General features: G+C 39.8%; 5 protein-coding genes across 7 annotated transcripts; 2 read left to right on the top strand and 3 right to left on the bottom strand.

Annotated features, from left to right (window-relative positions):
* Nucleotides 1–3,285: 3,285 nt before the first annotated feature.
* On the bottom strand, nucleotides 3,286–28,716 carry cwf19l2 (CWF19 like cell cycle control factor 2). The gene is made up of 19 exons (XM_084950762.1): nucleotides 28,598–28,716; nucleotides 26,491–26,601; nucleotides 25,658–25,783; nucleotides 25,214–25,327; nucleotides 24,736–24,855; nucleotides 24,044–24,137; nucleotides 21,310–21,425; nucleotides 19,978–20,530; nucleotides 18,503–18,707; nucleotides 17,008–17,128; nucleotides 15,654–15,755; nucleotides 12,346–12,474; nucleotides 11,702–11,839; nucleotides 5,955–6,167; nucleotides 5,614–5,730; nucleotides 5,308–5,463; nucleotides 5,119–5,199; nucleotides 4,833–4,934; nucleotides 3,286–4,710 (listed from the first exon to the last, which is right to left on the bottom strand). Exons 1-19 carry the CDS (start codon nucleotides 28,688–28,690, stop codon nucleotides 4,570–4,572), a joined length of 2,832 nt encoding a protein of 943 aa, XP_084806888.1. The 5' UTR covers nucleotides 28,691–28,716; the 3' UTR covers nucleotides 3,286–4,569.
* A 19,896-nt stretch (nucleotides 28,717–48,612) lies between these two features.
* alkbh8 (alkB homolog 8, tRNA methyltransferase) lies at nucleotides 48,613–62,683 on the bottom strand. Its single transcript, XM_084951532.1, has 12 exons — nucleotides 62,536–62,683; nucleotides 61,721–61,854; nucleotides 61,507–61,607; nucleotides 60,545–60,676; nucleotides 60,351–60,446; nucleotides 60,105–60,209; nucleotides 59,369–59,439; nucleotides 54,776–54,882; nucleotides 54,341–54,501; nucleotides 53,246–53,526; nucleotides 50,609–50,758; nucleotides 48,613–49,417 (listed from the first exon to the last, which is right to left on the bottom strand). Exons 1-12 carry the CDS (start codon nucleotides 62,671–62,673, stop codon nucleotides 48,686–48,688), a joined length of 2,208 nt encoding a protein of 735 aa, XP_084807658.1. The 5' UTR covers nucleotides 62,674–62,683; the 3' UTR covers nucleotides 48,613–48,685.
* An 8,429-nt stretch (nucleotides 62,684–71,112) lies between these two features.
* On the top strand, nucleotides 71,113–72,444 carry sln (sarcolipin). Its single transcript, XM_084951279.1, has 2 exons — nucleotides 71,113–71,360; nucleotides 71,753–72,444. Exon 2 carries the CDS (start codon nucleotides 71,813–71,815, stop codon nucleotides 71,906–71,908), a length of 96 nt encoding a protein of 31 aa, XP_084807405.1. The 5' UTR covers nucleotides 71,113–71,360; nucleotides 71,753–71,812; the 3' UTR covers nucleotides 71,909–72,444.
* Nucleotides 72,393–78,864, bottom strand: kbtbd3 (kelch repeat and BTB (POZ) domain containing 3). 2 transcript variants are annotated; one of them, XM_084951277.1, is made up of 10 exons: nucleotides 78,669–78,864; nucleotides 78,042–78,327; nucleotides 77,767–77,932; nucleotides 76,693–76,875; nucleotides 76,047–76,220; nucleotides 75,653–75,943; nucleotides 75,250–75,492; nucleotides 74,862–75,152; nucleotides 74,587–74,736; nucleotides 72,393–73,492 (listed from the first exon to the last, which is right to left on the bottom strand). In XM_084951277.1, exons 2-10 carry the CDS (start codon nucleotides 78,314–78,316, stop codon nucleotides 73,370–73,372), a joined length of 1,896 nt encoding a protein of 631 aa, XP_084807403.1. In that variant the 5' UTR covers nucleotides 78,317–78,327; nucleotides 78,669–78,864; the 3' UTR covers nucleotides 72,393–73,369. The 2 variants fall into 2 exon arrangements, with proteins under 2 accessions (XP_084807403.1, XP_084807404.1); XM_084951278.1 differs by lacking the exon at nucleotides 78,669–78,864 and adding an exon at nucleotides 78,571–78,662.
* Nucleotides 78,865–79,900: 1,036 nt separating this feature from the next.
* fam168a (family with sequence similarity 168 member A) lies at nucleotides 79,901–117,915 on the top strand. 2 transcript variants are annotated; one of them, XM_084950083.1, is made up of 8 exons: nucleotides 79,901–80,223; nucleotides 103,226–103,333; nucleotides 103,984–104,075; nucleotides 106,154–106,231; nucleotides 110,736–110,881; nucleotides 111,675–111,861; nucleotides 112,423–112,549; nucleotides 112,789–117,915. In XM_084950083.1, exons 2-7 carry the CDS (start codon nucleotides 103,272–103,274, stop codon nucleotides 112,533–112,535), a joined length of 678 nt encoding a protein of 225 aa, XP_084806209.1. In that variant the 5' UTR covers nucleotides 79,901–80,223; nucleotides 103,226–103,271; the 3' UTR covers nucleotides 112,536–112,549; nucleotides 112,789–117,915. The 2 variants fall into 2 exon arrangements, with proteins under 2 accessions (XP_084806209.1, XP_084806210.1); XM_084950084.1 differs by lacking the exon at nucleotides 103,226–103,333 and having other exon boundaries at nucleotides 79,903–80,223.
* Nucleotides 117,916–121,232: the final 3,317 nt, after the last annotated feature.

The raw sequence follows: 121,232 nt of genomic DNA, 5'->3' as shown, positions 1-121,232 counted from the left end.
TGCTGTATCTGATCAGAGGACAGAATGACGATCAGTCTGGCGCTAACAACAGTCGCGACCTTGACCTCTATTAGCAGATCATGTTCATTAATGGCCCCAATGGACCAATCAGAAAGACACTGAGTCAGACAGACATAGTGCATGTATATGCTCACACACCCTAACACAATTTCCTGAAGGTGCGCGCTAATTCATTTGACTTTCTGGAGCAGCATGACCCCAATCCACTGCATATCATTTTATTTTTTCTCTTCTCTCTAACTCACACCCACACACTTTCTCTTGTGCATAGACAACCACACACTCACACACTCACACACACGAACGCCTTCTTTTTCTTTCCTTATCTGTCTGCATCAGTCTGCCATCCATCAGTCATAATGTGGGCATTTAATAAAGCCAACACTACAATAGAATAAATGATGTTCCAAAGGAGATAAGCCTACCAGCTGAGAGACTGCCTCGAGCTGGCTGCCAGCCATCTAAAGCCAAGTACAGACAGGGCAACAGATCACTGACTGTGCTATCATGGAAGCAGAACAGATAGAAAGGGCAACTCTTGAAATACTGTGGTAATCTCCTTCAATAGGCGCATGTAACACGGATGCCATTAGACAATAGAAATGTTATCATTGAAATAACGGATGAAGCAATCCAACCTTGAGTGTCCTTGGCACAGCTCCTTGCTTTTCCTACAGAATTAAAAATGGATTGATGGATGCACAGTACGTGTTCGCAATGGTGGATGGACGGGCTGACAGATGAGGTTGGGCAGGAGTATGATGTGATCTGTGGTGAGAGTGGGGAGCAGGGGGAAGAGAGTCTGGAGAGGTGGAGGTATGCACTGGACAGAAGAGGAATGAAAGTCAGTAGAAGTAAAACAGATTACATGTATGTGAATGAGAGGGAGACATGTGGAAAGGTGAACATGCAAGGAGAAGAGGTAGTGAAGCTAGTGAGTTTCAATCTTCCAAAGCAACACAGTGCAAAAGAGGGGTGACGGCACGCAGGGTGAAGTGGGTGGAGAAGAGTGAATTTATGAAAATGACTAAAAAGCATCTTGTGATGATTTTTCAGGCAACAGCCAACCCGGGAAAATAAATAGTTTTAACTCTTCATATGGGCGAAGTTACAAGTACATTAAAAATGCATAAATCTGAGCGACAGGATCTTAAAAGATGAAAAGGAACACTTGCACCATGGCTCTTTCTACGCAAACCACACGTGTCTTCTGACCTGACCTCAATTACGATCCCTGGAAAGTTGCGCATCAGTATTTTGCATGACTGATGAAATCTATCTGCAGAAAAGACAGAGGCAGAACTATAAACTGCCACAGCGGCCCACTCAAAACCAGCTTTCCAGTAGTTCATTCCACAGTACTGCACACCAGCAGACTCAAAAGATAAAAACAATACCAGCCATACTGTCACACAATTTAACCAGTGCAGTACAACACTGTGCACACAGGTACATGAGGGTTAAATACAAAAGAAAGAAACGAACTAGCATATTCTGCATGCATAGTCACCTATCATCTGAGATACAACCCTAACATATTGACAGGGAGTCTAAAACACACACACACAGAATGAGAAGTATTTAAATCCATACTTGTGAAATGGAGCAAAAACCCACATATAGACAAAGCCACACAGGAAACAGCATCACTGAGTTTAAGCCAGTAAAAGATGAAATGCGTGTAGTTATGGAATGCACGAAGATAAGAAAGGTTCAGGCCCATGGCACACACCAGTGAGTCATGCCTTTAAGATCCTTTCGTTCTGCTGCGCGTGTCTGTGGCGAGCGCTGCTAAGCAGGCATGTCGATTTCAATTTTGTGACGCAGAAGACATACACTCATGTTATTGTCTTATCTCTCTGTCAAATATCTACCTCCTGTCTATACTGAGGCAGAGTGGGTGGGGGCATAAATGAACCAAAAGCTACAGCAAATGCAACAGGATGGTGCCGGTGGTTTGCAGAATACCAGGAGTCAGGCCAGCTGAGGCAGAGATGGGAGAAGACAAATGGCTGATTTGGTCATAAATCTGCCAGAAGCCAATCTAATTGGCCATAACCGTACATCACTCCACGCCACTCTGACGCTATTAACCGTGAAACTGTGCCTCTCTGACACATGTACAATATAAACAACCTGCTTTACTGGTCATGAGGATGTTTTTTTTTTAAGTACAACCTGGGTTAAAGAGTAGGAAATTGCATAAAGGAGTATGTCATAGATTTAGCCAAATTTCCACGTAAATGACCGGAATGTGACCCGACTTTTGATTTCACGTATTGAGTGATGGCTTTGTTTTTCTTTTTGTCAGCTGCATCACGTTCATGGCGGCAAGTGCAGCATATTTATGCCAAAACTGTCACTCAGATGCACATAGAAAAAATAACAAACAACACACAGATTATTGATCGCTCATAAAAACAACAATAATAACACATAACACTGCCTTTTCAGGGAAATGAAATTTTGTCAGTGCTCATACTACAAGTAAGGGGCAATCTCCCTGGTCTCATAACACACCTGATTTCTCTTAATAAAAGTGCAGACCAGTGCCGTCTGAGGAGTATTTTAATAATGTTCCTTATTAAATAAAGAGTCCCTGTTCTGTGTACCCACAGGTTAAAAATGTAAGAAAAAAAGAACAGGGGGAACTGCAGTGAGGTACCCAGTCACTCTGTTATGTTTTCTGACGCAGCTGTATCAATGGACGGATCCTAATTTAGTGCTTTTCTTTAATAATCTGTGACCATATACACAAACACTGCAAAATCAAATCTTTCTCGGTGTGATTCTTTGAAATTCAGCACAAACCAGATGTGCTGATGCTTCAAACAGTATCTCAGATGAAACCTGAAAATAATAGGGGTCAATGAAGCAGCGAACCTATAAGAAAGCCAATGCTCTAACCGAAAAACTGCCAAGGTTGCATGCTGGGGCAATCCTGCCCACTGCTCACGAGAGGCGTGTATCCACAACAGACTAGGTCTAAAGGTTGCAATGCTCTGACATATGAGCATGTGTGTACACTTGCCTATGTGGTGATGACATGGAACCCTCTTTTAGAATTAAGTGACAGCTTGAAAGGATCATGACACCACTGAGAAAGAAATTAAATCCCACGGCTGGAAAGGCAGAGAAGGGCAGCATTGGCAAGAGATGAGAATGGTGGGTATGGGATAGAGACAAGGGCTTTAATTTGGTATCCACTGTACAATTAAAGGGCCAGGTTTTTGTGATGTTAAATAATCAGACCACAGTCAGTCATTTCAAAGCTTTGCCCACTTTTAATGTGACCTATAACATTTACAATTCAACTATAAAAAACAAACAAATCTGTGAGTAAAAACACAAAAATAAAAATGTAAGCTGGTTGCACAACTGTGCACACACATCAAAACAAATGCACATTTTGATTTAATTACAGCATTCAGTATTAGTCTGCATGGCACACCTTGACATGGCAGTATTTGTCCGCTTGTCATTGCAAGGGCATCTCTTGTGCACAGCCCTTCACATTGCCCCGCACATTTTCCTTTAGGATTTAGATTTGGACTCTGGATGGGATGTCCAAACCTTTAATTTTCTTCTGATTAAGCCAATCTTGTGTTGATTTGGATGTATGCTTGCGGTCACTGTCACGCTGAAAGGTTAAATTCATCTTTCCGGCAGATGCCCAAAGATTTTGGGGCAACAGTGACATTGCAAAGAACTGAATGTCCCCACAAAACTGATGAAAAGACAAGATGAAAACTAGTCAAGTAGGCCGCCAAGAGTTCTACAGGTCTACAGCAACACTGAAGGGGCTGCAGGAATTTCCAGAAAGTGCAACCAGAAGTGCTGGTTGTATACTACTTGGAACGACAAACTCCCATATTCTTCATATGTTTGGAGTTTGAGGTAGGGCTGCAAGACGGACTAAAGAAAAAAACAAAACAAAACAAAAACAATCAAGCTCAGCTACAATTTGCAAAAACAAACCTTCCCAAAAAAAAAATCAAGTTTCCCGAAAGCATGTGGGAAATTTGTGCCAAAAGATGTGGTTTGGTGTTGCAACACCAAAAGAACACCATACCTATGGTAAAGCATGGCGGTGGCAGTATCATCCTGTCATTTCAAGCATTTTATATTATAAGACCCTAAAAAATTATAAAGAATTAGTTCTGGAACCTCTCAGACGTAAACTATATTCAATTGTGCAGGTTAGAGGTCACATTAAAGGTGGGAAAAGTTTTGAAATGATCTATCACGGTCACATAAAACTGTTATTTTAACATTTTTACACGTACTATCCACTGCATATATGTAGTGACAAAATGCATTTATTATGCAAACATATGTAACTGAAACAAACTTTTGAAACACATTTCTTCGTTTGTCCTTTTATTTTTATTTCAGTGAAAATTATCTCATGGTAACATTGCTAATAGCACATTTACGTCAAATTCCAAATTGGGACTCTACACCAGGTTCATCAAATGCGATCCCTGCAATGGGAAGCACATGGTGGTTTGTGTAAGAAGTACAACAAAACAATAAAACAGAATTTTTCTAGCCCTGAGTCTTGGTACAGTCATGTGGTTTCCACCACTGTGCAAACTGTAACACTTTCTTCCTCTGGTCATCAAAATTTTCTTTAATCATCTTTCTCCAACGCCGAGGCTCCAAGTCCAGCATGCCTCCTACAACTTCCTGTAATAGAAGAAAGAGAGGTCACTCGTACTGAAATGTTACTGTATTGTAACCAGAAAAAAAACGAAGAAAAAAGCCCAAGGAGATGCATGACGTGTAAGAGTCTTAAAACACCCGCTGACCTTGCCAAAGTAATGAGGGAACTTCTGTTCGTTTTCAATGACATGAGCAAAGCCCCCCTGGAGTCCAAAGTCTACGGCAAAGTATGGCAGACTCCGAGGAACCTGGGAGGGCAATAAAATAAAAATAAAAATTACCATTTCAAAAGGAACACAGAGGAGCAGAAGAAGAAAGTTGAAAGAAAAGTTGCACAGAAAACAACACAAGGCAGAGGGCAGAACAAAAACAGAGAGAAATACTAAGTAACCAGAAGAATGAATTAACTGCACAGAGTAAAAATTAACCTACAGCTTGCCGAATGCTTTTCGAAGAGAGGTCGACAACCTTCTTGTTCATGGCCCATTCCTCATCACACTCCATGATAGCTTTCTAAGAGAACACAGATTGTTTTTTAAAAACCACAATAGAAAGGCTATTTAAACCCCAAAGCAACCAATACACTCAATTAGACTGATGAGAGATAGGAGGTCCACACACCTTGAAATAGATAGGTGCCATATCTCCCAGCTCTTTGGGTAGTGGGATACACTCTAACACCATGTGCTGTCTCCTGCGGGGATTCATGTGCGTTTCCATGAACACACAGTCCAGCTCCTGGGCCTCGAACATCCGCACCAAAGTACGTCGGAACAGCTGAGGGCAGTAAAGTGGCACAGAGGTGAGCTCAGTTACACTTTATAGCAGCAATTTGGCTCCAATGATTTCTGCCACTGTTCTATAAATGCAGATAAAAGTTGTCCCTGTAGCCTGGAGCAACAGTATTCTGAGCACTGATGGGCTAACCTGCATTTCTGCCCATATATCCTCATCCATGCCGGTGGCAGAGCAGTGATGCTGGAGTGGACAGATGAGACAGTGGCCCTCTGTCATCGACACTCCTGCGGGCAGGCTTAGGTACACCTAAGAACAAGATCACAACACAGACACAGATGAAATTTAGCAAAGCATGCATAAATCTATGAGGTTTAAACCTTCTCGACATTCCAAAAGTAATCACAGCCCACCTTTACCATCTATATTTCCAATTATACCTTGATGGACAACTCGAACGATTGAGGATCTAAGTATGCCAGCACAGATTCCTTTTACTTGTCCCATAACAGCCTGCATTAACCAGCGCTTACCTTGCTTCCTATCGCCACTATAAGGTGTTTCTGGAGCTCTTTGCTGCTGAAACAGTGCTGGCATTTCTCCATGGAGGCAGCCAGCCTCCTACTCTCCCCGATGGCTCTGTTCCTCATCCTCTCCTCCTCCCTCCCCTCACCCTCCCGCTGCGCTGCGCTCGACACAAACATGTCGTCCAGCGTGTAGTTGTCGCCGTCCGTCTTCCCCATCATCTAGAGATTAGAGGAGAGCGATAAAGAGACAGAGACGGAGACAGAAACGGTGAGGGGGGCGTCTCTATACGTTTTCTCTCATGTCTGATGTTGTTGTTTTTTGCGTATTTTGCAGTTTGAAATTCCTGTTTCAGACTTTCAAACAAAAAGAGAAAACATACATTTTTAAAAACAGTAAAGAAATAGAAACTGTCATTATTTATTAATTAAGTCATTGCTGTAGTGTCAACTAAATGCACGCAGGTGTCGACTCTCTGTGCATTAACAGTATTCATCAGGACGCTGACTCTAGTGTTTCTACGTCTGGGTCTTGTCACCATGGTGATCCAGCAACAGGTTGGAATCTGTGTGTATTTGAGAGAGCGAGAGTCAAGCGTCGCTCAAGTGTGTGTGTAAATGATACGCTGTGTAGGAGTAAGTGTGTGAGAGTGAAAATTGGATTAGTTTTAGTGTGGGTGGGAATGCGTGTGTGTGTGTGTGTGTGTGTGTGTGTGTGTGTGTGTGTGTGTGTGTGTGTGTGTGTGTGTGTGTGTGTGTGTGTGTGTGTGTGTGTGTGTAGGAGTGAGTGTGAGGGCATAGAAGTGTGCAAAAGCACATACCGCAGTAAGCCAAGAGCAGACAATTTTATTTTACTGCACACATGCCATCACGAGCACTCTCACACAGACTAATTAGGCATTATACGATAGCAATAAATCAACCAAACCATTCTGTCAGTCCTCACTATCGCCGCTGATTATTATTATTATTATTTATTTATGGATGCACTCCTGATGCAATTTAAATTATACATCGTGAATACAGCACGCTGCTGTAGCCACAAGACACCGACATATCTGATATTCGACCATAACGTTTCCAGAAAAATGTTAAAATGCACGGTGACGGTAAAGAAAACTACGTTGCGTGTTCTTGATAAAACAGCATTAGAGCCACACAAAGCTGCATTTCTTTTGTTTTTGGATACCCATGCACTGCAGTCACTGTTTACATTATGAAATATGTGATTATTGAAAATAAATAAATAAACTAGCATGCCATTTTTTGTGTGGGAATGTTAATCAATTAAATTTTTTTCACATACAAGATAAAACAATTAGTCATTTGTTGCATCAATGAAGGACGTTCTGTTTTGGTGGCATTTGTGTGTGTGTCATTCTTTCTGTCTGTAAGCCCGATAGCATGAAAAGTTTTAACTGAACTGTGGAGGAGTGAATTCATGTTAGCAATCCTTTAAAATTTGCCTTTCATCCATCAACGTCTTCAAGGTCAACTTAATGATTTATTGGTCAAAAATGGACAAAAAGCCTTAAAACTTATAAATATGAAGTGTGGTGTGTATTGTCAACAGTACAGAAAGTACCAAATAAAGATTTACAATGTTTCACATTTGACCTCTGACCTCTCCTTCAAGTTCAACAAATTGATCTGAAGCTCAAAGTGATAATAATGCTATACAGTGCTATTTAAAACTGTGTTTGGTTCTGCCATTGTTTGTATTGACAACACATGATATATGCGGATGTTAAATATTAAATTACTTTGACTCTGACCTTATTTGACCTTGAAGAAGAGGTCAAACTTTCATAAAATTTCTTTGATCTTTAAAACTGTGCTTAAATTTCAGGTGTCTTTGTTTGTATTGGCAACACTCAGGAAATAATACGGGTACTAAAAATCACATTATAGTTTGCATCCAGACATCAGGTCACATTTGACCTCTGATTTCACATCTGCTTTTCGTTTAAGCTGATCCCAAAATGTGTTAGTTTTACTACAAACATCCTAAATTATGCTTAAAAAGAATAAAGACAACAAAATGAATGTATACAAAATATAATACAATTCTCTTAAAAGTTGATGCTTCAAAAGAGGACAATAGGATTATCCAAACACAGTTATCTGATTTGAGCGAATTTGTGACTTGTTTAATTTTTATTTATTTATTTTTTTTCCAATTAACAAAATCAGGAAAAACTATCTACCTCAAGACACCCGATCAAAGATATCAGGACCACAACAAAGGCCTCTCAAAGGTAAATTCAGGGTTATTTTGATGGCACTGTGGTCAGCAGCTGTTCAGTAGTTGGGGAGATATCGTGCTCTGGACCAAACAGTTGGCTGAACAGACACGCAGCCAGATGGGCCGCCTGAGATGACCATTTCAGCCGTACCATCTGCATACAAAAACCCACATTTACAAACAAGCACCTATGCTTTTTGGAAAATGTAACCAACACGCTTGAAGTCATACGACTGGCTTGGTGAGAGTTGGAGGGATAAGAGAGGAAGACGGGGAAGAGTTAAATAAAACTGAGAAAAACACGGACAAGCGGATAAAAGGCTTAGACGGATAATTATAGATAAAGCAGAAAAGATAAGAAGGAAGGGCCGAAGAGGGAAGCAGAGTGCGATATCAAGAGAGAATAGAGAGTTTGTCTTTCTCTTTGTAAATCATCAATCTATAGCTGTGATTAGCAGTATTTATAGAAGCCCTGCCATGGTAACTGTAGATGTATTTTTAGTGTCACTCTTTGTAGATGCAGAACGTGTCTGTGCGTGTGAGATTTTAGACACACATGTGTGTAGTGAATATATAAGTGAGGCTGAGTGACTGAGACAGCAAGAGAACGTAAACGAGTAAGAAAGGCAGAGACGAGGAAAAATGTGGACAGAGCTTAAGTGTGTGGTTTTTTGTTTTTGTTTTTTTAAATTTCCATAGCAACTCCTCCATCCTTTTGTTTATTAACGCTTTGCTCTCTCTCTCTCACACACACACACACACACACACACACACACACACACACACACACACACACACACACACACACACACTATGACTTCTGCACAGGTTCTTGTCATTTTCCAATCTGCACCAAGAGAAGAAGCAAACAGCTAAAAAAAATGAGAAGGAGGAAAGAGGAAAATGTGTCTTGGCTCATGATAAAGTGCGGGCTGCAAAGCTGCTGATAGACTGACACACGCACCGCAACCTGTCAGAACTCATCTTCTGCTGTGTGTCTATTTCAACCACACAGTGGCTGAGAGAGTCTCACAGAGACAGCTAGTAGTGGAGGGAAACCAATAATGACATCGAACCAAACACTGATGTGACGGTGCAAATTTTAAACGCTGCCGTTTTCCTCAGAGAAGTGTGACAGAAAAAAAGGGGGGCAATCTTTCACATTAACATGCATTCATAGTTTGTTTTGCCATATTTTGTGTCCACTATCTTCAAGTTTGTGTGTTGCTGATCTTACCTGCTGCCAGGGATATAAGCAGACCAAAATCAATATGCCCTGCATTTGTCAAGGTTCATTGATTGCTTACATTTTTTCAGTGTATGAACCCAGTCTGAAATGGGAGAAGAACAAAACCCATCCCTGACAGCATGTATGAACCCAAAGAACTCAGACTCAAAGAAGCAGCTTTCGACTACTCCCTTTATTTCCAAAGGGAGTAGCCAGAGCAGTCGGACTGGCACAGATTTTACAGCAGATTCACCTCCTGATGCAAACCTGCCATTTATCCAGGTTTGAGACCAGCTCTGGCAGCACACCGCCTTGTGACCCCTGATGGGTTTGTATCTGCTCCTTAACTTAACTCGAACCAGAGATCTTTTCCATGTATCCACTACAATGTGACTCAAGACCAGCTCCCAAGATTGAAACCGGCTTTTGTTTGTTTGGATCCACTATGTCCTTAATTAATATAAAAACCTACTTTTGCCTCCTCTATTTCTGTTTCCTAGATAAAATATAAAATAATATAGTGGCAGGGATACAGCACACTGCTTAGCTGTTGTTTCAGGACTGTGGACAGGAGCCCTGTTTGTTTGCAAACATGAGGAAATTTAAATTCAAAACAAAACAAAGAAAAGGTGTAAAAGATGCGCCTCATTGGTCCTTCAGAGATAAAACCTGGTTGAGTTTTTCATTTATTTTTTAATCAACTAATTTTTTGCTGTCCTGAGTAACAAAGCAAATACAATGTTGAGAAGACACTGACATGAATATTACGCACTGCAGAACAAAGCTCCAATGTGAAAGTTTCCAGTCTTTTGGAGATGCAGTGGCTGCTATTTTTACACTGCACTGCACATTACCAGATGTGCGCCCTGATCATTTGATACTAAATGTAATCCCACCTCAATCTCCACCTCTTTACCTGTTTGTTGACAGAGAGAGCAAACAGACCATCTCTTTCTGTCTTTTTTTTTTTTTTTTTTAAATGATCCCTTGGTTTGCTGTTTAGTTCACTTTAACATTAAAAATAACCTACAATAGGTGTTATAGTGCTCTTTTTTTGGTTGGGTGATGCCAAACCTGCTACATCTGGTCTGAACCAGCCATAAGGAAACCATGTTCCAGTACTGCTTATAACAACACCAGCAAATAAAAGTTACACAGAATTTGCTCTTTCATTTTTTTTTGCAGGAGCAATCGTGGCTCAAGAGTTGGGAGTTCGCCTTGTAATCGGAAGGTTGCCGGTTCGAGCCCCGGCTTGGACAGTCGTTGTGTCCTTGGGCAAGACACTTCCCCCGTTGCCTACTGGTGGTGGTCAGAGGGCCCGGTGGCGCCAGTGTCCGGCAGCCTCGCCTCTGTCAGTGCGCCCCAGGGTGGCTGTGGCTACAATGTAGCTTGCCATCACCAGTGTGTGAATGTGTGTGTGAATGGGTGGATGACTGGTTGTGTAAAGTGCTTTGGGGTCCTTAGGGACTAGTAAAGCACTATACAAATACAGGCCATTTACCATTTTAAACGAAATTTTTTAATCCACCAAGTCCAAGATGAACTTCCTTCAGGTGTGTATATTATATTACTGTAATCACATTATATTTGGTAAAATGCATTACTGTACTAAATTGTGTCATCACACTACAGTTAAATCACGCCATTAATGCATTACAAAGGTTCTTGAGTTACCTGCACATTAGGTGAATAGAAAACAAACAAACATGCCTTTGCTTTCCTGTGCATCTGCGCTACAATCAGCTGATTTGAGTTTGTAGAAAACGGTGGAAATATACAAGTTCTGAGGAGTGGGGAAATGGACATTACCTTTATTTTTAATTACGTAGAAGGACAAGAGTGAAACGGTAAAGCGCAATCTGCATCCAGGACAGGAAAAAATTGCATTATACTGCTAACACAACATACGGTCTTTGAAAGCATCTGCACAAACAACATGCTAACACAAAGTTAACAAGGTATCCCGAGCAATGTTAAGCCTGAGTGCATGCCAACCCCATCCTCACAGCCTGAACCTGATCAGGCTTTTAGCATTGTAGCCTCCATTTTTCCCTACAAATGGTTCTACAGTACAACAGCAGTAGCGATCGCTTCGAAGTCTCTTTGGGCTGATTTTTAGCTTTTCTTTGTGTTAGTCGGCTTGTGTTCAAACCTAAACACTAAAAAAACGATCTTGTGTTTGTCCTCATTAGAAAAGAGATTATACGATTTATATTGTAAATAAATAAGCATTTCAGAAGTTAAATAAAGATATTGCACGATTATGGTGAAATGTCTTCTTACCTTGGCAGCCATACGAGAGTAAAGGGCATTCTGATCCTGTGCAGAGCTCATCTTCTCCCTTCTCACCATCTCCTTTAGACCGACATTGTCATCGTCTTGGAAGTAACGGACACGCTCACCGTCAACATGCGTCTCGATCTGAAACGAGAACAGAAAGACAGAAGTATGAAAAAGAAGCAAAGAGAGACAAGGCTGTGGAGGAATTTTTTTTGAAATCACTGGAATTTGGGTGTGATGTTTAAAATAAGCACTCCCAGAAGATTAAAGTCTATTCAAAACATCTGAAACATATATTTGACAGGAGGTGAGAGACAGTGGACAGAAAAAAAAGAATCAGGAAGAATAAAGGAGTCTACACTGCTTTATAAATTTATAATGACCATAAACTGAGGGCTTTGTTTCTTGTATACAAGTTTCAGCTCAGAGACAGGTGCTTGTTCTCTTTTCACACACGATGAATATCACAAAAAAAACAAGTCAAATAGCTGGATACAAGCCTCTTATTAGCTCCCCATCTCTCAACACCTCTGTTGCATCAATGCCCAGGACCACTCAGTCTTTTTTTTTTTCAAGCGTTGGCAAGCTGATACAACAAATAGATTATTTATCTAATTTCTTGCATTACATAATTTTTCTTTCCTTACCGGTTTCTTCTTTCGCCGTCCTCCGTGCGGTTCCTGAGGTCCAGATGGGGCATTGACAGGCCAGGCCCGACCTGACTCATCTGTTCTGAACAGCAGGATTTCCCGGTCTTCACTGGTCCCATCTGAGGCCTGAAATAAATCAAGTGGGTAATTTTAAGGTCTATTTAATTCTGTAAATACACAAAACTATATCTGTGCAGGCGCTCAACCTTTAACCATTCAACAACCACAAACTGTAACAAGAAAGGTCATTTTAAAAACAAGTTTTGATGATATTTTAAAAAGAAAACTGTTTGAAATGTACTAGCAAGGCGACGTTTTCAGTCTCATCACTCAGATCACTGCAAAGGAGGAGGATGGATTTAATGTTTGTGGATCTGTCAGATTTCACAGGCTGTCGAGACAGAAGAAGCAGCTGAGTTTCAACTAATAATCTGGGCTCCTTCAGAATAAAAAATACATCTTACTTGCAGTGAAATTTTAAATAGCTTGAAAGGGCTGGACTTAAGCTTTCATATCATTCTGAATAAAACACAGGACTAACATCTCCATATTTTACGTATACTCTCCTAATCTTTACTTTGCTTTGGTGAGAGTTATCAGTTTGATTTGATCAATACAGAAGGAAAGACGTGTGTAAATGCAGTTTAATTAAAGTTTTAAAGATTTGACTGGCAGACGGGAAAGAAGAACAAAGAAGATGAGAGGACGCCAAATGAAAATGAAAACTGGGTGGTCAGGGTGGGAATACGTGGCAATATTGTATCATTTTATCAACAGAGGCACACAAAATACAGATACTTTATTAAATACATTAAAATACTCTGGGACTACTATGAACAACAGGGCTGGTCTCATGCACGCAAATCCTGCAGTAACGTTAGATGAGCAAACTTACATCTCAACAAAAAAAACATCCAACACTGGGCGCACCAAGCTTGACAAAGCTACTTCCTATTTCAGAGCATCCAATGCCTCAGTCACGTGGGTCAAAATAAGACAGCATCTTCTTTGCATCTACCGATTGCAACAAAGCTTCTTTTCGACTAGCACCTACTCAGCTTGGCTCTACTCGGTTTTTAGGATTTTCCGATCAGAAACAGATTGTTAGCTTGAACCCATTCGATCACGTATCACACCGATCGCAGACCGACTGTCTTAAAGCAACATTTATGGCAGGTTTCAGTCACAGTGTTGGTATACTTGACAATTTCATTTCAAGAGTAGGATAACTTTATCTTATTGGATTAAAAGATATGACAAAGTTTAACTTTAAGGAGATAATTTCCAGTTGAAAAATGTGATAAATCACAATATCTGTTATTGCAAAACTCAACATCTCACAAAATGTCAAAAATTGCAATAATCTTATATGAGCAGTGAAGTATTGTGTAATATTCTACTGTGGTGTGCCTGGTGATTCCCATCTCTATGGGTCAGAAGACAAAAATCTAAATAATTGAAGAGAATATTTCCTCCACGTTAGTCACTATAGTACGGCCTTAAGTCTCCACACATTGCAAAAAAAACACTAAATACAAGCCAGACATTCAACAAGAGTCAAAACACTGAACACTGAAAAGAAGCCAACTGCCTTCTATAACAACACAAACTGGAAGGATCTCAAATGAGTGCAAATCAACACCACTTCATCTTTACAGTGCTGAAGTACCTCTCGGCTGATAAGTGCACTAAAACCTAAGAATTATTACATTTTCCCTGAACCCTTACCAGGTATTTCATTCTAGTCCTTTCATTTGGACAGGGAAGCCTTTCTTGGGGATAAATCTGGCCTAACCTACAAATAACGATCTACAGATTATAGGAATAATCACACTGTTTTTCATGTCTTTATAAAGTTGTTGAGTGTCTGCTCATCTAAGAAATATGCAACCATTTGTCTGGGTATCCAGCTGCGTGTGAAGCCAGAAAAGACATTAGTAAGACAGTAAGTAGAGAAGAAGCAGTGCCCTGACGTTAGAGGACTGAATTGTCTGCGCTATGGACACAGACATGGTAGCACATGCATCCGACCCCTTTCACTTGGCCCCACTGGTGTTCTCTTATTTCAAACATATACACATACATACATCATGCACACTTATCCTGACCTCTGATAGGAGAGTGCGTCAGCACACTACAAGACATTTGTGTCTCATTAGAAATCTGGTGAAGCGGCTGAACAGGAGCAGTTTCCAGACAGCACGACGTAAGAGCTGAACAGAAACACGACTTCAAACAAGTAAATTCTTTTTACAAGCAGTCCCCCATGACAGCAGAGTTCACTTACATCTGAAGACATTTGTGTGTGTGTGTGTGTGTGTGTGTGTGTGTGTGTGTGTGTGTGTGTGTGTGTGTGTGTGTGTGTGTGTGTGTGTGTGTGTATATACACAGGACACGTTTAGTCCTATATATATGAGCCCTTTCACCCTTTCAGATACAGGATGTGTAACAGTGCTGGCCTTATCACTTTTGCTAAAATGCTGGTATTCTATCATTTAGAAACAGGTCACTGCTACATTGTTGTTCTTCATGCTTTCATTTAAATATACTAACAAGTGAGAAAGCCACGGTGAGTGTGCAACATTGGGTGCTGGATATAAATATGTGAGAATGCTGCTAAAAACAGACATCCGGCTCAAAACTTCTCTAAGGAAGTCATTCTGAGCCTCCTTTGCATCTTTCCACAGCTGCATGGCTCATTCCTGCTTCTAACACTTCCTTTAGTTTCTGCAAAGCCTGTCTGCATAGTCTTGCAGATTTCAAAACAAAATTTCTGGATGTTTTTTTTTTTTAGGGGGGTGGGGTGGGGAGGTGGGAGTTCCTCCATTCCCTTGGAGGTCATAATCTTATACATATCTATGCATTAATAGATGTGGATTAGACTTATGTCACACTAAAAGTGATACGTAAATGTTTTTAGGTCTGACCCACTAAGGCTGCTGTCGTAACACAAAAATTGAGTGACTCAGATGTGAAGCTGACATGGTCAGACTTCTGTGATCTGGAAGGTGTCTTTAGGGACAGTTTCTAAAGCTGGGAATAAAGAAACGTACAAAAACACGTTTTCCTTTTTGTGAAAAATAAAAATGTTTTGTTCTCCGTCTTGTTCGACCATCTTTGTGTCATTTAGGAATGCGACACGGCTTTTCGAACGAAAAACAAACCGCATTGAGAACAATCCTGTAACCAACCGCACAGCTTCATGGTCATCTTGTGTTATTGAGAGGTGTTTTTAATATTCTGTCTCCCTTTTCAATAACTAGTTAGATAAGGTTAGATGGTGACTTTGTAAAGTATCTACAGACCTGGTTTGATTTGGCTGCTTCTTGTAGCTTCTTCCTGGCAGCAAGTTTCTCCTTGGCTTTATGAGCTGCTTCCAGTTGGGATTTCAGCTTCTCAATGACGGCCTAAATCACACACAGACACACACACAAAAACAGAAATTTAGTTATAACACAAAGAACACAATGTTCATATATAACATAAGTTTAAAGCTTTAGAGAAAACTTTCCCAAGACAGGAGACTTTGACCAATCAAAGATCCTTTCAGACCTGATCAGGTGAGTATAAATAAGAGAAGGAAGTCCCCACAGTTTAGTAAGATTTCCTAATAAAGTGGGAGGTGAGTGTAGTGCACTGATACCTTCATTAAAGCCAAGTGTGTGACTGTGAACTGCACTTATGAAACACAGGTGTGCAAACATAGACATAGTTTGATTGCTTTATCATGTAGGGAGGTGATTACGGCCAGGATGGTAACACTGTAACAGGCAGCTCTGACACGCACCAGAAGAAATCCCATAGCACTCTTAGAATCGACACAGGAAAACAGACAGAGGAAGGCTCGAGTGCGCGGATCAATGAATGCTATAAATTAACAGATTCCCTGATGTGCTGTTAAATCCATGCAAAGACGAGAGTGGAAGCATATGTGCCGAGGAAAGGCAAATCAATATCAACTCTCCCACAAAGACGAACAACTTAACTCTGGATTTCACAACAAATATGAACTTTAGAGGTTTTTTTTACATCAACAAATTCTGACTTATTCATGTAGTCATATCCATGTGTGTTTATATGCTGTTGATCATCTGAGACTATTGTACTATACAAGCGATCAATCAAACTGAATACTAAATTGCCACAATACCAGAGGATTTTTCAACTCCGTGTCAAAACGGGAGGTTGCATTCAACCGGACGATGTTCCGTTATGAATGATGTTTGTAGCATACAGGTAACTAGACAGAGGTATGTCTTTTAGAATAAGTCAGTTCCAAAGGCGTTTCTGTATCCATCGATCCATCTGCTGCCACTAATCCAGGTCCAGGTGTTGGGGCAGCAGTCTAAGAAGTCTCTAAGCTCTAACAGACATCGTTCTCCAGCTGTTCTAGGAAGACATTCCCAGGCCAGCCGTGAGTCACGTTCTCCCCAGTGCTTCCCCTCGTTCTGCCCCAGGGCCTCTCCCAGTTGGACTGAAACACCTCACCCAGGTGGTGTCCACCTCAACTGGGTCCTTTTGATGTGAAGGAGTAACAGGTCTAGTCTTGGGCCCTCCTGAATGCAGTGCAGTTCAACATATTTTGCTGCTTTGGAGGAAATTAATTCCCGAGTTAAAACAGGTTGACAGAAGGTCAGCAGTAATAAATAACTGCCTCACCGTATTGCCCATGATCTCTGCCTTTATTAGCTTGGACCCTAGTTTGTTCAGCTCCTCCTCTGACAACAGTGGAACCTCTTCCTCCTCCTCTTCTTCTTCTTCCTCGCCTTCGCTCTCAGCCCTAGGTAAACACACAGAGGAGAGACTGAAGGGTGCACTAAAACAAAAAGGTGAAAAGGAAAATTTAAAACATGTCACCGATTTACTATATGTCAAATAGGGGTGGGATTTAATAAGTTTTCTTCGTCCCACTCCTTTTCAGGTAATTTTTGTTATTTGTTTTGTGCACTTTATGTTCAATATATGTATTTTGTTGTGCCTGAAATGAATAAATAAATGAAAATGAATGAATGAATGAAATTCATAACTCTAAATAGAAACCTGCAAAATTTAATTGTCCATTAAGTTTAAAAAATAAAAATTCACTTGAACTGTTTTCCTCTTTTCCTTTAGACTTTTCCGTACTCCGCCTTCCAAACGGCCGCTTTCAAAGACACAATGATGCCACCCTGATAAGAGGCTTTATCTTCTAATTGGAAACGTATTTGTGAAGGTTTTAATTTTAACCATATAGTTGTTTGCTTCTGTGTTTATGTGCTATGAATCATTTGAGTCTTTGAGCCCTCCAGAGATCATTACATCCTTGCCTTGAAGGATTAGCTCTGCAGCCTGGGAAGCGTCGTTCTAGGCTATTACACTTCTCACAGCATCATTTCATGCTGCTGCCACACTGTAGACTCATTTCATGCTGCAGGGGTTCTGAGTGCCGTTTTACCCAAACAACTCAGCTTAATGAGGCAAAACAGAACAACTGCGAAGCCTTTACATAGCACTGATACTCCAACATCTGGCCTACAACAAAGGACCATGTTGGACTTGAAGTTACTGCAGTTATTTTTAAATTCTTCATAATGTGTGTCTCACAAATTGCAAAATAAATTAAACATTTCGGTGTTAGAAACGCAAGGTTATGCTGCAAACCCTGTTCTAAAAAGGTTTTGTCTGAGATTAGTATGAAGTACAGAGGCAAATAAGAGAGACGGAAATTCATTTTTTTAAAAAGAAGACTTGCAGGGGGCATGGTGGAATTAGCTAAACTGCATCAGTCTGACTACTGGGAAACGCTGTGTGAAGGAGCTGATAACAAATGCTTTCACAAAGTGACTGATGTCCGACACCAGAAACATGGAGCAAACAGCACTGTGGCAGAAACTCCGCTGCAGGGGCCATTTACAGTTTTAGATACAGCAAAAAAGCAAACAAACAAAAAAACAGCATAGATAAAAGACAACTGGCTAAGCTTAGAGCTTATTTCCGTCTGTCTGTTCATATGCAACAGTGGTTAAGATATTATTATGTAAGCTAGCATGTAGGAGAGAAAAATATGAGAATGTTTATAAATCAGTTATTATGCCTATTGCAGCTTTATGCAGTTTAACATCATAGAAAGTTTTGGTTTTTAGGCATTAAAATAATTTTTAAAAAAGCTTTAAACCTTGGTGGTGCAGCAGGTTGAGGAGCAGTTACAGTTTTCTCAGCATCTCTCTTGTTTTCCTGTTGTGGTTTATCAGAGGTGTCAGATTCACAGGCAGGACTGCTGCTCTTCTTCCAGGCTGGAGCTCTGCTGGAGTCTTCATCATCAGAGCTGGGTTTCAGGAACCCTCTGGATGGTCGTGCAGGAGGAGGAAGACGCTGAGGAGCTGGAGAGGAAGGAACTAAAGATTAGGGACGTGCACAAATAGTTGACAAGATGACTAATCGTCTCTTCTGTCACTAGTCGGTACCAAACGTACCAGTCGCAGACTAATTGCAGTCATTGTAATTGATGCCCAATGATGGTAAATAGTAGTGTCCTAAATGTTATGTAGCCATGTGCCGCCAGATGAAGCATTGTTGCTGAGAAACTTCACAAATTTGTTAATCTTGGGCTGACATTTTTATTTACATTATTATTGTTAATTTTTAAAGGCAAAAGAATGAGATCACAGATACAAGTGTGGAAAATGAGCTTTCGTCGAAGGGTGGATGGACTTTAGCATAGGAGGAGGAGTTCACTCATTCAGGAGGGGGTTTAGAGTGGAGCTGCTGCTTATCCACATTGAAAGAAGCAACGTTAAGGTGTTTTGGTGTTTTCTCGCACAGTCACACAGGACTAAGGAGGAAATAAAAGGAAAAAAAAACAACCAAAAAACAAAAACTGATTACCCAGTGATTGCATCGTCAAGTGACCGATCGCAAGCAGTTATAATGGCCAAGTGGTCACTCAGAGGTAGCACCCTCAGCCTCTGGCGATCACTTTTGATTGTATAAGTTGCCTGGTGGGAGGAAACCTGCCTCCGAAATAATCGCGGTCTGACTCAGACTGACTGCAATCACTCTCAGCGAAGGTCTGCAGATCTGCAATACGTCTCTTTGCAATAGGTGACTTGACTCAAATGGGTGCCAACTGTATGACTCTGGTTATACTCCCATATTTATATGGGATTTATATTCCATATTTATATACCATATATGCCATTTTGTGGTTAAATGTGATTCTACAGCAACTACATCAGTATTTGTGGAGGAATTTCTGAATTTCTAACTCAAATCTATGAGCTTCTGGCTGGAATTTGAATGTGAATTTCTGTTTGTAGATGCCAACAGATTTGCATTTTTTTTCACCGTCTACCTTGTAAACTGACAGCAGACTGTCTTATCACAGTTTTAACGCCATCTCGATGCACTAAAGTTGCTTTGTAAACATCAGCTGACTGCGAGTGGTCACAGACATGTTCACCGTCTTCAAAGCAAAGTGAATAAGATCACAAATTAATAGTGCATGGTCACAATTCTTATGGCCATGTCATGATCTCCAATTGCTGTTTTTCCTATAATGACTGTAGCATTATGTAGCAAATGTTCCCTAAATGGGATTAATATATTGATGCTTCTTTGTACATATAAGAAAAGGTCTTGACGCAAACTCACTTTCACCACTGTCATCATCTTCTGAGGGTTTGAGGAAGCGGCCTTGCAATGATCCAAGCGTCAGGGAGCGTTGATTCCAGCTTTGCCCAGAAGATGATGCTGCTGCATCGGTCCTACCTTTTTCTCTTTCTCCATCCCTACACCTATCCCCATCTTTCTCTCTGCCTGCATCTCTGCCTCGTCCTCTATCCCTGTCCCTCTCTCCTTCTCTGTCTTTGTCTCTATTCCTGTTTCTGTCTCTATCCTTTTCATTTTCTCTATACCTGTCTCCATCTCGACCTCGCTCCTCCTCTCTTCCTCTATACCCTTCCCTCTCCCCTCCCCTTCCACCGCGGTATCTTTCTCGGCTTTCCGATGACGATTCCTTGTCCTTTTCATTTTTTCTCCACCGATCTCTGTCTTCCCCGTCCTCATCCTTTCTCTTCCACCTCTCCCTGTACTCCTCTTCTCCTTTCCTCCACCCGCCTCTGCTTGTGCCATCTCCTTCTCTTCTCTTCTGGCCGTACATAGCTTCTTCAGCCTCAGCAAGTCTCTGCTGAAATTCTTCCATTGACTATAAAAGGACAGAAATACAAAACACCACAAGGCAAATGTTCTCAGTTCAGATCTTCAGATCAGATACCTGAACTTTACTCTGGACCTAAGGCACATAAAACAAAAGGTGGCAGGAAACAATAGAGTGAATGCATAATGTATCTGGTGTATAATTTCCAGCAGGCTACTCTGATGTGTAAAGATTTTGCTGGCCTCAGATGCAGGTGACTCTGAAGGTATTTTTACTGCAGTTCAACATGAATCAGGCAAAAAAAAAAAAAAAAGCAGCAGCTTTCTGGCTGCCTGACTAAGCTGAAAGTCAGCTGCGTTACTATAAGAAACAAGAGCTGCGCTGCTGACAAAGTTTTGACAAAGGAAACAGAAGTCATGCACACAGAAAAACACACACGCTATATTCACACAATGTTCTGACAGTGAATTTTTTCTGCACTGATAAATAGATGCACAAACGCTGAAACTGCTGAAAGTGACATAACAAAGGACACCAGGCACTGTGTGCGTGCGTGCGTGTGATGTCAAACAGCAAAGACACAGATTAATAATAGAACAAGGTGTCCAAGGTGTCTCTTTCCTCCCACAGTAGTGAGGGAATATGTGTGCATAAATCCTCGTCTTCTAAGTGCATTTGCTTTGACAGTTAAGCCTTTCTTACTAAGATAAATGTGAACGTCAGTCTATGTTTTTATGTCCAAATCTCAATTGTTATGCAGTGTCATCATCCGTTACGTGCACATGTATGTGTGCGAATGTGTCAGAGCAGCAAGAGTTAATTCTCACTCCGTATCTCTCAGCCACCACATCACTGAGGCTGCGCTGTTCCCTCTCTGCCTGCTCCTTCATCCTCTGGTAGCTTTTCCTCAGCCAGCTCAGACCACCATCATTCACTACTGGGCCTGCAGGCATACACAGGGAAAACACATACAGTTGGGTTTTTGAATAACACATTTATTTTAATAAACATAGTTTTTTTTTACATTTTGCCTCTGTATGCCAGAGGCAAAATTAAATCAAACAACCAAGGCTGTGATTTAAGTGCAGGCTCGCTGCTTTAATTCAAAGGGTTTTACAAAATTTTACAAATCGGTTTTGGAACTGCAGTCATTTTTACACACAGTCCCCACATTTTCAAAGGCTCAGAATCATTAGGACAAATAACTGACAGCAGTTTCATGGCGAGGCTTCTACCCTCTTTGTTTCATGGCAAATTACACAGATGAAAGATTTGGAGCTGATGCAAAATGCTACAAAAATGACACAAACAAGCAGCAGCTGAAGGTGACTGCAGTAAAGAACAGGCGGAGCATCTCAAGGGTGGAAACACACGTTTGGTGAAGCCTACGGGGTCTAGACTTCACATGGTCACTGGGTGCAAAGGATTTTCCTCCAAAAATAATCCTGATATTTAAAAGTAAGCTAGTCTGTCCAATTCATTTTAAGCAGTTCAATCATATCTTGATTGTGAATTTTAACATCACTGTGGTGGGGTACAGATGCTAAACTAAAAACTGTAAAATATAAATTTCATTTAAAAGTTACAAATCTATGCACACCTTCACATTTTCTTAAGATGGGCCGATTTGGAGTATTTGCTGGGCTGATTCTAGCCCCCAGGCCTTATGTTTGACAACCCTGTACCAGACATTAACTAGCATTATCTACATTAAACTCTACAGTAGATCCAGGTGACCTTTCACTAGTGGACTTTTTGCACACACCATCATAGAAACAAAAGAAAACAAAACCAAAAACAAACACCTAATCCCAGGTACAAAAAAAAATAAAAATCCACAAAAAGCGAGTGAACAAAATACGAAAGCCAGGCTGAGGCAAAAAGAAGAAGAGTAATGGAGACGAACCCAAGGTCAGGATTAGGGAGGTGGGAAAAAACTAGATAAACACATTTTTCAAATCTATGGGAAGTTAATGTTCCTTCCAACTTCCCAGAGCAATGCGACATGACAAATGCACCGACCAAAGCCAAATGTCTCTCTGGTCAAGGTCAGCAATGAGCATTTTATTTCTTTGTGTTTGGGAGCACGCCACTGCTTAAATATCTGCTTCAAAGCTGAAGAGAGGAGAGCAAAAAGCTAAAACTCTGTCGTCCTTAAAGTACGCTGTACAAATACAAGACTGCAGTCTTTTTTCTGTCTCTCTCTTTTAAAAAAGTGTGGAGAAATGAGGTGAACAACATTCCTCAACCACACTAAATTTGAATTAAACATGAATACTCCATGTATTTGTTTTTGTTTCATCCTATTTTGCTTTGCTCTCAATTCAACTTTACAAGAGGCTATGCGAGCTCTCAAGGGGAGCTTCACTTATGGTATAGAGATAACAGACACGTGCGTACATATCTCAATTTGCTTGTCAGCTTAACGCAGCTCTCTCACTTTCTTTTCCCAAATCCCCGACTCAGAAGCTTTGCTTTTCTCTTCCTCTCCTGTCACACGGCCAATTTTGTTTTCTGTCTACAAACATGCTTTTTCTTATTTTCTTTTTATCTTATTCTACCTTCTTCTGCACGTTCAGAACACCAGCAAAGACTCTGGCTAATTAAAAAAACAAACAAACAAAAAAAACCCTCCCAAAAAACAATGCAAACTTACAGAAACTCCCTTGAGTAGGACTGTGGCTCAAAGAAATCAGTCTTTTTCAATGTGGGCAGTTTCAGGGAGAAATATAAATGTGGGGTTGAGAGGGTCACTGTTTGTAACAGTAGGAATGTTCCTCTGAGGCCTCAGATTGTAAGAGTATCCAAATAAAATATCCATCAATTAAAAGGCATGCAGGAAGGGAAGATGTTAAAGCCCCCGCATAGTATTTTACAAATCATTTAGTATGTTTATTTACAATACTCGAAAACCGTATGTACAAGATCTTTCCTAAATCAAGATAGTTGCTTCAAAGGATGAGAATTAAATATGGAACTCAACTTCCAAGCCAACATGAACAAAGGTCCTTAAAGTACATAAAAAGAGAAGCTGAGAAAACACAGGAAAAAAGTGTGATATAACCTCAAAGACAACACTACTAAGTAGGCCCAGTTTTCTGCTATTTAAAATCAATGTACATTTTTAGGACTTATTTTAAAGCCAACATTTCAAATACCAATTTGAGTGAATGGGCAGTATAGTAAACCACGGATTTGTCAAATGCCTCGTTTACTTGAGCTGAAGCCCAGCAGAAGGGAGAAGGATGGAAGAGAAAACATGACAATCAAGGTCACATGAGCAAGAGAAGACAGAAAACAGGACAAACAGGTGGAACATCTGAGTAACACTATTTTCAGTGTTAGGTTACTCTAAATTATGTACAGAGTATAAGCTGCTCTGCACTTCAATCTAAACCAATATAACTAATTGATATTCATGTTCGCTGATGATAAAGTGAAACAAACAAATACAATTAAGAATCAAATTATATTCTGAGGAGATGAGACAAAAATCCTCAAAGAATAGTTTACATTTCGCAATCATAAAACTGGAAAACTCAATAGAGTCTAGTATGTTACCTTTTTTTGCTGCAGAATCAGTCATCTCCTCTGGGGGCAGTCCAGTTCCTCCATCTTTCCAGTATGGGTTTAGCTCTAATTTGTGCAAACCAGCCTAAGAATTATAAACACACACAAAAGAACATCTTATATTAATTTAAATAATCCAACAGGAGCACAAAAACAGTAAGCGGTGACAAACGAACGTCTCACTCACACTGTTTGGGTGAGAGGTTCGACCCAAGCTGCAGAGAAACAATTTGGACATAAACGATCTCTTTAACTTTCTTAACAGCAGTTCATCAAAGCTACTTCTTACTTGACTGGCATCCTGTTAGGAATCCAAGGACGTGCTGTGCTGAGCAGTTCTCATAATTCGCTGTCGGTTTTCTGTTACACCCTTAAAACAATTAATGTGATATGTACATTAAACTGTAGCTATGCCACGCAACACCAACAGTTAATGCTCAACCTGTGAGAGACTCTGCCGTGAATATTTTGCAGTTATAAAGAAAGCTACGCTCATCACACGACCCAGCTCCCAGTAGTTATGACAAAGCAAGCAAATACTAGAAGGTTCGTTTTAATTTGATGATTCAGAAACTGCTCTTCTTGCATGGTATGCTGAAAAGATTATTATGATGCGATGCATTTGGGTAGTGTCACTCTGCAGCCAGAATCTAAGTGGGGGAAAAAAAACAACACACACAAACCTGTTCAATGGCCTGAGCCTTGGCTCTCTCTTCCTCTTTCTGACGTTCTTTCTCAGCCCTTCTATCAGCAGTGGATGTAGTCTTCATTGCCAGGAAGTCAAAAGTCATCCATTCATCTCTCTGCGGGGTGAAGAAAGACGGTGGAGAGTTAAACGAGGAAAATACACAACTTAACACATAACACGTTTCCTCTCATATACAGCAAACAAAGAAGTGAAAAACTCCAAAAACATTTTCAAATTTGCTACTTTACGGAAGTAATTAATGAGTATGTACGGTTTAAAAGCAAACAAAACTTGTGTGCACATGTAAATGCTTTCATATCTCTACAGACAACATCGCCTCTTATAATGAAAAATGAAAAAGGAAAGGTCATTATCATTCAGGAAACCTGATTCTACAATTAAAAATACCTTGAAAAATTACTTTCTGGGTCTAATAATTATTTAGTAAAAGAAAGACTTGTTGAGAAAGTGACCTGGACATTCTGTGTTGGGCTGACGTCGCTCTCTGAAGGTTTGGACTCACTGGAAACTTGCCAGGCTTTAGTCTGTGTCTGAGGCTGAAGCTCAACCCACTCATCTTCAGAGTCCTGACACAGAGTCAGAGGAAATAAAAGGAAAAGAGAATAAGAGAGAAAATGATAACAAAGAAGGGAAGCAATGAAAAAAAAAATCAATCAAAGAGTGACAAGAGCTGCAGTCTTCTCAATCAATAGCATTGCCACTTGACAGGGATGTCACTTTATAACAAAATAAACAAGCTTTGATCATTCAGAAATGTCAGAATATGAAATCTTCAACTGCAAAGCTCAACAATTGCTCATATATCAGATATCAGCTTTAAATCGAGGATAAATCTTCAGGATTTAACTTGAGGCCACGCTTAAAGGAATCCTGCAGTAAATGACTCTGTAATCTACCTGTGAGCTGTCACTTGAGCCATCTCCTGTTTCTGCCGCCTTCTTCTCTTTCTTGGCCTTCTTCTTCTTCTCTTTTTTCTTTTTTGATTTCTTCTCTTTCTTCTTTTTGCTCTTGACAGAACCCTCCTGCAGCAGATGCAGAGGGAATGATTATTTTCTCTTAACTTCACCTTAAGTTTGTTAGATAACCATAATTTGTCAAAAATGTCCACAGAATCATTTCTCAATCATAAAAGATATGCATGTGTGCTTTTCCCCAGGTTAAAGTTCTCCAATAAAGAACAAACACAGGAATATGTCTCCAACAGTGATCGACATCCATTTCCAAAATGAAATGAATAAAGAACTAAATAAATACACTATGAAATAATAAATCGTCTAATTAATTAACCAAAATTGAAAATAGATAAATAAATTAATCAATAAATAACTGTATAAAATGTGTCATTAATTACACCTTCAATAGAAACTAAATTATTTATCAAATGCATAATTAATCAAATGTACTGATTAATTGTATTTAAAAACATATTTACCTATTTAATTATTTCATGACATAAACTGCTCCAACAAAGAAAAGTGCACACAAATCAATTACACAAACCTACTGTAAAACTTAAGAAATGATTATACTGCAACGATTTCCCCAGTGGACCAGCAGTCATTACAGTCATTACTTAAAGGAAATAATAAAAGTTTTATTTAAATCTGTAATATAAGTCTTAAAAATACATATTTTTACGAGCTCAGTCATATTTGAGCAAACGCAGTAAGGATGGTTCGTGCAACTACCTAAAGGCACTGTCTGCACGAGTATAAATGTTCCATCTTACGTCTTCTATCTGCTGCAGCCTCTCGTTGACCTCAGGGAGCATCCAAGTGTCCTCCCCTCTCTGCCTTTTCAGCTCCTTCCTCCTCTGTTCCTTGTCATACTGCTGCTTGGCCTGAATGACAAAATGGAAATAAACACTTCAAAATTTTTACTAGCATTTGCATTGTGACATATTGGACACTTTATTAGGTACACCAGTTCAACTGCTCATTAACACAGATACCTATTAAGCCAATCACATGACAGCAACAAAGCATGAGAATGAGGAAGAAAGATGATTTAAGTGACTTTGAACCTGGTATGATTCTCGGTTCTGTCCCGGTTGGTCTGAATATTTCAGAAACTGCTGATTTACAGGGATTCCCGTGCAACCATCTTTAAGGTTTACATTGAAAGTTCAAATATAAAATGAGCAACAGGTCTCTGGGAGAAAAGACCTCGTCAGGGGTCAGAGGTGAGAGGAGAATGACCAGACTGCTGATAGGAAAAGTAAGTCAAATAACCACACGTTACAACCAAGGTATGCAAAAGAGCATTTCTGAAGCCACAACACATTGAACCTTGAGGCTACAGTGGCAGAAGAGCACACTGGGTGTCACTCTAACTAAAAACAAGAAACTGAGGCTGCAGTTCACAAGCTCACCAAAATTGGACATCAGAAGTTTGTAAACTGTTTCCTGATCTGCTGAGTCTTGATTCTTGCCATAACAGAAGAGAATATGGTAAGAATTTGGTGGAAACAACATGGAAGCATAGATCCATCCTGCCTTGTATCACCAGTTCAGGCAGCTGGTGGTTGTGTAATTGTGTGGGGAATATTTTCTTGGCACACTTTGAGCTCCTTCATAACAAATTAGCAATGTTTAAATGCCACAGTTTAACTGCATATCACTGCATGTGTTTTTTATTCCTTTGTGACCACAGTGTGTCCATCTTAAGAAGGCTGCTTCCAGCTGGATAAAATACCATGTTACAAATAAAAAATATTAACACGTCAATGAGTTCACTGTACTCCGATGCCCTCCTCAGCCACCAGATCTCAATTCATGTGTGTTGCTATCACGTCAATAAGAACCAAAATCTGAGCAAAGTTTCCAAGACCTTGTTGAATCTTAATGACAAAAAATTAGGACAGATCTAAAGACAGAAGGGGATCTAACCCGGTATTAACCACCTATATCAAAAAAAAAGAAAAAAGTCTGGTGAGTATAATACCAGTTCAGGAAGATGCAGAGCTAGCCTGATGCGGTGGCCAGAAACCGAAAAGCTGACATTAAAAATTATTAGAATTTGACAACTCAATATCGAAAAGGCAGTCCCCAAACAGAAACGTGGTTCTCTTTGTTTTGCTTATTACACAGGAGATGAGGGCTGAGGTTGTCAAATATTTAAACATTAAACGGCCTTTCAGTTTATGTTTACATGTGTGACATTGAATAATCATTTCTATTCCACTTTAGACTCAGTATAATAAATCAGGTGGCACTCTTTGCTTTAGCCACCTCAATTACGTGTGAGCAAAGCAGATAGTGTGGCTCATCTACTGGAAGCATCATCAGGTGCACTCTGTGGGAGTACCTCCATCTGCTAACAGTGTAAACAAAGCTGCACGGCAAAAAGATAACGCCCAATCGACAAACTGTGTATATATGTGATTATAACAACGAGGCCGTCCTAATCTTTAAAACGGGCAGCGCGAGTAGCTGACACTGTGGCATATATCATCTGTTAAACACATGTCTGCTATCTGCCTCATTCAGTGTTTGCCTTCTCTCTACGAGCCTGACAGGATCTGCCTGTTCAGATACACAAATGTCATCGGGTTATTGTGAAGATACACAAGTCCTGTTAACTTTCCAACAGAGAAAGGGGGACCAAAAACGACACAAAGGTGCCGGTTTATATAACAAGTACGGATAATTCCCTGAAAACACGCTGCTGTGTCACAAAACCCACACTAAGAGTTAACATGACTGTGGGTGTTAGCCTACTTAGCTTGCTAGCTTTCCTTTGAACAAAACGCGTATGATTTAAACCAAAAATGATGGCAATTAAACAAATTTAGATTTAAACAGAGAGATACTGTTTCGGAAGCTGACATTTCGTACCTTCTCTAGCGCCTCTTGTCGTGCCTGTCGTTTCTTTTCTTTCCTTTCATCGATGCTACTTGTACTCTCAAAACTGAGTCCGTACGCCGCCATAACAGCGCCGCCAATGTTTTTGTAAAGTGTCGTAAAGCATTGAGGTTTACGACTACTGTCGTTTTGTGGTTGTTGTAGTTCAAAAAGACGGAAGTAATTTTGTCGTCCAATGTTTTCGACTCATTTTTTTCCCCTTATCCTATTTCATTATATATAGACACTTATGATTTGGCACAATGTTTCACCTGACAGTTAACATTTACATTTACAATGACAATTTAATTCACTTCAACAGAATGTGATTTTAGCGTCTACAATGAAGATAGTAATATAATCATAAATACAGACTGTATTTACAATCCACAGTCATTCAGCTAGGTGCTGGAAATATTCCCCAGATTTTGACCTATATTGACATGTTATCATCACACAGTTGCTGCAGATTTATTTGCTTCTTGTTTATTACTGAATTTCCCAGAGGAACCCACCCAAGGGATTAATAAAGTTTCATCTAATCTAATTATCCCAATCTCCTGTTCTACCACGTCCCAAATGTGCCCTACTGCATTTAGATCCCATGACTCTGGAGGACACTTGAATACATTTTCATGATCAAGAAACCAGTTTGAGATCATCTGAGCTTTATGACATGGTGTGTTATCCTGCTGTAGCCAGTCATCAAAGGATGGATATAGTTTGGTCACAGAAGAAATTCGATATGGTCAGCAGGAAGACTTAGGTAAGCTGTGACAACAGCTGGTACTAAGAGGCCCAACGTGAGCCAAGAAATTACCCCTCATGTCATTACACCACCATCAGGCTGAACTGTTGATATAGGTAGGATGAATCCATGCTTTCCTGTTGCCAAATTACACCACATCCTCTGAATGTTGCTGCAGAAATTAAGCGACTTCCTCCCGCAGTTCAAAGACCTGCAGTGTGGGGTTAGGTTAATTGAGGATTATAAATTGCCCATAGTCGTGAATGTGAGTGCAGATGGTTGTCTGTCTCTCTGTGTTAGCCCTGTGCAGATTGGCCAGGGTGTATCCTGGCTGCCTCTCGCCCTATGGTAGCTGGGATAGGCTCTAGCCCACACACGACCCTGATAGGGATAAATGAAAGAGAATGGAAGGATGAGCAGTCGAACAAGTGTCCCTAGCAAAGTGGCTGGTGAGGAAATCAATCAATGTGTGTTATTGTCTTATTCAGATCACACATATGACTTATGGATCAGGAAAGGACTTGCTTTCAGTAGAAATGTCTCTTGACTCCTGTGAACTGATTTAAATGTCTTGCAGATTCCCAAATAAATAGGCTACACCTAAGGGGAAACACTTGTTTTACATGTCTCAGAATGTCAAGTGCTGAAACTGCTGTCTGACAGAACCACTACTGTACACTCACATCTTTTCTGTTAATGTTTTCTCTCACACGCAGCTTGTTTTACTTAATCAATAAACCACTATCAATAAAAGCCTCCAACCCATCCGCCGTCTCAGCACCTAATGTGTTTGTCTCTGTGGGTCCCGGAGGAGCTGCTGATCAATTACTGACCTGACAGAGGAGCCACATGGAATAACCACGCTTCACTCCACAGACATCAATAGCCCATTATCCTACAATCCACTCGATCTTTTAGCTGCCTAGTAAAAAAAAAAAAGAGAGATAGTTTTGAAGGTGTTTATAGAAAAAGAAGGAGTTGTTATTCAATTATACTTCAGCATTAGTGCATTATACAATCAAAATTAGAGAGAACTGAGCATAAAGATATTTTAATTAATTAAATCCATATTTATCTTGAACTAATCACAGCAGTTATAAGTTGTGAACAAGGGAATTGATAACATCTGATATTTCTCATTTTTCCAAACATGCAATGATATTAATCGCAGGTGCCAAATGAAATAAACCTTTTCATTGTGCTCTGGCTTCGCCTGTTGTTTGTACCTGAAGCACCTGAACTACTGGGAACAGGCTCTTGTAGGGAACCAGTTCATGATTCCCATCTCTCATAGTGATAATAATAATGTTAATAATAACGCTGTAACAGTACATAACAATGGCCTCATATACTCATAGGGAATATGTCAGTATGCTGTGCTGTAGTGGCTACACCGAGCTGAGCAATTCGAGAACTACACACAGCTGTACTCTCATGCATGGGTACTGGATACATGCCTTCATAACTACTTAATTTGACGCTATAATCACAGATGCACCATATTTAAAATCATAAGTAAATCTTTCTATGTCCAAGACAATATGTCCAGACATGATTACAAACTACCCAGATAACATTAAGGTAATGGAGCAGTGCATGTGGTAGTATGGCTTTCAATACTTTACATAAATTACACTACTCACACTACTACACTATAGGACATTATATAAATACTCTACTCAAATATTGTAGTCTGTCAAAGTAACTCCTAAAAGATATAACCATACTGAGAGTTGTTTCCTCACTTTTTTCGTGGCATAGCTTTGTAACAACAAAGGAGGGCCTTACAGGGTCTGTTAATTAATGTGGCCTTAAGAAACACAAACACATTACAGGGTGCACATATTATTCAAGTCCGTGTATGTGAGGAGCAGGATTATGAATTTAAATCTGGACTTAACAGGGAGCCAATGAAGAGAAGCCAATACAGGAGAAATATTTTTTCAATATTTTCTCAATTTCTAGTCCCTGTCAGTACTCTTGCTGCAGCATTTTGGCTTTTCAGGGAGTTTTTAGGACATCCTGATAAAAATGAATTACAGTAGTCCAGCCTAGAAGTAATAAATGCATGAACTAGTTTTTCAGTGCCATTCGGAGACAGAACATTTCTAATTTTAGAGGTATTGCGCAAATGGAAAAAAGCAGTCCTACTGGAGGCCAAGGTAATGCCATCCAGAATTAGATTCTGGTTGGATATATTTGTAAGATTACTATAACCTCAGTTTTATCTGAAGTTAGAAGAAAAACCTTAGAGGTCATCCAGGTCTTTATATCTTGAAGACATTCCTGCAGTTTAACTAATTGGTGTGTGTTATCTGGCTTAATGGATAGATGAATTTAGGTGTCATCTGCATAGCAGTGAAAATGTATGCTATACCTTCTAATAACACTGCCTAAAAGAAGCATGTATAATGTAAACAGAATTGGTCCAAGCACCGAACCCTGTGGAACTCCATAATTAATCTTATTGTGTGAAGAGGACTCCCTATTTACATGAACAAATTGGAGTCTATCACATAGGTATGATTCAAACCACTGCAGCGCAGTACCTGCAATACCTACAGCATGCTCTAATTGCTGTAATAAAATATTGTGGTCAATAGTATTGAACGCTGCACTGAGGTGTAGCAGGACAAGCACAGACATGAGTCCGCTGTCATAGGTCTTTAAAAGATCATTTGTAACTTAAGATTTCTTTTCTCATACTTTTCTCATAGTAAGTGCTTTTTTTGTGGTTAAAACAGACTAGTGGCAGGGTTCCAAAAACTACTAAAGGGATCAGAGGCATCAAGAGTACTGCAATAGAAAACAACTAAATTTGGTCAAATTTAGAAGTGCTCAATCATCCAGGTAAGGAAATCCCAAAAAGTTTATCCTGTTGATCTGGACGTAACGTTTTCAATGGGGGAAAGTTTCGTCACTCATCCAAGTGACTTCTTCAGTTTTCTGCAGTACTGACTCTGGCATGTGAAATATGTTGAATAAAGACACAGTTCTGTTCAGTGCTAAAAGTGGTCCTGTCGCCAAGGCGCCAAAAATTGGTCCGCTCCTAGGATCGGGTCCCCCGGCAAAAACAGAGTAATATGGTATACACTGTTAAGTGCCAAGGGGATTGCCATGATTAATACATTGGGGAGACCAAACAACCTCTGGCTAAGCAAATTGCACAGCACAGAAGAGCTAACTCCTCAGGCCAGGACTTTCCAGTCTATCCAGACATACAGGCCAGTGACCACTATTTCATTGATGAGGATGTACACATCCTGGACAGGGAGCAATGCTGGTTTGAGTGGGGAGTCAAGGAGGCCGTTTGAAAAGAGAAAGGCCCTCTCTGAATCGAGGAGGGGGCGTAAGGGTACATCTTTCACCATCTTACAATGCTGTGACTGCAGCCATTCCCCAACTCTCAGTGAATGGTACTCTTGCTGGGCAAAACCAGCAACGGTCAACTTATGTTTCAATAAAGTGTGTATGTGTTTTCTTTCCCAAGAGGCAGATATTTATTCCATCGAGATGTGTTCACTCAGGAGATTCAACAAATGAAAAATACTAAGTGATTTTTTATTTTTCCAGTTAACAAGTATTGTTTTCTTCGCGATGGCTACAGGTGTTAGCGTGGGTTAAGCCAGGAATTCCGAACAGGTGAGCAGAGCCATACTGTGTGAGAATAAGTGTCTAGGTTGTTTTAACTAGAGGGAAAATATCAGAATCAGAAACAATTTTTTTATTTAGCATCTGTTTCATGATATGAGTTCTGTGAAGGATTTAATATTGAATGAGTTGTAAATTAGTATTTTTTTTCACTGAGAATGTATTTTTACAAATATGTGCCGAAAGATAATGTTCTAAAGACTTTTTCCTGTTTAGAGATGGGTAGATGTATTGAATTTGTGGTTGAAATTAGTTTATATAACTTAGAGAATTGTTTTGGTTGTTGGAGAAATCACTGAAAACTCTTTTACATATGCCAGTGGTTATAAAGGACTGTGAAGCATGGGAAATTGTTCTTAACTGCATTCTTTAGTTGTTAATTGCAAGAGTATTTCGGTCACCTAGTCCAAATCTTTGAAACACGTTAGTAGCTGGCATGAGCATATTATCGTCATGATGTTGTAAAGTAAAGAGTTGCTCTGTTAAGTGGAATGTGCATTGTATGCTTGTATCTAACTCTGTCCTATCAGGTTATTTACACCAGTCACAAACAGAGACTTTTTCTAAAACTGTCTTTCATCAGAAATTGAGAATCACTCTTGTCGTTCTTTTTCTAAAAGTAGAACGGGAGGCAGACTTTCAGCTATCAGCACCCTCACCTGTGGAACCAGCCCACAATTTATTTTCAGTAGACAGAGACTCTCCTCTTTTAAATGAGACTCAAAACTTTCCTTTATTTCCTTTCCTTAATTTATTAGTTGGAGCTGGATCAGCTGACCCAGACCTATCCTTTAGTTATCCTGATTTAGGCTGCGACCACTAGGAGACTTCCAGTGATGCACTTAGCACTTCGAGTTATGTCTTTCACTGTCAGCATGTTCATATACCACTACTGCATGTCATTAACATTTGCCTTCTCTCTTCCACAGTGAGTCTTTGGTCCTGTCTCCCTCCCATAACCCTATAACCTGATTGGAGCAGATGGTTGTTCCTCCCTGTGCCTGGTTCTGCTGAAAGTTTCTTTGTGTTCAAAGGGAGTTTTCTCTTCCCATTGTTGCCAAGTGAGTGTTTAGAGGGGATCATGTGATTGTTACGGTTTACTCTTGATTACTGTAGGGACTTTACCTTACAATATAAGATGACAGTCTTGTAAATTGGCGCTACATAAATTGAATGGAATCACATCAAATTGAACTTGGATATAACTCCTAATCAAACCTAAAGAAATCTCACCCAATTTGGACATCCAGCACAATCATAGCGGACAAACTGGTTAAACTGAAAGATACTTTTATCCTCGGTTCTTAGGAGGAGATGGGGATATTGCTCTTTGAATTTTCCTTCACCCTATACTTTATTCAATAAAATGTTAATATTTTGTTAAACAATGATTACTTTATTGTTTTATGTTATAAAATAAATTTAATGTCTTAATATGAGGACATATTTTTTTAAGTATGCAACAACACCAAATTAAAAACTTTCTGTTCAAAAGTGATTTTTTTTTTTTAGCATCGTGAATACATCTGTGCTGTGCATCTCATTGTGAATTGAAAATATAATGCTAGGTTATTGTTGTCACTGTACCCTCCCTCAATCATCTTCTTCCTTACAGATGTTCCCTATTTAATGTTGAATTTGATGCCAAACTCAGGGTCTGACAGTTATAGATATGATCATCAGTAGAACGCCTTTTACTCACTCCCAGCAGAGGACAGTGCAATATAGGCAGAGTTTATGTGCCTGTTATCTTGACTATGAGGCTTTAATGTTAATTCTACAGCAATCTAGAGAAACACATATCAATGCTAAGCTGTTTAGAAGCTACTTACAATAATCTGTCTACTTGAACTGAAAACAGTTTTGAAGATGAATTTTCCACCCTTGGTAACTAGTAACTTAGTAACTAGTAAAGTAACTAAGTATTTAACTAGTACATTTAAATCACATTAAATGTGGGAGCTGTATGTATTTCCAACTTTTTTTATCCTAACCATACGGATGGATAGTTATCTAAAAATAAAAATATCAAGAGCGTTATCAGGCACCTCCACTTTGAAAATATGAAGACTGACAGATGATTAAGTCTAGGGTGTGCCCTAAATTATGTGTGAGTGTCATTAAAGGCATCTTCGTGTGACATTCCAACATGTCACACCCCTGGCTCGACGGGAAAGGCAAATTATGGATATCACACATGACTTGTATAAAAAGTAGATTTATCAAAACGTTAAACTTGCCATCGCTTGATTGTTAATGTGTGTATTGTGTGGATGGGTGTTTCTGTGCTGTGTAAAGCTAACAAAATTCAGACAAACGCAGATGGCCTAGAACAGTGGAAGATAGCTGAGCAATTACCAAAGTAACAAACATTTTAACAAAATCCTGGAGGGGGATATAGAGGCCTGAGGGCCATCACACACATTTATTTAGAAAAGAAACAGTCAACATAATAAGTACAAGTACACAGTAACAATCAGTGTAGACAGCTGTTCTTAAAAAAGTCAAAGAGGAACGGCGTAGAATTGATTTGACCTGGATTTTCTCTCTCTGTATGTAAAGAAATCCAATTAAAAATAATGTGAAACGAGAAAAAGCAATAAAAAGAAAACACCAATGATATGTAAGATCTTATAATGTGTAAATTCAGGCATTGAGTGTCATTTTAAAGATTAGCATCATTAACACAGTTTTGGAATTATGTGACATCAGGAGGACAGGACCCCCTGATTTAACCTACCATAATGCTTTGTGTCATGTTGTCATGGTAATACTAGGTAAAAAAAAAACAAAAACTGAATAGAACACATTTAAAAGAGGACAACAAGACTGGCAGCAGGAAGAGAGGAGGATTTAAAGATGAAAAACTTTTCAGGATTTCTCTTAACTTTGGATATTTTGCCAACACAAGTCAAGACGGAAACCTGAAGGCAGGTGGCAGGATTACATCTGAAGACAGGACACATTAAGGTACTGGATAAGGAGAAGAAAATGTCGAGAGATGACCATCAATCAAGTCAAAGAAACAGACAGCAAAACTGTGAGTAACATAACACATAAAGAGCACTGGAAATTAACGGATAATTCAAAGTAGTACTGGTTAGACGCAATTATATTAACGGTGGAGAAAAAAAATTTATACTGAACTAAAGAAATTTTACATTTGATTAGGTCAGGGTCTAAAGCTTCAGATTTGGGTTCAAGTTGTCTTAAAAGGCATGAAAAAAATGGATATGAAAAGCTTGTTGAAGAAATCGTGTTGTAAGAAATGAGAGCTAATAGATGTGGCAAACTGAAAAAAAAAACTAAAGATTTTAAACACCTCAGTGTGCTACTACTGTCACAGAAAGTGCAGTTGGAAAAACAAAGGAATGATTCATACAGTGTGTGGAAAAATGCATTATTTTCTTAAAAAGCACAAGGATTTTGGTCGATGCTTATGTGTTTTAAAAATAACTTCTTAACTGACACACTTGACAAACTGACAGCAGTTAACACAATGTACCACTAAAACACAGCAGATATTACTGAAAATGGGCCTCTGTATTAGGGGTGGGCGATATAAACGATATACGATAGAAACGATATAAATTTGGCCAACGATAGAGATTTTGACTATACCGCTCTATCGCGATAGCGCATGTTGATGATGTCATCAAGCTGCGCCTGTTTTGGTCGAAAGCATCGCAGCGGCTAAAACCATTATCATCTGCCAATAATGCCGGGCGACAGTCATAGCAAAGAGATGAAGCACTTTTGAAATATGGGGGAAGCCGAAAACTGCGCTTCCTCCACTTCCGTAACATTGATTTATTAATGTTGAATTCTCTCGCAGCTGTTCTATTCCCATGTTGTTGTAGTATATTAATAACTAACCTCGTATTGTGGATGAATAATCTCAGTTGTTCTCCTGACTGAAGTTTGGCCCGTGTCATCCTGCTATGCGATTGCATTTGTCCCTGATCACCAGAATCCCTCACGTTAACTTTTATCGAGTGGAAAAAAGTTGGCGTTCATCCTCCAGCTTCACTGTGCTAAAGTTATGCTAACATAGCTGTGTCGCTAGCAATCACGTAGCACAACATTATATACCAGGTAGTCCAACTTCAGTAACCCTGCAAACGCCACTGCTGTTTAGTTTTCTGTCTTCATTTATGTTGGAAGTGGTAGCAGAGCTGTACGTTTTAATTCGTTTCAAAAATCTCTCAATCAGAACATGGTATGAAATGTTTAGGTGTAAACTAGCGAGCTAACTTCCTGTTAACTTCTAACTCCGTTAAATTTAATAAATTCTGTTTTCATGGATGCATGGATGTAAAACTTAATTGTTACACCCGATAAAGCAGCAACGCTGATGATTTTATTAAAGATGAAAGAATTTAGACCGTTTTTAACTCTTAGTATTCGTTTGACTTTGGGACCTGAATAGACGGAGTTTTGGACCCAGATTACTCCGCGAAGCTCCTCACTACGGCAGCCATAATGCTCTGACAATCCATCAAGCAGTGCAGCTTACCAAAGTTGTACTAAAACATTTTTTAACAGATTTCTGCACGCCCCAATCGGTTCGAGGTCAGTAAGCACAACCAGAATTCATACATAAGGCACACTCTCGATTTTTGAGAAAATTAAAGGATTTTTAGTGTGGAAAATACGTTATACAGAAGAAAAAAAAAAATATATCGTTACCGCACATGCTTCAAATTATATCGTGATATGAATTTTAGGCCATATCGCCCAGCCCTAGTCTGTATACAACTGTATATATTCCATTGAACCTCATTATGAATTTCAATATTTTTAGAAAATTAGTCGTTTCTACGTCACTTCAAACTTTTGAGCTGTAGTGTAGATTGCAATGATAGTGAATGGGATCTGGAAATTCAACTTCATGGGTTCAATCAGTCTGAAAGTGGATGAAAGAAAAAACGTTTGTTTGTAAGAGTTGCTTGGTGAAATATTATTATAAGAAGTGAAAACTTTTCCAACCCCGAAAGTGAAAAAAATGGAATATGTTGAACATCTGGGTGTGTCACTGTTGCTAAAAAAAAGTATAAACTTGGTTTAATCAGATTACAAAGTGAAAACGGGATGATCTGACATGAATGTTGTAAAGTTTACTGTGCTTTTAATCTGCACAATGATTTTGGTCGATGCTTTTGTCTTTGGAAAATGACTTCTTGACTGACACGTTGGGATTTAACTTGACAAACTGACAGTAGTTAACACAATGTACCACTGAAACACAGCAGATATTACTGAAAATGGGCCTCTGTATGCTTCTGTAGATATTCCTTTGAACCTCAGTCATCATTTGTCATCAATGTTACTGTTAAACATTCACCTTTCTTTACATTTCTGATTAATTGAAAAAGTATGAATATGAATTTCAGTGTTTTTATAAACTGAGGCGTTTCTATTTCACTTCAAACTTTTGAGCTGTAGTGTAGATTGCAATGATAGTGAATGGTCCTTGATTGTAGCAGATGATATTGGATATCAGGACAGGGAGAGACTGTTAAAACGTTATGAGCTGTCTTGCTGCAGAGAAAGTGGAGTCGGTCATCCTTGAAATGCTACCAAGATAGGCAGCTGGCAGGATTGAATGATGCTCTGCCTCTGTGGTCAAGTACAGACATAGGCTTTAAGCAACCATGAGCCACCGATAAGCGTGACAGATTAGGAAGCATGCATAAAGTGGAGTAGTTAGATACCTATCAGCCACTTATAGGAGAAAATACATGAGCACGCAATAAAGTGGACTTGTTAGGGAGAGTTTTCCATCAGCCTTGAAACACTCCAACTCAATTTTTAAAGACGGACACAGCTAAAAAATGTAGTCTTTGATTGGAAGTGATGACAAAATCCTGATCCCATGCACACAGATACATGCATACAATACACACTACTGCTCAAAAGTTTGACGTCAGGGTGAAAAGTCCTTGTTGTAAATACAAATTTCCATTGGTTTTCATGTAATATTACATGAAATTTAACAGTAATAAGAATATATCTACACAGTAATACAGGGGTCCATTTTCAGTAACAATCACTCCTGTACTTACAGATCACATGGTGGTACTTAATGCTAATGTATCCGGTCAGATGGTTAATATAGGATTAGAATCATCTTACTGGCAAGAAGAGCTGAAAACTACTCTGCAGCTTAAAAAACAATAATTGGGTTAGTTGGGATCTGGAAATTCAACTTCATGGGTTCAATCAGTCTGAAAGTGGATGAAAGAAAAAACGTTTCTTTGTAAGAATTGATTGATGAAATATTATAGGAAATAAAAACTTTTCCAACCCCGAAAGTGAAAAAAATGGAATATGTTGAACATCTGGGTGTGTCACTGTTGCTAAAAAAAAGTATAAACTTGGTTTAATCAGATTACAAAGTGAAAACGGGATGATCTGACATGAATGTTGTAAAGTTTACTGTGCTTTTAATCTGCACAATGATTTTGGTCGATGCTTTTGTCTTTGGAAAATGACTTCTTGACTGACACGTTGGGATTTAACTTGACAAACTGACAGTAGTTAACACAATGTACCACTGAAACACAGCAGATATTACTGAAAATGGGCCTCTGTATGCTTCTGTAGATATTCCTTTGAACCTCAGTCATCATTTGTCATCAATGTTACTGTTAAACATTCACCTTTCTTTACATTTCTGATTAATTGAAAAAGTATGAATATGAATTTCAGTGTTTTTATAAACTGAGGCGTTTCTAATTCACTTCAAACGTTTGAGCTGTAGTGTAGATTGCAATGATAGTGAATGGTCCTTGATTATAGCAGATGATATTGGATATCAGGACAGGGAGAGACTGTTAAAACGTTATGAGCTGTCTTGCTGCAGAGAAAGTGGAGTCGGTCATCCTTGAAATGCTACCAAGATAGGCAGCTGGCAGGATTGAATGATGCTCTGCCTCTGTGGTCAAGTACAGACATAGGCTTTAAGCAACCATGAGCCACCGATAAGCGTGACAGATTAGGAAGCGTGCATAAAGTGGACTAGTTAGATACCTATCAGCCACTTATAGGAGAAAATACATGAGCACGCAATAAAGTGGACTTGTTAGGGAGAGTTTTCCATCAGCCTTGAAACACTCCAACTCAATTTTTAAAGACGGACACAGCTAAAAAATGTAGTCTTTGATTGGAAGTGATGACAAAATCCTGATCCCATGCACACAGATACATGCATACAATACACACTACTGCTCAAAAGTTTGACGTCAGGGTGAAAAGTCCTTGTTGTAAATACAAATTTCCATTGGTTTTCATGTAATATTACATGAAATTTAACAGTAATAAGAATATATCTACACAGTAATACAGGGGTCCATTTTCAGTAACAATCACTCCTGTACTTACAGATCACATGGTGGTACTTAATGCTAATGTATCAGGTCAGATGGTTAATATAGGATTAGAATCATCTTACTGGCAAGAAGAGCTGAAAACTACTCTGCAGCTTAAAAAACAATAATTGGGTTAGTTGGGATCTGGAAATTCAACTTCATGGGTTCAATCAGTCTGAAAGTGGATGAAAGAAAAAACGTTTGTTTGTAAGAGTTGCTTGGTGAAATATTATTATAAGAAGTGAAAACTTTTCCAACCCCGAAAGTGAAAAACATGGAATATGTTGAACATCTGGGTGTGTCACTGTTGCTAAAAAAAAGTATAAACTTGGTTTAATCAGATTACAAAGTGAAAACGGGATGATCTGACATGAATGTTGTAAAGTTTACTGTGCTTTTAATCTGCACAATGATTTTGGTCGATGCTTTTGTCTTTGGAAAATGACTTCTTGACTGACACGTTGGGATTTAACTTGACAAACTGACAGTAGTTAACACAATGTACCACTGAAACACAGCAGATATTACTGAAAATGGGCCTCTGTATGCTTCTGTAGATATTCCTTTGAACCTCAGTCATCATTTGTCATCAATGTTACTGTTAAACATTCACCTTTCTTTGCATTTCTGATTAATTGAAAAAGCATGAATATGAATTTCAGTGTTTTTATAAACTGAGGCGTTTCTATTTCACTTCAAACTTTTGAGCTGTAGTGTAGATTGCAATGATAGTGAATGGTTCTTGATTATAGCAGATGATATTGGATATCAGGACAGGGAGAGACTGTTAAAATGTTATGAGCTGTCTTGCTGCAGAGAAAGTGGAGTCGGTCATCCTTGAAATGCTACCAAGATAGGCAGCTGGCAGGATTGAATGATGCTCTGCCTCTGTGGTCAAGTACAGACATAGGCTTTAAGCAACCATGAGCCACCGATAAGCGTGACAGATTAGGAAGCATGCATAAAGTGGAGTAGTTAGATACCTATCAGCCACTTATAGGAGAAAATACATGAGCACGCAATAAAGTGGACTTGTTAGGGAGAGTTTTCCATCAGCCTTGAAACACTCCAACTCAATTTTTAAAGACGGACACAGCTAAAAAATGTCGTCTTTGATTGGAAGTGATGACAAAATCCTGATCCCATGCACACAGATACATGCATACAATACACACTACTGCTCAAAAGTTTGACGTCAGGGTGAAAAGTCCTTGTTGTAAATACAAATTTCCATTGGTTTTCATGTAATATTACATGAAATTTAACAGTAATAAGAATATATCTACACAGTAATACAGGGGTCCATTTTCAGTAACAATCACTCCTGTACTTACAGATCACATGGTGGTACTTAATGCTAATGTATCAGGTCAGATGGTTAATATAGGATTAGAATCATCTTACTGGCAAGAAGAGCTGAAAACTACTCTGCAGCTTAAAAAACAATAATTGGGTTAGTTGGGATCTGGAAATTCAACTTCATGGGTTCAATCAGTCTGAAAGTGGATGAAAGAAAAAACGTTTGTTTGTAAGAGTTGCTTGGTGAAATATTATTATAAGAAGTGAAAACTTTTCCAACCCCGAAAGTGAAAAAAATGGAATATGTTGAACATCTGGGTGTGTCACTGTTGCTAAAAAAAAGTATAAACTTGGTTTAATCAGATTACAAAGTGAAAACGGGATGATCTGACATGAATGTTGTAAAGTTTACTGTGCTTTTAATCTGCACAATGATTTTGGTCGATGCTTTTGTCTTTGGAAAATGACTTCTTGACTGACACGTTGGGATTTAACTTGACAAACTGACAGTAGTTAACACAATGTACCACTGAAACACAGCAGATATTACTGAAAATGGGCCTCTGTATGCTTCTGTAGATATTCCTTTGAACCTCAGTCATCATTTGTCATCAATGTTACTGTTAAACATTCACCTTTCTTTACATTTCTGATTAATTGAAAAAGCATGAATATGAATTTCAGTGTTTTTATAAACTGAGGCGTTTCTATTTCACTTCAAACTTTTGAGCTGTAGTGTAGATTGCAATGATAGTGAATGGTCCTTGATTGTAGCAGATGATATTGGATATCAGGACAGGGAGAGACTGTTAAAACGTTATGAGCTGTCTTGCTGCAGAGAAAGTGGAGTCGGTCATCCTTGAAATGCTACCAAGATAGGCAGCTGGCAGGATTGAATGATGCTCTGCCTCTGTGGTCAAGTACAGACATAGGCTTTAAGCAACCATGAGCCACCGATAAGCGTGACAGATTAGGAAGCATGCATAAAGTGGACTAGTTAGATACCTATCAGCCACTTATAGGAGAAAATACATGAGCACGCAATAAAGTGGACTTGTTAGGGAGAGTTTTCCATCAGCCTTGAAACACTCCAACTCAATTTTTAAAGACGGACACAGCTAAAAAATGTAGTCTTTGATTGGAAGTGATGACAAAATCCTGATCCCATGCACACAGATACATGCATACAATACACACTACTGCTCAAAAGTTTGACGTCAGGGTGAAAAGTCCTTGTTGTAAATACAAATTTCCATTGGTTTTCATGTAATATTACATGAAATTTAACAGTAATAAGAATATATCTACACAGTAATACAGGGGTCCATTTTCAGTAACAATCACTCCTGTACTTACAGATCACATGGTGGTACTTAATGCTAATGTATCCGGTCAGATGGTTAATATAGGATTAGAATCATCTTACTGGCAAGAAGAGCTGAAAACTACTCTGCAGCTTAAAAAACAATAATTGGGTTAGTTGGGATCTGGAAATTCAACTTCATGGGTTCAATCAGTCTGAAAGTGGATGAAAGAAAAAACGTTTCTTTGTAAGAATTGATTGATGAAATATTATAGGAAATAAAAACTTTTCCAACCCCGAAAGTGAAAAAAATGGAATATGTTGAACATCTGGGTGTGTCACTGTTGCTAAAAAAAAGTATAAACTTGGTTTAATCAGATTACAAAGTGAAAACGGGATGATCTGACATGAATGTTGTAAAGTTTACTGTGCTTTTAATCTGCACAATGATTTTGGTCGATGCTTTTGTCTTTGGAAAATGACTTCTTGACTGACACGTTGGGATTTAACTTGACAAACTGACAGTAGTTAACACAATGTACCACTGAAACACAGCAGATATTACTGAAAATGGGCCTCTGTATGCTTCTGTAGATATTCCTTTGAACCTCAGTCATCATTTGTCATCAATGTTACTGTTAAACATTCACCTTTCTTTACATTTCTGATTAATTGAAAAAGTATGAATATGAATTTCAGTGTTTTTATAAACTGAGGCGTTTCTAATTCACTTCAAACGTTTGAGCTGTAGTGTAGATTGCAATGATAGTGAATGGTCCTTGATTATAGCAGATGATATTGGATATCAGGACAGGGAGAGACTGTTAAAACGTTATGAGCTGTCTTGCTGCAGAGAAAGTGGAGTCGGTCATCCTTGAAATGCTACCAAGATAGGCAGCTGGCAGGATTGAATGATGCTCTGCCTCTGTGGTCAAGTACAGACATAGGCTTTAAGCAACCATGAGCCACCGATAAGCGTGACAGATTAGGAAGCGTGCATAAAGTGGACTAGTTAGATACCTATCAGCCACTTATAGGAGAAAATACATGCGCACGCAATAAAGTGGACTTGTTAGGGAGAGTTTTCCATCAGCCTTGAAACACTCCAACTCAATTTTTAAAGACGGACACAGTTAAAAAATGTCGTCTTTGATTGGAAGTGATGACAAAATCCTGATCCCATGCACACAGATACATGCATACAATACACACTACTGCTCAAAAGTTTGACGTCAGGGTGAAAAGTCCTTGTTGTAAATACAAATTTCCATTGGTTTTCATGTAATATTACATGAAATTTAACAGTAATAAGAATATATCTACACAGTAATACAGGGGTCCATTTTCAGTAACAATCACTCCTGTACTTACAGATCACATGGTGGTACTTAATGCTAATGTATCAGGTCAGATGGTTAATATAGGATTAGAATCATCTTACTGGCAAGAAGAGCTGAAAACTACTCTGCAGCTTAAAAAACAATAATTGGGTTAGTTGGGATCTGGAAATTCAACTTCATGGGTTCAATCAGTCTGAAAGTGGATGAAAGAAAAAACGTTTGTTTGTAAGAGTTGCTTGGTGAAATATTATTATAAGAAGTGAAAACTTTTCCAACCCCGAAAGTGAAAAAAATGGAATATGTTGAACATCTGGGTGTGTCACTGTTGCTAAAAAAAAGTATAAATTTTAATCTGCACAATGATTTTGGTCGATGCTTTTTTCTTTGGAAAATGACTTCTTGACTGACACATTGGGATTTAACTTGACAAACTGACAGTAGTTAACACAATGTACCACTGAAACACAGCAGATATTACTGAAAATGGGCCTCTGTATGCTTCTGTAGATATTCCTTTGAACCTCAGTCATCATTTGTCATCAATGTTACTGTTAAACATTCACCTTTGCATTTCTGATTAATTGAAAAAGTATGAATACGAATTTCAGTGTTTTTATAAACTGAGGCGTTTCTATTTCACTTCAAACGTTTGAGCTGTAGTGTAGATTGCAATGATAGTGAATGGTCCTTGATTATAGCAGATGATATTGGATATCAGGACAGGGAGAGACTGTTAAAACGTTATGAGCTGTCTTGCTGCAGAGAAAGTGGAGTCGGTCATCCTTGAAATGCTACCAAGATAGGCAGCTGGCAGGATTGAATGATGCTCTGCCTCTGTGGTCAAGTACAGACATAGGCTTTAAGCAACCATGAGCCACCGATAAGCGTGACAGATTAGGAAGCATGCATAAAGTGGAGTAGTTAGATACCTATCAGCCACTTATAGGAGAAAATACATGAGCACGCAATAAAGTGGACTTGTTAGGGAGAGTTTTCCATCAGCCTTGAAACACTCCAACTCAATTTTTAAAGACGGACACAACTAAAAAATGTCGTCTTTGATTGGAAGTGATGACAAATCCTGATCCCATGCACACAGATACATGCATACAATACACACTACTGCTCAAAATACAAAATACAAATTTCCATTGGTTTTCATGTAATATTACATGAAATTTAACAGTAATAAGAATATATCTACACAGTAATACAGGGGTCCATTTTCAGTAACAATCACTCCTGTACTTACAGATCACATGGTGGTACTTAATGCTAATGTATCAGGTCAGGTGGTTAATATAGGATTAGAATCATCTTACTGGCAAGAAGAGCTGAAAACTACTCTGCAGCTTAAAAAAAACAATAATTGGGTTAGTTGGGATCTGGAAATTCAACTTTGAACACTTTCTAAGTATATTATGCTTTTCAACTGTGACACGTGGAATATGATCATCAACGAACATGAATTTTGTAAAATTTTATTTTTATGCTTTGAAAATATGTCACATTTTCATTTATAGTGACCCAGAATTCATGAGTGTTTGTAGACTTCTTTTTATTTCATGGGCTCATCTTCTTTTGATTCCGGGGCCTGCCGAGTGTGTTCCCGCCTTGGGGACCTGCCACACCTGGGAGCATAACCACACACACCTGCAGCTGATCAGCCTCGCCTGTGGAGCTTCTTAACAGAGTGATCTCCGGTCGACACTGGATCGCTGCGTGAGAAACCGTCAGTTTACCCGGTGAACATAGATGTTTAGAAGTGCGTGGTTTGCCCTTCGTGTTTTTTTACGGCTGCTTTTGTGGTTTCCTGCAGGATCGCGTAGCGAGCGCACGGGATTTAGAAACGGAGTGAGCGGAAACACGGACCATAGTCACTGGGAGGAGATCCTGCACGGCAGTCGGGGACATACATTCACCGAATTCAGTCTGCATCTTGTTGTGATTTCACTGTAAATAAACGCACTGCATTCATCACAGTACAAGTACATTTTTTCCAAATGATCTCATTTGCCTTTGTCTTAATATCTTAGAACTATTTCCAGGGGCAAGACTGTTTGTTAGATTCTGTTTTAAATCAGGTTGTCATCTTAAAATCAATCTCATAGCACTGATTTTAGAGTAATGTACAACAATTGTAAAGTCATTTAAATTTCCAGAGGGTTATGGTGAAATTAAAGTTGTTCTTTTGTTTGATTGCGCACTGCCCATGAGAGGGTCTCTTAATAAGCTGTACAGCAGAAGTTTCAATTTAATTTTATCTATACATCACCAAATTACAACAACAGTTACCTGGAAGAGACTGCTAATCACAAAAAAGGTGGACAGAAAATAATTTTCCAATTTAGAATAAATCAAATGGCTCAATTAACATTTTTGGTTTTATTTATTATTACACCTTTTTCTAGGGTCCTCTTACATCTATCACAAAGTGTGTACAGGCTGTAATAAATAAAATGTGCACAAATTTAAAACGAGCAAATAACCTGTACAAAGGTAATTACTATTGATCTGCAAATGGCTGTTAGAGACAGCAAATACACTCAGAGAATTTTAGCATATCAGTATAAAGCTGACTGTAATTCTTCAGTTAACTGAGCCTCAGATTTTTCTAAGATTTTGTAATTCAGAAGTGAACCATGTGAAATACATGATGTGTTTAAAGAAAATCTACTGGAGCTCTCTATAGAAATGATTCTGCGTTGTGATTCTTTTCCCCACGCTGAGCCATTACAACCAATTTTAAAGTGCTCAATCCCACTTTCACCTCTTCCCTACTCATTTTCCTGTTTACATGCAAAGTCACCTTCTACAATGTGGGCAACAGAATAGAGCTATATTTTATTTTCCTGTTGTGATCTCTTATCCTTAGTTAAGAGTATTCTTAGTTTTGTATTGTTTGTTTGTAAGGATTTATGGTAGAAAAGGTGGGGTTAAACAGTTATCAATCACTGCATGCATACAGTGTGTAGCTAATCATGTGCCTGCATGATGCCTGACCGTGAGGTGCCACCTCTGTCATATTTAAAAGGACAAAAAACAAATATAGACCAGTTCCTAAATGTGACCAAATTACTCGCAGCCTTGAACTGCTGTGTTACACCTCAGCCCTGATTTCAGAGCAGACACTGAGGTCAGGAGAGGAAGAAAAGCAGCGAGTTACAATGTCAAACAAAAAAACACTTAAAAATGTGGGGAAAATGTGTGTCGCAAAACAAACATTTTACCATTTCACGAACAATATGACATCGTTCAGCTCAATAGCCTGCATCTCTGATAGTACAGGGGTGCATTAGTACCTATGGAATTGCACAGTTGCACATTGGGAAAGACACAATCAGTCCTGAAAGGTATAAACAGCTTTTAGAGCAACATGTGCTCCCACCCAGGTGACGTCTTTTTCAGGGAAGGTCTTGCATATTTCAAAAGATAATGCTGAACTACATAATGCATTAAGTTATCTCACATCATGTCAATCTTATCAGAAGAATCCTGGTGCTGAACGTGCCTGCCTGCAGTCCAGAGCTCTCATCAGTTGGAAACATCTGAAACAAAAATAAAACAAAGACCACCCAGGAATGTTGAGCAGCTACAACATTCATCTCCCAAAAGCCCAGCAGCTGGTCTCCTTAGTTCCCAGATCTTAAAAGAAGCAAGGTTGCTACACACCTGTAAACATGGCCTGCCCTAATGTTTTTGAGACATGTTTGCTGTGATCAAATTCAAAATGAGCGAATATTTGTCTTAAAATGAGACATTTTCATCGCATCGTTTTTATTTCCGTTTTACACAACGTCCCAACTTTTTTGAGATTAGGGTTGTATCGCCTGTGAGGTACAGTCTTGTCTTAGCACTCGGCTGAATAGGCTTGGGTTTCAGTGAGCTAGCCAGAGTGTGCTTAGTAGATATACTAACTCCAGAAATGTTTCATTTAGTTGCATTTATTTTTGAGTAAAGCCGGTGGGATTTATCGCAGCGGGATTATTCGATCCATGACACCATAACAGGGAAAAGGTGTGTTTGCTCAGCCAAGGTCAAAACATGGTGATATAAATAAGCACAACAGGAGCAGAGATTTTTTTAAATTTATTCCAACACAGTTAAAAATCATATTTTATACACATATATATACACACATATATATACACACATATATATACACACATATATATACACACATATATATATATATATATATATATATATATATACACACACACACATATACGTATATACATATATATATACATATATATATATATACATATAAATATAAAAAGGCAAAAATTGGATCCTTTAATTTTAAGTTAAAATTCTTTATTTATGCAGATCTGTAGTTGCATAAAAATGATTTTAATGACGTGTGTGTCAGTCCTTCTCTAATATAACACACCAGTTACCCTGGTCATGGTAGCTGCTCTGTACCTTGACTCCATCCACCTGGCTGCACAGCTGTTCCAGCTCCCCCTGGTGGAACACATGATAATAGCGGTGAAAGACGGCAGTTAGATGGCTCTCAGACTCTGATTTCAGATGAGAACTCGAGGTCTGAGTGGTGCCACTTGGACTGGGCTTAGAGCCTGGGCTGTGAGTGGCGTCATCAGTGTCAAGTCTTAATCCAGGAGACATACTTGCATCAAAACCTGGACTGAGACCAGGGTTACTGTCAGTTCTGGTTTGGTTAGTTAAAACCTTTTTAGACTTCTCCTTTCTTTTATTCCTTTTCACACCATCTCCTGACTCTTCCTCCCCTGTTTTTTTCCCCTCTTTCAGATGCCAGGGAACTAAAAGGTCCTGGGTGTTAAAGGCTGTGCGGTTTGTGTGCACACTAAGCTTGCCATCAGTCACTTTGCCAACAGGTTCGTAGCCTTCTTCTAAATGTCCGCTATTCTGGATAGCCGATTTCCCATGAGGCTCCCGTCTGTCTTCGGATGTGTTTTTAGTAAGGTTTTCCTTCCCATGATGCTCTTTGTTATGGTCTTTGAGGTACTTGGACCTCTGCTTGTTGTACTCTTGTTCAAAAGCCCAAACATAGATGAGTGCATGACCTCCAGGCTTTAGAAGTCTCACCAGCTCTCTCATAGCTGCTAGCCGCCGCTCCTACAACACACACACATTAAAAAAATGAATTAATTAAAGACAGAATCACATGCAACTCACTGCATGTGAATCATTGTCAGAGAGATTTTGCACCAACAACCTGATTCCCAAAGAGCCATTAGCTGAACACTTTGTACATCTCACTATGGTGTGCAGTGTGTCCTTAATAATATTTTTCAGAAATGGACAAGTGGAGAATAAAAGAAGTGGCAGGCGAAGAAAAAAAAAAACTATAGCAGATGAACAGTATCTGAAGGTCTTGGTCCTTTTAATTATGAAACAGGATAGACCTGAGACAGGCATTTGGACCTTCAGTGGATCCATCTATCGTTCACTGAAGCGTCATCAGAAATGGTCTTAGTGGAAGAATCAAGAAGCCATTCTTGAGGAAGAAAAACAGCAAGAAAAGGCTGAGGCATGCCAAATTATATAAGAACTGGACTAAGAATCAGTGGCAAAAGGTTTGATGGAGTGATGAATCTCAATTTGAAAGTTTTGTTCAAATCATAGTCTGCATGTACAGAGGAAGTCAGGACAGGAGTGTCTGCAGCCATTAAACACAGTGGAGGCTCTGTCATGGTTTGGAGCTGGAGATGTTATAATAATTGATTTTGATCCACCGATCAATACCTACTGCTAATGCAGTAAAAGTGTATCTGGAGAGAAAAGCATACAGTGCAACACTATCAGTCATGGATTGGCCTCCCCAGAGCCCAGATGTCAACATTATTTAAACACAGTGGGATCATGTTGATGGAGAACAGAACAAAAAGCAGCCAACATCCCAAGAAGAGATCTGAATGTCCTTCAAGAAGCTTAGAGAACTATTCCTGAAGACTTCCAGACCTTACAGGAAAGCTGCCCAAGAGAGTCCGGGCTGTATAGAATAAAGGTGGTCATACCAAATATTTAAGTGTGTCTCCTTATGCCTTATATCAGTATTACCAAGTATGTTTGCACATGTTTGAATAAATCACTGCATCCATTCCCATGTTCCTAGTAGAATTTAAAGAAATAAGAGCTGGCTCAAACACTTTTGCACACGGTTCCATGAAAAGTTCAGAACATGAAAACTTTAGTGAGCTACTAACAATTAATACAAGTCTTTTTTTGTAGGTCCATCTTTCTAAATAAAACTGATATAACGGTTCTATTCTGGTTATTCTTTGTATGAGGATGAGCTGTGTGTACCTCTGTGGAGAAATGATGTATGACGGCTATAGAGATGCAAGCGTCACAGGAGGCTGTTCGCAGAGGAACATTCAGAGCATCAGAAACAAATGCGTGGAAACCCCTCTCTGCACAAATTTGGATGAGAGCGCTGCTACGATCACATCCCACCTGAAATAAAACACAAACATACGCACATACAGAGAGAGTAACAAGACCATTCAGTGGACTATCATTCTCAAACAGCAACAAACGCACACGTCAGCAGAGTGTCAGCACGTACAAGGTCTGAAGAAGAACACGTTTACAAACTGCTCGTGATCATTTAAGCCAGAGAAAATGAGCAAGAATGGAGATAAATTATGCGAGGTGAACAAGAGACAGCAGACACAAGTGAGAGAGCGGGAACACTACACATATGCACACACACCCTCGATCTACTGCTGACGTGCAAACAGAAAGATTAAGAAGTAGAGCAGGAGGCACAAAAAGAGGGAAGGACTGAGGCGAGAAAACAGAAGAAGAGAAGAGGCCTGGGTTGGGAGAAAATGAGAACAAGCAGAATAAAACTCGGGTAGCTGCTGTGCTCGCTGCATGATCACAGTGTTCTCTGTTCTGATTTATCACAGCTACACTGAGTCAGGATAAGCTGCTTACATGCACCCCCAAATCCCAAACAAGAATATCCCAGTGTGCATACGTAAACAGGAAATGTAGGATATTACCATGGAAACTGAGCTTATGCAAAAAAAACAACAACAACAAAAAAAAGACAGGGAAGAAATGAGAGCGACAACAGGAATCTCATCCTGCTGTGCCTTACTCTTATTTATTTAGCCGTCCTGAAGCAAGACGTGATGTTTACACCTGTGACCAAAAGCAAACTCTCTGCTAACTCACGCCTACATTTCACATTCAGTTATACCCTCCCAGAGACCCAAAGTTCTACCACTGGAGGTAGACGTGTAAGCTGCAGCGTCTAGCCCAATGATGCAAACTTTGCTTCATTCTGAAGCACAGAGGTCAGGCTTATGCAACCAGGTCCTGAAGTGGCTCGCTCAGGTTCCTCCTTTTCTTTTTATGTTTATGTTTATGAAACTCCCGAGCACTGCGAGTGTGACCACGACGTGGTCGGTCTACTGTTCGGGGAAAGAAGCTTTAGCTGATGCACAACAGCTGCAGTTCCCCAAATGGCCACTTGGGGTTGGCTTCGAGAGGAAATAAACCCCATAGTCTCCAATGTTAAAACACTCAGGGCAGAAACGATGATATGTATAGCTGTACAGGGGCGATTCTTTTTTAACTGACAGTATAAAGTTTTCAGCCTCCTTCAGAGTAAATAGATGTGGATACTTCACACCCAGCATTGACAGCTGAGGTGAACAGTGTACCCTAATTACAGATGAACAGCTCACCTTAAACTTTTTTAAATGTAAACAATACTTGTTTTATCCAAGAAGACAAAGTTATCTCACTTCAGAGATTTGTTTTTTGCTGCAAAATGACACGGTGAACCACACCAGCACTGTCACTGAAACATGCCATAAATGTGAAGTCAGTCTGGACTGCATGGGGTCAAGTTGCCAATAACATGCAATCTATGTCTGCCAATACAACAGTTAACTGTGATAAATCAGTGAAAATCCCTGATGCTGTCTGCATAGACAGAAATTCCCATTAACTATTATGTTATAAATGAAAAAGTTCTTTGGAAACCTTCAACAATCTCCCCGATTGTTTGCAGAAAGGTTGCTTCTGCAGAAAGGTGAGATGAGGCCTATTGTTTTGAATATTCCCAGATTAATTTTTATTTATTTACTTAAATATTGATAATTGGTGTCCCTGTATCAATATATATCGCAATACTGTATCAACTAAAGAGATTTTTAAACTACTAGGATATCTTTTTTGTTTTCTGGTTCTACTAAACATCACAACTCATTCAAGTGAACCAATCCACCAATTCACCTAAATAAAATGTCGCCACCAGACAATCAACCTTAAACATGGACGAATTTAGAGCTCCTGAATTCTCCCAAGAATTTAAAGCTGTGTTGTTTTTAGGAACGGTTTGTCACATTCGAGCAGTCATTCAAGACTGCTCGAATGTGTAAGTTAAAAAGCTCATCAGTATCACTTCCCCGTCATTAAAGCACAAGCAGATCTGACTATAATTATAACCCTGTATTCCATTTATTACAGCCATGCTTTGATGTATTTTTATGGCACGTAAGTCCATTTCACTTTCTTTTATCCTTTCACCTATAAGCCTGATGGTGTTTAAAGGCTTTAACCCAAAGTTAAACCTGATGTTACATCTCTAACCTCACCTCTGTGGCCTTATCAGAGCGACAGTGTTGTGTAAGGTCATTAGTAGTTATTGGATGAGTCATGCTGATCTACATGTGTTTGAAAAAGCCCAGAGCCATCTTAGATTTTGCGTCCCTATGTGAGAAATGAAGGAGAGGAGTTCTAGCTCGAATACACAGATGAATGCTTCTGCAGATAAGCGCCTGTTATGAAAATGTGTAGCATTTCAAAGTGTTGACAATCTAAGAAACAGCAGCAATAAAAAAAGCAGTGATAGAGGAAATTACCCTGCAGGGATCAATGAAGTATCTCAGAGGCGCAGACATTTCAGTATAAAATGACACTCACTGCAATCATCTCTGGGTTTACGCCCAGGTATTTCCCATTTCCGCAGCCCACATCAGCTAGCACGCTACCCGGTGGGAGCGAGGACAGGAAGTGGCAAACGCGAGGCCAGGGGGAGTGGCGGGTGCTGCTGAAGTGGGAGGCGATAGCGTCGTACACCCGGTGCACATACTCCTCCTCCAGACGGGCTGCATCGGCATGGCAACATGGAAGCGCGGGAGGGGACGGCGTAGAGGGCGAGAGTGTTGAAGGAGCTCCCTGACTGTCACAGGCAGAGGGGAAGGCTGGAGACAGAGAGAAGGCGTTCACTGGTGAGATGTGCCGATCGTTTATCTTTGACCTGCGTTGCCATGCAACGTTTAATTACAATCATATCGTTCGCATATCTTTTATTATTGTCTTTATGCAAAAGCGCTAGCTATGCTCTGGGTTTAGGATTCTCATGTGATGAAACTGTCAGACAAAATAACATAATCCTGCTGTCTAATTTTAATATTAGACAAAGATATCCTGACAATTTCATTTATTAAGGGACAAAAGGTATCCAAACCTATCAATCTGGCCCTGTGGGGGATAAAGTAGTAGCCTAAACTGTGATTAACCACATTTTTTGGAAAGCCGAGTTCAATTTCACTAGCCACACCCAGGTCTGATTACTGCCATACCTGTAGAATTAAGAAATCACTTAAACTGAACCTGACAAAGTGAAGCAGGCTGAAAGACCTCAAAAAGCAAAGCATCATGTCAGGATCTAAAGAAACGTCTGAGAAACAAAGTTGCTTGATCAGTGTGAAAAGGGGTTACAAAGCCATTTCTAAGGTTTGGGACTCCTGTCACCATGGTGACAGCCGTGGTTGGAACTGTGGTGAACCTTCCCAAGAAGTGGCCAGCCTAACAAAATTACTCCAAGAGCGCATCAACAACTCATCCAGGAGGTCACAAAAGAACCCAGAACAACAGAAATGAAAAAATGAGAAAAAGGAGCCCCGTAACATATTACATATATTAAAATTAAATTTACCTCTCAAAACCTCACTCACTCTCATAATGTAAGTAAAGCAGTTTATAAAAGCAACGTGTGTTTTGCTTCACTCTCACCACAGCGGCAGGGTTCAGGCCTGATCTTGCGGAAAGTGAAAGAAGTGCGTGTGCCCCTCTTGCTCAGAGTCAGATTGCTACGTGTTCCAGGTTCAGGCGTCACACGATCGGGGGATTGCTGCTCACAGGCCGGCACCATGTCAAACTTACGAGGAGTGATCCTAAAAGGACACACGAAGAGCTTGTTTTAGTAGTTATAAAAGACAAAAACACACAAACCAACTGGTGAAGTGGATGAGAGGATGTGGATGTGAACAAATACAATGCAAAGGTTGAAGACAAAGACCATCAACAGACTGAAATGTACTAATTGTAGTAAATAAATAGTTTCTTTTTCAGAGGAAAAAGCAGCAAATTAAGCATCAATCCAAAGATCAGGTCAAAAGAACCTGACTCCAAAAGGAGAGACTGATGCTCTGACACAGTCCAGCTTACCCATGAGTCCAGAGATATCTGCTCTCGCCCTTCATGACCAGCAGGCTCCGTCCAGGCAGCACCACAGCAACAACACGACCATCAGGATGTCGGAACTCCATCACCGTCTGCACAAACACAAACGCGCTGTGTTAAAAGTAAGAGTGGTTTCTACTCATTACTTCACTGCACCGATAATAACAAATTACTGATTAAATTAAACATTTTTATGAAGGTTTTAAAGTCATTGGGTGTGGATTTATATACATATATATTTCTTGCAGGCATATTTCCAATGCCACACACACACAAAAAAACAGCCGCCAGGCCCTTCCCTTTGTAACCCAATCATTTTCTACTGATGGATGACATCCTTGACAGCTCTCAGTCAGATTTCCGCTCGTATCACAGCACAGAAGCAGCCCTTGCAAAGGTTTTGAACACAATTTGCCTGAGGAATGATGCGGGGAGTTTTACAGACTCGACTGCATTTGATCTTAGCAGCATCTGATACTGTGGATCACTTCTAAATAGGAAAGGCAGGAACTACAATCAGATTCCTCACACATGGTACATGCAGCCATCATCAGTGATGGTGAATGAGAAAGAACTGCTATGATGTAAGAAGTCTCTCAAGGAATGGGTCCTGGTCCTCTCTCATTGCACCTGTGCATTTTGCTGAGTAGACACCCAAACATATCTATTTCTCTCCAACTCACTGCATCATGAGTTCTACAGTAGGAAGAAGGAACAGCATTCACTCGGCACTATCAGCACAACATGGCAACTCTGACTTTGCTGATGACACGGTGCTCTTGCCCCCAGAGGCTGTACAAAAACTGCACTTCTGACATCAGAACTGGGAATCAGTCTCAACATCAACAAAGATGAGGCCAACATTATAAGCATGAAGGCCCATCACAGCAGCAGGACATCCACCTAGAAGACATCATGATGCTCCTGTTGTGGACATGCAATTCCAACTAACAGTTCAACAGCAATAATAATTTGGCATCCTGCATCAGTGTTTCCCTACATATTACTGTGCATCTGCTGCAAGTAATAACTGCTGATAATACACCTTTATATTTTTATTAGTCATCAAAATGTTTCTGTATCTGCAAGTACAGGAAACAAGTTACGCACTAGTTTTTATGCTTTTAGTTCTTCAGTAGAGAGTTGGGCAATTTTATCCAGCTGTGATGGTTTGTTTCTATATTCTAATTAAGCCATACTGCTGTACAACTATTATTATTATTATTATTATTATTATTATTAGGGCCCGAGCACTAAAAGTGCGAAGGCCCTATTGTATCTGCTCTGTTTATTATTATTATTATTATTATTATTACTACTATTAGTAGTAGTAGTAGTAGTATGACAAATTTAAAAAACTTTATGACTAATTTTTCATTTACTTTTTTTTTTTTTTTAACGTTTGCACCAAAGCTAATATTTTACTGATCCAGGTAGCTCAGGACTGAAAGAGACTTTGGCACAAAACTTCCAAACTACACAGTTTTGACTGAGGTCACCCAAAGGAAAACACTGTCGACCACCTAAAACACTGTTCATGTTTTCTCTCACTTGCAGCTAGCAGACACAGCGTTGGTGTTTGATCCTAATGTTTCCTTACAGCACATAACAGAATAAGCTCTGCTGGGAAATTACATCTACAACAATTTCCAATTGTATCCCTCCAAATTCTGACAGCAGGAAAATTGGATTTTGTGAAGTAGATGGCATTCATGTGTGTGTGTGTGTGTGTGTGTGTGTGTGTGTGTGTGTGTGTGTGTGTTCCTGTCTAGCTATCTTTATGAGCACCGAAATCTGCATTCTACTATACTTGTGAGAACCAACAGTCACTTGTAAGGACACACTCACCGGTCCTCATAAGTTTGAAGGCCTTTTTGAGGCTCAAAATGTAGTTTTAGTGTCAGGGTTACAATTAGGTTATGGTTAGGTTTAGGGTAAGGGTTAGGCATTCATTTTTAATGGTTAGGGTTAGGGTAAGGGGCTAGGGAAGCCATTATGTCAATGAAGGTCCTCACTAACACACTACTGTGTGTGTGTGTGTGTGTGTGTGTGTGTGTGTGTGTGTGTGTGTGTGTGTGTGTGTGTGTGTGTGTGTGTGTGTTTGTGTGTGTGTATGCGTGCGTATGTGCGTGTCTTAGACATATAGGGGTTTGTGTCTAGTTGTGAAAGGGCATGCAAGTCAATCAAATTATCAGATTTTAACCTCAAACTGCAAGTGAACGCTCTCTCTGACGCACGCACGCACGCACGCACGCACGCACGCACACACCTTCATTCCCCTCTGAGGAGTGTTAGCCAATCAATGAAAGGGTGGAATGTGACTAAATCGATGGTGACGCCGGCAACTACGCTTTACTACACAACTATTCATCATCTCCCTCCCTCCTCACACGTATGCACGCACACACAAACACACACAGGTTTGTACATCTTTCTGAGTACAATCAATTACAGAGAGCTTCTTTACTTCACTACCTTAACTTCAAGCATCACAATAAGTAACCCTAAACATCTGCCTAACTTCTACAATTAGCCCTAAAGTCAGTCCTCGCTTCTGTAGTCTACAACTGGTCCTCACAAACACACAAGTACACACCAAAAAGGCGCCAATATACAACATCACAAACAGCTCAATAATGCAGTTATAGTTGGTGTAATTACCAGGAAACAAGTGTTTCATTAATAATGACTGAATCACTTGTGTTACATTTTCAGAGAAATTAAATCCAATGAAACTGAGCGAATGGCATAAAGTTTTGTTATGCACCAAATCCTGTCTGCTTAAATCAAAACTGAATCAAACTGCAGTGCACTCATTAAATCCACAGAGTAGCAAAATATTTAACAAGGTTTCCAAATAGTCTTTAAAATAAGCTACCTGTTGTATTCTCTGCAACCACCATAACATCAAATTTAGAAATCCTAATGTGGACTCAGTGCTTCATTACTAGTACCCAGTCGGAGCCCCTTTGAGATGGAGCAGAGCACCTTCTTCCCAATACTCAGGGAGGCTGTGGTGTTTCAACAATGCTGAGTTGGTACTAGGGGTCCAAAGTGTGCTAAGAAAATACCCCCCCCACCACCACCACCACCACCACAAACAGCCTGAACCGTTGATACGAGGGAGCATGAATCCATGCTTACACTATCCAATTTTGATGGGAACTACAGCCTCAGTTTACTGCAGAGTGCAGCGGCAATCTGGCGTAGCCAATGTGCTTCAAGTTTTCAATGTGTTCTGTGTTCAGAGATGCTCTTCTGCGTGCGGTGGTTCTTCTTCTTATCGGCTTCAAGCAGTCCTCAGTCCTCTGACATCAAAAACACATTTTCACCCAGAGAACTGCCGCTCACTGGATAAATTCTCTTTTATTCGACCAGTCTTTGTAAACCCTACAGATGGCTGTGTGGGAAAATCCCAGCAAATCAGCAGTTTCTGAAATAATCAGACCAGCGCATCTGGCACCAGCAACCATGCCACGTTTAGTCATTCGAATCAACTTCTTCCAATTCTAAAGCTCAGTTTGAGCTTCAGCAGGTCACCATGACTACATGTAAATGCGTACTTGAGTGGTGTTAAACAGGAAATACTGCGAGAAATACCACCCCTCAGCTTAACAGTACCACTATTCCCATGCATCGCTTAAAGAAGAGCCAGTTTAATTGCACTCAATAAAACTTTCTTTCTGATCTATTCGCTTCAAATATTCCTCCAAGTGTCCTTTTTTAACGTGATTTAATATGCCCACATTTTCTGTGGCTCTGAATCTCCACTGAAAAGCAAGGACAATGAATACACACACTGTCAGTCTGTGTGTGTGTGTGTGTGTGTGTGTGTGTGTGTGTGTGTGTGTGTGTGTGTGTGTGTGTGTGTGTGACAGATGCCACAGCAGATGACAGTTGATTGCTAGCAGAGCCCCTGCTTTTCAGACAAGCAGGGACAGATGGGTGTTCATCCACAGCAATCAGGCAGCAAAGACTAAACCCACGATCTTAGTTTATAGGTCGCAACACCTGTGAACACCTGGAAGAGTGAAGGACATGAAAATGGAAAATCTATAACTCTTGTGTACATCCGTTTGTTTACAAAATTTCTTGCGAGCTTTAATTCTTTAAGTGCCTGCTGGATGAACGGATGCTACGGTGAGAAGGAACTGAAAAGAATGAGACACACCGAGAAGGTAACACAGTGTTCTCAGGAAAAACACAAGGACACAAGATGTGTGCACGTACGCACCCTCACACACACAATACTGACAGCTCTCTGAAGCAGATAAATCACAGAGCTCAGGGAGGTTGCAGTTAATTTGACAGATTAAACTAGAACTTATAAATGAATACACACAGAGTTGATCTCACTGGGTTTAAACGAATAACCACCTCTTAACAGTTTTAAGATGAAAGCTGGCAGTGTTTTCTTTAGACCATCTTTATGTGCAACTTTCATTTTAATCACTGATGATTGCACCTCGAGTACTGCTGACTGATGCTGGCTTCAAACAGCTACTAATTATCAACAGCTCACAGGTCTGTGGCAACGATGACGATGATCAAATCACAGATGCCAGACCGACTTCTCACCTTTGCCCCCAGGCTCAGAGACAGGATGGTGTCCTCAAAGGCAGAGTGAGTGTCCACATGAGGAGGAATACCTGGAAATATCATAAACAAACATGGAAAATGAAAACCTTCAGAGCAAAGTTAATCAAGCGAAACATTTAAGAAACTTCTCTCAGCCCAAAGGCTTCCATAACTCCTCATCGACTGGTTCGGGAAAGGCTCTGGTGCCACCCAGTGGTGCAAATCAGTAAACTCTGTTTGTGTGCTCTCTTATTCATTTTTAATAACAGATTAATAATCAGGTATAAAGGCAGTTATTAATCAAGCGTAACACTCAACCACTAAAACAAATTTTTCTGTCCATGAATGCAAGTAAATAATCATAATTTGGCATCTTAGTAATTAACAATACTGTGTTAACTTAGAGCAGCTGTGGCATAAACCTTACACTGGGTGGTGGTCTAATAAATTTGTTACATTTATATTGTATATTTAAAATTACAATATAATGGCGACGGGGACTAAAAGTCCTTGTTTCAGTTATTAACTGCCCAAAGGACCAGTATAATTATTATTATTATTATTCTGAGCTGAGAATCATACAGCACTAATCTATCTATCCTTCCTTATCACAATATTCTAACAAAGGGTTGCAGGGGCTCTGGAGCCAATCCCAGCTAGTAGAGTTCAGAAATTAAAAAATACAGAGTTAGGAATGAGCAAAAACTTTCTGTGAATTATTCGAGCTGTAACTCACCCTGTCCAGATTCATACTGATTTACAGTCAGCTGGTCTGGCATAACGTTGATGTGTCCATTTCTTAAACAATGCTCCAGAACAGGTAAACACTCCGCAGGGATACCTAGAAACACACATATTCCTCTGCTACTTCTGTTTTCCTTTATTATATGCTTGTCTAGTGACTGAAGACCATATCACAAAAAACACAGTCCACAAAACCACACCTGATACAATATGTTTGATAAAAGAAGATCCAGATTACCTGCAGGTAATGGCTTGTCCTTATCCACATTGTTGTTGTCGTAGCGAAATTCAAAGCCATAATGTTTCACTCTTCTGTGCTTCAAAGCTTTTTGCGCTAAGAATCAGTTAAAGGGGATTATTCAGAAACCGTAATCAAAAGTGTATGCCTGGCTTTTCTTCACAGCTTTTTTGGGGGGGAAATGATACCCTCACCTGTAACATCATCATTAGTGGATGACCAGTCTACAGCAGCGAGCAGCAGAGCTTCTTCTTCTGGGGACACAAAATCCTCCAGCAGAACTAAACCCTCTGGCAATGGGACGGATGCTTCCTCCTCATAGGTCACTATACAAGAGCGTGAAAATACACAGTAGATCTTAAATACTGGCTGCAAAAAAAACCAACAAAACCTTTCCGAGTCTTTCAGATTATTTGACTTACTTGTAAACCTAAGATTTATTACTGTCAGGCACATGTATTGTTTTATCATGAGCACCCAGAGACAAAGAACTATCTAGTAAAACACAAGGTTATTTATAAGTCGCTTGACAGAAAAGCCTATGAACCCAACAAATGCTTCAATAAGAAGCAATATGAAAAAGCAATAATAAAGCTTCTTATTAATTTAACTAAAAGAAAAAAAAAATCCAGGTAGCCAATCCTTAACAGCTGATAAACAGCCAATCAAAAGTATGAGTGCAGAGTGCACATGTTGTTTAAAAGAGTAACATAGCTGACTGTCATCAGCAAAAAAATGGCAAGAAATACTATCAACACTGGCAATTAACCTGACCAAGTGGCAGAAAATACAGACCCAAAAAAACCATCAGACATATACTGACATAGTCTTTGCAAAGACTGAAGAACTTCTATCAGTAACATATGAAGAAACCCAATCCAGTGTAAGATCCACTGTATCGCAAGCTGAGCTAAGCTCTAATAAGACCCATACAGAACAATCACCGGCATCTGAAGCCATTGTAATGTCATATGGAACTTTAAGAAGACAACTTTCAGTCAAATGCATTGCAATAACTCATTACATTAATATAAACACAATAAAATCCTCCCTGCAAGTGTAAATCCATTTAAACAAGAAAGGAGAATTTATGTCTAAGCCAGGCTATATCTGAAAGAACTCACAATGTTCCTGATGGTACTGAAAGTAAAAGTACCTGAGTTGACATAAGCGAGGTAGAGCATGACGCTGCTCTCTCCGCACTGCAGCTTCTGTCCATTAAGGTGGGTGTACGCTTTTAGAGCACTCTCTTCACACCTGGAACGAGAATGAAAATGACAATAATATTCGTTTTAACTGGAATAAAAAGGTCCTCAATGTACAAAGCGCATTCCTGCTGTGACAAAGTGCTGTCTGTGCCCTAAGTGTACCTGTATGTGACAAAAGCATAGGGCTTATGGGGAGGCATGAGCAGGCTCTCCACTTCTCCCATCTCTTTCAGCGACGCCGAGAGCTCCTCTCGACTAACGCTGTTCCCCAGGCCACCATTAGCCACCACCAGACTCTGCAGAGGTGAAATAAACAGTAAAAAAAATCACACAAAAACAAACAAACCTGAAAATAACTGAAAAAAAGAAGATGTCAGAAAAAAGGGGGAAAAGGCCTTTTCCCAAGGATTGTTAGACTGCTTAGCAATCAATCAACCTACAACACATACTCTCATGAAAAAACAACTAAACAAATGAAGTAGTTTGTGTTTTTGTTGTGATGCTTTTACTGGCTTAAAATGTTGATGTTTGTTTGTTGATATTTGTCTCTAGTATAAAGTAGTTTGTTCCCTTTTGCTATGAACCCAATTTTTATGAACTCGTATTTGTATTTGTCTGCAGAGATAACAGCGTGAAATCGTTTCAGATAAATAGAAATAGTTCTTAAAACTGTCTCAGACTGCTGCAGGAACACAAAAATGAATCCCATTTAAAAGGAGCAAATGAAAAGTCTCTTATAACGAGTAAAATATTCAAGGTATTTTCCATAAACAGCGGCTGATTTTCTTGTTAATTTATCAATAATAATAACAACAACAATAGTAATAAATATATATATATAAAATATGAATAGAACAATTAAATATTAGATATGCAGGTAACTTTTAAAATCATTTTAATGTTAAAAAACAAGCGAAGAATAATGAAACATATGACAACGAACCATTTCCCGTCAAATAAACGTTATTTTTCTTTACCCTGGTAAGCTGCGGGGCCGTATGGATGCCTTCATGCTTCAGTAATGTGTGACTAGCTTTAATTTGTTTTCTGAGAAGTTTTTTCTCTTCTTTACTTCTCCTGACGGCCTTCACGTTGTTTTCCTCACTAGCATCCATGGTACGTTGTTTTAATCCGTCCGGGTGCAACGGGGACTGAAAGACTTCGGTTCCCAAAGATTACCTCTCCAGGAGACATTTTGTAAAATGTAAGTAAAGTGTTTATCTTACATAATTCTGATTTGTTAAGAATAAAATGAAATTATTACATGTGAATAAAAAATATATATGCACTTCTCGGAACTTTGTTAGCTACACCTGTTAACTTATTATCGTCTTGTCTTACTCAGCCAATCACATGGCAGCAACTGAGTGCATTTAAACGCGTGGACGTCATTAGGACGACCTGAGGATTAGAATGGCGAAAAATGTGATTTATGTGACTTTGAACGTGGCATGGTTTTTGGTGGCAGATGGACTGGTCTGAGTGTTTCAGAAACCACTGATCTTCTGGGAGTTTCCCCACACAACCATGTCTAGGGTTTACAGAGAACTGCATGGCAAGAGAAATATCCCGTTAACATGCGTTTTCTGGATGAAAATGTATTATTAATGCCTGAAGTCAGAGGAGAATGGTCAGACTACTTCAGCCTAAGAGGAAGGCAAAAGTAACTAAATTAACGACTTGCTACAACCATGGTATACATAAGAGCGTCTCACAACACATGGAACCCTGAAGCACACGGGTTACAGTAGCAGAAGACCACTTCAGGTGGCACATCTGTCAGATAAAAACAACAAATACTGACAGAGGCTTCGAGCAGGATGACATGCCATGTCACAAAGCTCAAATCATCTCAAACCTATGTCTTGAACATACATTCACTGTACTCCACAGTCACCAGATCTCAGTTCTGTAGAGCACATTGCTGAGAGCACAAATCTGCAGCAACTGTGTGATGCTATCGTATCAACATGGACCGAAATCTCTGAGAAGTGCTTCCAGCACCTTGTTGAATGTGCACCCCAAAGAATTAAGGCTGTTCTAAAGATGAAAGGGAAGTGCATACCACTGAGTGCACATAATATAAAAATCTGATCATATGAACTTCAGTGAGACACTCATTCTTCTATTCCAGATGGATGACTCAGAGTGCCTCACTTTTCCACAGTGTTTTTCTTGATTAGCATCAGCGCATTTTTAAAATGTGCATCTGGACTTTGCCTGTCATTTTTCCAGCATCTGAAAGAATTTTGTCCACCGTGAACCATGAAGGCATAAGAGTACAGTATAGAACAAAGCACAGGTGGAGCTATGATGCTCTTGATGACCCCTGATCCAACAGTCTGGAATAAAGTTGCAGATTCAAAAAAGAACCTATGACTGTGACCATGATACTTTTCTTTTCCTTGAGGTTGCATTTTGCATTACACGCATTTTCCCTTTGACGTCATTTAGAGCAATCAGTGCAACATTGTTAAACTTGTTCTTTAGTCTTAGCTAAGTGATTCTATTCAGTTCTCTTCTCATGTCAAAGCTTCTGTTCTGTCCTTTGGCTCAGTTTTGCTGGCATTATAAACGGTAATGTCAAATCCACTTGATCTCCAACTTGATACAGTAAGGGATTAAATATCGAGTGTTGGACTCTACCTTTCCATTTTCAATCATTTCATTTGTCTATCATCAGATTCAACTTAAATGTTGGCAGCTGACACCGACAGTTGGTATCCTTCATATTTGTTATTTTCAACAAAGCACCATACCCAACACAGCTGGACATATTCTGATCATGCACGAGCATTCACTCATATTCTAGCATGGGTATTGACTTGTGATTTATGTATTCTGTCCATTATTTTGTCTTTGATGCATTGCCTGCCCTGGCCACTCTTCCCTGTCTGATTTCTCTCTCAGTGGGGCCAATTATCTCAGATCCTGCATCCAAATTCCTCTTCTGTCAGATGAATGACTCTGCAACCCCTCTGAACATGAGTGCGTGTTCCAGCACGCGTGTCTCTCTGTGTTCTGAAACATTTGTGCGTGCGCCTCAGTGCTTTGCTGTGTCCCTGTGCATTTATACTCGGGCGTGTTGTGTAATGAGGCCTTCACCTGTCTTCTGCCATCTCCGTAATTACACTGCTGGCCAGTGCGAGCCCTCGGTCGTCTCAACAGCAGACTCTGTTTATCCTACAAAACAACAGCTGGTCATGCAGGAGAGCATGTGGCTGCCCTCTCCCAACATGATAACAACACTCTGCTCTTTTTTTAAGCACTCAAATAAATTAAACCCATTTATCACTGTTGGAGGTGATATCAGGTGCAATATCAGTAAGAATTAAAGCTTTAACCTCTAGTACGGCGCATTCACTACATTCAGTACAATTTGTATCCACTGTATGTGATGGTTTTGCTAAACTGGTAAAATGGCTCACTAAATGATTGATGTTCAGTTCCTCTCCTATTTTCTAATAATTTCCAACAATGCAAACCAACAACGTTTGTTGCAATTTATTATACTGATGTTGCACAGTTTTTTATAACACATGGATCAGTTTCATTTACTTGGAGATGGGAAGAATTTCTAAACCACTTTCAGGGCCTTCAGTGTCTTCCAAGCCTCCACTGGCTTAAAACCCAAGGTTTGAGTTTCATTGTTAGAACTGAAAGAAAACATCCCATGCCAAAAGCCCAATTTAGAAGCTAATGAATGATCCAATAATGACTCAGTGACAGAATCCTATCCTTTGTCAACTCCAGTTTCCAGAGTCAAAAATAAAATTTGGACCTGAAAACTCAGATATCATTTTAACATTACATTTCTCATTTGATTGGCCATACACAAATGTCTTAAATACTAAGGTGAAGAAGTTAGCATTAACATTGCACCAAGTGGAAATGCTTGAAGCTGCACAGTAATTCAGGTATTCCTCATGCCATCGTTCAAGGGCAGTTTCACCTTCAGCACCAGCCAAAATCTCAAAAGCAATGTAATGGTGAGAACACAAGTGGAATCACTTCTGTAACCTGAGGCATGCCATCAACCTTTGAAATGCAGGACCGGTAGCTATTTGCCAAACTCCTGCTGCTGGCATCTTTGTATTGTAATTAGCTGGGACCACAGGATGAAGAAACCAGATGCTGCCTTTTAAAATAGTGACTCTGATGTCTGCTTCTCTCTGGAGACGTGTGAGCAGATGGTTGGTAGTTGGAGAAAGGTGAGTTATAAAAACTGCAGTCTATCAAAAATATTCTACATCTGCCAATGGTGGTTATGTCTTTTCATGCATATGGAGAAAGAGAAGCATGAAATTAGTAATAATGACAAATCATCAACACAAAATATTACCATTCCTGCAGATGACAAAAGATTAGCCTATTCAAGGACTAACAGGGAGGGGTAAGGATGGGCAGAAATAGAAGCTACAGCAGCAGATCTTATGTTGAAACATTTTAACCGGTCAAAATATTTAGAGGTTTGAGAAGTGTGTTTGGAGATCCATCTGATCTGTGTATAATCTCTCTGCCAGAATGGCAGTCAGCTGGGATGAAGTCCTATCCTCTGATAATTGCTATGGCAAAGATCTGGCCACTATAAATGAGCAAAGTTGTGAGCTAAATAATTTTCCAGTGCCAGCTATTTATAGACCAATGTTCAGACTAACCCACAGTATTTAATGAATATGGGGAACTTGTGACATGATATTTTCCACAACCTAAGGCCAAGAAAGCCAATTTTGTTTTTCACTGGCACTGGAATGAAATGCACCTTTTAGGGCTACACGAATATATAAAATGGAATAAACATATGTTCCACCATTTTTGGGGGAATGCAAAAATATTCAATTTCTATCAGGTTTAATTCAGAGACATGACTCCTAAAGTAATTTGTTATAATCTAAACACTAGATTGTAATTTGAAATTAGATTTGCTGTCTTTTGGTAAGACTCATACCATACTCAGACACATGCTGTCTGCTCTAACACAAATGCCATTGAGAAGCTAATATTAGCTTAGTTTACCATAGCATAGCTAGTTAGTAGCTAGCTAAAGAATTATTTTCTTATGTTGTAAAATAAAGTTGCCATATAATACGGGTTCCTCTTCCCACTTGTTACAATGCAGCCTGTTATACTATACTAACACCAAGAGTACAATAGACAAGCATGCAGAAATTGCAGTAAGTTGCAGTTAAGCTGTAGTACCACCAAGGGGAGATTTTATTTCAAGCCATCATAAAAATAATCACAGGAAATCATTTAAAGAGACATTACTTACACATTTACATGTAAGTACAAATTAGCCACCTAGCTTAATTGTTGTAGGATAGAAAGACCCAGGAATGTACTTGCTTGGTCACTCGGACTTCTTGGCTTTAAACATACTATTTCCCCCTCCAGATATTGCAATTTCTGGATGTACTGCAGTTTCTGCATTTCATGCTTTTCCATGATATTGGGTTGGTTGTTTACATGCTAAAAATAGGTCATTTTAGTCTGGTGTTAGGTGGCTGCCAGACATGTGTAATTCAGCCTTTGTGGATATAAATTATATGCTACTGTCAATAGATTAAAATGATAGTGTTCATAAGGTGTTAAAACTAAAACCAGGTCATATTAGCCTATTGCTAGGTGGTTGCTAGGCAACATGGTGGCATCAGAATATATTAGGCATAATTCAGTGTGCGTGATTATTAATAGGATGTTCTTGTCATGAAATAAAAATCATACAATGTGGTTAGTCTTATAGTTTACAAATTATAAAGAGGGGTAATTTTAGCTTGTTGCTCTGGTTGCTAGGCAACATGATGACTCCACATTATCCTATATAGATAAGAACCTTCAGGCATTGAATAGATACCTGATGGTCTAGGAGGTGTATTATTTTATTTTATTTTTTTTGTGTATTACTGTAATGTTTTTATTAGTAGTAGTAGTAGTAACTGTCACGACAAAAGAATTTTCACTAGAGCTGGAATAAATAAAGCATATCTTATATTTTAGATGTGTTGCTTTGATTCCGATACATTACTGCTGTTATTTATTTTCCATAATGTTTACAGTTGGAAACTGTCACCACATTAACTTACACATCAGAATAAACATAGTGATATTGCATTCAGTAAATGGATGTGTATACACACACACACACACACACACACACACACACACACACACACACACACACACACACACACACACACATACATCTAGCGTCCCAGAATCTGTGGAATGGTGTTTCTGAGGCCTTGTTGACACCATTCTGTCTCCCCTCAGATTTAGAGGGCAACTCTCCCAGCACTTTTCTATCTTAAATGCACACACAGCTGTCACAGTGGGTCATAGTCCACCCCGCACAGAGATGCCAGCACAATTCACGCTGTGTTATTCAGTCACCCCAGAATTGGATCTCTGTGACAATGGGAATCCCTGGGTGAAATAGCGCTTGGTCTGAGGCTGGCAGAGCAGCAGGGTGATAAAATTCAACCGGTTTGATCTGTTTAATCCTCTAGGAATGGCCTTGGAATCCTGCGATGGAAAGGTTCAAGTGATCTGTGCTTGGACTTTGTCCTTCTTTGGCCCCTCTGTGTGTGCAGGAGAAAGTGTGTTTGTCAAGGGGGTTTAACACTAGGTCAGAGATAACACAGTTTTTAGCAGCTGTCAAGTGTGAGGTGAGTTGAGATGTTTGCTTTGATGAAATGTCAAAATCCTCTCTTAGCACGAGCATAATACAGAATATCAGGAATCCATAAAAGATTGAAAACCTATTCTCAATTTAGTTTCTATCAAAGGAAAGCTGTGGATGATGGGGCTTCAGTTACAGCAGTGCAAGAAAACAAACAATAAATATAAGAACAGTAAGAAAATAAATATACACTTTAGGACCAGGGGTAAAGGGATCAATAACAATTTAAAATTTATAATTTACAGTTTGATGATTTAAAGTCTCACACACAGGGGAGGGGGGCGGCTGCTTCCAAATAGAGCACATTTCATTCATAATGATGTAAATCCAAGCCCATTATGTATTCATGATTTGAATCCCGGGTTGTGCGAAATCCCAGAAATACACCTTAGACAAAGTGAATCTGTGAACTAAGGCGTAGGTCTATTAGGTTATGTTGTGGTGATCCTCGAGTGGGGGGACTTGTGTTCATACTGGAGTACAAAATTAAAACCAATGGAAGATGGACAAGAAAAGTTCAAAGTCATCAGGTGCTCAGTTTAGAAAAAATAGAAAAGAAGAGGAGGAGAAACTAGCAAAAGATACAGGTAAGCAGATGTGTCGTTGGATAATGGCAGGTCATGTATCCTGAAACAATCAGAATCAGAATACTTTAATATTAATCCCTAAGGAAATAATGTGGATTACAGTTGCTCCAAGAAGAAATGGTAAATATAGCAACAGTAACAGACTAAACTCCAAACATTATGTTACAGATTTTAATATTAATTAGTCGTTGTCAATTGTTGATTTGTCCTGTTCTCATTGTATGAGTGTATGCATACGCATACACTCTCTCTTCATGTGTGTGTGTGCGTGTGTGTTTCTCTGGTGAAATTCAGTCTGGTTCCGACAACAGTTTTATGTTAATGTACAATCCTTAATATGTTTTATGTGTGTGTGTGTGTGTGGGGGGGGGGGGGGCAGAGGGAGTGTTCGCCCAGGGCTCCAAACAGGCTAGGACCGCCACTGTTCACAGCTGCCTTAATTCTCAACGCGGTACTAGAAACATTCCTCAGATATTTTAATCCAGAATGTTATGATAGCATCAGACAGTTGCTGCAGATTTGTCAGCTGTGCATCCATGTTGGAAATCTACCTGTTCTGATATACCCCAAAGGAGCACTCTTGGACTGAGATCTGGTGACTATGTAGGCCATTGGGTACAGTGAATTCAATGTTCAAGAAACCAATTGGAGATGATTTGAGCTTTGTGGCTTGGTGTTTTATCCTGCTGGAAGCAGTCATCAGAAGATGGGAACAGTGTGGCCATAAAGGGATGAACATGGTCAGCACCACTCAAGTAGGCTGTGGTATTTAAGCAATGATCAGTTGGTACTAAGGGGACCAAAGTGTGCCAAGGAAATATCCCCCACAAAATTACACTACCACCACTAGACAGGATGGGTCCGAGCTTTTAAGACGTTTATACCATATTCTGCACCTACTATCGGAATGTCGCAGGAGGAATCATGACTCTTCAGACCAGGCAACACTTTTCCAAACGTCTGTTGTCCAATGTTGGTGAACCTGTTTGTATTGTATCCTCGGTTTTCTGTTCTTAGATGACAGGAGTGGCACATGGTGTGGTCTACTGCTGCTGGAGCCCAGCTGCCTCAAGGTTCATCGTGTTGCTGCACTTCTGCAGACTGTGGCTGCAACGAGTGGTTGTTTGAGTTGCTGTTGCCTTCCCATCAGCTTTAAACAGTCTTCCCATTCTCATCTGACCTCTGACATAAAAGAGAACTAGATAGCTTGCCTTTTCTAGACCGTTCTCTGTAAACCCCAGAGATGTTTGTTTGGCAAAATCCCAGTAGATCAGCAGTTTCTGAAATGCTCTGACCAGCCAGCTTGGCACCAACAACAATGCCACATTCTAACTCACTTAAATCACCTTTCTTGCATTTTCTTATGCTCAGTTTGAACTTCAGCAGGTGTCTGACTATGTTTGCTAGCCTAAGTTAAGCTGCTGCCCTGTGATTGACTGATTTGATATTTGTGTTTACAAGCAGTTGAACAGTTGTAGCTACCACTATGGCTGGTGGGTATAAAGATACGTATTATGCAAACTAATTATAGTTGCTAATTTTTGTTATATTGATATATAATACCAATCCATCCCATTACTATCCAGCCCTGCCTGGCTTTGTCAAAAAAGTAACAGTAGGATAATAACCACAAATCAGCACTGAGTAACAATTTCTTTAATCTGTAGAAAAGATGAGAAATTCAGATTAGGTCCAGGCATAATCAAGGGGTTTAATTTTTTGCTTTGCCCATCCACATGTGTGCATTTTACTAAGAGCATTATGTATCCTCTGTCTCTTCATCCATCAAGGATAAGCAACTTAATGAAGGGTGCAAGCCACTGTGCTTGACACCCCTCTATAATCAGTACCTATTTGAAATTCCACGTAAGTGTGTATACTGAAGATATCATCATACTTTTGGGCCATTACAAATTCTTTGCTTTTAAGTTGAGAAGGGACTCGATAGGTGACTGATTAACAGAGGCTTCAGTTGGTTTAAAACAAGCATGCCTGGTATTTTACATTTTGAAGAGACTGCTCCTGAGGACAATTCCTCTGATACTGGGCGATATTGTTAGTTTCCTATATCCATTGGATGATATAAGTATTGTGTTTGGAACAACTGTAATCCACCAAGTATCTCCAATAATGTGTTATAAATAACCCTGAGACCCTCCTCTGTTGTGTGTGTGTGTCTGTGTATGAGAGCGAGAGAGACAGACTCTGTATGGTTATGGATAGGAAAACTCCAGTGGATGAGATTGTGGAAAATAACACACTCTATTGGTTGTTTAGTTGGTGTGTGACATCAGTCGGTGTGTATGTGAACCATGGGCGGTCCACTGAGGTTGGCTACTTTAGGAGCAGGCTGTGCCCCTGGCAACAGCAGAAAACTGGACAACAGCAAGAAACAGATGCTACGGGGAGAACTGCTGCAATCGAGACATTTCCAAGAAGAAGAAACACTTCTCTTGGAGGGCAAGGCAAGGAGCGGACGATAACATTTGCTTTCTCTTTGTCCTGTTCATAGTGGGATCACAGCCAAGCAATCAAGGTAACAGCGACTGCAACTGGGTCTGGCTTTGTGCTATTGTCCTCAGCAAAGCCTCAGTTTTGCCAGTTTTATCTAAGCTATTAATGGCACATATCAAAACAGCCCAACTTCTAAATGCATAGATGTTTAACTTGATTTATTAGTGTATTAGGGTGTATGCTTTGTGTGTGTTTCTGCCCCATGTTAATATGAGGGGATGTTGTTGTCCTTTTCTTTGCTGACCTTTGGTGACTGTAAACAGTAACCCAGCAGAGAAGTCACTGATCCCTCCAACCTGTTGTAACAGAGACTGCATAAACCAGCACAGAGCATGTGCACCATTGTGTATTGCATTTTTGTCTAAACTTTAACAACTGAAACACAGTTTCTTTTTCCTACCTCTGTCTTAAAAGTTTACAGCAACCAACCTCTCCTCGACTGTCTCACCTATCCTCTCCATCCAGCACGCTGCCATGGATCGCTCAGTGCAGGAGCTGTTCCTCAACTTCATGATCGTCTTAATCACTGTGCTGCTGATGTGGTTGCTGGTGAAATCTTACCAGGACTAAAAAATTAAGCAATGAGAGAGGACACGGACATGAGGCGGAGGGGATGGAGAGACACGTGCATCGGGTTATTGGAAGACTTGGCTGCTGGCTAAATTTTATAATACAGTGTTTACACCTACAGCTCTGCTTATTCATGTGAGGTCAACAATAAGTGGTTACTATAGCCGGGACAAACTATGAATGATAAAATAGTTCAGAATCTGTATTTTTAGTGTTTTTTGTTTAGTTTTTTTGAATAAGGCCATGAATGTGAAATCACAGCAGAGTGGTCAGGGTTAATAAATAAGAATGAAATTGTTGAAAACCCAAATGGGATGGCTTGAAAACTCTAAAAAAAAAATGCAATGTCACTATAAACAGGAGTGCATACCATAGTCTGTATGTCTAAGTGCCCAACACATTTAACAATGCTGTTGTGTCCAATTTTTCAGTTTTTTTGTCAGAGGGATGAACACGACAAACTCATAAAACAAGACAACACGACTGTTGAAGCATTATGTTTATGATCACTTCTTAACATTAAACAGTCTTTCATTTGTTTAGCTTCTGTTTCTCAGCACAAACTTGCCATGCAGTCATGATTCACACCCACATTTGCTCTTTGCAGGTTTGTTAAACTTTAGTCTATACTATCATTTTGAAGCTACAGAGTGTTTCTCTATGACTGATAAAGTGCACATGAAAAACTGTTGTGTACACCCAGAGAGAACCAGAACATGCATGGACACATGGCAATGTAGTAACAGAATAAAGGCAAGCTGATTAAAGTGCACACTGACATGTGCTTTCAAAAGTTGACCTATGTACTAGCAGACTGATTTTCCCCTTTAAAGTAAAAGCAAGAGAGGCTTGCCTCCTAGAGGCTCTCTGTGGCATAATTTGTGTATTCCCGCCAAAAAAAATATAAATCAAAATTCCCAAATTCAGAAAAATTAAAGAAGTCTGAATTCCTGAACACAGTCTGTAGCTGCAAGAAGGCTGGTAAGTTTACAGATCATGCTAATTATTTATGTGGATTTTCTATCTGTAGCATGCTGTCAAAAAAAAATACTCGGGTACTAAAATAGAATTCTAAAGGGGTCCTCCATGGGAGGGGCAATAATTAGACTGACAGCAAAGCTCCTATGATGACAGGAGCTCCGCACATACAATTTAAAGATCAAACTTGACCCTAAATAAAAAAATAAATAGACTAGGTTAATGTGTTCACATATACTGATGATCTGTGACAGGAAATGTGGTGTTAGTTGCCTATCTTTGGCTACGATACTCTCTCAAAAGAGATCTATGTTTCAAGAGTGTCTATTTGCTGGTTAAATACGGGAATAGCGTTCTCTCTTGAAGTGTTAGCTGTCCGTCATGCACACAGTTTGGAAAGCCGAGGGAAGCTCATTCACACAGACATCAAACTTTCGCTTGCATGTTTGCTGCATGGGTGGGCATGTATGCGTCTGCCATCAGTTATGCTGTATCACACCACGGGTCTCTATATCTGTTGAAGCTGATGAGCTGGCAGTGGAACTCTGTGAGTGCTTTGGGCATGGGTGCCACTTCCTCCCATTGACTCCTCCCACTGTAGTACACCTGCATAGGTAGTAAGAAAGAATACAGTAGACAGTAAAATTAGTAAAAACTAAGAATGCAGGTGTAGTCAGAAATTCACTCATCATAGGCATGAATATCATGGTAATTTGTGGTTTCAAATGATTTCTCTGAATTGTGCTTTTTCCAGACAGGAATGATTGTACACTATATACATGTTTATTAACTTTTTTTTTTTTTTTTAAGAAAATTTGGTTGCAGAACTTTAAATTTGTTTTTGTATTTTCTCTAATCCCTACAGGGTCAAAAGTATACATACAGTTTTACTACCAGTGGTACTGGTATAGTGCAAAAAGTAAAATGAAATGGAATAATGAAGGAGGAGGAAGACCTTCAAATTATTCAACATCACCTAAAATTAACAGCTAGCTGAGCTGAAACTTAAACACAATTGGTTTTTCCAACAGGACAATGATGCCAAACACATCAAAACTAGTTTTCGAATAGATAAAACAGGCTAACATTAAGCTTCCGGAATTACCTTCCCAAATCCCCAACTTCAACCCTATTGAAAATTTGTGGGTGATGCTGAAAAACCAGATCTATGCCAAGAATCCAAGCAATTTACTCTACTATTTCTGCAGAGAAGAGTGCTCAAATACCTGGAATTGTACCAGAAGCTTGTTGATGGCTACCAAAAGTGTCTGCAGCTTGCAATAGTACATTTAACCAAATATTAGTATTATATTAGGATGTGTGTATGTAAATCCGTTGGGCATCTTTCTTTGCCTTTAGACAATAATTCTGATGGCAAAAAGAACCAAACGGGACAGGCGGAAAAAAAAAAAAAAAGGATGTGTGTATGTATTTGAGCCTGTATGCATGCCTTTGACTGAGTGGATTGCAAAAAATTCCCAAATAAATTCGAACTTCAAGTTTGAATTTAAAGTCATTAAAAACGTATGATTTACAATCATCCCACTCTGGGGAAAAAAAGAGTTCAAAGAAATCACTAAAAGCCCAAAATCACCATGACATCCATGCCCATAAAGAGTCTGTAAACTTCTGTCTGGGTCTGGGTCAAAGGTAAAGGTTATTCAATTCCTAGCAATAAAAATGTGAGTTTTCTATCCTACCTGAACCTCATCAGTGATTTCATCAGGTGAATAGTCTCCACCCAGAATGTAGATTCTGTCCCTCATGCCCACTGCTCCGGCATTGAACCCAGCGCATTCAAATGATCCTTCACCCTTCCAGACGCAGGTCTCTGGGCAAAAACTGTAGACCTGAAAAGAAAAAAAGGGACACTTTTACACAAGCTCAGTGTATTTTACCACAGAATTAAGCTTCAGAATCTTTTTAAGGCTATCTGGCTGCAATGGCATGACTGATAAACTAAATCGTTGCTCACTTTGTATGTAGATAAGTCACAGAGGTGCAGTGTTTTATTAATTGACACAGCCTTGACCAGTGTAGCGTGGAAGAACTGGCCAAACTCTGCCACCAGGCGGCTCCACTGGTCCTGCAGGGCGTCATAGCAGAAGAAGCAGTCGAGTGAGGGGTTAAAGGAGTCTGTGATCTCCACCTCTGACCCCAGCGTATAGATTACACTGCCACAAGCACTGGCCTCAGGGTAGAAGATAGCAGTGGGAAGTGGAGTGACGGAGCGCCAGGTTTGAGCCAAAGGGTTATAATACTCCACCTAAAATCCAACACCGCACATAAATTAGATCAACACTGTTGGCCATGACTGATTCCATGACCTACTAATGGAAGCATATCCCAACCAACACTGTTACCTCCAGCAGACTGGGAGCCCCCCCTCTGGATCCCTTGGTCCGTCCTCCAATCACATACACTCGGTCCAGGCACGTTACAGCTGTGTGCATGGTTCTGGGCTTAAGCATGGCAGGTGCAGGTGTGCAGGTTAAGGTCACGGGACAGAAGCACCAAACCTCATCAGTGGCATCGTGGAAAGGTTCAGCCACGTGGAGGCGTATCGCTCGGCAGCAATTTCCCTGGCAACCACCTGTGACAAACATCTTCAATCCAGTAGATAGCAGAAAAGATGGTGATCAAAATCTTTAGTCAACAAGGACAAAGAGTAAGAAAAGATGATGCTTTTTTCTAGTAAACAGTACCATATAACTATAAAGAATATTCACAAATTGACATTATTTCATTTGATGCTGTAAACCTTACCTTCTCAGCATAGCTGGTAAGGTAAGATCCTGGTGGATCCGGCATCGTAGTTGTCCCCTCTTCTTGCCCTGTGCCCAGCTCTTTCCATTGGTCTGTTTCCAGACAGTAGCAGAAGGTGTGCCGGATCTCTCCATTTTCCTCTGTCTTGTGGATGTAGATATAACTCTGCGTGGTGGAAGGCCTGGCATCAGTGAGCAGGCCATTGTGCTTTGCCTGTCTGCTCTGGGCTTCTGACGCAAGGGCGAGACAGGACTCGTCATTGCAGAGGAGAGGGTCAGAATCACACAGAGACTAAGAGAGAATGTAAGAGTCAACACAGGAAAGGTGATTCGATCACAAATCCACAAACTGCAAAAAGTCTTTAAACCCAGTACAGGTAAAGGTTTGGTTGTACCTTTAGTGAAGGTGCAGGAAGATGGTGCAGCCGGGTTGGAGACAGCAATCCCGGCAACAGCTTCTGTCTTCCTGGGAGATCATGGCGAATCCATCTAAGGAGAGACACCACCACTGCCTCCTCACTGGGCACGTTTAGAGCATCTGACCTGAGGCACAACTCCAAGACATTAACCTGAAAAGAGTTACATTTTTTTAATGTGATGTATTTGTCAGCTTAAAAACATGAAACAAAAAGATGTTTTGTTACTGATATAGGAGCAGATTTAATGAAATATATTGTGTATACAATGTTTTTTACATGTTGCAGAGGAACCATTAGCTTAACTATTGGGCTTATTAATCATAACAAACTTGCTTTTTGGATACATCATAAAACAATAAGAGTTGCATATTATTTTTGCTTTAATGGATTTCAGAGCTGTTATAACAATGAACCAAAATATCTCAATAATAATATGAAAAATCCCACCAAATATGCCAGAAATCCAACATCATTGGTGCTTTGAGCCTTAACTAGTTCTTAAGTCAGACATAATGATGTGTTTAGCAACTGAATATAGAGAATAAATTACAACAGAGACTCTGATCAGCCTCTAGCCTTTCTCTGCATAGATGCAATATTTAGGTGCAAGATTGGGTTTCACCTGCATATCCAGGAAGTCCTGCGTTTTGGAGAGTTCAAAGAAGTTCTGGACCACAAACTCATTGGCACTTTGCAGGAGAGAGGCTGAGCCGTATCCCTCAGCCAGAGACAAGAGAGACAGACAGTTATAAAGATCCATGGTTCCTATCAGGAAGTCGCTGCATGCTTTGGACAGGACAGACACCTGAAGGCACAACAGCAAGAGCAGGGAAATTTTCATGTTAAAATGACATTTGGCAACAAGAAGATAAGTGCCTAGCTGACAGACTGTCACAACTATAGATTTTCATTTTAAGTGTTTGGTCTTTAACTCTTTACCTCTTTAAAGCCTAATAGGAGTAAGACTTGAAGCCCTTTCTGAACTGAACTATTTCTGTTATATTTCAGACCTGCTTAAAAAACAAAATGCATCAGGGTTTGCAGCAGAGGTCAGTGAGAATGGTCTCTGCCTAACCTCAGAAAAAAACCTGAAACTATTCTAATGATCATCCAACCAAATCTTTATTGATAAATACTGAGGTGTCGAAACTTGTCTTTCAAGGGTACAGGGGAGGTCGTCAAGTGTCATCTTTATGGGGGAAAGAGGTAATAAGGCATTCCAGACATCCTTCTCCTGAGGCAAACTTTTCAGTTTTCTCCTGTGGGATCCCGAGGTGCTCCCAAGCCAAGTGACAAATATAATTTCTCCAGCAGGTTCTGGGTCTACCCTGAGGTCTCTTCCCAGTGGGGCACCTCTAAAGCCTGGTTAGGAGGCATCCTAACCACATGCTCAAACCATTTCAACTCCTTTTGAAACGCAGGAGCAGCGGCTCCACTCAGAGATCCCTCCAGATGTCTGAACTCGTTACCCTATCTGTAATGCTGAGCACAGCCACCACGCAGAGGAAGCTCATTTCGGCTGCTTGTATTCATGATCTTACTCTTTCAGTGATTACTCAGCTCTCTCTTCACCACGACAGTCTGGTACAATAACTATTAATAATAAGATTATTGATTTACTGCAGTATCCCAGGAAGTCATGGCAAAATGAACATGTTTAAGGGTAAGAAGGAAGATGAAGCAGTTGCATTTCTACCTGCAGAAAAGAGGCGAGCTGAAACAACATGTCTACGTTGCCATCAGTGATGAGTGCCTCCCCGGAGTAGGCAAAGTCCAGGAAAGAAGCCACCACTGCTGGACACTGATTACCCAGCGTTACTGAACCATCATCACGCTCTCGCATATCCACCTCAAACATGGCCCTAAACCCAAGACACATGTGTTTAGATAGATAGATAGATAGATAGATAGATAGATAGATAGATAGATAGATAGATAGATAGATAGATAGATAGATAGATAGATAGATACCTGAAAAAATCACTACATGCTGCAAGAACACAGCGATGACAGGGAAAGCTGCGTTCCTGCACCTTAATGGTGAAGTCAAACAGCAAGCCTCTCTCCCTGAGCGATCTGAGCACGCCCAGGAGCTGCAGTCCATGGGACTCAGACACCCGCAGCATTGTCCGGCGCTCTGCGACCCCGTTGCATTGTGGAGCACTGCCAGGTTTGGGTGGGCTGTTGCTGCTGCAGGGGTTGTGGGTGTTGGTCAAACACAAGGACAAGTCATGATTTTCATCCATTACGCCAGAATCTGAAAAAAAAAATAAAATATATAGAAAAATGATGCAATTTATAGTAATGGAGTGAGTCTGGGAGAGACACACACACAGAGGGAATAAGAGATACAAGAATGCAACAAACTAATTTACATGAACAGATTTGTAACACACAGTCCAGTCCTTCTCTACCATTAAGACATGCAGTAGTATCATTGTGTCTGACACTGAGTGTCTGACACGATTACTGCATTCAAGATAAGCACATTAGATATTACCTGAGGTGATGTCTGGACGTTAAAAGTCAAAAATATATGAGTATAAAATGCGTGAAATATGCAGCTAGTTAGTCTAAGGCAGGACAAGTAATACTCACGACAGTGTCAGCACCTCGGAGAGCTCTCATGCTATTCTAGTTTCCGGAAGCCTGAAATCACGCGAGATTTCAGTCGGCTTTTTGTTTGGTTTTTTGCGTTTAATCGTCTTCTTCCTGTCATCTTGTTTGCTGAATTTGCGATTTTCCCTAAAAAGATTAATGCCCGTGTCTCCTTTATATCCCCCTCATTTATTTTCATTGTACTCTTTATTTATAGCAGAAAACGGCGCAATGGCCGCTGGGAACTATAGTTCTCCCCTATTGGTCGGTTATTTCTGGCGAGTGTTCTGGTCAGCCTTTCTATTTGCTTTAGTTGCAAGTTTAGAACAGTTAACGTTCAGCAGTTATACAGGTTAGCTTGCTTAGTTAACCATGGGTGCTTTCTCTGTTGCAAATGAAAACATATCTCAAACATATCAAGTAATTTTGAGTCACACGGAAAATTCCTATGGGCAGAACTTTACTCCTGTCTGCTTCTCATTGACACTATGTTGATGCAGTAATATTTCTTACCACTGGGTGACGCTGCCGTGCTGCGGAGAAATGATTATGGCGATGCATAGGACAACAGCCATTGAATCTGAATTAGAACGTGAACTTAAAGCAGTGCTGCAGTATCGTGTTGTTCTGGGAATCTATCCTACTTCACAAACCATCCTACCCGTTGTTTCTGCGCAAACGCTGCGCATGCGCGTAACACAACCCCCAAATTTACATCATTTTTTAACCCATTGTGAATATTTCTTATGGTTAGGGTTAGGGTTTGTATTAGTCACAAGTCGCCGTCAAATTATAATACAGGTTGGACGGTTTGCCAAAGTAGGACGGTTTCTCAAAACACCGTCTCACCACCACAGTGACATAAAAACACACTCTTGAAAACGCCTGAAAAACATGATTACAGTATAAGAGCTTTTGTAGACACAATTCAATTCTTCTTATTCTGAAGATTATTATTATTATTATTATTATTATTATTATTGTTACTATTATTATTATGCTATTACTACATAAAGCGTGGGCTCAATAATGGATAAAATGCAAATATACAGAAAAGCAAAAAAGGGAAAAAAGCAGTCATTATACTCTATATGCTTTATCCTCCTTCATCTTAATACAACAGACCATCCTATAAAAGTCAGAGACCGTCCCATTGTTGTGAAACTGGAGTGAAATCAATGTAAACGGGCAGCACATACTGACGCCATTTACTGATTTCAGTTTTTACGAGACTGCACTGAATCGGTGTACATATTATCGGGCTATTATCAGAGCCTATCCAGTTTATATTATTGGTGGGTCTGGCCCCCTCCTCTGTCTCTTGCATCCCTGCATCCCTCCCTCTGTCCCCTCCCGGCAGTGCATCCCCATCCCCCACACTGTGGCCGTCTCTCCGGGTGAAAGCTGTCTTCCCAGCGCCACTGGCCCGACAAAACGCTGCTGTAGCAGAGCCAGTCCGCACCGACCCGAGGCAGCACACTCACACGGGAGAGAGCACGTACACATTCGGGGAATCTTTCATTTTTTCCCTTCCGTGATCGACCGAGTAGCTTTGGTAAGTCTTTTATGCTTTTTATCACAAAGAGGAGAAATGCCCATGTGTTTTCTTCATGCTTGTTCGGGGGGTTTTTCCTATCTTTTTTTTCCCTCCGTATCCCTTTAATTGTCCTCCGTGGTGGCTACAGTGGGGAACTAGCGGGCTAAGCTAAAGCGGCTAGCTTAAACAGCGGAGTTAAAGTGATACTACTTGAAGCATGTGTCAGGTTTTTTTTGTAGTTTTGTTTTTTCACTTTATTTGTCGTCCGCCAGGTAGTAGTGTTAGCAGCTGTATTTCCAGTGCGTTGCGGGTCTGACCTGCTGCGAGTGGTTTTCATTGTCATCTGCTAATTTTGCCCAGGCTAACTTGCTAATTAGCGTTTTTTTAAAGGGGGCAGCGTGTGCCGAGAGATGCAGGGATGCTACGGCGGGTTAGCGACTGGCTTTCCAGGCTAGCACGCAAGCTAAGCTAACGTTAGTAATATGTGACCCGTGCAGATTCCTGCACGGAGTGTTTCGGAATGGATGGCTCGCCATGCTAACGCTGGCTAATCTAGTGATAATTGGCAAGATGGCATCTCGGAGTGGTTATCTAGAAATCGGTGGATTTTCAAAATGGTGTCTTAAGCTTGTTTGAGTGTGACCATTTTTGTCCAACCATCGCTGTTTTGGCTTTGCTTGCTATCTCTGGTATGCAGTGCACTGCCAGTGCATGCCACACTCTGACTGATATAACTACATATTAACCACTGATGTGAGGGTAAATACAAACGCCTCAAGGCTACAGTAGCCACTATGGAGAAAATGACTGTTTCTGGAGTTAAATTTGTTAAGAGTTTGGCGCTGAATTTAGGGGAAGGAGACGAATGAGAGAAGTGGGAAAGGTCAAAATGGGTAGAAAAGGTTTACTCTGCATGTGCAAATGTTTGCACACTGGATTAAAGTGGCTAACTATGTCAGTGCCCATCAACTCCTGCCTGGGTTCATAACAAATGTATACTTTATCTGAATGTCACTTACACCAGGACTTAGCTGCTGTGCACAGATATCCACTGCAACTAATGCTCGTTGTCATTATTTATTCATCTCAATTTTATTTAAATCTAATTGCTTTTCGTTGTATACAGTATAGGAAATCAGTGAACATGCCAGTTCCAAGTGCAGTGCTCAGGGTAACATATGCAAGCTGGATCATTTATTCATGCCTAATGCAACGAGCAGTGGCAGAAGTTAAAAAAGGCACTTTTAAAAAAACTTGATACTACAAGATGTGTGTTTAAATGGTGCATATCAGATAGGATTATTCCAAATGTTACAGGTGATTATTTATTTATTTACCCTCCTGTTTTTGACTAGTCTTATCAGTGAAATGAATCCTTTTTGCCATCATCTCTTTTTCCTTTTTTTGTAGGCGGTGGGTGGGGGATTACTTGCTTTAGTCACTGACTACTAATCCCATTTAATTCAAGAAGCCTTATCTGTCTAAAGGGATTTGTGAGATGCTACTGTTGTTGGCTTCACCAGAGCATTACTGTGGAAGCAAACTATGTACATTTAAAATAACAGTCTACAATCGAGACTGGAAGATGCACACTGCTCCGTGGATGATAGACATTCAGTGATTCTAATAGGTGATACTTTTGTCCTGTTTGTAATTATGACATCTAGAAATACTTCCCTTTGTGATTGGGGGGGGGGGGGAGAGGACTGAAGAGCCTAAATCTTATTAATATACAAACAAGGAAGTCTTTGTTAAAGGCTGACTTTATTTTTGTGACTCTAGATAAATCAAAAGGCATCCACTAGAACTGCATCCACCAGATGAAAGTATATTAACTTAAAGGTCAGTGGTTCTCTTTAGGAGCTCTAGTCAGAAAATACTACGTTTGTGGTTTTGTTTTGTTTTTTCCTACTGGATGAGAACTAGTGTTGTTGCTATATGCTAAAGTTGATTCATCTATCTACCTCGCTGGAGGAAGATGGTGGATGTCGTGTGGCTTTTGGCATGTGTGGGGTGCAGGCTCATGTATATGAATGGCAGGCTGTACAATGCAGCCATAAAACCGTCAGACTGTTGAAAGCGGGAGTCACTTAATGTTACGACAGACAGCGGTTCTGTAACAGAGCTTTCCAGCACTTCATTCCCGTGTGGTTTGAACCACTTAGTGATTTGCTCATCACAGATCGGCGAATGAAGCACCGACAGACGGCAGCTTCCAGAGTCACCTTCATTTCCTGTGCCTCGTCCAGCTCACGGTCCCTCAACTTCAACCTCCAGTAATGCTACTGTTCTTTTAGAGGTTAGCAGATGTAAACATTTCAATGGTTAATAGTAATAATAAGGTTGCTGTACATAAAGGTTCATTCAACTGCATTTTGGGGACTCTGAATATTTCTCTTGTATAGGAATCAATCAAGAGGGGTTATTTATTTCTTCAGTTGTTCATTTGGAGAAAATCAACATTAGAAAAATATAATAAATGTGTCCCAGTGTTTTGCCAAACAGTCTAAAATCAAAAGATGTTTCACTGACAGTAATATTAACCAAAGATGGCAGCAACACACACTGAGAAAAAGGGAGCTTTTGAACTTTTCCCTGAAAAGTAACATTGGTTATTACAGCATTATCAGACAAATTGGCCACTATTTTATTCCTGATTAACTATCAGTCAAAGCAATTAAGCAGCACTTAAAATAGACGTGCAAACCAGTCGTAGGTCATACCTTCATGAAATCCACATGAAATGGTGATTAAGCACTGAAAATTATTATTTTTTTTATTAAGTAATGCCTTAATTAGACCAAAGAGAAGATTTGTGGATGTAGTGAAGGAGGATATACAGACAGCTGGTGTGAAAGAAGAGGATACTAAAGAGAGGGTGAAATGGAGGCAGATGATCCGCTGTGGCGACCCGTAAAGGGAGCAGCCAAAAGAATAAGTAATGCTTTATTTAATTTCTTGCTAAGAGAATACAAAAGAAATTGTATTTTTCTACGTGTTGGTTTGAGATGACATTTAGCGCACCTGTACCATCGTGCTTCATAGTAATAAATTGGGAAACATTTCTCACCTTGCTGCCTGCGTGCATATTACAGTTTTGTTCTACATCAATATATTGTGGATTAAAGGGCAGATATGTTGTTGTCATTCTCCATCCCCCTTTATGAAGGCATGCTGGTGATTGTTGTAGTGCTATATCTGCTTTCATCTTAATCGGTTCAATAAATAATATATTCTAGATGTGTAATGAAATGCTACATCCACAGTTCTGTAGTAGGATTACTAAGGTGTAGTGGTTATCCCCCGCTTCGGGAGTGAAAGGAGAGACAGATCCCTGGAAGGGTTGTGTCAGGAAGGACGTCTGGCCTGAAAGCCTGTGCTAAATCAAATATGTGGATCCATCCTCTGTGGTGACCTCTTACCAGTAAGGGAACAGCTGAGAGAAGCTTGCAGTGTTAGATCCGTGACATTGCAGTGGCTTTTTCCCTATAAGTGAGAGGTGGTCGAGAAAAAAAAGGCATTTTACAACAACACATTCTTCTTTTGGTTTTGAGGTAGTTGCAACATATTGAAAGGCACTGACTGTTTTAGTTTTACTAAAACAGACACACCATCTCATGATACATTTGTGCATTGCAGCTGATTCACTTAAATAGTATTCAGTAATCAACTCCATAAATGTCTGTAAGAGATGTAGGCGTACTTTCCCAGTAGTTACTTGGTCCACTGATCTCGCTACAAGGCCTCTCAGCACCACTTGAATGAGTCATTCTTCAGCTCTTATTCAGTTATTAACTGAAAATAAGGTTTTTAGATGTCCACTATTAAAAAAACAAACATTGTTTTTATTTTAGAAAATGTATAGAGGTCTTACAGAAGTACATTGTTTGATGTTTTCATAAATGAACTAGTGGGATGATAGGAGGATAAGAAAACAAGTGCTCTTATTTTCCCTGTACACAGATTCACACTGTGTAGCATCAGTCTACCACAATGGTTCAGTCAGATCGTCGTCTCTCTATGACAATTAAATTTTGATGTAAGTGTATGCATGCATGCATACAAACTGCGGCAGGTGAGAGATGTCAGAGGGAATAAAGCATCAGGATAAAAGGTTGAACACAGATCCCTGGAGGCAAAGTTGTAATGCATTCAGCTGTCAGTCGTATTGTGTGTACACATGCACAAATGGACATTCACATGCGTCTGTGCTGCAGGCTGGCTATTCATTAGTGATACCTACAGTCATTAGAAATTCTTTTTATGCTATTCTACTGTAGCAGCTTTTGAATTTAACCTATACAAAGAGTAGCTGTTTTATTATTAACATCTGACTGAAACTTAAGCACAGCCATACAACAGTTGTACAAAAAATCTTAACATTGTGGATGTGATAATTTTGAGTTTTTGTTGAATCTACTTTAAAGAGGCGTTGATTCAAATAAATGAGAATTTGGGTAGTTTGCAATATTTTTTAATTGTTTTATCCACCCCTTTGTGTCGGCGAGACTTCGTAGTGCAGAGCTATTGTTGTAAGCCTCATTAGTTTTAGCTGAATCTATAGGGACAACATTTGATCTTTATTACTGAAATACAGTAGATGTCTTATAGTGACTGCTGAGGGTTTTTTGTGGTGTCAGTAGCCATTGTTACACTGCAGAACTGTAACAGAGTGGGTGTTATGAGCAGTCCGAAAGGAAAAAATATTGTATGAGGTTAAGTGAGGACATTTCTCTGGCTTTAAGTTGAGTGTATCTGGATCTTGACACTCTGTCAGGATACATGTGCCCCTGCTGCACATCGGTTTCTCGTATAATTATATTGGATTGGGACACACAGTGTTTTTGATTGACCCCACAAACTCTGTGGGTATGTACTCCTGTAAACAAGGGCTAGACTGCACTTGAGCCACTTCTTAAATAGGTAAAGACAGATAGAAAAAAAATGTAAAGCATAAAATTCATTATGGTTGATTGATTTTTAAAGTGGATTTTGTTTTACAGTCATCTTTCTGTGCACAGTGGCTCACTGTCACAGTGTCAGGGCTTTTCTGGGACACTTAATAAGATCAAATCCAAAGTTATTGCTGCACTGGCCATTCAAGTGCTTCCCCTAAATGATGTCAGACCACATAAATGTAATAAATATTGATTACTTAAGCTATGTGCACTAGTTTTAGACCACCACCAGGACAACTGTCTCTAAAACAAACAGAAAATACATGTTGATGGTAGATGGTAAATGGACTGGTTCTTACATAGTGCTTTTCTACTCCACTACAGCACTCAAAATGCTTTATAAAACACATCTCATTCACACTAATTCATACAAGCCCTTTTTCTATGCTTTTTCTACCTAAGTGCTTTCGGTTTAACATTCACATACATTCACACTCCAGCGGATGCATCGAAGAGTTCAGTATATTGCCCAAGGATACTGTGGAATGCAGACTCAAGGATCTAAAACCACCAGTCTTCCGATTAGTAGCTCCTGAGCTAAAGCCGCGATGATTATGATATAGTGTAGGTTTGGGTTTTGGCTGCTTACACACACACAGCAGATATCGAGTGACAAGAGCACTGGTGCGAATGGACAGCACTCTTGAAAGAATTCTATCTCAGCTAGGACTGGGCGATATATCGAGTTTTTAAATATATCGATATATTTTTGTACGAGATATGAGATGTGACAATATCGTTTATATCGATATAGTCTATGTCACGTAGAGGTGGGCGATATAAACGATATACGATAGAAACAATATAAATTTGGCCAACGATAGAGATTTTGACTATACCGCTCTACCGCGATAGCATATGTTGATGATGTCATGAAGCTGCGCCTGTTTTGGTCGAAAGCATCGCAGCGGCTACAACCATTATCATCTGCAAATTATGCCGGGCGACAGTCATAGCAAATGACTGGATGAATAATCTCAGTTGTTCTCCTGACTGAAGTTTGGCCCGTGTATAGCATCCTGCTATGCGATTGCATTTGTCCCTAACCATCAGAATCCCTCACGTTAACTTTTATCGAGTTGGCGTTCATCCTCCAGCTTCACTGTGCTAATGTTATGCTAACATAGCTGTGTCGCTAGCAATCACGTAGCACAACATTATATACCAGGTAGTCCAACTTCAGTAACCCTGCAAACACCACTGCTGTTTAGTTTTCTGTCTTCGTTTATGTTGGAAGTGGTAGCAGAGCTGTACGTTTTAATTAGTTTCAAAAATCTCTCAGTCAGAACATGGTATGTCATGTTTAGGTGGAAACTAGCGAGTTAACTTACTGTTAACTGTTAACTTCTAACTCCGTTAAATTTAATAAATTCTGTTTTCATGGATGCCTGGATGTTAAACTTAATTGTTACACCTGGTAAAGCAGCAACGCTGATGATTTTATTAAAGATGAAAGAATTTAGACCGTTTTTAACTCTTAGTATTCGTTTGACTTTGGGACCTGAAGTAGACAGAGTTTTGGACCCAGATTACTCTGCGAAGCTCCTCACTACGGCAGCTGTAATGCTCTGACAATCCATCAAGCAGTACGGCTTACCAAAGTTGTACTAAAACATTTTTTAACAGATTTCTGCACGCCCCAATCGGTTCGAGGTCAGTAAGCACAACCAGAATTCATACATAAGGCACACTCTCGATTTTTGAGAAAATTAAAGGATTTTAAGTGTGCCTTATAGTGTGGAAAATACGTTACACAGAAGAAAATAATATATCGTGATATATGTCGTTACCGCACATGCTTCAAATTATATCGCGATATGGATTTTAGGCCATATCGCCCAGCCCTAATGTCACGTTATAATTATACTTGTGGAACCGCAAGTTTGCCTCTCTTTCGTCCACTTTTGTCTCTACGCTGCGTTACTCTGCCTCCCCCTCCCCCATCGCTTCACCTGCAGGCAACGACAAGATGGACACGGCAGCTATCAAAGAGGAGCTGGTCAGTAAAAGAAAACATTTGGAGATTACTATTTTAGTGCTGCCGCGTTACACTCGTTAAAATGACGTTAATGCCATAACTGTATTAACGCGGCAAATCTCCGTTAACAAGTTACCGCGGATCGCCCCGTGCGTGGGCGTCAATGCGTTAGCGGTTACCTCGTTAACGCCGTGCATCTAGCATTACTAGTATTTTCACAATTTACAACAGCACCATAAAGGGCAAAATGAAGCGTGTGTGAAACTGTGTGCTGTCTCCCAGCCTCCTGCCCCGAAACAAACTACCTTACAAAACTCGTATACCGTATTTTTCGGACTATAACCTTACACTAAAATCCTTTCATTTTCACAAAAAACGACAGTGTGCCTTATGTATGAGTTCTGGTTGTGCTTACTGACCGCAAACCGATTTTATGTGGTACACAGCGCTCAGCAATCTGTCAAAAATGCTGTCATACGACTTTGGTAAGCTACGAAGCCGCACCGCTTGATGGATTGTTGGAGCATTACGGCTACTGTAGTCAGGAGCCCCGCGGAGTAATGCATATTGTGCTTCAACGTAATATTACCGTATTGTGTGCGTATAAGGACCACAAATGGCACCTGTAAGAGACATGGTTACGAAGCAGATTTCAAACTCAAAGCTGTCAGTCACGCAGTAGAACTTGGGAACAGAGCAGCTGCGAAATCTGTCTGTCTTTGTTATTATGCTCAGCGTCTTTTAGTTTACATTTTGACTGCACAATTGTGAGCTTTTTGTTATGCACAAAAACAGCATTGTTTTATTTTATTTATGGAGAATTATTATTTAATAAATGCTGATAATTTATTTCCGAGTAATCTTTTCATGTACATCTGCGCTGTGTTAATAAAAGTGCCTGTGTGACATCTGGGTCACAGCTTTGACTAAGAACTCTCTTTTCGTTCTTACTTTATGGCTTTAAAAAATATCGAGATATATATCATATATCACCATCCAGCTAAAGAATATCGAGATATGAATTTTAGGCCATATCGCCCAGCCCTAGTCTCAGCTAAGTGTGGCAAATTTTCCACCAGCCTTCAGTGTGTACTTGTTAACCAGGACAATGAGCAATGCTACTAATAATCATTTTCCACTATTACCCACTCTTTGGTGTTTGGTACTTTTTTAGTACCCAATTGGCTGGGGTTCCAAGCAATCTGAGGTGATCCAAAATGTGACGCTGAAAGACTGCATGCCACTGCCTTCACGAAAATCACATCTGCCATTTTTGAATTCCAGCAATGAGGGAAATGGCTACACAAAAAACCACAGTGGTGCCTGAGTCTAGAAAAAAGCCACACACTGAGCAACAGATCCGTCACCTCAACGTCGTCCTTTTTTCGGTGTTCAAATGACGTCAGAGGACTTCCAACCATGCCCCTATTACGACCCTACACACATTAGGTGGTACTCGACTATAATGGAAAAGGACTGAAAGGTACAGTAGAGTCAGGTACTAGTGGAAAAGGGCTACATGAAACATTGGTCTTTAGTAACTTATAGAACTATACCAATAAATTTACTAGTCTTTATGAGCTTATTGCAAGTGTATTGATATCTATATGTTAGGGTTGGGAAATTTGCTTCATAGTCCAGTTATCCTATTCCTATCCTATTATGACTCATGGCAGAGGGGCCAACCATTATGGTGTCATTATCCACCCTATGTAACTGTGTGTGGCCTAAATATACACACACTTACACAAAATAAGAAAACGAAAATAAAATATGTGGTGAGTCAAAGAGAAACAGGAACAGGAACAAAGGGAGGTTATTTCAGAATTCCAGCATTAAGAAATGTTTTTGCACATTGACATAAAACACGGACTGATTTGGCCAACTTCAATTAGTGAAATTAAGCGGTTGGATGTCAGCTGACTTTTATTTCTGTGTGTGTGTGTGCGAGAGAGAGAGAGAAACGGTTAGGTGGACGAGATAAAGGTATAGAGGTATAGCTGTTAGCTCTGACCATCATTGATCTTAATCGGCCATCTACACAAGCTGATTGATAATAAGAGTAGAGAAATGCCAACTAGGTCTGAAGTAATACAGTAACTGCATAGTTTGAATAAAATGTCCCACTGTGTTTTTATAGTGACAAAGACTTGACATATCTGCTTTCTTTTTTGAAAACCGACAAGATAAACAGAATCTTTGGCTGTGCTAAAAGAGTTACTATCATGTTAGCTAGTGTGCTGTTTTTAAAACATTGTTTTACACTCATGGTTCTTTGCACAGTGCCTCAGTGTCAGGGGCTTTTTGGGATACTGGAAAAAATGCTCCAGTGTACCTTCGGATTGGCCAACTATAGTATTGCAGTTATCAATGTGCCCAATATCAATAGTTTTAGAATTATTTCTTTAAAATATGTATTTGCTGAGGGGTAATACTGATCGGCCACAGAAACCAGGAAGATTTAATTCACCCACTTCACAATAATGTGAATAAATAGAGGATATCATGCTGTGCTGTAGATGATTGTCTTGCAGTGTTTTGAGATTCAGTGTATCGTGATACTGTCATTATCGTGGGCAACAAATTGTGATAGTATTCGCTTGTGAATTACTGTGATTCCCACCCACAGTGTCATTGCATTTGAAGACGACGAAATGTTAAAAGTTTCGCGTCAGTTTTGTTCTTCGAGAGCTGCATCCTCAGGCAGACACGGCCCACAGTGTGCCAGATTACTATAGTCACACCTCAGTGCGAAGTGTTGTGGAGTACTTCAGAGTGTCTGACAGGTTAGAAGAGGGGAAAAACCATCCCCTACCTGCAGGCTCGGTCCTCTTTGGCCTGCATAAAATCAATGCAACCACTGAGAAAACAGAAAAGTGTGCCGTTATGATCAGTAACTCTCGCACGCCCCCTACTCATTAATAACAACAATTTTGTGCAGGGACTCTGTAAAACTTTGCTGCTTTCTATATTAACTGCAATATAATGGTGGTGTTCTTTTGTTTTCTTTCCCTCCACCCATATTTGTCGAGTCCCACCTTCATTGCAGGCAATAATGCCTGTCTGCTGTTAATACTGCCTCTGAGAATTGATTGTTTACCTTGGGTTTAACCACCAAGTCCTAGCTCATAAAGCTGTATGGTCTAGTATGTGTGAGTTTTTGTGTTTGTGTGTATATACCTTTGTGCGATAAAATTATTCAGAATATGAATCCAATGGCAATCACATTTTGATATATTTAACATTGCCTATTGTAAAAGCTGTATTTTACACTAAAGTTTTAAATTCCATATTTTATTTTGCAGGATGGATTTATGTACTATCTGCAAGTAAAATGTTTCATGCTATCAATGAGTACTCTATTTACAAAGCCTGAAGGTGTAAGCGTGCATCCTGACAAAAACATCTCCCTATTAAACTGACAAAGAGATGCTCTGTTCACCACATCTATTGTGGTACACTGCCATCACAACCAAAGGCGCTGATAGATAACTGTCAGTACAGGCAGGTAACCAAGCTGCTGTGAGTGCTGGTGCTGGGTTAAGAAAGAAGAGCTCTGAAGTCAGGGCTGTAACATAAGAAAACATGCATTAACATGCTTGTCTGTTCTTGATAGTGCCGTAGTGACTTGTCAGCAGATTAGAGGTGTGGCCGGCTATAACAGCATCTGGTTATAAGCTTTAAGGTTATGCCAGCACTTTCTTTCTGATAAACAGTTTGATACCACTCTTGTATCACATGGGAGTTTATTTTGCAGTTGCCTGGGTTAGACGATGTTAGACCCACTTCTAAGAACGTTTTAGTAAAAGCTGCTAACAGAAGCTAACAACATCAAAGTTCAGTTCAGCTTCAGTAACACAATTATCAGTTAAAAATGGTAAATGGCCTGTATTTGTATAGCGCTTTACTTAGTGTAAATGTGCTTCAATAACTCATCGATTCATATCAGACTTGCATATCAGTCTCCTCAAGAGTAAATAGACATAGGCACGCCACATATGGCTTTTTGACAGCAGAGATAAACAGCAGACCAACAGGCTAGATATCCTACAGATAAATGCTGTCCAGACCATTTGAGGTGACTCGAGATTGAGCTTTTTTTTTTTTTTAAAGTCTGAACTGTAACTGACACATAAAAACTGTGTGCAAAATGTTTTTGTTTTTTTTTTATAAATAGACCTTAGTAGATACTTACCAGCTGCAGGTACAGGTTAATATTTGGTAGAAAATATTAAGGTTATTGCAGGTGTGCAAAAGTCACTTTTAGGCCTGCACAATAAATCGAAAATTTATTGTCATTGCGATATCAGCCTGTGCAATGGGCCCATTGCAAAAAACGGCGTAAACTGCGATAATTGGGTACCTTAAAATGTTTACACACGTGCTGTAAAGAATTTACCAATAAAAGAAACTCCTTTACACATTTGATCAGTCGAATAGAGCCCTTCACGGCATTAACCAATTACATGGATTAGAGGTGGGGATCGAACAACACTGCAGCGACGAGTCAGAGTTGTAATGGCTGAGAGTGAGACACATGACGAGAAAGCTACTGACTATGAACTCGTGGCTAAAAAAAAAAAAAAATAGTACCTCGCTTAATTGGAGGTACTTTGGATTTGATAAAGACGACGTTCTCCAAACACAGGTGCTCTGCAAAACTTGCCGAACACTCGTGGCAACCACCAGAGGAAACACGACTAATCTCCACCATCATCTTCAATACAACCACAGAGAACTGTTTGAAGAGTTCCAGAAAGACAGGGCTAGCCAAACAAAGGTTGCTAATGTTAAGACAAAGAGCACCGCAGTCCAACAGCCGTCTCTGTATCAGAGTTTTCAAGTGGAACTCCTTATGAGAAAAGCGGTACAAAGAAATAACAGAGGCCATTACACATTTTTTGGCTAAAGACATGATGCCTATAAATACAGTTAGCAGAGAGGGCTTCACCAGTCTGATACATAAAGTGGACCGGAGATACCGCATCCCCTCACAAAACTACTTTTCCCATGTCGCCATTCCACAAATGTATGAAACATGCTGCAAGACCGTCATGTTTGAACTGAGCCAAGCTGAAAACTACGCAAGCACTACAGTAAAGTTTCCTCTCCAGTTTTGACTTACATCATAACTACTTGGTGAGTGGTAAAACGATGAACAACTGCATTGAGATAATTTGCAGTATAATTTAAGTTATGTTTATTTAAAACTAATTATAGAGACCGGGAAGGATGTCTTTCAGAATTCAAGCCTCAGAAATTTTTTTATGTGGGTAATGTTTCAATGTTAAAGTCAAAGGAGCTTGCAAAGAAAAGCGCCTGGACTTCTTTAAGTTGCTTGAAGACGTTTCACCTCTCATCCGAGAAGCTTCTTCAGTTCTAAGGTCAAATGGTGGGGAGTCCCAGATTTAAACCTAGTGGGAGTATCCCCCCACAGAGGGACAAAAGGACCCCCTGATGATGTACAGTGCAGCGAGGAATGCCCAGACCTCTACATTGGAGAGACCAAACAGCCACTTCACAAGCGCATGGCACAACATAGAAGAGCCACCTCCACAGGACAAGACTCAGCAGTCCATCTGCATCTTAAGGATAAAGGTCACTCTTTCAAGGATGCCAATGTTCACATTTTGGACAGAGAGGACAGATGGTTTGAAAGAGGAGTGAAAGAAGCCATCTATGTCCACTGTGAGCGACCATCTTTGAACAGAGGCGGTGGTTTACGACACCAACTGTCTGCCATCTATAATCCAGTTTTGAGTTTCCTCCCCAGATGCCTTAACGCCCACTCACATCCTGGGCCATCTGACCTCAGGAATTCACATGATAAGGTGGGGCCAGGTTTCACAATGAGCTCACCCGAAACTCTGGCTGATTGGGACCCACACCCAGTTTCACACCTTGGCTCAGGTGATTAGAGGATCATCAGGGGGTCCTTTTGTCCCTCTGTGGGGGGAAACTCCCACTAGGTTTAAATCTGGGACTCTCCACCATTTGACCTTAGAACTGAAGAAGCTTCTCTGATGAGAGGTGAAACGTCTTCAAGCAACTTAAAGAAGTCCAGACGCTTTTCTTTCCAAGCTCCTTTGACTACGATGACCTGGATGACTGAGAACCTTCACAGACATTTCAATGTTAAAGTGCACTTTGTTGTTACACTGCTAATACAGCAGCTTTCTGTAAATAAAACTGTTGCAGTAAAACGGAAATTATGTATTCATTTTTTTGTTTTGCTATTTATTTTATCGCAAGTCATATCGTTATCGCAATATTGATCACAGTTATCGCACATCGCAGGTTTTCCTAATATCGTGCAGCCCTAGTCACTTTATGTCTTGTTATTTCAAATGCTGTTTATGCAAAGCCCATAAGTTGCATCGCATGCAGCCGTCAGGTCTTACAGTGGAAATCCTCTCAGGTTAATTTACTCCCAGCTGCATTAAATTGTGAGAAAATACTAGCAGCCTTATGAATATTGTCGAACCTTTTCTGTCATTAGAACCACACTGTACTGCTAATCTGTAGAATATCCTGTTATTAAGGATATACAAGTTAATAGCCAACTTGCCTCAGAAGTACACTTTGTGGTCTATTGGAGTGTTTCACCTGACCTTGGGCTTACCTGAGTGTGTGTGTTTTTTGTTTTTTTTTTTTTGGGGGGGGGGGGGTGTCTTTAGATCCTTTAACCTCCATTTATCACCTATTCAACACTTGTTGTCTGCTCTTTAATGCGTGACTGCAGTCTCACTGACCAATTAGTGTGGCTGTAGACTTCCAAGTTTTTTTCCCACTGCTGTTCAGCCCAACTGCCATTACTTTAATTTCCTAGTTGCTGTGAGAACTCATTAAAAGTCATATTATTTGATGCCGTCTTTTTAAAAAGTTAGACAGAAGCTGCTAATGAACACCTTTAAATAAACACTTACCACCCACTTTCTTTTAACCTCAGCGAAGGCGATGTTGCTAACCTTTTGCTCTTCAGCTTCAGCATGTACTGTTAATTTTAGTATTGTAATCACATCATCCATTTTAAGAGAGAGGAAAAAAGTCACTCTTGTGTGTTGATATTTTATTCGAAGCATGTTGCAGTCAATATTACTCTTTACTGTAGCGCAGGTCTTCGAAATGTCTAATGCTAACCAGGGTAACAATCTCCATAAATGAATACTGCTTCTCAACAGTCTAGGTGCTTTAGATGTGAAAATCATTCCTATTTTCTGTTAGGATTTCACCCAATCTAGGAATACAGACCCATGAGGTGTTTGACTGATGAGATGTTTCAGGAAAAGCGAATAGAAGAGGAGAAAGGCAGTGTGGAGAAAAGGGGAGATGCTGTCCCAAAGTGAATTGTACTGTCCTAGATCTAAAATAGCCCAGAGCTGTTTGGAGCTCATCGCTCCAGGGCAGGTCTGATTGTGTAGAAAAAATGGGGGTGTCATCAGCCATTCAATCACACTGCCTTTCAATGCTGCAGCATGATGGATTTGTTTCTTGGACTTGATTATAGATATCAGTTCTCATTGAGAAAGCTTGCACTCTGTAATACATGTACATAATCAGGCACTGGGTATCTCTTTTACCTCAGAATTCAGATATTACTCCTGAATCGGTGTTTCAGTGGTGGTAGCTGGGGAAAAAGGGCTTCTCTTCCTTAGCAAGTTGGTGCAATTCATGCACCACTAGTAGCACAATCACAGATAGATGCCGGTCAGTTCTCTCTGTGTGGCTTATTTAGTGAGACAGAAATGCACAACAGTGGCACTACAGTGTAGATGTACAATTTTACTACTGTTTATGTTTACTGATCCAATCTTGGATTGTAAAGTCGGGGTTGGTGGCGTTTCTCCAACTTTCTCAGAGGGAAATCCAACTTGAGGGGGTGTTCCATCTTAAAAAGTCAGACTCGGATATTGGGATTTCCAACTTCCCATTTCAAATGGAATGCAGCTTTAAAACACTATCATTCAACTGAACGTCTCCAGAATGAAGAGGCTAACAAACAGAAAGTGGCTAAAGCTAGCTAGAGGTCAGAGCCAGCCATGAGCCAGCCATAAGCCAGCAGCCTCTTCTTGGTATGAGCAGTGAAAAGAACCAAAGCAATTACAAGGAAAATGATGGCCCTGGAGGACCAGGCGTTCTCCATAATTGAAAATGGAGCCTTCAGAAATTTGATAAATTACCTTGGCTTAAAATACACAACACTGAGTAGCTGTTACTTTTTGGATGGCGTAGCCTGCAGAGCAGAGGAGCCTACCATTATGTTAGTGCTATTCACCCTCCATTAAGTACAATGTATGACCCAAACATGCACGGGAAAAATAAATAGATAAAGAGTCATCGACTCTTTCCAATAGAAACAAGCACCTCCGCCAATGTGCCTGTATTACACACTGACGATGATGATGGATCGGTGTATCTGCTCTGCGCACACATTAACAAAACGTACAGAAGTCCAGGCATGCAAACTCATGCGCGCCCAGATGCATCTGTGTTGCAAGTGTTAGATGAGGTGCGACATGAAAATGTGGCTTGGCAGATTTAAAAAAAGAAAAAAAAAGAGCGTCATGAATTAGAAAAAGACTGGTAATAATAATTGAATTCCTCAATTGGGAAATTAAATATTTGCGAGCTGGCGAGCTGTCTGCTGTTGATCATTGACCGCTGACATCAAACCTTATTGGATCAAACCTAATTAATACAGATAAAGGTTTTGAATTTATACTGGAAAATAATGTAAGTACCTGACATTTGTTGTGTTCTGTAAAGCTGTTGCGCTTTTTATATAAGATAGTTAATTATTTGCACTTCATTTTTGAGTAGTTTTAGTGAAAAAAGATTGTGGGGCATTTTTAAAGTTGAATTATTTCTCTTATTATGAAAATAAAATTCTGAAGAAAATTTGATTTTTTTTAAAATTGTATATACTTCATCTATAATTAATAGAAAGAAAATCTCAATCTGCAAAAACTCATTATCAGTGGGTCACCAGTTGAAATTGAAAGCGGCAAATAAAAATTGCCATCAATGCACTTTTTATGTTTTTTTTATTAAAATAAAAATTGTGTGCTATTTTTTAATGAACTGCTAAAGTGAAAAGCTGGAATCATTCATCATTACTTCAGCTTTAAAATATAATTAGTGGAAGCTAAATTCAAATGCTACAGAACAAAATCTACAATTATAAAACCTAAACTGCTGCATTTTTAAAAAAGCAATTTACAAACCAAATTACACTCCTCAAGTTATTGTCTTATGATTTTTCTTTGTTTCTTCATCATATGACCCCAGTGAAGCGCTTTCCTTCTCGAGGACTTCAGAAAAACAAAGCTGTTCAGTACTATTCTCTCCCATGCTGAAGTGTGATAACGCCCACCGGTTTTGATTTGTTGCTTAAAGAGTAGATGCCTGGTGAGGTATTATGTGGGAGGATGGAGTCGGCGTGGGGGTTGTGGCGTATTGTACATGTTCTCCAGGAATGGCATTTCTTTGTGTGTGTGCGAGTACATCAAAGAGAGGGAGAGGTTTTATTCTTTCACAATCTTTCCCTCCTCCCTCATCATAGCCTCTTCTGACTCCCCCAGGCCACAGGAGTCTCCCTTGATGGAGTGGAACCATTATTTTGAAACAAGCTCATATTTATATTGATGTCCACAAATTAACTTGAGTGTCACACAGACGTTAAAAGATAGACGGACACAAATACCAGCTCTGTTAGCATGCAGGTTTGTAAGCTGCGTTTTGTGCTAAGGCCTTGAGGCTATAGCTTTTGAGTTCAGCTAAAATGAAGTCCCGCTAATAGAGTTTAAGCCTAACAAAGTCCTGAAAAATTACCCAGGTTAAGCCAGGGAGTGGGAAGGTCTCCTTTAATAATGTCAGTCAGTCGTCAGTAAATCCTTGCTGTGTGCGTGTGCGTGTGCGTGTGCGTCTGTCTGTGTGTACACATAACCAAAAAACCCATTTCTATTGTGGTTTAATGTAAGGGTTGCAGTTTCTGTGTGTTTTACCTAACTGGTCTGAACATGCTAACAATAAATGCATCGAGTAATACACAAAATATTATTATTTCCTGGGTTTATTTTATACATCTAATACCATGGTAGTTATATGAAACTTATTCAAAAACAATATTATTGAAACATCAACATTTTAAGCCAACAGGATAATAAAACAATGGACTCCTGCAGGAAACAGCTGTGCTTTTCACAAGGTTCAACAGAGGTTGCCGCCAGACAGAACAATGCCAAAGGACTGCCACTGCTACCATTTCTAAAACAACAAGGCAGATTGAAGTCATTTTTTGAAATAGTGTGCTTTATAAATGGAAACTACAAACAATCTCCAAGATAGCCAATCCCTTGGATGCAAAAGTATTGCCTGGCCAACTTGGGTGGGATCATCACAGAGGAAGTTATTTTGCCTCCATTGCAGCTGGATGGTTTTAAAAAGACACTGCTCCTAAAGGATTGGTGCCTTTTTGCTGTAGACGTGCTGTTCTCTAGTCAGAATCACTCCACCAGAGGCTTTTATTCCTCTGTCTTTATCCTTGCTGGCCATAACACGACTTGCATTATCAGGAGTGCTGTTGCCACATCAGGTTAGCATTGACTGGTAGTTTCTCTTTTGTTTCAAGTAAGAAGTCCTGTATGTTTGTGGGTGAGGGTCTGGCATTGATGCTAACCAGGAAGCTGAAGCTTAACATATGAAAAAGACGCTGGTGGTAAAATTTCACAATGGTGATAAGATAATCTGAGGTAACTGTAAACAGAGCATGTTCAAGCCATTGTAAATTTAAATAAAATTAAGGCTTTAAAACACCTTCTTTTCCATGCATGGTTGGGTAAATGTTCCAGATTGAGGCTGCGACACTGCTTCATAATATCTGTTGCCCTCTCCATAGTCCACTTTACAGAGAAATCATCAAACAAAGTTGTCACAAAGCATGCCAGTATGTACGGAAGCTCGAGCCTGTACTGATTGTGTATTGAGGCCTGTCTACTGTTGTCAGATGAAGAACCATCAGATATGGAGCTGATGTAATTTTCTTACCCACTGAGGGGGCCTTGTGAGTATAATATTCATTAGATGTCTCAGCCGAGCAGTGCCTCATCTCCTCTGCCTCCTCTGCTGCAGGATTTAAAAAAAACAAAACTATTAAAACACCTACCAGAACCATATTTGAAACTTAAAATGACTCACTGTGCAATAAAGCATGCTTCCACGATTGCAGGGGGGGGGGATGAAATCAGTTTTCGAATTTGAACACTGCCCAATGAAGTCACCTGCAACACTCACCTACTAAACGGCATCTGTTGGTTTCTGTCATCTTTCAGTGCAAATCCAGTTTTCTGATAATGTTTTTCATCATTGCAATGTCACAGTCAGGTAGAAGGGGGAAAAATTGAGTGAGGCGGTTATAGAGCCTAACATGGTCATTGGTTTGATTGTCACAACCTACAGGAAAGTGTAATAGCTGTCAACAGATAAGTGAAAATGCTATCATCACAAGTGCAGTTTTATCATTGCTGTCAGAGCAGCAGTCTTTTGATTGATGGAGAGATGTTACACTGCAGCAAGCCCCGTGTCTTCAGTCAGATGTGTTTGGATCAAGGACAGAAGAGCGAAAAGACAGTTAAATCCATTTTTACAAAAAGGCTCAGCAAACAGAAGAAAATAGTCTGCAGTGCATCAGCATGGAGTTTAATGCAGGCAGTAAAAAGAAAAGCCACTTTGAAAAGGACAAATCTGGATTCAAACAGCAGTTGTGACCCGTTAGTCATTCATGACTACAGTTAACATACTGGGCTAGGAGAACATCTCAAGGGGGGGAATCGCAACACTCGATGATGTCCATGGTTTTTAGACTTCACGTAGGGATCGACTGCAAACTATTTTCATTCACGGATTAAAAGCAGTTTTTTTGGGGGGGTTTTTTTAGAGTATGTTTTTATAATTAATTTTGAGCTTCTGAAAATGTGAGACTGTGCATAAAAATGTTTGTAATTCCTAAAGATTTTGGCCTTACGTTGAAGCTGAAAATCTGCACTTTGATCCAGTATTGATTGTTTGATTTAAAATCAAAGCTAAATTACAAAAACAAACAAAAAAGCCTCTGTCCAAAAAACAAAAAATACTTACTATCTGATCCTATCTGATTGTAATAACTGGGCTCCAGTTTCTAAACCCTAAGACATTTCATTGATATCTAGTACTCTGCAATATCAGCTTGGTTTTGACTCCCTGAATATATATTGAAAAATATGAATTCTTCTGAATCAGATTGATGCTTTTTGACAAATTTGTACACAAAATGTGTCATGGTGCAAAAAACAACTGTGGCACAGAAATAGAATATATGGTATAAATGTTTACTGCATATAAATACACGGTGTAAACATATGGTGAGAATATTTTTTTTTTGGCCAAGGATGGTAATAATTAATGCTGTCATTATTAGTCTGACTCCAATATTTATCACATCTAAGTGCATTTCCCATAATGATTTGCTGTTCTTAAACCCAAACCTGCCTACAGCGCTTACTTTTTGTTAGTCTGTAAGCAAGTAAGGATGTGTTTTTGACCTTTCTGAAGTATATAAATGCATGGATATGTTTAGACTTGTATCTGCCCTTTTACAGCTTGTTCTACAAATAAAAGCAATGTCTCTCTTTCAGTCTCCCTCTGTATAGCGAGCACACTCTGCTTAATGGTCTTCTACCATAATGCAGTGCCGAACAGAAGGTCTTCTGGTTAGAAAGGGGCTTTTTAGGAGTAGAGACCTCATCACCTCCCCCCCGAAAACAAATGGAGGCATGGTTGGACACTCCTACTCACCACATGCATTTCTGCAGTCCTCTGTTTCTTGTGCACACCCTCATTATGATGCATTGTATGGCCAATCTTGTTCTCCCGTTTTAACTTTTCATCACCTTTTTCTGCATTCACACGGGTGCAGTGAAACAGATGAACACACCCGTTTCTCGCTCCTCTATTCATTCAGAGCTGTAATTGTGTACGTGTGTGTTTTGAGGACAGGCCCCTCAGGGATGGTTTGTCTATGTGTTAATGGGATTTATAAATTTATAAAAGGTTTTTACCTTTATATAGTATTACTGATTAATACTCTTACATGGCCTATTGTACCTTTTCATTTGATTTTAGTTTTTTTCATTAAAAGGCCTGTTAACCCAAATATTGAGAACTTGAACAAAACTGGGTCGTTTGTGGTTTCTTCTTTTAATTAAGAATTTTTTTGAGGAAAGACATTTGTTTTTCTTTGTGCTTTGGTAGCAATCTGTTGTGTTCAATCATATGAATTGTCCTTAATTTAACCTTGGTGGACGTTCTTATCTTGGACTATAATTTGTGACAATTTTTCAGTTTCCTTTTTACTTCTGTTGATTCACACATTGAAATTTGTAGCATTACTTTAAAATTTTTAGCATCTTAACGGGATACAAAATGGGATAATGTTAGGTAAAATGATCACACACTACTTCAGTAATGTTGATGTCCGGGCTCTGGAGAGGCCCATACATGACTGATAATGTTCTATCTTGTGTGTTTTTCTATCCAGGTTTGTTTTCACTGCGTTGGCAGTGTGTTTGGGATCTTTGTCATGCTGCAAAATTAAGCTTTTTTTTTTTTTTTTCCTGGTGGGTCAAAATCTGATGATACTTTTCTGTGTTGATAATTGGATCAATTTTGACAAGAAATGCAGCTCCAAACCATGACATGGCTTTCACCGTTTTTTTACAGATGGATGTAGAGAGTTATTACCCGTCTCCTGACCTCCTCCGTAGACACTGATTATGATTTTGATTCATCACTCCATTCCCTTCCTAGAGAATGGCTGCTCGACAGCTGCCCGATGCATCTCCTGTATCATATAAGTCCTGCATCAGGTCTTATACGATGCTGGATACATGTATATGACTTTTAGATATTGTTCATCTGCTGTAGATAATTCTTTGGCTCGTCCTTCCATTTTTCCATTTTTCTCAGTATTTTCTAATAGCTCTTTAGGAATCATGTTGTTGGTGAAAAAATATCGTCTTAGGCTGTGTTATCTTTGTTTTTGTTTTTCATAAGTTCAACCAAAGAAATGGGAACAAAGGAAGTGTTTTACTGGCAGGCTAGTAACAAAGTGCCTCAAGATAGAATTTTAGAAGTGATTTGTTGCTAAGTTGTCTGTGTGTAAACACATCGCTTCATCCCTCGAGTTACGTGCCTTTTTTAAGCTTGAATGATTCATATGTCTGCGTTAAGTAGTTTAACAACAAAAATAATTTCTCTGATCGAAAATGAGTGAAAAAGTAGCCAATGTACCAAGAAAAGGTATGAAAGTTCTTCAGAAAGCCTGGAAAACTATTACCAAGATCACTTTAAAAAATTATAACAAAGTCTGGCTCTTGGAAGCAAAATACAAAGAAAAGAGGGTGGTGCAAGGTTTTTGCACAGTACTTTAGTGTAACTGGGTTTGCACGTATCTCCCAAGAAGAGCTTTTGGGTGGGAAAAAACAAACAAACAATTTTTAAGATGTAATTCTTAATTTGGGAGTTGCAATAATGAAAATTCAGTTTTAATTCTGCTACAATCAAAGTGTTGTTTTGCATGCAGAGGTACTGATTAACTGAGGTAGAGAAGGCTAATGATAAATTAAACAATGAAGTGCAGTGAAGAGAAAAAGGAAGGTGCCAGTAGGTTAATCAATTCCCCTGACACATTCTTTAGCTATGAGACATGAGTTTCAGTAATGAGGCACGGCTTGCATATCACCACTCTTGTTGTCTTGCACACCCACAGACACACACAGGTTCATGTTATTTTGGGGGGGGGGGGGAAGGATGAGCATGTATTTTTAAAGGGGATTTGCACACAAAACAACTGAAAAGCAGCCTCACCCACGTGTTTTGTGCTTGCATTTATTTGTCTGCGTTTTGGGGTGTTTTGACGTCAGTGCTATTTTACAAAGCACCGAAATGCTTCCTTGGCTAATCTGAAGTGTCACTTGGTGCCGTTTGGCATCACCACGTTACAGCGTATGCCCGGCTCTTATGACACCAACGCAATAATCGTGTAAAGGGTTTGTGTTTTGTCAGTTGTTAACTGTCCATGAAGCAGAAGCTCAGGATGGATCTGTGCAAACTGAAGTCGCAAACGTAATAAATTTTGATAGGTTTTTTATACGGCGACTGGGTGAGGGATGTGCCGTGTTTAGAGGGATCACCACGTAACATCCAACACAGTGTTTTACGGGCCCGCACTCAAAACCACAATGCACCACTCTGATCCCTGCCATCACATGCCAAGTCCGAAATTTCAAAGAGAAAGAGGGTTAAAATCAACACAAGCTACACTTGAACTCATATAACACACAGACCGCGCACACCTTCCCTCTCTTCAATTATTGCTCAGCCGTTTCACTCTGTGTTTGTGCAGCTCTCTTATAATTCTGGATCACGCTTACTCTTGGCTTGGTGCAAAACTCCGCTTGGTACCCCCCCCCCCCCCACCCCAGTACCGTTGTGTTGCTTTTCCACTTGCACCTTTCACTGGATGTGCTGTGCTTTTTCATTGGCTGTGTTGATGTTGAGCTTTGCTTCTTGTACTTGTCGTTCTGAACAGGACATCACACGTACATGCAAGTCCATATTCATTTTTCACTCTCCTTTGGGGACACACATTGTAAAGTTTATGCAAATAGACAGATCCACAATTTCTTTTTGTACATGTACAATGACAATAAAGGGCTATTCTATTCTATTAACACCCATATTAATAATCTCCAAGCACCTCTGGAAACTGCTTCACTTGCACACACCTTAAAACTGAGAGAAGTTATCACACATCCTTTTTTTTTTTTTTTTAAGCCATGCTGTATCGAGCACATTAAAGACACAATGTTAACACAAACACTCACTCAGACATGGTCCTGATCACTGTCTCCCTTGCTGCTATCACTAACCATTTGCTGTTGCACTGGTGCTTGCTTTTTTCTTTATTATTATTTTGCTGTTTTTCTTTTAATTAATTTTTTTCCCTTGTGTTCATTGTAATCATGACCTCTCGCTGTTTTAATTTCAGATTTGCATATCCACTTCCACTCCTTCCTCATTTGCATACAGCAAGAATGGCGAGCGGGCATCCCACAGACAAATTCAGTTTCATGTATCAACCAGACACGCACAAGAGGTACGGGGCACGCATGCACACACACTTACATGCGCACACACACACGAAATTTCGTAGGCCTGTATTCACAATGAGCAGGTAAGTGGAAATGAAGAGCGTGCACTTGAAGTCTTCTACGGTGTGGAGAAGGATGCCTTATGGGTCATTATCTGGCACCTTCAGCCCGACCATTTTCCCCAATCTGAATTGATTACTGGCCCCACGTCTGGAAAAACCCAGAAGGTAGCGCCTTGTTGGTGCAGTGGTGGGAAAATAAGGCAGGTAGCAGCATTGAACCAAAGCGGAAACCAAAGCGTTCTTTTTCAATTGATCCAAGCATTCTTGTGCCTTTGAGTCAGAACTTGTGCATTTTTCTTTTAAATCCAAGCAGTCTGTGTTTTTAAGTCCATACTTATATTGAGCCTGCTTTGAGGTTGGGGAGTCGCAGGGCTTGATTTTGTTGCATGCCAGCAAAATCCTTCAGCTGGATGCCGCTTTAAGAATCTGACTCTGGGATTATGCGTGTGGTGAGTGTGCTTGATAATGGTAACAATTTTCTTTCCAGTTTACATGGCTTATGTCTCTTTTCCCCTCCATTTTCCCCTCCTTGTCTTTTCTTAACTCTCTCTCTCTTCTGTTTTCCACTTTCTCTGTTTCTTTCTCTCTCTTAGTAAGAACAGGTTATCTTCAGCTATGAATCCAGTCTACAGCCCTGTCCAGCCTGGAACTCCATATGGAAACCCCAAGAATATGGCCTTCACAGGTAAGATGTACACAGACGTACAGGTCCGTCGTCTTCAATACTACTGAATACCGAGGTTTAAGCCAGTTGAGATATGCCTAACAGAGTTCTGATAGGTCAGAAATGCTAATATGACATTGTATTCAAGTTTGTGCAAAAAAACATTGTTTCTATTAACATCCCTACCAGTGACTCCAGCAATCAATTATGCAGTACAGTAAAAAATCTAATTATATGCTCTCTTGTATATACACTTACTGGCCACTTTATAATAGAACTTGTTTAGCTGCTTTTTTTTTTTTTTTTTTTTACAATGACTACATGTCATTGTTAGGATAACCTGTTGAAGTTCAAACAAAGCATCACAATGGATGATTTAAGTAACTTTGAACATGGTGTGGTTGTTTGTGCAGTCTGAGTATTTCAGAAGCTGCTGATCTACTGGGATTTTCCCACACAACCATCTCTCACGTTTACAGAGAATAGACATTTGGCATCAACAAGACATGAACAGTGCCTCCACAGCCACCAAATCTCAGACTTGTGGAGCATCTTTTGGGATGCGGTGTAACGGGATTGCATCATGGACGTGCAGCTGACAAAATTGCAGCAACTTTGTGATGCTGTCATATCCATATGGGTCAAAATCTGAATGTTTCTGTGCTACAAATGCAAAGGGAGCAAAGTGCACCTAATAAAGTGCCCAATGAAGTGAGTTTGCAAGAACAGATAAAAGGAGAGAGACAAAAATATAGGCCATTGTTAATCTTGGGCCTCAAAGGTTATAATAGTTATAAAGTTATAGTACACTGAAATACTGAAGTGAAAACTACTGATCTATATATATTTTTAAGATGGAACTTTTAACTCTTGTGCCCATTTTTATTTTTGTGATAAAACCAATACATGATTGAATGCATTCAGTTAAAGGGGAAAATCCAACTTGTGGTGTTCAAGTTGGATCGTGGCATACATGTTTAACTGGAGTGTAGCAACATCTGTTGTGTTAATGTGTCATCTGATTCAGGACTCTTTAATTGGTGCTTATGATGAACTGGCAAGAAGCTGTTTCTTTAATATAACACTGAATTGTAGTGTAAATGCAGATTTTTGCCACTTTTTTTTTCTTCAAAAAAGGTGAGAAATTAAAAAAAAAAAAGTTTCTTTTAAATCTTCATGATTTCTGTTTGTTTTTGGTTTTTTCCTGACCAGAAACACATCCTCCAAATCTGAAATAAAAACAATGAAGATTGATGACTTACTATTTTCTGATTTTTCCGGAACCAATCTGTAAATTTTTAAGTGCTCATTATGCCATGCTTTAATTTTATGCATGCGTGTGTCTGCTGTGTTGTTAAATTAAAAAGTATTCTTTGCATTAGCATGAACGAAATAAACACGGGATGTTGTGTGATCGTGATTAACATCTCGACCGTCTTATAACTGCGTTTATTGGAACTGTTACATCCGACCGTATCTCAACCTACAGCAGCCAAGGCTCGATATAGCGGAGGCTCAAGGCTACAGAACAGATCTGCGAGACTGTCTGCCAATAATAGCAAAGAGTGAGGAGAGAACAGCACTTAGCTCGCTTACACTCCCTCTCTTCACTCTGTGCTGCTTTTTCCCCCCCTTTTACTTCCATCGTCTTTGTCTCGCCCTGTCGAACCTGCACCTTTTTATAAGGAGAAGCTTTTTCGCAGGTCAGATTGACTTTTTGTTCGCTCCACACGTAATTTATGACGCACGGGAGGATGCGTGGTGCATACGTGCGTGCATCCCTCGCACGTGTCTGCAGGCATTGCTAATGTTTCTGAATTTGTCTCTCCTCCCACACCGTATTGGCAGGTGTGTCCCGTCTGCCAAATTGGTGTATGTAAGACGCATTCAGCCAACTGTGTTATTGGTGCAGACATTTTTTTAATGAGCGCCATCTGTGCACATCCTGCTTCAAACCAAATACTCCCCTACCTGTGTGTCTGTGTGAATAAGTGAGCGGGTTGGGGAAAGGAGGGGGACTTCAGTTGTGCGTGTCTGCGGCCCCTCTGCTTGATGTTAAGGTTTCTAATATTTTCTGTCTCGCCTGTGGCGTCTTGCAGGCTATCCAGGGGGGTATCCTGCTACAGCTCCTACCTACACCAACCTGTACCAAACAGGCAGTCCTGGGTATCCACCAGGTAAGCTCTACCCTCCTCCCCATACACAGAGAGCTCATATTTAACAAGGTAATATCTTGGGAGAAATCGTCAGTTTAGAGTAATTTTCAGAGTTAATTAGAGGGCTCTTTCTCTTTTTCTAAGAAGAATAAAGGATAATTGCACTACAAGGAACCATTGAAGTTTGTGTGCACGATGCAAGACAAACACTGATGAATTCAGACAAATCATTATCATGCAGCTACAAGTATTAAGCTACTAGACTGTTTTCTTCTGCCTGCCTTTGCTGGGTTGATTTATTTGCCTGGTTCTGCCAGAGGTTTCTTCATGTTAAAAGGGTTTTTTTTCCTTCCCCCTATGAGCGAGCAGTTAGTGAGAAGTTTGATTGTTGGTTTTTACTCTGTATTATTCTAGGGTCTCACCTCATAATATAAAGCACCTCAAGGCGACTGTTATTGTGATTTGGTGCTATATAAATGAAAATGAATTGAATTGAATACAAGATTAGAATAGTTAAAACATGAGAAACGATTTATATTAAGGCAAAGCAATGCAGAATGGAAAATAGACAAATGCTTTTACAAATAATTTCTGTCATGCTTCATTTGGCTCCCGAGTAAGTAACAGTAACATCGACCAGGCTCAAAATACAAGGCGGCCACATCACATCCACGTGGTTGTGATTGTTTAAAAACACTAATGATTTTATCAACTTGGGAAAGTAAAGTAAAATACAAAATATGGAGAAAATATATGTAGTTTTAGTAGTTTAGTAAAAAAAAAAATGGTATTCTAAGTTGCCCGATGAAGTACTGGTGGGCATGTTTACTGAGACATGAATGTCTACATCAGCGGTCCCCAACCCCCGGGCCTCGGACCGGTACCGGTCCGTGAGTCGTTTGGTACCGGGCCGCGAGTAGAGGCTCAGGTGTGAAATGTATGGTTTTCAGGGTTTTTATTGGTTTTCAGCGTTATTTTGTTATCGTTTTTGTCGTTAACTCTGTTTTCCTGGGTCTTTTCACGTGTGTTATGAATAAATCTTCTTTTTTTCGGTACCGGTACTCGTTTTATTTTGTTGTATTTATCCGCGACACCTTAAAGGCCGGTCCGTGAAAATATTGTCGGGCATAAACCGGTCCGTGGCGCAAAAAAGGTTGGGGACCGCTGGTCTACATGACTGTGTGTGCATTAAGTCAACACGACGGGCTCACAACAGTTTATTAAAAGCTTGTGACATTTCAATTTTTTTTGTTCCTGACCACAGTTTCCTCATATCTACATGTAAACAAAGTAGAAGATTTTTTTTGTTTTGTTCTAAGAGAACTACATGACTACATTTTTGCCACTCATGCTATTTTTAATTCAGTTTTATTTATATAAAATCTATTCATCACAACAGCAGCCAAGAGGCGCTTTAACTTCCTTAATAAAACTGCTCTGTTAAGTTTAGCCAGTAAAAGCACTTCAATCATTGTTTGGGTTAAACTACAACCGCTTTTTTTTTTTTTTTTTTTTTTTAAGACTTGTTGGTTGTCAGGGTGATGCGTCCTCGCTGAAAGCCTCATGACAGCATACGAGCTGCAGGCTGCTCCAAGCGTAATTTCTACTGAAATACAAGAATTTAAGAGGAATGCTGACTTTAATGGAAAGAAATGTGACAATTCATGTCCGTGTGAATAAAATAAAATTTTAAAAAGTCTTTTCTCTCATTTTACCACGAGACCAAGCTGGTTAGGAGTGGTTACGCCCACACGCAGAGTGAAGCAGCACAAAGGAGAGAAACTAACATGACTTAAAATGACAGCAAGATTACAGGAGAGAACCTCACACTGAGGTGGAGTTAAATGGGTACATAAATTCACAAGCCCTTTTTTTCCGAGCATACGTGCTTTTTCATCCCTGCATTGGTGAATTTGAGTCCAGTGCTATTACTGTTCCTAGTTTGCTCGTTGTGAATTCTGCCGTGATGCAGAAATGATCATTAAAAACTCAGAACCGAGTGTTTGTGAAATGCCTTGAAAAGCCTGAACAAACTGCGCCTCCAATTTATCTTAATAATTTTCAGAAATGTTTTCATCTTCCTGATGAGTAATCGGTAACCGCGCAGTCTGGCAGCTGAGTAATGTGATGGTGTGAAATGAAAGTTAGTCAGTGTTAAGGTTAAGGTTGTCTAACACTTAATGTATTGAATAAATTACACACTGATGACATTTTAATTTAAAGAGGATCCATCACTGCTACTGCGGCTCTGCAGCGCTGCGTAGAGATGCAATGAGTTTGTCCGTTTATGATGAGTGTTTAACCTAAAGCAAATACAGTTTCCTACATATTTAATGGTTATCAGAGTCACGTGCGGTTACAATTAAGTTACGAACCAAACCGTGCTCATAAAAATTGACGGAGCATTACCATCACTCATGCAGTTACAATGTTGTTTAGAGCTGCACACAGACTCGAGTCGTTTAAAGGCAATATGAATTAAGTGGTGATCTCAGCCTAAAGGGGCATTAATGGCGAAGGAGTGGGAAGCTAGCCAGTAGCAGCTGCTAGTGCCCATATAGCAGCAAATGCATGCTCTGTTGGGGTTCATTGTGTGGTCCCCTCAGCAGATGGGACTACAGTTGTGCTTTCCTGATATGCATGTATAGATGGTTTAGGTTTGGTGATTGCAGGCTTTCTTGTAGTCCAAGCGTAAGAAAAAAACATTTATTACATTGTTTGAAAGCATTAAATTCATCGTTCTCCTCATTCGGGATATCAATTTTTCAATCTTGTGCAGATTTGTGGTAATAAAGGTAATTATACAGTAATGCAATTTGATCTGAATGGGGGTAGGCGAGGAAGGAAGTCAACAAGGATTGCTCAACGTTGAGCAATTAAATAAAAAGATAAAAAAATTTAAAAAAAAAACCCAAAAGAGTAGGAATGGTGAAATGAATGGGACTCGGAAAAATAAATAAGTAAATGATTTGTAGTGTCAGCAAGATGTTTTTATTTAATGGAGTCTTTGAACGCATGCATTGTTACTGAATTCAGTGATAATGATGATGTGTTTTTATAACAGCAGTAAAGATGTGATATATAATCATGCAAGAATCTATTGATTGCTTTAAATTTTGATTAAAATACCTTTCAGAAAAAAAATGCTACTGGACGTATGGATTAAATTTAATTTCCTCAGCAGGGAGCGAAGATAGCGGCTGAAATTGTTTTCTATTGTCTTAAATATTGAGTGTGGTACTCGAGCAGAGAGGGTGGGGGTTGTACTTTTCATCTGTGCCGCTTTTGAAGCTTCCTCCCCTTGTTCCCTCCCTGAGTTTGTTTTCCGTCTTTTGGAAGTCTAACCAAATATCAGGTATGCTTTGGCAAAGCTCTGTCAGCTTTGTTCCAGCCGAAACCCGAGACTCATTATCAGGGTTGTTTTGGTTTGGGGTTTTTTTTTGTTTTTGTTGTGTGTGTGTGTGCTTGACTGCAGATATCTTACCCTTTACTCCACAGTGGTTAATTTATGGGGAAATTAAAATGTTTAGATTTTGTATCAGTGACAAAAATGAATCGGCCAGACAAGCCAGCCTCCGTCTGATTAGAAAACATGTCTTGGTCATTATTTCTCAAGACCGCTGAGGAGACAAAGTGTTTTCTATCAGCAGGGCTTTTGTGTGATTGTCACACACCATTGTCCTTTAATGCCCTGCATGCATGTTAGTGCAAAGAATGAATGTGTGTGTGTGTGTGTGTGTGTGTGTGTACACACACGCACGTGCACACACACACACACACACACACACATGCACACACACACAGACTTTTAGCCACAGAGCAGCTCCAGCATCTCTTTGTTCCCTTGTCCTTGTGTGAGAAAAGCGCTTTCATAAGCTCCACAGCAGCAGCAACTAGCTAGTAGCATGTTTGACCTTCAGGCTCCTCCAGGTGGCGGCTCAGAGGTACTACACCCCCAGAGATCAGAGCGGACATGAATGCAGCGGTCTGAGCCAGATTCCTTTACTGTCCCCAACGTCATGCTTTTCATCCAGTGACGTAGCGTCAGCTACAGGGGGGATACTATGTGAAATGGTGTTGCAGCTCTGCTGTGGTTGTTGGTTTCAGCGTATACTGCAGAATATAATCTGTGAAAAAAACCTGAAAATACCTCACATACAGTCAGTAGATGGCTTTTTCAATACACAGTGCAAAGCCCCTATCTTCAAAGCTTGTGCTTAAACTGGATAAATATACATAAACTGTCAGCTTTATTGTTTTGATATTCAAATCCCTTCAAAAGATGGCAGTCGTCCCCATCTGGTGGATTTTATAGGAAATGCAAATAATGAGATGTGAGGATGAGTGCTAAAAGGGTGAGTCTGTACTCGCTTTGGTTGCTGCTGCTCCCCCTAAACATAGAAACACACACAACAAGGAAATGTTTAAGGTATAAGCAAATAAGAAACTCTCCTAGATTTAAGAAGACCTCTTCTTGGTGAGCTGGTGAATTTATGTTGTATTTCTCTTTTCTTTCGTTGTATAGGATATACTCCAGCAGGAACTCCATACAAAGTGCCCCCCACTCAGTCAAATGGAGCCCCTCCTCCTTATACTCCGACCCCTACCCCGTACCCGACAGCTATGTACCCCATCCGCAGTGCCTACCCTCAGCAGAACCTATACACACAGGTGAGGATGTCTGGAGTGGCGTTTGTTACTTTAACAGTGAAAAATGTTGATGGGGTTTGTTGCTGCAGCTGCTCGGCTGCCATAACCGTTTAACGCAGCCACTCCAGTAAATACATTTGTGCTGCCTGCTCAGTCTGCGTCGTTTTACTCTGTATTAAAAACAATTAGGCGAAGCGGTTTGTGACAGTAAATGGTCTGTCACATGGCTGTTGATTCTCCTCGTTTAAATTCAGAGCACTTATCGTGTTCATAGGTAGCTTCTGTTCTGCAGAATTGGGCTGTTGAGTGAAAAGCGCATTTCTCCAGCCTACAGGGACACTGTTTGGATACAGAACATGTCACTCTCTACCATCAGCGAGGGCTAAAGAACCCTCGCTTTATTTTCTAATGTCCTTAGACAACCGTGACCTGGATGAATGAAAACACAGACATTTGACGTTGGCTGATTTTTGTTATGGCACACTTTAGCCGGTAGTAACACGCTTGGTTATCCAAAAATGCGGGGAAATAAACATTCGCTATTATTAAATTAGAAAACCGATTGAATTGAACTTAGTTTTGAGATTCAGTCGCACACAATAAAACAACAATAAGGCAATCATGTTGTTGTTTTGTAATTTGGTGCTTTGAAAAGTGCAGTGGAAAGAAGAGACGGCTTCAATTTCTGTCCATTTCAAAGTATTGTGTTTCAGTCTGTTTTGCTTGTTCTTGTAATGCAAAATCACTTGAAGAAGTTTCTTCTGCTAAGATGTTTTGTAATCATTGAAGGTTTTCCGATGTTTTGTCCTGACAGGGAGCGTACTACACCCAGCCAGTGTTTGCCGCTCAGCCACATGTGATCCATCACACCACCGTGGTGCAGCCTAACAGCATCCCCTCCACAGCCCTCTACCCGGCCCCTGTTCCTGTACCTGCTCCTCGCAACAACGGCATGGCTGCCATGGGGATGGTAGCTGGGACAACCATGGCTATGAGCGCAGGTATGAAAGCAACTGTGAACTCTTTCCATGTGGGCCTAATATGGTACCAACATAATAACTGTTCTTCACTCTCGACCATAATTTGTGATGGCTCTACTGGAGGAGACACATCCCTTTGGGGCCGTGTCAGGAGGGCATCTGATGTGTTGTTTTGTAATTGGTATTAATATTATTATTACTGCACTGATGAAAGCTTTTGAATTATATTATATATTATAGCATTAATTAAAGGATCGTTTTCTTCATCTTTGCCCTGAGAAGGTAAAGAAAAATGAAAATGTGTGATTTTGTTGCCCACCTGTGATGGGTGAAAGTGCAATAGCCCTGATAGTATCTGTGAAGATGGTGCAGGCCAATGCGTGTTGGTGTATTTTAAATGTTTTTAGCAAAGACCCTTTGTTACCTTTTTAGTCCTACCTCAAGTCCCTGGACTTAAAAAAACATTTTATTCTTTATTTTATTGCCTTTTTGCTGCAAAAAACCAAAAAGAAGTGCATGATTGGTAGATGCAGCTCAGGTACAAATTGATTTTGCATCCTTGGTGGTGTTTTCTTTGTGTAGGGACTCTGCTGACAACGCCACAACACCCCCCAATTGGAGCACACCCAGTTACTGTGCCAACCTACAGGCCCCAAGGGACACCTGGGTACAGCTACGTACCGCCTCACTGGTAGAGCCCATCCATCATGTAAGTATCTCCCCTCCTGCTGTTTCAGATCCTCCTCTTTAAGATGTTTCTGTGCTCCATCTGGTGGTTCCTCCTTTTCTTCCCCTCCTCTCCACCTTTTCCTTTCCTCATCTCATCCCCGTCTCTCTCAACTTCAACAAACTGCGCTGCCTCGCCATTTTTTCCCCTTCTTCCCTCAGAGGTCTGAGGCAGTCTTAACTCAATCACCTATGTGTTCCTCTGCTTTTCTTTCCCACCAGATCTGGAGTCCACCATCGTATGCAACTGCTCGAATCTTACCGCGAGCTCCCGTCAGTAATCACGGGAACTCTGCATCTGTCTGCAAGAACAAAACTAAAGTGCAACAGCCACTTTACTATCATTGTTATTATGCGACATTCTCTAACATTTTTACAAAAGCTGCTTTTTCTTTGTTTTCTTTTTCTTTTTTCCTTTTCATCTGCCAACCAATCATTATCTTATTCTGTATTGTTATTTTATTTCATTTCCTCATTTTCCTTTGCTGTGTCTGTCATTGGAACTCCAGAAGGACTCTTGACCAATCACGGGTGTCGAGCGCTCCTGTTACTGTGTTGTGCTGGTGTGTGTTTGTGTGCGTGCGTGCGTGCGTGCGTGTGTGTGTGTGTTTCTGCCTGCTGCAACTCAGCTGGCTGGAGAATATTGGGCACTTATTCTTCTTCATCTCCATCGGTCACAAAGACTTATTGACTTATGCTGCCAAATTTTTTAATGACTAGATATCAGCACAGGGTTTCAACACAACTAGGATTTTAGTTTTACAGATTGTTGATTTTTAATGTTCCTTCTTTTTGCTACACTCAGATGAGTTACCTTACTTTGCAGTCTCTCCCCCTAAATTCTTCCTCATCCTTTTTCAGTTTGATCTCGGTCGTCTTCCAGTGTAGCTGTGTCCAGCAGTAGTTTGTCGTCCCGGTTGTTACGCCTCCATAGGAGTGCTATGAGCACTGACCAGCCATCACCTGTAATGCTACGCGTCACATTTTTTGTCTGCTTTAGCATTGTACCTAGTACAAACATCATGCTACATACTATGCAGGCTGGTATGTTGTAACACTATCAAAATTTTATCCTAGCTATAGAGGACGTTCCTGGGTGGTTTGGGTCATGTCAGCTTTTTTTCTGTGGTTAGAGTAGGTAAGTACATTTAAAACCTTAAAAAAATACAGCTGTACTAACAGTGACAACAGCTTGGATGGTCGTGCACACTTTCTGACACGCACACACACACACACACAGGGGCTCCTGTTGTGTTTTGGGAAACACCGTCACTTAGTGGCGCTTATTGTACAGTACCTCCAGTTATGTTTTAGCTGGTGGACACGCACACTCACTCACTCACTCTCTCACACACACACACACACACACACACACACACACACACACACACACACACACACACACACACACACACACACACACACACGGATTTCTGGGGTGTGCATGGGAGACACAGCCAGCAGTGATGGAGTTTAAAGGGATCGGTGGTGATGTCGGAGGAGAGCCTGAAGGAATGAGAACAGTAGACAAGATGACATATTCACAGCTGTCATCTTAAGGTACAAGAGAGTTAAGTTTGTTACATCTCGCCTGCAAGGAGGTGCACAAACAGACGGCTCTTTTGTGCTGTATGTGATGCACATTGATTTTTCTCACTGTGAATATATCATCTCGTCCTCCTTCCATTTTCCAGACGAGGACTAATAACCAAGCGGCCTGCATATGAGAGCCCAGACTATTGAATTTTTTTTATTAAATAATGGACGTGTCAGATAAATATCATTGGATAGATGAATAGAATTCAATATAGTCCATCCGTCTAAATGTTATGCACATCACAGCCTTCTGATTGGACGCAGTCTGTTAATAATGTGCTCAGCATAAGGTCCATGTTGCAGCACGGCTTTTTAGGATTTATGTCAGAATGATACCGTACCTTGTCATGTAGCTTAAAGTGCCCAGTTACGCTTGTATTCACAATTATTTTTTCCACTTCATTGATTTTAAAGTTAAACAAATTAAAAACAACAACAACATGTTTTTAGTCACACATTAGTTCCCACAGTGCTTCAGCATCTTTGTCGTTCTCTCTCTGAAACACTCGGTTTTGGCTCCTGGCTCTTGAAATCTGCACTGTACCCAGACTGTATAAAAGATGGATGGATACTGTGACGTCTCATGTTTGTTTAAGCCCCATTTTGCAAAAGAATGGATGTTACAAGGAGTCGTGGGTCTGACTGGGAAACTGTATCTTATTGGTTTTTGATTGGCAAGTCATTAGCCCATGGGCAAGCAAATAATCATCATTTTAAAAAAATAAATAAATAAAATCACCAAGATTTACAGAACAGACTTTTTTGTTCAGTGTGACTCAAAGTGAGTTGATGAGCCCCTGAACTTCTATAGGACTGCCACAGCTATCGCCATCTGCTGGTCTTTAGATAGAATGCAGATTTAAAGGAGTTTGACAATCAAATTTGGTCACATTCATAACTGGATGCTCCTCTAAGAGCCATCAAATACTAACAGAAACTTTTAGCTTCAGCCAGATTTTCTCTTCTCTGAACTTTAATGTCAGGAAATTGAAAATATGACAGTCTTGTTTGATGTTTTTGTGGAATTATTTCACCCATTTCTTCTTGTGTTTTTATGTTAGAAAGAACAACTTTATTGGTAATTTGTCTACAGTCAAATACAATACAGATCGAGTAAATATTTATACCTGTGCACCATGCTAAAATGAAACATGTTGGGTTCATTATTGTTGTGGAGACAAATGTAATTCAGCAGAAACTGATCATTTTGTACAAGAACTCAACAAAAAGGTCATAATAGGCGAGAAGGTGGGGTGATTTTTTTCACTTCTTGGTTTCTAGGCCAAGATTATGGCTGTTACATAGTGACATAGATATGTAACACAAGAAGAGCCTGGGCTACAGCCAAAGCATTTCCATGGAAGTGTTTTCAGGGAGAGAATGACTCCATTCGGTGAGAACATTGGGCTATGTAAGCAAATCTAAACACAGATGCGTAATAGCGGCACTTTAAGTCTTTGTGTATTGGTCCTCGTCAGTGTGGGGTAGTCGTGATCGTGGTGGGATTTACTTTTAGGTGAGGCCTGTGGCATTTTTTCAGGATATACAAGAAGAAAAAAGCTCAAAGGAGAACTTCACATTCCTGTGAGGGTAGATTGGTCTTTTAAAAAAAGCATTTAGCGCACGGGTATGTGGATGAAGTGGTTTGATATTGCAATAAAATAAGAGGGGAATGCCTCCAACTTTAACGTACAGTAATTATTTTATCAGCATTTTGAATTGATTTTCTTTTTTTTGGGGGGGGGGTTAAATAAACAAATGCATATTGTTGTAATCTCTAAATATGGATTCAAGGCTCCGTATGCAGCCGCCTTTCAATAATTATTACAGTTACTGCTAAGAAAAGTAGACATATCAAATTTTTTTTGGAGTATTGAATAACATTGTGAGGAAATATTGCACAACATAAGACAAAAAAAAGAAACTTGACTATACTACTATAATTTAATGCTAAGTAACAGGTACCTAGACTTTGTAGTGCAAGACGGAGGAAGAAGCAATTTATATCCTAATTAAAAATAAAACAATAAGGTCGAGTGTTTGAGGTATTCTTAGTCCAGATGTTTGTACACTAGTATGTTAATTCTCAAGAAAATATCGCATAATTCCGCTGTCGGAAGAAAAGCGCCTACGTTTGGGCCCCGTTTTTAAAGCGACTCTTGTATTTTAGCCGATATCAAGTGGGTGTTATTAGCATGAGAGTGAGGAAATGACGCCGCTTAAGGATCTTGTACATTTTAATTTAAAGCTGGTGAAACTTCACAAGTTCACAAACTACATTTTCTTGCGACAGCAGTGATGTTACTCCATTAGGATTTATTTAACCAACCACTACTTTTTGTCAGTATTTCTCAGTTAAATCTTGTTTCCTTTCTTCTTCTTCTTTCCCTATGGTCAATTGAGCATAATGGGTATGCATAATATTCAGGTGTATTTCACTATAGCATTGGATTTCTAAGTTTAAAAAACATGCAGTATATTTATACAGCAAGTGGTACAGTAATGTATTTCTAGCTAAGCATGGTTGCATCAGTGTGGCAGCTACTGTTTGTGCTTTTAATATATATATATATTATTTTTTGTTTTTGTTTTACCTCTTCTGCATCTGTCCACTTCATATCCGTTTCTATAGGAGGAAGTGGAGTTCACACAAGGTCTTTACATAAAACTGTGGGATTTCTTATCACCAGATTCCCATTGAAATTACAGACGTTACGATATGTTACAAAAAAAGCTAAAAAAGTGGATCGGTGACAGAACTGAAATGGATGCCTTTAGAATCAGTTTTTCTTTTTTTCTGTCCGTTTCTGTTTTGTGGGTTCAAAGAATTGTATTGAATGATGTCTTGAAAACCCTCAGCCTCTGTGCCCTTTGTTCTGTGCCATATTTCACCAGTTGTTGTTCGATAAATATTACTTTGTTCTCCTAAGTGGTGAATTCTGAGTCCTCGTTGCGTCTGGCTTCATGTGAATCTGTTTAGTTTTGGGGTTTTTTCCCGTATTGCTGTCCTGTTTCTCACGCTGTTGATGCATATTTTCTGCCTGACTCTTAACTTTTGCTCCTCTCCTCTCTGGGTTTACCCCCGTTTTCACTTTGTGCCCACTCTGCATTCCATTACACATCTGGTTTCATCACATTCAGGGATGCAAAATGATGTCGGATCATATATTGTTTCCTCCCGTCTTCACTCTTAGCACTTGTTTTTTTTTTTTCAACTCTCATATCTTTCTGTGCCAACCTGCCTAAAGTTTGCATCCCTCACCTCCCCGTCTGAACTGCAGAAGCGATGGTTGTTACATCGACGCCTTTTTAAACACTAGATGTCGCTGGTGACAAAGTCTTAATGTGGCATCTGTGGCTGATGGCTTTGAGCCTTTTTAATCATTTACATGTAAAACTCACAATTAATTGTCATCTTTGAACACTTTCTCAAATTGCTGTAGGTTTATTGGGAGATAGTTTTAGATGTCTGGACAACCAGAACATCACTAAAAATACAGACCTGTATTTTTTACCCTTTTTTTTTTTTTTGATTGTGGACCAAAGTTCAAAAACAAATTATTTTTGTTTTAATGTGGAAACCCAGTGAAGACCCAGTGAAGAGGCTGGGAACAGTTTCAGTTTTGTTTAGTTTTTTTCCAGAGTGATGAAACTGCTTCCTCATTTCACTCCATTCCTTGTTTCATTTATTTCGATTTGCACTTAAGTGAAAATGGGCAGTTGCACACTTTGCAGCGTTAGGGGACGAGGGGGGGGCGGGCGGGCGGGCGGGCAGGCGGTGTGCAAACTCGTCTTAATCGTGACTCTGCTTCACCGCTTCATCCGTCAACCTGTAGATTTCCAAACCTTTTTTGCTTTTATTTTCTTTTCTTTTTTTATCTTGACAGTGAAAATGTGACTAGAAGCATTTCATAACACCTATCCTCTCTTCCATAACCTCTCTTCCATTTCCCCTCCCCTTCTCTTTTTTTTTGTTGTTTTTTGTTTTTGCCTTGCAGTTGCAAAGTCTTAGTTTTTCACAGGTATAAACTAAAACACTACTATCAAAGTGAATAGTAGGCTCTTAAATGTCTTCAATGTTCTGCTGCAGCTTTTTAATTTCAACTTGTCAGAGATATCTCTTAGTTTGATTTGACACTAAATGTGATGCAAAAAGTGGAAATTCCTTGTCTTCCAAAAAAAACAACAAAAAAACAAAAGAAGAAGAAAAAAAAAACTGCTTGCATCCCTCTGGATCAAGTACGATGAACAACCCCATCTTTGGAAGTTTTAGTTTGGTACCCAGTTTGCACATGCTATGGTATATCTGTTACCGTAAGGTTGTGTTTGAAACTGAAGCCCAACGTCTGTTCAGCGTTGAGAGAAGTGAATTGTATGTTAGCTATTTGGTCCAGAGTGAAGGACCTGCGTCAGGCTTGTGATATGAAGTGTAAATCTGTTTTCTTTTTTTTTCTTTTTTTAATTTCCTCTTTTTTTTTTTTTATTGTTTATTTTTTTTGTTGTTGAGGGTTTTTTTTTTGTTTGTTTTTTTTAAAAGATCAGTTAGTGATCTTAGTACTATAACTAAGCCAAGTTTGTAATTGTATATTTACTGTAAAATGTAGAACATTGAATAACTATTAAAATTTTCCTATAAAAGGAAGACTTATTGTGTGTGTGTGGCCTTTTTTCCTGGTTGTGTTGTTATGATATAAATTTTTTTATTGTTGGGTATATTTTATAAAACACTGCTTTTTGAGATTCATCAAAATATGCACAAAGACAGAAATCAAATCATAAACCCTCACCTAATTCTAGTGTTTTATTCATCATGATTTTAGCAGGTCTTAACATTATGCAAGTACAACCTCAGATGAAAGCCATAAAACTACGTACGCCCTTACTGATTCTATAGTAATTAGAAGGGTAATTAACTGCCACAGGCTTCTAATCAAGTCCACTCATCAAATATGAGCACAACTATAAACGCAGAAGTTTTGGCAGTTTGCTGGCCTGAAGTATTTAGGTGTGTCACAACACAGTGCCAAGCAGGAAAGATGGCGGCAATGGAAGCAATTGTTGCTGTGTGTTAGTCTGGGAAGAGTTTTAACGTCATTTCCCAACAATGTTAAGTCCATCATTCACAAGCGCAAAACATTCAAGACAGTTGCAAGTCTTTCCAGTCCCAGCAAATTCACTTCTTCCAGTTTTCCAAAACCCCATAAACCACAAAATGCTCAATTTAAAAAAAAAAAAAAAAAAAAAAAAAAAAAGCAGAACAAAAACAAATTGCATGTGAAAAAAAATGTTTATCTTGTGTATGCAGATTGCAGGCAGTGAGCAAGAGCTTCTTCATTTAGAATGAGTATGATTTATGAATTGGAGAAGTGAAGTGCAGATGTTTGGTCTTAATGCACAAATTTCTCATACCAGCTGTCAAGCACAGTGGTGGAGAGGTGATGATTTGGGCTTGCTGGGCACCTTCATCATTTCAACCATGAACTTCTCTGTAAACCAAAGTATTCTAGAGTCAAATATGAGGCAACTTAAGCCAGCTAAAGCTTGGCTTAAGTTAGGAGATGGAGCAGAGCAATGACGCATCAACAAATGCCTGCAAAACCTCAATGAACTGAAGCAACATTATTATATCCCCCATGATAATCTTAGAGGCTGATTGGCTGAGTTATTGCTAGAGGTGGTTGTACAAGCTGTTGTATTATGGGATGCACTCAGTTTTTCACACACTGCTGCATTTTAACCTAAAATGTTAAATAAATGCGTTACAGGTCATGTGTTGTTCATCTGAGGTTGAACAACACGTGACCAGATCGTTTTTTCTCGTACGTCCTGTTGCATCACACCTTACAACTAAAAGAGGGTGTGTTTTCTTTATGACTGTATTTCTCCGCATGTCCAGGCAGATAAAAAGAAGGAAAAAAACCCCACCTGCTTATGTTTCTGGAAATTTTCTCCTAAATTGGAGTAATGGGTGACGATCTAGCTCGCTTTGTTGTACTAAGCTCTGGGTGTGACTTTTTATAGCTGTAGATGTCTGCATGTGAACAAAACTAATCTTTGTCTTACTATACTTCCCATTTCTATTGTGTAACTCCTCAAGTTAAAAATGGAAATGCACAAAATTGTAGCCATAATAGCAAATAGTGCATTGTACCTTCTGTTTTTAACGTTAATTTCTCCTTTTCGTTTCGTCTTGATGCTTTTTTTTTCCCTCCCACAAAAGTACCTTCAAAAAAGTGGAAGAATGAGAGAATGAGGATGCGTTATTTCCCGTGTAGCAAAAAAAAAAAAAAGATAGTGAAAGAATGCTCAACTCTTTCACTTCTCTGTAAGCCCACAGAGATCTGACTGGCTTGAGCAATACAACCACCAGTCAGGCGTGCACTGAGCAAACACTGACACCTCTTTTATGCACAATGCCCCACCAAACACACACACAAGGCCTTGAGTAATAAGTGCACATGTGTACTTGTGCACAAGGGAAAAAAAGATGTGTCAAAATATATTTGCGCTTTAATGGTAATGATCACGGTGGCCATTGCAAATCCAAATAACTGATGCCTTATTAGGAATGTTGATTCCGTCTTCCTCTGCATGGACCTTTGCAGGATTGAGCAACAATCCAGAGAAAGTGGAGTGGAGATTTGTCACAGCTTTGTCTCTCCTCTTCCTGGAGAGAAACACTTGCATACTTGTCTCACGCATGCATTTATGAGTTTCTTTATTTATCACTATTAAGGGAAGAAAGATGTCAGAACATACTTGGATTCTAAGTTTCCAAGATTCCCCCAGTCATAAATTGTGAATTAACTTAAATTAACCACACTTTATGAGAAGTTGTCCTACAGTCTTAAGAAATGAAGTCAGTGTTGTCTGTTAGTCCAGAAATGTGTACAAAGCCACTTCTACGTCTTTGGGAGTCTAGCAAACCAAAGTGAGAGGCTTTATCAACACATGGAGAAAACCTGGAACAGTGGTGAACTTTGACTCCACCCATCAAGGAGACATCTAAAATACATCTAAAGAACTGCAGACCTTACTCGTTAGTTGTTACTCTGACAGTTAAGGTGAGT

This window comes from Perissodus microlepis, chromosome 14, assembly GCF_051167445.1.
Source record: "Perissodus microlepis isolate ML-2025 ecotype Zambia chromosome 14, ASM5116744v1, whole genome shotgun sequence".
NCBI lineage: Eukaryota > Metazoa > Chordata > Actinopteri > Cichliformes > Cichlidae > Perissodus > Perissodus microlepis.
Note: the sequence above shows the minus strand (reverse complement) of the source record. Positions and strands in the feature narration are given on the sequence as shown.

Excerpts from the sequence above, each read along its gene's own strand:
- cwf19l2 (XM_084950762.1), bottom strand. The coding sequence starts at position 28,690 with ATGGCGGCGTACGGACTCAGTTTTGAGAGTACAAGTAGCATCGATGAA. Across the intron at positions 26,602-28,597 it reads GACAAGAGGCGCTAGAGAAG|GCCAAGCAGCAGTATGACAA; the intron begins GTACGAAATGTC and ends TTTGTCATTCAG. Across the intron at positions 12,475-15,653 it reads AAGCAGCCAAATCAAACCAG|GCCTCAGATGGGACCAGTGA; the intron begins GTCTGTAGATAC and ends GATTTATTTCAG.
- alkbh8 (XM_084951532.1), bottom strand. The coding sequence starts at position 62,673 with ATGGATGCTAGTGAGGAAAACAACGTGAAGGCCGTCAGGAGAAGTAAA. Across the intron at positions 60,447-60,544 it reads CACTAATGATGATGTTACAG|CGCAAAAAGCTTTGAAGCAC; the intron begins GTGAGGGTATCA and ends ACTGATTCTTAG. Across the intron at positions 50,759-53,245 it reads TAAACCCAGAGATGATTGCA|GTGGGATGTGATCGTAGCAG; the intron begins GTGAGTGTCATT and ends GTTTTATTTCAG.
- sln (XM_084951279.1), top strand. The coding sequence starts at position 71,813 with ATGGATCGCTCAGTGCAGGAGCTGTTCCTCAACTTCATGATCGTCTTA.
- kbtbd3 (XM_084951277.1), bottom strand. The coding sequence starts at position 78,316 with ATGGATGAAAATCATGACTTGTCCTTGTGTTTGACCAACACCCACAAC. Across the intron at positions 77,933-78,041 it reads GCATGTAGTGATTTTTTCAG|GGCCATGTTTGAGGTGGATA; the intron begins GTATCTATCTAT and ends TCTTGGGTTTAG. Across the intron at positions 73,493-74,586 it reads AAATCACTGATGAGGTTCAG|GTGTACTACAGTGGGAGGAG; the intron begins GTAGGATAGAAA and ends CTACCTATGCAG.
- fam168a (XM_084950083.1), top strand. The coding sequence starts at position 103,272 with ATGGCGAGCGGGCATCCCACAGACAAATTCAGTTTCATGTATCAACCA. Across the intron at positions 104,076-106,153 it reads CAAGAATATGGCCTTCACAG|GCTATCCAGGGGGGTATCCT; the intron begins GTAAGATGTACA and ends GGCGTCTTGCAG. Across the intron at positions 106,232-110,735 it reads CAGTCCTGGGTATCCACCAG|GATATACTCCAGCAGGAACT; the intron begins GTAAGCTCTACC and ends TTCGTTGTATAG.